This window comes from Eleutherodactylus coqui, chromosome 9 (assembly GCF_035609145.1).
Source record: "Eleutherodactylus coqui strain aEleCoq1 chromosome 9, aEleCoq1.hap1, whole genome shotgun sequence".
Lineage (NCBI taxonomy): Eukaryota > Metazoa > Chordata > Amphibia > Anura > Eleutherodactylidae > Eleutherodactylus > Eleutherodactylus coqui.
The window spans coordinates 137,920,604-138,064,782 of record NC_089845.1 but is presented as its reverse complement, the minus strand read 5'-3'; the positions used below and the strand labels follow the sequence as shown (position 1 = coordinate 138,064,782).

The window sequence follows — 144,179 nt, the reverse complement described above, 5'->3', positions numbered from 1 at the left end:
GCTGCCGCGGGACAACCCCTTTAAGGTAAAATTTTCTTACTCTAAAATTAGACATTATACATAACTAGAGATGAGCGAGCATACTCGCTAAGGACAATTACTCGATCGAGCATTGTCCTTAGCGAGTATCTCCCCGCTCGGAAGAAAAGGTTCGGCTGCCGGCGCGGGTGACAGGTGAGTTGCGGCCAAGAGCAGGGGGCAGCGGAGGGGGGGAGAGAGGGAGAGAGAGATCTCCCCGCTCTCCCCTGCCGCTCCCCGCCTGCCGCCGGCAGCCGAACCTTTGCTCCTGAGCGGGCAGGTACTTGCTAAGGGCAATGCTCGATCGAGCAATTGCCCTTGGCGAGTATGCTCGCTCATCTCTACACATAACATATAGAGTATTTTATTCCAGAGTTGATATGATGGTCATTCCATTAATATGACAGGGCCATGCGCCTCTAAATGAGTTTGTTACAGGAAATAGTCTGCAGTTATTTTTGTCGTTCTACTGATGAAATCTCTATTAAATGGGTTATGGGATTTCTGTCAGTAATGCTGGTAAACACAATCCTAAACCCAATTTCTTGACCTGACCTTCATTAGATCAAATTAGTTACAACAAAAAATTATTGATATAAAGAACATTTATAGTAACCAAATGCCATCAGCAACATAATTTTTCATGCATTGTCTCCAGTATAAAACCAAGTGACAAGTTTTCCGGGAATCAGTTTCAGTGTGAATCCACATTAGAATTGGAAGAGCAAGAGATCTCCAACGAGGCCAGGTCATCGGTGCAAGACTAGCTGGGGCCAAGATTTCACTGCCAACCTTGTGGGGTTTTCTCGTTCAGTGGTGTGGAGATTATATCAGGAATGGTGTGATTGAGGAAGAACATTCAGAGAAAGGGGATCCTGCAGACATAACTCATCATGGAAAGGGTTCAGAGGAGGATGTCAAGAATCGTTCTGACCTACAGGGGGTACACAGTCAAGCATATTACAGGTATAATCAATGCTGATCCCCAATTTGTCATTCCTTCGCACTGATGGCTATAACAGAAGACAACCAATTCAAAATACAACAACGGGGTCAATATTTCACTGCCAATCTTGTAGGGTTTTCTTGTGCAAGGGTGTAGAGAGTATACAGAGAATAGTGTGATAGAGAAAAACATCTAGTGGAAGGGGATCTTGTGGACATAAACAACTCATCATTGAAAGGTGTCAGAGGAGGATCGCAAGAATCCTTCTGATGAACTGGTGGTATTCAGTCAAGAATAATACAATGCTGGTGCTCCAACTAATGTGTTCGGACACACAACTCATCACTCCTTATCATAGATGGGCTATAACAGCAGACAACCTGTTCTGAATACAACCCTGGTCTCTAGCTAATGTGTCTGAATGCACAACTCATCATTCCTCAGCATGGATGGGCTACAAGAGCAGACGACCAGTTCCAGCGCCATTGCTATCTATCAGAAACCAAACTTGAAACCCCAGTAGACAAAAGAGCATAAAATGGCATCATTTAGAAGTGGAAAAATATCGACTAGTCAGATAAATCCAGATTTCTGATGCAGCATTCTGATTGGAGGGTCAGAATTTGGAGCAGCAGCACAAATTGAGGTGGAATAATAGTGTGGAGAATGTTTTCTTGTCACATCCATGTTATCTGATACCTGTAGATGGACACCACAAAAATGTCTGTGATTTTGAAGACCAAAGGAGGTCCACCACACTACTAGATGGGGGTCTCTAATAAAGATGGTTTCTCTAATAAAATATTAATTCTGTGTAGCCTTCAGGAAGAGAAGGACAAAAGAGAGTGGCAGGGAAGCTACGGCCAGAGAATTATCTGTATGTTTAGTGCTATTATCCAGCCTTTTCTAGGCCTCCACCAGTAAAATAGAGCAGTCGCTAACTTGTCCACTCTCTAACAATAATAAAAAGACAGTGCCAACTCTGTCCAAGTCTACACGGTAAAGCTGAAGAGTAGAATATGTCCAGTTCCTGTAATATTGTTTACTTGACTGTGGCCTGCCATACAGGAGACAAGCACATACTTACAGGATTATCTGTATAGAAAGTGTATTATTTTTTTTTTTTATTACTGTAATTTTCATTAGAGATTTTCAAATTTTACAATAATGTAATAAACATTTAACTGAAATGCATCACAGTCTCATTAATATGCAAAAAAGCAGTTTGCAGTGATATAGATTGGGGGGAAAGAGAGGAGAAAACATGGCTGAAAGTCAAATTTTGAGTAGTCTTCTCTGTTAGTGTCCCGGTACAATCTTGAAGCTAGACTGTTGATTTAGAGTAACAGAATACTAACGACCTGACCAGGGCCTAACCTGAATGAACCTTTTCCAATCCACTGTCTGACGTCTAAAGACATTATGATTTAAGGCTGTACAGCTCCGATGTTGGAAGACATCGGTCGGGGTTCTCTTACTTTATATTGCCAGCCTCTCTGCTGTCGGAGCCTATCCAATGTGTCACCTCATGCAGTACTGGCTTTAGCCAGCAGATAGCGCAGTTTTATAACGGCAGAAAAATACTAAGCCCCCTAGGAAAACCAGGATACAAATTGGATTGGAAAGGGTTAAGGGTGGGATAGGGAAGTGTATTATTTATGATAACTGCAATTAATGGCATTAATAATGCTGTAAGAATCTTTTGGTTCTAATATAGTCTCAAAGAGGGGCATGTGAATATGGTTCACTTTTAGCCCTGCTACTGCTCTTATCAGTGGTGTAATCCCACCTATCTAGTCTCCAGCAGTATAATGGATATGTAATTGAGTCTATACAATTTTTCCTTTAGTGATAATGCGATGACACTTCAGCTGAAAAGCGATGCCCAGAACAGAAGCATCAGCCTGTTATGCTCCAGTGAGTAGGGTGAAAATTGAAAGTTTCCAGAATTTTCCTTCTAGTAATAGTAAAAAAATGCTTGTTACCTATCCTCAAAGAGCTGTTGTAACATTTGCATCATTCGTCTTATGCATTTTTATGCTAACTTTGCCATAATAGCCGCATTGTGAGCACAGACCCAGCACCACCCGAGAAAACAGGATTTCAGCAACATGTTGGTGTAGATGTTACTGGACCTACTATATGAACAGACGCCGCAACGCAGATGTGAATAGAACCTTACATTTCTTCGCTAGAATCTCGCCCAGACTGTAACTGCAATTATAAAAATATTCTTTTAACCTTTTTTAGGACCAAGTCTTTCAGATGCCCGAATATCTACTTTTTTTCACCAGCCGTGTTGGCTCAGGATTGGGGTGATATCATCACATCAGCCCCGGCCTATATAATCACTGGACGGCACATGCTCCGTATCATTCCAGAGGTTAAATGCCAACATCAGTACTTCTTTGCTGGTGTGTGGATGGTTTGGTCAGCTGATGGGCGTGTGTCCCAATCAGTGCCACTCTGTACACATTTATTCCGGCTTCTCCTCATTGAAGACGCCAGTTATGCTTCTAGTCTGAAGATGTTTGGGGTATAGTTGGCAGTGCCTGTCCTGTTCTACTGTCAGATCAGTTGGTTCAGTGTTAGAATATTTGGGGTGTTTAACATCTATCTCCTGATGTATTAATATATCTGCATTGGTATTTGATCTGGTTCATTACATGCTTGTTTAACATCTGCATCGCATATATTGTTAGTAGAGATGACCGTGCATGCTCTTCCGAGCTTGCTACTCGTTCGAGGGTACTCGAGATGCTTGTTACTCGAGACAAACACCACGCGGTACTAGAGTCAATTACATTTCCCTTCCCCGCATGTTTAGCGCCATTTTCTAGCCAATCAACATGCGGGGAAGGCATTACCACTTCCTGCTGTGAAGTGCCAGCCCTCTGCCCACCTACAGCAGTGAGTGGCTCTGCCGATCAGGTGACCGCCGAGTACTTAAACTGCTCCTGCCCGCGGCTCGCCTCAGACGCATGCTGGCAGAGGTTAGGGAAAGTGCTGCTGCTGATATAGGGACAGTGTTAGAGTAGGATCCTGTCTTCAAGAACCCCAATGGTCCTTCTTAGGGCTACTCCTCATCGTGTGCTGGCTGGGAGCAGTAGTGCACCAATTATTTTTTTTAAGCATCTAGGGCTGTGCAGGCCATTTCAGCTATACGGTTCTGTGTGTGCAGTGCATTAGGCAGAGTTTAGGGACAGAGCTACTGAGATGGGGAATGTTTTACAGTTGGGATCCTCTCTACAAGAACCTTAATGGTACTTCTTAGGGCTACTCCACACCGTGTGCATTATAGTTGTGGCTGGCTGGGAGCAGTAGTGCACCCTTCTTTTTTTAATGCATCTATCCCTGTGCAGAGCCTTTCAGTTATACCGTTCTCCGTCTGCAGTGCATTAGACAGAGGTCTCACCACAAAACAGTAGTGTTATATTTCCTAGGCCACTGCAAAGCCTTTCAGTTATATCATTCTATGTCTGCAGTGCATTAGACAGAGGTCTCACCGCTAAACATTACTCTAATATTTCCTGGGCCACTGCAAACTATTTCACTTATACCGTTCTATGTCTGCAGTGCATTAGACCGAGGTCTCACCGTGAAACAGTATTCTAATATTTCCTGGGCCACTGCAAACTATTTCACTTATACCGTTCTATGTCTGCACTCCAATCTCATTCCCGAAGAGGAAAGGGGTACGAGAGTGATGCAATACTACAGGGCCCTGGTGGAAAAAGTGATGCTAAAGTTCCCATCTGACAGAGCTAGTGGCAGAAGATGCAGTTCCAAGGGCCAAGTAACAGGGGAGGCGTGGGGATCAGGCAGCATGTTCAGCACAGGCAGGGGAACACTCTCCAAGGCCTTTGCCAGTTTTATGGCTCACCAGCAAGACTGTGTCACCACTCCACAGTCAAGGCTGAGTTGGAGGGAGCACTGTAAAAAGATAGTGAGGGAGTATGTAGCCGATTGTACCATCATCCTCTGTGATGCCTCTGCTCCATACAACTATTGGGTGTTAAAACTGGACACGTGGCACGAACTTACGCTGTACGCCCTGGAGGTGCTGGCCTGCCCTGCTGCAAGCGTCTTGTCAGAGAGGGTGTTTAGTGCAGTTGAGGGAATCCTGACGGATAAGCATACTGCGAGCGCCAACATGCTTACACTCATAAAGAAGAACAAAGGCAGGATTTCCCCAGACTTCTCTTCTCCACCGGCGGAAAGCAGCAGAACCTAATGTTTCTTTTTGCTGCAACAGGAGAAAAATGCATCCTCTATCACCACAAAAAAGGGGGAATTAGCTTCGTGAATCACTCTCGGATATTATTACTCCTCTTCCTCCTACTCCTCCTAAAACAGCATGTCATCACGCTGAACTACCAATTTTTCTGCGGCCCAAAATGCTCTGTTTAAACGTTTTTTTACAATTTTTAAAAGTTTCAAAAGTTTTTATACTTTAACTGAAACCAATTTTTTTGGAGGACTGCCTCGAGGCTCTGTTACAAATTAAGCAACAGTGAGCTGTATCTTTAAAAAATGTTTATGGGTTTCACGTGCCCTCGCGGTTGAGCAATTTTTCAGAGGTACACTTGTACTCTCGGTACACCAATTTTTCAGGCCCTTGCCTATACTGTTATCTAACTAATTTTTCCGGCCTTCGCCTACACTCTTCGTAACCAAATTTTTTCCAGTGTTTGCCTATACTCTTGGTACACCAATGTTTCAGGGGTTCGCCTACACTCTTGCTACATAAATGTTACAGGGGTCTGCCTATACTCTTGCTACAGAAAGGTTACTGGGGTTCGCCTATACTCTTGCTACAGAAATGTTACAGGGGTCCGCCTATACTCTTGCTACAGAAATGTTACAGGGGTCCGCCTATACTCTTGCTACAGAAATGTTACAGGGGTCCTCCTATACTCTTGCTACATAAATGTTACAAGGGTCCGCCTATACTCTTGCTACAGAAATGTTACTGGGGTCCGCCTATACTCTTGCTACAGAAATGTTACTGGGGTTCGCCTATACTCTTGCTACAGAAATGTTACTGGGGTTCGCCTATACTCTTGCTACAGAAATGTTACAGGGGTCTGCTTATACTCTTGCTACAGAAATGTTACAGGGGTCTGCCTATATTCTTGCTACATAAATGTTACTAGGGTCTGCCTATACTCTTGCTACAGAAATGTTACAGGGGTCCGCCTATACTCTTGCTACAGAAATTTTATAGGGGTCCTCCTATACTCTTGCTACAGAAATGTTACAGGGGTCCGCCTATACTCTTACTACAGAAATGTTACAGGGGTCCACCTATACTCTTGCTACAGAAATGTTACAGGGGTCCGCCTATACTCTTGCTACAGAAATGTTACAGGGGTCCGCCTATACTCTTGCTACACAAATGTTACAGGGGTCCACCTATACACTTGCTACACAAATGTTACCGGGGTCCGCCTATACTCTTGCTACACAAATGTTACTGGGGTCCGCCTATACACTTCCTACTGAAAGGTTTGAGGGGTCTGCCTATACTCTTGCGACAGAAATGTTACAAGGGTTCGCATATACTCTTGCTACGTAAATGTTACTGGAGTCTGCCTATACAATTGCTACTGAAAGGTTTGAGGGGTTTGCCTATACTCTTGCTACAGAAATGTTACTGGTGTCTGCCTATACACTTGCTACTAAAAGGTTTGAGGGGTTCGCCTATACTCTTGCAACAGAAAAGTTTCAGGGCTCCACCTATACACTTGCTACTGAAAGGTTTGAAGGGTTCACCTATACTCTTGCAACTGAAAAGTTTCAGTGGTCTGCCTATACTGTGGGTGTACAAAGGTTTCCTATACACAGAATGAAGTGTGGGGACACATGGTTTTCCCAAAGCCATTTAACTCACGGCACCTTGGGTCACACAAGGTGGAGGCTGGGACTGAGTCTGACCCAGTGCCCGCTCACGTACTTCCCACACAGAATATTGCGGGTCCTACCTCGGTCATGATTTCTCGGCCTTATTATGCCACCTCCTTCTCCTGCTTGGGGTCTGAGGATCAGCGCTGGGCAACATGTATTTGCGCTCGTGTTACCACAGTTATCTGAGACAGTGGTTTGGGCCAAACAAAAGGAGCGTTACTGCAATAATGAGACGTTTACAGCTGTACTAGCATCCGAGTCCACTTAAGGCCCACGATTACTGAGGGTGTGGGCAGAGGCCGAGGTCCTGGGGGGGAAGAATCAACTGCGCCTGGTTTGGCCTGTGGAACTTCTTTTGTGGGTCATCCAGTCTTTGGAGCGATGAAAGCAACCATAACTGATTTAATGAGACGTTCACAGCTGTACTAGCATCCGAGTCCGCTTTATGCCCACGATTACTGAGGGTGAGAGCCAAGGCCGAGGTCCTTGGCGGGGTGAAACTGCCTTGTTTGGGCGTTCGGATTTCTTTATGTGTAATACCGTCTTTGAGTTTCATGGGCTCACCTATGCTGTGGGTGCACAAAGACTTCCCATTGGATTGTTTTACCTGTCTGGCACAAATACACTGACTGACTTGGCTAGGGTGCAGACGGCTTTCCCATTGCGGTGTTTTACCTATCTGGCACAAATACACTAACTGACTTAAGTAGGGCGCAGAAGGTTTTCCCATTGCGGTGTGCAGCTATCTGACACCTACACAGAATGACTTATGTGGGGACACATGGATTTCCCATTGCTATGTAACTCGCGGCACCTTGGGTCACACAAGATGGAGGCTGTGACCAAGCCTGACCCTGGGCCCGCTCACGTGCTTCCCACACAGAGTATTGCAGGTCCTACCTCAGTGATGGTTTCTCAGGCTTATTATGCCACCTCCTCCTCCTGCTTGGGATTTTGGGATCAGCGTAACCACAGTTATCCGAGATACTGGATTGGAGCATTCACAGGAAGCATTAGTGATTTCGTGAGACTTTCACAGGGTCACTGTATACCTGTGGTGGCTACTTTTGCGACAACTCCTGCTTCAAACCAATCTTTGGTGTTAGTGTGTGCTGCTACATTGTAGAGATGTGTAGAAGAGCTGGCACCTGAGTCCCCTTTATGCCCACGTTTGCGGCTCCTGACAATTTTCTGACGGAGGTGGCACAGGATTGGAATGATGATCGTATGTTAATTTATCATCAATTGTCATCAGCATTGTGGGCTATCACCCACACTTTCAAAGAGGGTCGCTGCGTGGCCCTGCCAACGCTCTGCAGTGTGTGTCTCCGGCTCCACCTCATCGCAGAGGCACTTATAAATCGACATGAGGGTAGTGTGGCTATGAAGCGAGCATGTGGCCAGCTGAACGCTGCGAAGGGAAAATTTGGGGTGCGCTGTGGACGCAGGGTCGTGCGGGGGGTTGGACAGCAATGCCAGCATGTAACCCAGAAGAAGAGGCAGCGGTGTCACCCGCAGGCAGTGATTGTCCTTGGTTGCAGGTAGTGTGGTGCTTGGCTAAGATGTGCCAGCGCGTGTGCCTTGCTAATGAGGGTTTATCCCAAGTAAATTGTTAGGGGGGTGACCGCCAGACTCTTGCCCCCATTTTGGCTTAATAGTGGGACCTGGGAGTCTCAGATACAGCCATGCATACTGCTCCTGCCCTTCCCTATCCGTTTCTGTGGTGTTTCCATGACTTTCTGATGTTTTCTGGTGTTTGACAAGTCATCAGCTATGCGGAGCATCAGTCCCATACAAAAGTGCTCGAGTCGCCCATTGACTTCAATGGGGTTCGTTACTCAAAACGAGCTCTCGAGCATTACGAAAAGTTCGACTCGAGTACTGAGCACCCGAGCATTTTGGTGCTTGCTCATCTCTAGTTGTTAGTTATTGTAGCAAACATTATCCCTGCTTTCTAAATAGGGAGAGTCAGGTTTGCTCTAGGGTTCTGACATGGGGTTGCTCTCATTAAGGTCTCATCACATTAGTAGGTTAGGGTCAGATTTTTTATTCCTCCACTTTTTGGTGTTGATATAAATATTTTGTGTACTCTGCATTAGTATATTGTGTATATACCCATCCTTTTAGGACAATAAGTTACATCTGATCCAGCTCAGACGTAACAGTTTCACCATCTAGAACAGCCCTTACTTTCGGTGAATATTTTATATTTTGTCCAGATTGTTACAGTACACTTCTATCATGCTCACCTGCTCCTACAGCCATGGGTGATGGCCGCCATGCTCCTTGTCCCCTGCGCGCTCCCTGATCTCTGCCCATAAGACTGTGCCTGCCCAGTTTCTTAAAGGGTCAGTACGCATTTTTCATAACTCATTCCTCTCCAATCCTGTTTCTGTATTCCCTATATTATGCATCCACACCCTAGGGTGGATGCCTAAGCAATTGATCTCCTATTGCCATGTGTGACAAAGCACCCCGCTGTGTTTGTTCTGGTTCTGGCCCTTGCCTGACTTTGATTATTCTGACTTATGTGCTCCCTGACTTCGGCTCTGGACTTCACTACTGCCCATTGCCTGCCCTGACCTTCAGCTTGGACTTTGTTATTGTACCTGTTTTGCAGGCCTTGACTACAGCAGTCACACTACCGGGGTACCTCAGGGCCTGCTTCCACAAATAGCCCAAAGCCAAACTGGTGTGTGGCAAGGAGGACCCATATCCGCCAGCCTAGCACAAATCTTTTGTTATTTTTTTGGAGTGCAAAAGCATAAAAATACAGGAATGTGGAGTGGCTTCTTGAATATTGAAAAAAGTACAGAGTCGGAGGAGTTAACCTGACTTCTGTTTTTATGGTATGCTGGAGCAGCAAGGGCAATAGATGTTTCAAGACAAACAAGCCACTTCCTCAGTAATGCTAGGGGGATGTATAGCAGGGGGCACAGCTGTGTGTATGTAGAAGGGCATAGATGTGCACCCGTCCCCATTAGGGAAGAAGATTAGTGACCCACAGCATTGCCTCGAAATACATCTATTGCGTTGGTACTGCATACAGTAAAAAGAGATATCAAGTTAATTCCTCTCATCTTGTGCTCTTTTTCAATACTCAAGAGACCAAGTCATAGTCCAAGGATTTTCATGTTTTTGCATTCCAAGTTCTAATACGTTCATAGGGGTGAGTCTAGAGAGACAAAAACGAGTTCTAATGATTCTTGCAATATATATTTTTTATTTTGCAGGCTTTTTATTATTTATTTTTTTAATTTGTCTTTTTATTTTGTTTTTATTTATTTTACTTTTACTATTTTTTTCACCCTTTCAATTTTTTTCTCTATGTTCATGAGGCATGGGCAGCTAGAACAGAAATGTAAGTATTGTAGTCATCTAGGTTTTCAAGAGGTTCTCTCAGTACGACAATCCCTTCTTAAATTGAAGCCTACCTTTCCAAAGGGCTACTTTGGTAAATAAAGATGTGCCCCAAGTGGGGACCCCAATCCTTTGATTTTCATACCACATGCCTAATAAGACATATGGAAAGGGTTTGCTTTCAGGAAACAACTTCTTGAACCCAAGAATGAGATCCAAGTATCCCAATGCAATGCATGCAATCATACATGTTCAGAAGCACATGTACAGTTGTGGCCAAAAGTTTTGAGACTGACACAAATTTTATTTTTCACAATGTTTACTGCTTCAGTGTTTTAAATGTTTTAGGCCCAATTTTCACAGGCGGGTTTGATTAGCAGAGATCCACAAATCAAGCTGCCTCTAGGGAAGCATTAGTATCCGCAAATTAATTAAAGGATGCAGAATTGGTTTGCGGACCTTATAGTCCGGAAAACAAATTGCAGCAGGCCCCATTTTGCTGCAGATCCCGCACTGAAGTCAATGGAAGCCGGCCAATCTGTGGCACACCCGCAGCTGACACTACAGATGGCCCGCGGATCTGTGGGAAAGCAGGAGACTTAAGAAAAAACAAAACTGTACTGTGCATGTCCGATGGTGAGCCATGAGGACCATGCGCAGTACAGCAAACCTGGAAGTGATGAGATCCGCTCAGATGCTGCAGGCAGGAAAATTCAGGAACGCAAGGATCACTGGCCGTGGGCAGGGCTAGATTCTGTGCGGGATTCCCCGCATAGAACCCGACCCGCCAGTAGACATGAGGCCTTGGTCAAATGTTTCTACGACAAAACGTCTGAAGGGGGCTTCATCAGAGAAAATACTGTATAGGGATTGGACTGGAGAGGACTGTTTTTTTTTCTGATGAAGCCCCCTTCAGGTATTTAAACATTCACCAAGAGCAACTTCTCCTAACAACGCAAGAGCAATTTGGTGATGAATAGAGATGAGCGAGCACCAAATGCTCGGGTCCGCGTTATTCGAGTCAAACTTTTCGTAAAATTCGAGAGCTCTACTTGAGTAACGAACCCCATTGACTACAATGGGAGACTCGAGCATTCTCTCTCTCTCCCCCTCTCCCCCTCTCTCTCCCTCTCTCCCTCTCTCCCTCTCTCCCCCTCTCCCACTCTCTCCCTCTCCCCCTCTCCCCCTCTCTCCCTCTCCCCCTTTGGGAGGAGCCAAAAACTGGGTGGGGTGGGGTTGAACACGGCGTGGTGCTCATTCGAGTAACGAGCACCATCGAGTACGCTAATACTCGAACGAGCATCAAGCTCGGCAGAGTATGTTCGCTCAACTCAAGTGATAAACAAATAGTGAACAAAATATTGAAATTTTGGGTTCATGCCCAGGAACCTCCCCAGATCTCAATCCCATTGAGAATTTGTGGTTAATCCTCAAAAAGCAGATAAACAAAGAAAAACACAGGAATTGTGATAAACTACAAGCACTGATTAGGAAGAATGGGTTGTCATCATTCAGGATTTGGCCCAGAAGCTGATATCCAGCCTGCCAGGATGAATTGCAGAAGTCTTGAAAAATAAGGGTCAACACTATAAATATTGAGTCTTGATGTATTTATTAATAAGAGTTTAATAACCTATGAAATGTAAAAAAATTGTACTTCGGTATCCATAGAAACATCTGACTAAAAAAATAACTAAAAACATGGAAGCAGCAAACTTTGCGAAAACCAAAATTAGTGTCAGTCTCAAAACATTTTAGCACGAGTGTAGTTACTGCAATTTATTGGATTCATAAAATATATATTTACTTTTATTTATTCATAGTACTTTTTGTACTCAAGGGTTTTTTTTTCTTAGATTCTGTATTTATCTCATGCATTTTACAAAAACAGCAGGACGAGGGCGCTACCGACATGTAGTAAATGCTAAAACACCAAAGATGTTATGAATGAGAAATGCTGCTTATTTTTACCCTAGTGTCCTTAGGTGACTCAAAACTTGTTTACTTCAGTTTTCAGAAAAGGAAGGATAAAAATATCACCATGGTACATCAAAAATAGAAAGAAAAAATAAATTGATTAAATGATCCTAATAATGATATATTAAATGCAAGAGGACATGGCACATAAAAGAATAACAAAGTCACATCTATATCATAGGAAGGAGTAAGTCCAGGTAAGTAAAATATAATCTATTCAGTCCATGCTTTCCTGCTCTTCACTGATGCATATTGCAGAATACTGTATGGCTGCATGGAAAATGGATGTGAGAATCGCTCCATGGAATAACTATAGATTCATAATTCAGAAAACATTTGCAAGATTAATTCATGCATGAAAGAATTTTCCCAAGCATTTTCAAGCATTGCCCTTAGCGAGTACCTGCCCGCTCGAGAGAAAAGGTTCAGCTGCCGGCGGTGGGCGGGGAGGAACGGAGGGGAGATCTCTCTCTCCCTCTCTCCCCACCGCCCCCTCCTGCTCACTGCCGCAACTCACCTGTCACCTGTGCCGGCAGCTGAACCTTTTCTCTCGAGCGGGCAGGTACTCGCTAAGGACAATGCTCGATCAAGTAATTGCCCTTAGCAAGTATGCTCGCTCATCTCTAGTTCTGACTGACACTACTACACTGTGAAGGGATGTCCTGACAAATTCTTCTTTCGGTACTCAACTCCACTTTCCACTTTCTTGCTAGCATTGCAGATTCCATGCCTGTTCATGTTTTCACCACCCATTAAAATGGGAATGAAACCCAACTGGAATAGTCGACTTCTCTCCAGGGGCCTGATAGTAGCGGCATGGGCAGCCTTTAGGTTGCATACACTGATTTCCCCTTTTTTAGAGCCCCCGTCCCTTTCACGATATGAGCTTCCCTGCATGGAAATTAGAACCATGACCCCGCAATGCAGCATAAAATCACATGACAAGTTTTCTGTAGATCAGTTTCAGTGTGAATTCATATTAAATGGGAAAATCATGTGATTTGAGTGACTTCCAAAGAGGCCTAGTCATTGGTGTTAGACTAATCATGACCAGGATTGCACTTCCAACCACGTGGGGTTTTCTCATACAGTGATGTGAAGAGTATAGAGAGAATGGCATGATTGAGGAAAAAGATTCAGCAAAAGGGGATCCTATGAACATCAGCAACTCATTGCGGAAAGGGGTCATAAGAGGACGAAAGGAATCATTCTGATGAACAGGCACCACACAAGCAAGCAAATTGTAGCAGAATACAACATTGGTGCTCCAAATAACCTATCTGAATGCAAAGCTAGTCGTTCCTTAGCACGGATGGGCTATAACATCAGACGACCAGCATTGCTAAGAGAAACAAAAAGGTGAGACTCCAGTGGGCAAAAGAACGCAAATATTGTATCACTGAGTGGTGGGAAAACATCACATGGTCAGATGAATACACATATCTGATGTACCATGCTAATAGCAGGTCAGAATTTAGCACAAGCAGGGTGCATTAATGACCTCTTCCTGTTCCAAGCATGTTAATATCTCCATCTAATGTGCGGCAACTACAAGAAGCTTCCTATCCACATGGACCAATGCTTCTTCAGAATGATTTCAACACCTTAGTGAATCTATGCCATGACAAATTTCTGCAGTTCTGAAGACTAAAGAAGGTCCATTGTGCCACTAGATGGGTTCTCTAATAAAAAGTGGCCATTCAGTATATATATTCTTAATACATCTGTGACATCATTTTCTCCAATTGTATCCAGACTAAGCAATGCTCTGTGAGCTAAACCTCAGACTGAGGCATTTTACTTCTCTGATACATTATTACATTTATGTGCAGAAGCTACAATAAAAAAATGAAACAAATTAATCTTTCAGAATTTTCCCAAGTCTATTAAAAGACAAGTAATGGCCTTGCTCTCAGTTATAGCGCTAGCATCTCTAGACTAGTAAGCAAGGCACTAATATAAAGTAGTTGCTCCAAGTGCAGACTGTCAATTCCCAGCATGGTTCACAGCTGTAATGAAATATTAATGAATTTGCTGGAAGTGCTTTCCCTAGTTTTTAGGACATTACATGACAAAATAATGATAACTGAAATGTTCACTGCACCAGAAAGAACATAATGTATCAAGGCGGGATCTGTACCTAATAAACTGAATGGCAGGTTTCATCTGCGGAGAAGGAAACTTTGTGCTCCGTCAAGGGCAAGCGTCATGGCTTCTTCCTTCTTGTTGCTAAGGATCATCATGATTTATAAATCCTGCAGAATGGTAAATCTGATATGATTGTAATCTGGTTATTTAGAGTTGACTAGATACACTGTCCCTTCTGCACGAAAGTACTAGGTATTAATGAAGGCTTCAGCAATGTCGCACTTTTCAATGTCAAGGTTCAAGAGATGGAAAATAATTCTATAAGATATATGATCACAATAGGAACCCAAGAAGTTTCTAAGGACTCGTTCGCATCAGCGTTTTGCTTTCCACTTGTAACCCCATTAAGGATGCAGCCCTTTTCTTTTTCAATTTTTGTTTTCTCCTCCCACTTCCAAAAAATCTTAAAGGGGTTGTCCCGCGCCGAAACGGGTTTTTTTTTTTTCAACCCCCCCCCCCCCCCCCCGCTCGGCGCGAGACAACCCCGATGCAGGGACTGAAAAAAAGAACAGCACAGCGCTTACCTGAATCCCGGCGCCCCGGTGACTTCTATACTTACCGGTGAAGATGGCCGCCGGGATCCTCTACCTCCGTGGACCGCAGCTCTTCTGTGCGGTCCATTGCCGATTCCAGCCTCCTGATTGGCTGGAATCAGCACGTGACGGGGCGGAGCTACACGGAGCCCCATAGAGAACAGCAGAAGACCCGGACTGCGCAAGCGTGGCTAATTTGGCCATCGGAGGGCGAAAATTAGTCGGCTCCATGGGAACGAGGACGCCAGCAACGGAGCAGGTAAGTAAAAACTTTTTATAACTTCTGTATGGCTCATAATTAATGCACAATGTATATTACAAAGTGCATTAATATGGCCATACAGAAGTGTATAGACCCACTTGCTGCCGCGGGACAACCCCTTTAACTCTTTTATGTTGCTGTCACTGTAGCTGTCTGAGACTTCTTTCTTGCAGTTGTATTTTTTAATGGTACTATTTTATGTACCATATAATGTTCTGGGAGACTTTTAAAAGTTTTTAAGTGGAGTGAAATGGAAAGAAGCACAATTCCGCCATCTTTGGGAGGTGTCTTGTTTGTATGGCGTACACACTACAGCAAAAATGACATAAATTACTTTGGTAGATTGGACTTTTACGGATGCAGCAATACGAGGGGGTGCTGATAAGTCTTTGGCTTAACCCAGAAAGAAACAAGATAGGAAGATTAAACTTTACATTTATTCCACATCCTCTCCACTGATGCCAACACACTTCTTACATCGGTATTCCAAGTTCTGTAAGCCTTGCAAAAAAAAGGATTTTGGTTATGCCTCAAACCATTCATCTGTAGCAGCCATAAATGGTGTGAAATCTGGTACCCTTGAGGTGTTTCTTCAGGTTTGGAAACAGATGATATTCGGAGGTATCGAGATCTGGTGAATAAGGTGGGTGGTCAACTAGCTGGAAGCCTATCTCCACCAGTTTTGCCGTGGTCGCTTGTGCAGTGTGCCGGAGGCGTTGTCTTGCAGGAACAAGATTCCTTTGGGCAGCTTGCCGCGCCTTTTGGCCTTCAGAGCTGCCTTTAATTGGTCCAAAAGTTCAATGTAATACCTTGCATTGATGGTGGAACCATTTTGAAGGTAGTCCACTAGCAGCAGGCCCTCCTTATCCCAGAACACAGACGCCATCACCTTAGTGGCTGATTTTTGCACCCTGAACTTCTTTGGGCGAGTAGAACCACTGTGCCTCCACTCTTTTGACTGCTCCTTGGTTTCAGGGTCATACAAATAAATCCAGGTCTCATCCATAGTGACCAGTCGATCCAGGAAGTTCTTATTAGTCCAGAAACGGTGACAAATAGACCGGGAAGTTTTCACTCGCATGCTTTTCTGATCTGTTGTCAAGCATTTGGAGACCCACTTTGCACAAAAATAGAGCATGCCACGATTTGTTTGCTGTGCGTTATTTCGCACGGACAAATTGCGACTGTCTGCCTAGGATTGCATTTTCTAACGCACTCCTATGGCAGCTTCCACGGGCGGAAATTCTGCAAGAAATGCCGCCGCGGAATTTCCACCCATGTGCAGGGGGCCTTATTCAGACCTTTTGTGAATAATACAGCATTTGTGTCTTGCTAATTTTTCTCACTGGTATTCTCATATGTGTAAGTGTAGTGGCCCAGAGTTTGGGGTCCCCTCCAGCACTTCAGATAACATGTCTTATGTTTGTCTTGTATTACTGTCCTAACTGGAATGTGTCAGATTAATGTGTAATGAAGTTTGCGGGCATGAAAATGTTGATGTCTGGATATGTCTGGTGTTGTCTGGAAAATGTATCTGTCTAGCTGTTGATTGGTCTATGTCCACATGTGTTGAGTGAGAGATGTCTAAAGTCAGTAAAAAGGTGAGAAGAGTTGAGGAGAAGAGTGAGAAGAGAGTTGGTTGTTGGAGTGGAGAGATGGTCTGCTCCTCATGCCAGAGCTCAGCTATACCAGGAGCCCGCCTTTTAGAAGCTTCCCTTAGGGAATATGAAAGCCCGGACATGGTGGAAACGCGTGGCAGTATTGCACAAGAACCGCATGTAACTGGATAAAAAGAGAGATCGCAAGTGTGCGAGAAAAAGTGAGTGTTTGGCAGTAGAGAGAGATAGTTTAACTGGGAGGAAGAATCTTACAGATAACTAGGACTGTGAATGCATAATGCCCCGGGAACCCCTACTGCTTCAACACTAGGCAAATTGTTGTGTGCTAGAACTGTTTATTGTTACTGCCTGAAGAGTTTAAGTAAACAGACAGGATTGAACGCTCCCGATTCTCATTCAGAAAATATTCTGTGTGTGTGTGTACTACTTTATTCTATCGGAGTGATCCGCCACAGAAGATGGAACGTTGGCGTCACAGTGACAAAATGGGACTTAAGGTAATCTCAGTTACGCATTGTAGGTCTCCTCCTGTAGTAACGAGGTTGGGTTCCTAGCCACCCGTAGTAAGGAGACGGTAGAGCCATGTGAAAAGGTTATTTCTCTACCATTCTTCTGGTGGAGACAAGATACAACAGTACCTTTACCAACTGTACATATATAATTATATACAGGAAATACCCAAGTAAGGGTAACTACTAGAGATGAGCGGGTATACTCACTAAGGGCAATTGCTCGAGCGAGCATTGCCCTTAGCAAGTACCTGCCCGCTCGAGACAGAAGGTTCGGGTGATGGCGCGGGGGAGCGGTGAGTAGCGGCAGTCAGCAGGGGGGAGCGGGGGGGGGAGAGAGGGAGAGAGAGATCTCCCCTCCGTTCCTCCCCGCTCTCCCCGGCAGCTCCCTACCCGCCGCCGGCACCCGAACCTTTTGTCTCGAGCGGGTAGGTACTCGCTAAGGGCAATGCTCGCTCGAGCAATTGCCCTTAGCGAGTATACTCGCTCATCACTAGTGACTACTCACTACAGTTTTTTTTCACAGCAAAATTCGCAGCATTTTTTTCTCTGCTTTGGAGACGCCGGGGTCGGCTTATTTTTAAGTAGGGGGGGAACTGTTTTGGCCCAGTACATACTTTCCTGGCCCCCTCCCTAATGTCATACATGTATGTCTTATGTAGAGGCTCTGTGCAAAACTGTCTTGTCATTCTGTTATGTGCATTGCATAGCTGTAACAAATGGTGGGTTAATGTCTGCAAAGTGTGAGCTGACTGTCTGGTAAATGTAGCAATTCATGGCCTGTCATGTTGGTATGAGTGAAGCTATAAATGTGAGTGATTGAGAGCGGAAAAGGAGTAGAGTTCAGGGTCTTCCATTTTCTGGAGTGGAAAGAAAGTAAAGCACAGAGACATATGAGGGCAGCTTCAGCCCTTATTTGTTGAAGATGGAAGAGGGGGAGAGATTTTCTGTGTTCCTCAATTTATGAAAACAGAGTGAGCCCCAAAAGAGAGTGAGTGAGCGACAAGTGAGCATTTTCATTCCAAGGCCTAGTGAAGAGGTACTCCTCTATTCTCATTGTCTTTTACGCCCAAACGTCCTGAAGTCTGGGATTGCTGGGTGGAGGTATTCCAATCTGAAGCTGAATTTATTTTTCAAGTAAAGTTTTTCCAGGCCCTGACCATTCCCGGGGACCTGAGGTACTATATCACTGTCTGTGGCTCATTTATTTCTCCACCAATTTTCATGCTGGTGGGTACCAGAATGGTGGCATCACCAGTGACAACCGCAATCCCTGTTCTACTATCTATTGGGCATCCCTATCCTAGTGGTGTCCAGAAGAGGCTTAGCGCTGCCCTTGCCTTGGCATGGTTAGTACCACCGTAACAATACAGCATCTTGCCCTCCCAGCTCCTCAGCGTATGCCATGTGTCAGGGGTCAGCCTACGGGACGCTGCAACTGCATGCAGCACATTTTCTTACAGTATTTTGAGCTGGATCTGTGATGGAACCTCCTGCATGTTCGATATCACTGTATACAGGAGTTGTATATACATTTCCCTGTATTAATTGATATGGACCATGTGGGTGTAACCTGGGTATCTCCTGTATGTAATTATATATGTACAGCTGGTATACGTTATACATCTCCCTGTATATCTGATATGAAGCATGCTGGTATAACCTAGGTATCTCCTGTATATAATTACACACTTTGCACACAATTAAAAAAATGCATAAAAAATCTGCATGCGGTTTTAAAAAAAACACAAGTAATGTTTAAATCCAAATGTGATTTTTAAAAGTGTGCGCAGTTTCTTAAAAAGGCATGTGGTTTTTTAATACCACATGCAGTATTTTTAATTGTGGTTCAAAAATGTAATAAAAAACATGAACAGAGCCATAAGCGTAGAACACTGTGTGGGGAGCTGCCGGTGACCTATCCTATCGCCACATATGACAGTAAAATTGTGCTGTGTGCGCATGCCGTCCTGCGCAGTCCACCAGTTGTCTTTTTTTAAATACTAGATTGACCCGATGTTTACTACGTGAACATAAAATGTTTTGGGGGAAAAGGTTATTGTGAACTACTAAATCTGCTTGGTTAGGTGATTATTCAAAGTGTCACTTTGTATTTGGAGCAGATATCTAATACACTAGATATATCTAGACACGCCTACAGGTTTCTCTCTGCCTGTCTGTCTGTCTCTCTTTCTCTGTCTCTCTCTCTGTCAGTCTGAGAAATGCTTCACTCTCTCTAGCTGTGCTGTTGCCTGAAGCACAGCATCGCCGATAAAGAGAATCTATCTATCTATAGGTCGGTATGTGTCGGCAGTACAGTATATACAGCCCTGTCCAAACCTCCTGGCTGTGCTCTGGCCCGGAGGTTAGACAGGGGCTTCCTGGACACCCCATACACTGGCTGTGTAGTGTGTGTGTATATGTGTGCATGTATATGTGTGTGTATGTATGTGCATATGTATGTATGTGCGTGTATGTGTTTGTGTCTGTATTCGTGTGTGTGTGTGTGTGTTTGTGTGTGTGTGTGTCTGTGTGTGTGTCTGCATGTGCTTGTATGTCTGTGTGTGAGTTTGTGTGTGTGTCTGTGTGTGTGTGTCTGCATGTGCTTGTATGTCTGTGTGTGAGTTTGTGTGTGTGTCTGTGCAGTGACAGAGGCACAAGGTGCACCACTGAGGAGATGGCGGGGTAGCTATTAAGGTTGTCACAGTGGCACTAACAACTCCACCCCTGAGGGACGCATGCAATCCTTGGTCATGGTGCTGACAGGCCTCTCCAGGCAACGCTAGGGTAGCAGTTACCTGAATAAATAGTGCAGTGGACTTGAAGAATTCTGTCATGGGTAACGCCACCATTCCTTACTCTGCGGGATGTCTAACAAGAAATATGAAAGTCCACACAAGGATAAACTCAGTTGCTGGGAACGGTCAACAAGTGGAACTTTACTTGAAGATAGATAGCTTGATACAGGCTTACAATTTTCTGTGGGTAATTTCACACACCAGTGCAGGAAAGACAAGGACGGAGGTCAGGGAAGAAACACAGGATGACGCCGGGCCTACAGCTGAGTTATCTGTATGACTCCGCTCCTGGACACACACTCTAGGGGAGGACAATAACACTCTACTGAAGCTCACTTTTGGGAAACTTCTAGACAATCCATGGTGGACTCACTCTCCTTCTTGTCTTCTCCACATTCCGTTTCTCTCTCTCTTTAGGGTAAAGGTCCTTGTAATTAACCTCCAGGGTACCACTCCTCGGCTTCCATTCTTCCCCACTAGAGATGAGCGAACGTACTCGGATAAGCACTACTCGTCCGAGTAATGTGCTTTATCCGAGTATCTCGACGCTAGTCCTGAAAGATTCGGGGCGCTCCGCTGCTGACAGGTGAGTCGCAGCGGGGAGCGGGGCAGAGCGGGCGGGAGAGAAGGAGAGAAAGATCTACCCTCCGTTCCTCCCCGCTCTCCCCTGCAGCTCCCCGCTCCGCAGCGCGTCCCGAATCTTTCAGGACGAGCGGGGAGGTACTCGGATAAAGCACATTACTCGGACGAGTAGTGCTTATCCGAGTACGTTCGCTCATCTCTATTCCCCACATGAGGGTTGAAAGTACCCACATGTGGCTGGCACTCACTCTCTGACTGACTATAACGGGACTCTCTTCACTTGCACCTTGCACTCACATATATCTTGCATGCTCATGTGACAACACAACTTGTTACATTTTCAAAACATATCCCAGACATTCACCTCTTACATGCTGCAGCTGTGCAATACACATAACTAGTGACAAGACAATTTGCACAGAGCATCCGCACTAACGACATGACATTTACAACAGTTGTAGACAATTATGGAGGGGCCAGATATATGTACTTCGGGCCACTATATCTGTGTGTGTACGTGTCTGTGTGTGTGTGTATGTGTGTGTCAGTGTGTGTATGTATGTGTGTGTCTGTGACATTCGCTTCTTTCATAGCGGCACTTCTCTCTCTCTCAGCCGCACTTCAGCCAGCAACGACGTTCAAAGTCTTGTGACGGTGAGGGAGAGAGACGTCGCAAGACTATGAACTTCGCTTAGCAACGCTTGAATCTCCTTAATGGTGCTCTCTGCTATACTTAACATGGGGAGCTTTTCTGCGCACAGCACATGCGTAATATGCCGTCATCATATGCTCATGTGAGCCTGACCTAGTGGCTACAAATAAATTTTACTGTACTCCAGGAGATGAGCCAGGTTTGGAAAGCTTATGCCAAGGATCTAGATCATGTATGTCAATTGATTTTGCAGCTGTATGCCGCGTGGTTTATCTATGGGTACGGCAGGCGAGGCCAAGCTGAACTTTTGCACTCGGGCCCCTGAGCCTTTAGTTACGCCCCTCATGGGGTCTGTAACGTTCAGCATCAGGGCTTATTCAAAAAAGAGTTTTCTTTCTGTGCAAGTATGGTCCAATTTTAATCGGACGGAACAGAAATAAAACAGATTGATTTCAATGGTTCTCTTCACATGAGTATATATAAACAGTAAAAACACTTAAAGGGATTGTCCCGCGAAACAAAGTTGGGGTATACACTTCTGTATGGCCATATTAATGCACTTTGTAATGTACATTGTGCATTAATTATGAGCCATACAGAAGTTATTCACTTACCTGTTCCGTTGCTAGCGTCCCCGTCTCCATGGTGCCGTCTAATTTTCAGCGTCTAATCGCCCGATTAGACGCGCTTGCGCAGTCCGGTCTTCTCCGTGTTGAATGGGGCTGCTCCTCGTAGCTCCGCCCCGTCACGTGTGCCGATTCCAGCCAATCAGGAGGCTGGAATCGGCAATGGACCGCACAGAAGACCTGCGGTCCACCGAGGGTGAAGATCCCGGCGGCCATCTTCGCAAGGTAGGTAAGAAGTCACCGGAGCGCGGGGATTCGGGTAAGTACTATCCGTTTTTTTTTTCAACACATGCATCGGGTTTGTCTCGTGCCGAACGGGGGGGCTATTGAAAAAAAAAAAACCCCGTTTCGGCGCGGGACAACCCCTTTTTAAGTGTGTGAACAACAGCCTATGCATTTCAGCAAAAAATGAAACCTTAATCATAGCATGCAAGTGTGTTCCGTTTTTTTCACGCATCCATTGACTTCAATGGCAGTTTTAAACATCTGGTGTTCCACACTCCATTTTTTTAAGTGCAGAAAAAACAGATGACACTCATGTCTGAGAAAAGCAAAATGCATAAAAATTGCATGAAAAATCTGTCTGATTTTCATGAATAGCATTGCACTTGCCTGTGTGATTTAGGCCTTAAAGGAGTGTCTGGGACTCTTAGGCCTCCCTCACACAGAGCTAATCACGGTACAACGCTACCATTGTTTTCAAAGGAGCCTCTCAGCCGCTCAATCACAGTGCTTTCCAGTGCCGGGATTTTTGAGCAGAGTCTGTTCTATTTTTGACTTTTAGTGCACCTCATCCATGAAAACGAAGGTGAAATAGTGGCGCTTTGCAGCGCTGCTGTGTGAGGGAGGCCTTACTATTGACCTATCCTCAGGATAGATCATCAATAGCTGGGGTCCACCACTTCGGATTCCGTCGATCAACTGATTCAACCGGAGCTGTGCTTACAATGCCAAACCCGGCTGCTACCAAACAGTCAATGCTATCTGCTTCAAGTGCTGTTCACACTGACAGCAGGCTGGATGATTAACTCATCAATGGGGATCCCAAGCAGTGGACCCCACTGATCAACTATTGATGACATATCCTAAAGATAGATCATCAATAGCAAAAGTCTACGACAGCCCCTTTAATGTTTGTAACTCATGTTAAAGAGGTTGCCCAGTTGTAAAGTATTGATGTCCATCCGCCAGGGATCCCTGATACTCAGCTGTTTGCCAGGCCATTGTGTTTGTGCATTGAGCTGATTTGTGCAGAGAGCAGACAGCTCCATTCTCTCTGCAATGGCCAGGCTTGGTATTACAGGGTACTCACTTCAATGGGAATTTAACTTGTTATACCAAGTTTGGCCACTGCAGAGAGAACAGAACTGTCTGCTTCCTGCAGAAATCAGCTCAGTGCATTAATGCACTGGCCCAGCAAACAGCTGATTGGCAGAGGCTCAGGTGGCAGACCCCCGCTCATCTACTATTGATGGCCTATCACTAGGATTGGTTATAAGTAATTTACAACTGGACAACCCCTTTAAGTAGACATAAATATCTCAGCTCAAAACTGTTGGAAGGATTATTTAAATAGTTCACAAAAGAGGATTTATTTTTTTTCTATACATGTATTTGTCAAGAAGAACCCTTCAATCCATTAGATGTGCAGGAATTCTCCTCGCTTAGCTCCAATATTTTGCATAAGAAATAGCCCTGAAACCTAATGTCAGATACCGGAGCTAAATTGTACTCACATATTCTGACTTGAAGAAATGTAACATTCACATCTGTCAGAATCTGATAATTACATGAAGGAATGGAGACAATTATAGATGACAGATATGAACTTTTTTGGGAGATAGAAGAATATAATTTACCTCAAAGGAGAAAAGATCACTTGAAATATTAACTAGAAGAAGACCTACTAACTGAATGCCACCGTTTTCCTGAGCATAAAAATAAACAGCAAATACGTCGCAGGAAGAGGAAAAGCATTCTCTAGAATTCAGGCCAGCAATACTAAGATTATTTTTACTCTGCTTCTATTTAGACGCGTTTCAGGGGCCAATGTAGACAAATTAGTCTTGATGTCTGCTCCTCTAAAAACAAAAAGTTGTGGTCTGACTTAAACATGTCAGAGTTATATACACTGAATTGTCACTTTATTAGAGACCATTTCCATTAGGATGGCTTCACATGAGCGTATGCGTAATTGTACACCCTTAACAAAACTTTTTTGCACTATGAACGAGGCTTTTTTGAACGCATGTGGGCGTATTTTACTGCATTTTTTTATGCCTGCAGGGTACAAACACACAATGGCTAATTTGCTTAATGAGTTCCATATGCCTTCTTTTTCCAGCAGAGTTACGCAGTGTTCCACGTTTCTCCATGTGTATTGTGTGTGCATTTGCGCATTTCCCATTGACTTCTATGGGGACTTTTGGTGTGCAAATGGTGCAACACCTCAGAGGGATGATCCAGGACACTTGACTAACGTGTAAAGCTGGGAGGCTTAAGTGTTGGCTTGTCACGGCGGCACTTACCAGGCTCTGGTCCCAGAGGAATGACACGTAGCCAAGGCCAGAGCAGGATTGCAGGCCACCTTCGACACCCCTAGGATAGGGAATGCCAATAAACACGTTGATGGGGGTAGTAGTAGTTATCACTTGTGACGCCCCCGTTCCCACACACCGGTATGCTATGTGGCGGAGAAATAACACAGAGACTTGTGTATAGTACCTCGGGTCCCTAGGAACGGTATGGCCCGATATAACTTTACTTGAAGAAATATTTTTGTCAAACAAATATTCACAGAAATGCAGGTACAATTCTATTAAGTGCAAACAGGCTAGAGGTCAGGGAGGATATTCAGGATGAAACCTATCTTACAGTCCATGTTATCTGTACGGTATTGCTCCTGGACTGGGAGCACTCCAGAGGAGGAAGGGGGGTAGGGGTCACTCCGCAGAAACTCTGGCAGACAATTATTTACTCAAGGATTAATAATAACAACCCACAGCTGTGTGGTGGTGTCTCAGTAGTGTACCTCTGTGTGGTGATCCTGAGTCTTGTAATGTGAATTGGTACCTGTACAGTGGGTTCCTCTATACAGAATTATTGGGAATTGCTCTCTCTCTCTCTCTCTCTCTCTCTCTAAGATCTTGGGACTCACTCCATTCACATCCAGACTCCAATCGCTATGGGATAGCTCTCCTTCTCCTCCATCTTCATCTACATGGAAGCTGAAGGTGCTTCCATGTGGCTCTGTGTTAGCACTCTCTCAGCAGACAAGATGGAAGACCGAACTCCTTTTCCGCCCTCAAGCACTCACATTTATATCTTCTTATACACTACATGAAATGACAGACTGATGCATTTACGTGTAGGCAATGATTTTATTACTGTTAACCTCTCAAGCTCCACAGCTGTGCAACACACACAATAGATATGACAGGACAAGCTTTGCACAGTGCATCTACATAGGACAAACATGAATGATATTTATGGAGGGGAGCAGGATGGTGTTCTGGGCCACTACAATGGTCTATCTTTTTTGCAAGTCTGAAAAGTGGGCAACCAAAATACGGAAATGTGAACAAACCCATTGTCATCAGTGGACTCTATTCTCTGCATACTATGTGCACAAGTTTTGCTCACAGAAATACATACACAAATAAGTCCATGAAAAGCCAGCTTAGGACCTCCTTTGCTTTCAGAACCGCAGAAATTAGACATGAGCGAGCACGCTTTGATAATGCAGTTACTCGAGCAAGCATCGCTTTTCTCATGTAACTGCATTCTTGTCCGAGCAGGCTCGGGGAAAGCAAGGGATGGAGACTGATAGAGATTTCTCTCTCTCCACCCCCTGCTCTCCAAAAAACATGACATAGTGATTATGGGAGATTTTAAGTATCCAGACATTTGTTGGGAATCTCTCTCCGGTAAAAGTAATGGATCCAACAAATTCTTATCCTCTCTTGCTCACAACTTTATCTTCCAAAAGGTCGAAGAGAAAACAAGGGGATCTGCTATCTTGGACCTAATTCTTACCCACCTGGAGGAAATGGTTGAGGAAGTAAGGGTGGCTGGGTCCTTAGGAGGCAGAGATTATACTATCCTTGAATTTTGGATAAAAAGGGGAGGAAAACCTGAGAAAACTCAGACCTCAAGGTTGGATTTCAGAAAGGCAGATTTCAGCTGGATGTTCTTAAGGACAGAAATGTCCAAGAAGGTTGGGAAATATTGTGAAATGAGATTCGTAAAGCACAATCGTTCATAATCCCTAAAAGCATTTAAAGAAACCAGGATGGATGAACGCAGAACTTGCACACATGTTAAAAACGAAGAAAAATATGTTTATCAAATGGAAAGAGGGGAAAATATCTAAAGAGGAATATAATGGGGTCTGCAGAAACTGTAGGGCAAGAGTCAGAAAAGCTAGAGCTAATAATGAATTGAGGCTTGCAATAGAGGCCAAAAGCAATAAAAAATGATTTGGGGGAATGTCAAAAGCAAAAGAAAAGTCCAAGATGCTATTGGATGCTTGCAAGATGAAAATGGTGAATTGGTTAAGGATGATGTTGAGAAGGCTGAACTTTTCAATTCCTATTTTGTATCTGTTTTCTCTCAGAAAGTAGATGGAACATCAACTGATCTTCCCTGTGCTATTGGGGAATAAAAGAATGCAGGCTATCTGTAAGCACAGAGATGATGAGGGAACACTTAGCTAACTTAAACGAATTCAAGTCTCAAGGTTCAGATGAATTACATCCCAGGATACTAAAGGAAGCAGCGGAGGTAATTGCTGAATCACTCACCGTAATCTTTGAAAATTCCTGGAGAACAGGAGAAGTCCCAGAAGATTGGAAAAGTGCAAACGTTGTCCCTATCTTCAAAAAAGGGAAGAAGGTGGATCCAGGAAACTACAGGCCAGTGTGCCTGACTTCTATACCGGGAAAGATCTTTGAACAAATTATTAAACAGCATGTATGCAAGTACTTGGATAAAAATGGAGTAATTAACCAGAGCCAGCATGGGTTTGTAACATGTCATGCCAGACTAATCTAATTTCCTTCTATAATAGTATCACTGACTGGGTTGATCAGGGAAATGCGGTGGATATAGCTTTTCTTGACCTAAGTAAAGCATTTGACAGACATATCTCATACTATACTTATTGAAAAAATGACTAAATATGGGATTGACAAGGCAACCGTTAGGTGGATTCACAACTGGCTGAGTGATCATACTCAAAGAGTGGTCATAAATGGCTGCACATCCAAGTGGAAGAATGTATCAAGTCGGGTACTGCAAGGCTCTGTCCTAGGCCCAGTGTTGTTCAACATTTTTATTAATAATCTGGAGAAGGGAATTGATGGGAAACTGATCAAATTTGCTGATGACACAAAGCTAGGAGGGATAGCTAACACTAGGGAATAGAGAGAGTATTCAAAAAGATCTCGAAAAGCTTGCACAGTGGGCAACGACTAACAGAATGGTATTTAACAAGGAAAAATGCAAAGTCTTACATCTGGGCAAGAAAAATGAAAAAAGCACAAACAGAATGGAAGGAATTTGGGCTAAGCAGCAGCACATGTGAAAAAGACTTGGGTATACTAATAGGTCATAGACTGAACATGAGTGAACAATGTGATGCAACAGCCAAAAAGGCAAACACAATTCTGGGATGTATTAAGAGAAGCATAGAGTCTAGATCACGTGAGGTCATTATTCCCCTTTACTCTTCCTTAGTCAGACCTCATCTGGAATACTGTGTCCAGTTCTGGGCAACCCACTTTTAAAAAGACATAGGCAAACTGGAGCAAGTTCAGAGAAGAGTTACCAAGATGGTAAGTGGTCTATAATCATGTCCTAAGAAGAACGGTTAAAGGATCTGGGAATGCTTAGCTTGCAAAAAAGAAGGCTGAGAGGAGACTTAATAGCGGTCTACAAATATCTGAAGGGTTGTCACCCTGCAGAGGGACTTTGTGTTACAAATTCCTTTTTATTTAGTTTTTCAATAAAAGCTATGTTTTAGAGATTTAACTGAACCCTACTGTGACATATCTATTTTTCATCAAGGTGTTCGTCCTGCAACTGTGAACCCCCCCCCCTGCAGAGGGATCAGCCCTATTCTCATTTGCACAAGGAAAGACTAGAAGCAATGGGATGAAACTGAAAAGGAGGAGACACAAATTAGATATTAGAAAAAACTTTCTGACAGTGAGGGTCATCAATAAGTGGAACGGGTTACTACAGGAGGTGGTAAGTTCTCCTTCAATGGAAATGTTCAAACAAAGGCTGGACAAATATCTGTCTGGGATGATTTAGTAAATCCTGCACTGAGCAGGGGGTTGGACCCAGTGACCCTGGAGGTCCCTTCCAACTCTACTATTCTATGATTCTATAATGAATGTGAAAAAAAAATACTACCCCAAAGTGCCACGACAATACTGCCATATCCTGCACATATAACAGTACCACATGGTACCCAATTCATATCACAATACAGTGCCTAAACAATATTACCATCCAAAATCAACATGAAAGAGAAACATAGAGCCCAAATTATACTACCATACAGTGTTCAAAAATACACCATAGTATGCCCAAATAATCCTGCCTTACAGAGCTCCCAGATCATTATTTAATATACAACACCCTAGTGATGTGTCAGTTGCAAATGAGCCGTTTCTTCCATTTACAATTGAGTCCAGATTCCGTCTGAGAGCTGAAGTTGGCTTTATTCCCTTATATATATGAGCCTTTAGGCAGCAGAGAGAAGACATACCATCAGGTTGAAAGGGTAGATGCTGACTGTCTACTATTCTGTTGCCCTCAAGAGGAGAGCACAAACAGCAATGGTATTAAAGAGGTTGTGCCACAATTAAGGGTTACCACCTATCTGAGAATGGCCATCAAGTGTTATCACCTATCTGAGAATGGCCATCCGATTACCCATTCTCCTCCTCTCTGAGGACTTACTGGATCCCCCAGTGATGTGGAGATTGAATGGATCAGCGGTCGCATATGTGCAGTACCACTCCATTTGTTTTCAATGGGATTTTACTCGGCTATTTCCTTCAGTCTTATTGAAACGAATGGACCGGTGCTATGCACGCGTAACCACAGCTCATTAAGTCTCCATGTGACTTCATGTGAGTACAGTGAGCCCACAGTGATGAGAAGAAGGGATAAGTGATAAAAGTCAATTGTGCTATAACACCTTTAACAAGGACCTGCCATATTTATTGGCATCCCTACTGACCTTGTCATGGCTTTTCTTTTGTTTCTATATGTCCCCCATCTTCCACCACCGGCTCCTGTTCGATACGGAGCTCAGTGGTACTACTCAGTAAAGTAGGTGGCTCCACCGTCAATCACACAGGACGTCATCCATTGAGCAGTGGAGAGCCACTGGGAGCTGAAAGAGCCAGCTCAGTAAAAAGAGCAGAACTTCCCATCACTATAGCATCCAAATAATAGCAATTTGCAGTTCAGTCTATGTAATAGTCCCCCATAGTTGCCCCGGTAGTTACAGTGACCCCCACAGCAGCCTCAGCAGTGATAGGGACCCCCACAGTAGCCCTAGTAGTAATAGTGACCCGCACAGCGGCCCCAGTATTAATAGTGTTTCCCACAGCGGACCCAGTAGTAATAGTTTTCCCCACTGTGGTCTCCGTAGTAACAGTGACCAACACAGTGGTCTCCATAATAATAGTGACCCCCACAGTGGTCTCAGCAGTAATAGTGACCCCCTTAGTAGTAATAGTGACCCCCCACAGTAGCCCCAGTAGTAATAGTGGCTGTTACTACCCATCTATACAGTCCTATTGAAAGTGTACAGAGCATCAGTGTGACCAGCTCTCCATTCAGTCTCTTCCTCACTGCAAAGGGTGCAGTAATCCTGCATGGGGTGGAAGAATGGACACGGAGCCCTATTTTCAGTATTGGTGGGTGTTTCAATGATGAGACTCCCACCAATCATCAAGTTATCTCCTATCCTGTTGGTAGGGGATACTCGGTTATGTTATTAGTTTAGTTTAGGAGCTGTGCTTGGTTATGGTACTGTAATTATGTACTGTGCCTGGTTCTGGTGTTATATTTATGTATCGAGCTTGTTTCCGGTGGTGTATTGGTGTTATGAGCTTGGTTCTGGTACGATATTGATGTACTGAGCTTGGTTCTGATATTGTATTGATGTACTGAAGTTGATTTGTGCAGTTTTTTTATACTAAGTTTGGTTTTGGCGTAGTATTTATGTACTGATCTTGTCTTTTTTCAGTATTAATGTTATGAGTTCGCTTCTGGTATTGTATCTTTATTTAGTTCAAGTGCTATATTTCTGGTAGGAATTTGAATCTGGGTTTATGTTATGAACTTGGTTCTGGTGCTGTCCTTATGTACTAAAATATGTTCCAGTGCTGTATCAATGTTATGAGCTTGGGTTTGGTTCCGTATTAGCTTACTGAGCTGTTCTGGTGTGGGTATACTGCTATCCTATTGCTTTCTGCACAAGCAGAACACCATCAGACTTCCTTCAAGCACAATATGCTTTTTTTCAAATGGGGTGGGGGGGGGGGGAACTAATTATGCAGCCATCTATCATAAGGCCAACAATGGTAACATATTAGTGACATATAGAAAATCTGTTGCACAAAGGATGAGCCAAATAGAAGCATTTCACCTTCCTTGAACCCTCAAAAAGGAATGCTGTCCTTCCACCTCAGCGTCTTAACCACATAACAGCTGCTATGGTTGCTATGGGTTTGCTTATCATAGAGACAACATACATATAAATCCCAGATGCCCGGTCCTCTCTATACCTTGCTCTACAATGATCTCTCTGACAAAGGAATTGCAAGATACATGCAATTAGCCTTTAAGAGTCTGGATTATCAGTGCAGGACAAAGCTGGACCCTGGGGAGGTGAGTAACCGGCTTGATACCAAATCAACTATTTACCACTCTAGACCACCAGGGGTTTTGAAACTTAACACTGCCCTAAAGCATCAGGGAAGATGGCATTACATTTTTCAATAGACCACCTGAGATATTATCATTACCCCCAGTAGCTAGCATTGTTTAGTAATGATCTCTAAAACAACAGCTACATTTAGTTTTGTGGATTATTTGATACTCTTTGCTTGACTCTGGTTCGCATGCAAGTGAAATGCAAGAGTGATGATATGAATGGTGCGGCCAAGGAAAGATGGAGGCGAAACAAGTTTTTGCCCAACACAATAAAACTTTTACTCTGCTTGTGTGATACATGTTTCTCTCCAAGTGAGGGCATTTTCACTCTAGTGTTGAAACAAGACACAGCCCCGACCACATAATGGGAACAGCATGTAAGCCTACTACCCAGCACATGGACAGTGTCATAACACACAAGCTTGTTGCCCCAGGGATACATTCTTTACTCCATGGCCAGCCTTAGCTACATGCAACGCATTCAATAGCACTGGCTGCCAGCACAGGCTTGCAGAGAAGGCACCAGACAGATGTAGGCTAGGTGTAATCACCCCCTTAGGTCCACCCAGCAAGGTTATCAACTTCCTCCATGTGGCAGCATCTTGTGGAGCTACATGGATCATCCTCTGCCTGGCTCTGTCTCTTCACCAATGATATTCTGAGTTGTCTCTGTCAGCCGATTGGCACCACTGCAACACCACACTAAGTTCTGCTACTGAATGTATGTACTGAGCTTGGTTCTGGGACTGTATTTATGTTATGAGTTTAGTTCTAGTGCTTTATTTATGTTATGAGTTTATTTCTGGTGCTATATTTATGTTATGAGGCTGGTTCTGATGCACTATTTATTTACTAAGCATGGTTCTGGTACTGTATTTATATTATGAGCTTAGTTTTGGTGCTGTATTTATACATTGAGCTAGGCTCTAGTGCTGTATGTATGTAAAGAGCTTAGTTCTTGTACAATAGTCACTGAGCTGCTCTTGTGTAAGTATGCTACTATCTTGCTGCTTTCTGCACAAGCAGAATACAGACAGCCTAACTGTGCAATACATACAGTTTTTTCTTATGATGAGGAGGGTGCTATCTAACCTAAGGCGCATTTTTCAGTGCTGCATTTACTGCAGTTTCAGCAGCGTTGGCATGCATTTTGCCAGCATTTTGGCTGCGTTTTCAGCACAGCTGAAAATGTAGCTAAGGAAACTGAAATAAAAAGCAATACTCACTTAGCAGGCGCTGTCCAAGTCCCTGACGCTGCTCTCTAGCTTTCCTGTAGGCTTCTGTGAAGTTGTTAGCGCTGACAGAATATCTCTGGCTGATAACAAGGTTGAAAACCCTGCCTTCAGCAAGAGATTGCTCTGATTGGTTCTTGAGCGCCGTGCTCAGCTAATCAGAGCCAGTGCTCTATGCACCAATCACAGCCATTCAATGAATGTCCGTGATTGATGCATCGAGACCTGGCTCTAATTGGCTGAGCCAGTGGTCAAGACCCAATCAGAGAAATCTCTTGTTAGAGGCAGGGTTTTAACCCTGTTACCAGCAAGAGATGGTCTGTCGGAGGCTGACAACTTCACCGAAGCCTGCAGGAAAGTTGGGGAGCAGCGGCAGGGACCCGGACGGTGCTTGCTAGGTGAGTATTTCTTTTTTTTTCCACACAGTGTAGCTAGGGTGTTTAGCCCTGCAAAAATGAGCCCTCATGTAGCCCTATCATTGGAAAAATAAAAAAGTTATGGAGGCCAGAAGGTGGTGACAGAAAGCAATTTTTTTAAAGCATTTTATTTTTGCAATTATTACTATATTAAAAAAGCTATATAAATTTGTATTGCTGAACTCATACTGACCAACAAAATAAAGAGAACATGTCACTTTTACTGCACCACGAGCGTCATAAAAATAACACCCCCAAAAGACTTTCAAAGGCGTGTTTTTTCTCACTTCGCCCAACTAAAAATGTTTTAAAATCTTCCAGTGTATTATATGGTATGTTAAATGCTACCATTAAAAAATACAATTTGTCCCACAAAAAACAAATCCGCACATAGATGTGTCAACTCTAAAATCAAAAAGTTATGATGTTTTTTTTGAAAGTGAGGATACCAGAACTGCAGAATGTGACCTGGATGCAGGTGCACCAATGACCCTTTGTCTTGAAGGGGTTAAAGGGGTTGACCCGCGCCGAAACGGGTTTTTTTTTTTTCAACCCCCCCAACCCCCACCCCCGTTCGGCGCGAGACAACCCCGATGCAGGGACCTAAAGAAAGCTTACCGGAGCGCTTACCTTAATCCCCGCGCTCCGGTGACTTCTATACTTACCGGTGAAGATGGCCGCCGGGATCCTCTTCCTCCGTGGACCGCAGCTCTTCTGTGCGGTCCATTGCCGATTCCAGCCTCCTGATTGGCTGGAATCGGCACGTGACGGGGCGGAGCTACACGGAGCTACACGGAGCCCCATAGAGAACAGGAGAAGACCTGGACTGCGCAAGCGCGGCTAATTTGGCCATCGGAGGGCGAAAATTAGTCGGCTCCATGGGAACGAGGACGCTAGCAACAGAGCAGGTAAGTATAAAACTTTTTATAACTTCTGTATGGCTCATAATTAATGCACAATGTACATTACAAAGTGCATTAATATGGCCATACAGAAGTGTATAGACCCACTTGCTGCCGCGGGACAACCCCTTTAAAGTACAGAAATTGTCTTTTTCTCTTAATGTCGCGGTGCAAACCTCCCCATGCGCAGGTCATTGTATAGATGTTGTGCTGATCTCTAATGAAAGGTGTCTCAGCTCATAGCCTGTGTGTCCTTGATTATAATCCCCAGGATACATGGCATAAAAATAGTCTGGTAGCTTTCATATAATATGTGTGACGATGAATATTTCTGTAAACTACAAAACACTGTAATTTAAGAGGGAACAGAAAATATATTTTTATCTTTCCTTTTCCCTGCTGAGTTTGTGTGTGTTCATGGACATATGCATTGTGTACATTCTGGGTATCTTTATAGCCTAATGGAAAACTAATGGGCCCCATTATAAATCAATGGAATCCATCAGGATTTGGTGACAAGCGTTTAGAAATGCTATCAAGCTGTCATGGTGTTGTGACTAGCAGTAATGCTTATCTTTTGTCATCTCTTGTCTTCTAGTTTGTCGTTGAAGCATTTTTTATACAACTGTCCCACATCTGATCCATTAGAATGGATCAGCTGACCCATTGCTGCAGCTCAGCCTCATTAATTAAAGAGGTGATTTACAAAGTAACGGAAATCCAACAAATACCATATTTCACAAAACAGGATTTTTTTATTATGTGACTTTGGACACTTTGAAAGAAAATGTGATCTTTGTAGTGAATACTTTGTAGGTATTTGAGTGATACAGTGCGCATGAAAAGTACATATCCACTCTTGTGTCTTCTGAAAATGGATATGTGACTTTGGAAATCACTTCTTCAATAGGTTATTGTATGTCCAGCCAGCATTGTTATGAATAATAGAAAGGATGAGCCTGACAAAAAATATGTAGTCTAAGTACATATAAATATTACTGGCTTCTGAAATGGGTTGCTGGTTATAGCATGAGCTATGTGCATTTAAATCCAGTATTCCTTGTACACATCTAGTATCTTAGTTCCTAATTTTATTCAAGCAGTCATTTGAAATCCATCCCTTACTTCTTAGCTTCGTTGTTTATTTGCTGCTTCTACCCTGCTTGTATCGGTCGTACTTTTTCCAAGTTCAGATCTGCCTAGTTTCATTTTCTTGCATCTGGGTCTTAGTGTCCCTTCATTGTTTGTCAGATCAGTTAGTGGTTCAGAAAGAGTTTTGATTAGTGATATCTTGAGGGATAATCAAGGACAGCGGTGACTGGTGTAAGGGTCAGTGTCAGGGATGGATTATAGGAAGATGTAAGGAAAGATAGAGTTAGGACCAGTCATCCATTTTTACGACCATCTGATTACCATTAACATTCTGTTTCTGTCATTTTTGTGGTTCCGATTCTTGCATTTTGTTACCTACTAAGTTTGATAAGTGATATTATTGCTTATTTGACTGTCTGGCTGTGACCCTACTGTAAGTCATGAGAGTATATAAGTACTGGGAGATACCATTATTAGGGGCAAATTGACTATTAACTCCACTAGGATTTGTCACACTGTGCTAGTCGGGTCCCAGGATCTAGGCGGTTGGCCCCCAGATTAAAATTTTTTTGCAGGGAAGTGAATTTCTTAAAATGAAAAAGCACCAATACTCACCTCTGTCGCTCCTCCCAGCCTCTGCAGCCTGCCACTGTGGTCCCTCGCTGACTTTGGGGTTACGCAAACAAGTGCATGAAAAATACACTTGGTTGTTGCGACAAAATCTCAGCATCAGTATTGAGAGGGCCGGGGGCTGGTTGCAATCATCATGTGACTCAGACGAAAAGGGAAAGTGTCCTCAGAGAGGACGTCACTGGTAGTGACTTTGTAGTGGTCTTTATTCAGTAACAGTATGGTGGTATTTTCCATCACTATGTGGTTGTAATATGTGATCATGGCTAGGTGATAATATTTGCCCCTTATATAGTGTTGTAATTGGCAATTTTGGTCTTGGTATAGTCAGTTTTGTACAGTGACAGTATGCACTGGTGTAACTATAGGGGTTGCAGGGGACATAATTGCCACCTGACCTACAAGCTAGGAGGACACAGGGGGGCCCAGCCCCACATTAATATGTCAGGTGTGTGACCTTCTCTTCTGCCTACCCAGAATCCTTGCCTGTCTGCAGCTCAGTCTGAGTGATAGAGACGCAGAGGACAAGTCGGGCTCTGATGCTGCCAGGTTAGGTGACTGAGCTGAGCTGAGAGAAAGTTTGAATTCCTGTCACCACTGCTCAGTCATCTAAAAGCCCAACCTCTCCTTGGTGTCTTTAGCTATCAGACCACGCTAGAGATGGGGAGCCTTCCTCTGCCACTTCGGGTGACATAAATTTCACTCTTAGAGTAACACTGAGTGGCCAGAGGACCTACTAGAGTAGGGGCCCATCCTTAGGCGCACTGGTAATAAGGGGACACAATAACTAAAGTGGCCTCATTTGGAGGTGATCTTACTGAAAGGGCAACATTTGTGGGTATTTTTGCTATGAGTAGAGATGAGAGAGCACACTCGTCCGAGCTGGATGCTCGTTCGAGTATTAGGGTACTCAAGATGCTTGTAACTCAAGACGAACACTACGCGGTACTCGAGTCAATTGCATTTCCTTCCCCGCATGTTTAGAGCCATTTTCTAGCCAATAAACATACAGGAAAGGCATTACCAGTTCCTGCTGTGACGTGCCAGCCCTCTGCCCGCCTACAGCAGTGAGTGGCTGGGCCGATCAGGTGACCGCCGAGTACTTAAATTGGTCCCACCCACGGCTCGCTTCAGACGCATGCTGGCAGAAGTTAGGGATAGTGCTGCTGCTGATATAGGGACAGTGTTAGAGTAGGATCCTGTTGTCAAGAACCCCAACGGTCCTTCTTAGGGCTACTCCTCATAGTGTGCATTACTGTTGTGGCTGGCTGGGAGCAGTAGTGCACAATTTTTTTTAAGCATCTAGGGCGGTACAGGCTATTTCAGCTATACTGTTCTGTGTGTGCAGTGCATAAGGCAGAGTGTAGGGACACAGCTACTTATATAGGGAAAGTTTTACAGTCCTCCTGATCCTCTGTACAAGAACCACAACGCTCCTTCTTAAGGTTGCATCTCAGCGTGTGCATTATAGTTGTGGCTGGCTTGAAGCAGTAGTGCACCAACTTTTGTATTACGCATCTAGGCCTGTTCCCAGCCTTTCAGTAATACCGGTAGCATTCTCAGCCTGCATTGCCGTACAACCAGCTCTCACGTGAAACTGCACTCTAACATTTCCTAGCCTACTGCAAACAACTTCAGTTATACTGTTCTGTGTGTGCAGTGCATAACACAGAGTGTAGGGACACAGCTACTTATATAGGGAAATTTTTACAGTCCTCCTGATTCTCTGTACAAGAACCCCAAGGGTCCTTTTTAGAGCTACTTCTCTAACCATGTGCATTATAGTTGTGGATGGCTGTAAGCAGTAGTGCACCAATTTTTTTTATTACGCATCTAGACCTGTGCACAGCCTTTCAGTTATAGTGTTTTCAGTCTGCAGTGCATTACACCGAGGTCTCACCGTGAAACAGCACTCTAATATTTCCTAGGCTACTGCAAAGTATTTCAGTTATACCGATCTGTGTGTGCAGTGCATTAGGCAGAGTTTAGGGACAGAATTGCTTATATAGGGAAAGTTTTACAGTCGTGATCCTCTCTACAAGAACCCCAATGGTCCTTTGTAGGGCTACTTCTCACCCTGTGCATTATAGTTGTGGCTGGCTGGGAGCAGTAGTGCACTAATTTTTTTATTACCCATCTAGCCCTGTGCAGCGCCTTTCAGTTATACCGTTCTCAGTTTGCAGTGCATTAGACAGAGGTCTCACCTTTAAACAGTACTGTAATATTTCCTAGGCCACTGCAAACTATTTCAGCTCTGCCACTGTGCAGAGCGTCTCACAATACCCTTTCCTTGGTGGGGTTGAGATAGCTGTAGTTACCAGCACTATCCACTGGCTTTAGAGTCTTCTCCCACTCCATACAGCCTCTATTATCTACAAGTCTCTGTGAGCAGTAAATTACCCCTAGGTGTCAGTGCAAGACAGCGGGTTAATTTTTTCAAGTCACAGCATAGAGGCTCCGCTATATACAAGTCTCTGTGTGCAGTGAATTAGCCCCAGTTGTCAGAGCTGTACAGTGGGGTAATTTATTTGGGCCCTGCTCTATTCTTAATGATGAGGAGTAGGGGTAAGGGTCAAGGATGCGGACGCAGGTGTCCAAGTGAGGGTGTGGGCACAGGCCGAGTTCCTGGGCGTGGTGAATCACAGCTGGCTGCTGAGGGATTAGGAGAGAGGCAAGTTTCTGGCCTCCCCAGCTTCATATCACAACTTGCGGGTCCGCGTCGTAAACCTTTATTACAAACAAAGCAGTGTGAGCAGGTCCTGTCATGGATGGCAGAAAATGCGGCCAGCAATGTATCGACCACTCAGTCTTCTACGCAGTCCACTACTCCCGGCCTAGGGACTGCAACTCTGAATCCTCTGGCTGCTGCTCCTTCTTCCTCCCAGCCTCCTCACTCCATTAAAATGACATATTCTGAGCAGGCAGACTCCCAGGAACTGTTCTCAGGTCCCTGCCCTGAGTGGGAAAAAACGGTTCCTCTCTCACCTGAGGAGTTTGTCGTGACCGATGCCCAAACTTTGGAAAATTCCCGGAGTCTGGGTGAAGAGGCTGGGGACTTCCGGCAACTGTCTCAAGAGCTTTTTGTGGATGAGAATGATGAGACACAGTTGTCTGTCAGTGAGGTAGTAGTAAGGGCAGTAAGTCAGAGGGAGGAGCACACAGAGGATTCGGAGGAAGAGCTGCTGGACAATGAGGTGACTGACCCCACCTGGTTTGCTAAGCCTACTGAGGACAGGGTTTCAGGGGGAAGGCAAGTGCAGCAATAGGACAGGTTGGAAGAGGCAGTGAAGTGGCCAGGGGTAGAGGCAGGGCAAGAGCGAAGAATCCCCCAACTGTTTCCCAAAGCACCCCTTTACGGCAAAACCTCCGTGCAGAGGGCTAGGTGTTCAAAGGTGTGGATGTTTTTTATTAAGAGCGCAGACAACTGATGAACAGTGGTGTGCAACCTGTGTCGCACCAAGATCAGCGGGGTAGCCACCATACCAGCCTGACCACCACCAGCATGCGCCAGAATATGATGGCCAAGCACCCCACAAGGTGGGACGAAGGACATTCAACGCCTCCGGATCACACCACTCCCTCTTCCCCTGTGCCACAACCTGCCACACAGATCCAATCCCCCTCCCAGGACGCAGGCATGAGTGCCTCCCGGCCTGCACCCACACCATCACCTCCACGGTCCTCCACTCCATCCAGCAATGTCTCTCAGTGCAGCGTTCAGCTGTCACTAACACAAGCGTTGGATCGAAAGCGGAAATACGACACCACCCACCCGCATGCACAAGCTTTAAACGTGCACATTGCCAAATTAATCAGCCTGGAGATGCTGCCGTACAGGCTTGTGAAAATGGAAACTTTCAAAAACATGATGGCAGCGGCGGTTCCGCTACTCGGTCCCCAGTCGCCACTATTTTTCCCGGTGTGCTGTCCCAGCCCTACACCAGCGTATCTCCCACAACATAAACCGGGCCCTTACCAATGCGGTTACTAGGAAGGTCCACTTAACCACGGACACGTGGACAGGTACTGGCGGGCAAGGCCACTATATCTCCCTGACGGCACATTGGGTGAACTTGGTGGAGGCTGGGACCGAGTCAGAGCCTGGGACTGCTCACGTCCTACCCACACCCAGAATAGCGGGTCCTACCTCGGTGCTTGTATCTGCGGCGTTTTATGCCACCTCCTCCAAACCCTCCCCCTCCTCCTCCTCCACCACCTCTACCTCTCAATTAGGAAGTGTGAACACGTCGCCAGCAGTTGGTAGCGCGCGGCACGGCAGCATAGCGGTGGGCAAGCGTCAGCTTAGTTGACAAATCAGCTTAGTTGACAAGAGGCACACAGCCCCTGAGCTGTTGCAAGGTCTGACAGAGCAGACCAACCTCTGGCTTTCGCCACTGAGCCTCCAACTGGGCATGCTTGTGTGTGACAACGGCCACAACCTGGTGGCAGCTCTGCAGCTCGACAGCCTCACACGCGTGCCATGTCTGGCCCACGTCTTCAATCTGGTGGTTCAGCGGTTTCTGAAAAACTACCCCCACTTGCCTGACCTGTTCGACAAGGTGCGCCGCGTCTGCGCACATTTCCGCAAGTCCACCACGGACGCTGCCACCCTAGGGACCCTGCAACACTGGTTTCAGCTGCCAGAGCACCGACTGCTGTGTGACGTGCCCACACGCTGGAATTCTACTCTGCACATGTTGGCCAGGCTGTACGAGCAGCGCAGAGCAATAGCGGAATACCAGCTGCAACATGGGCAGCGTAGTGGTAGTCAGCCTCCCCAGTTCTTTAGAATGGGATGCCAGATATCTGCCAGGTCCTTGAAAACTTTGAGGAGTCTACCCAGATGGTGAGCGGCGATGCGGCAATCGTTAGCATTACCATCCCGCTGCTTTGCCTGCTGAGAAATTCACTGCTAAGCATAAAGGCCGACACTTTGCGGTTGGAACAGGAGACGGGGGATGATAGTATGTCACTTGATAGCCAGACCGTTTTGGAGGAGGAGGGGGAGGAGGAGGAGGGGGAAGAGACAGCTGGCCACACTGCAGAGGGTACCCATGCTGCTTGCCTCTCATCTGTTCAGCGTGTATGGGCTGAAGAGGAGGAGGATCCTGAAAGTCATCCTCCTAGTGAGGACAGCAATGTGTTGCATACTGGGACCCTGGCACACAAGGCTGACTTCATGTTAGGCTGCCTTTCCCATGACCCTCACCTTAGACGCATTCTGGCCAACACGGATTACTGGGTATACACGCTTCTAGACCCACGGTATAAGGAGAAACCTTTTCACTCTCATTCCAAAGAGGAAAGGGATACGAGAGTGATGCAATACCACAGGGCCCTGGTGGGAAAAGTGATGCTAAAGTTCCCATCTGACAGCGCTAGTGGCAGAAGACGCAGTTCCGAGGGCCAAGTAGCAGGGGAGGTGCAGAGATCAGGCAGCATGTCCAGCGCAGGCAGGGGAACACTCTCCAAGGCCTTTGCCAGCTTTATGGCTCCCCAGCAAGACTGTGTCACCACTCCCCAGTCAAGGCTGAGTCGGAGGGAGCACTGTAAAAAGATGGTGAAGGAGTACGTAGCCGATCGTACCACCGTCCTCCGTGACGCCTCTGCTCCGTACAACTACTGGGTGTCAAAGCTGGACACATGGCACGAACTTGCGCTGTATGCCCTGGAGGTGCTGGCTTGCCGCTAGAGTCTTGTCAGAGAGGGTGTTTAGTGCAGCTTGGGGAATCATCACGGATAAGCATACCCGCCTGTCAACTGCCAGCGCCGACATGCTTAGATGAACAAAGGCTGGTTTGCCCCAGACTTCTCTTCTCCACCAGCGGAAAGCAACGGAACCTAATGTTTCTTTTCGCTGCAACAGGAGAAAAATGCATCCTCTATCACCACAAAAAAGGGGGAATTAGATTCATTAATCACTCTCGGATATTATTACTCCTCCTACTCCTACTCCTCCTCCTAAAACAGCATGTCTTCACACTGAACTGCCAATTTTTCTGCAGCCCAAAAGGCTCTGTTTAAAAGCTTTTTACAATTTTTAAACGTTTCAAAAGTTGTTATACTTTAACTGCAACCAATTTTTTCGGAGGGCTCCCTCCAGGCTCTGTTACAAATTAAGCAACAGCAAGCTGTATCTATAAAAACTATTTATGGGTTTCACCTGCTTTCGCGGTTGAGCAATTTTTCAGGGGTACACTTGTACTCTCGGTACACCAATTTTTCAGGCCCTAGCCTATACTGTTATCTAACTAATTTTTCCGGCCTTCGCCTACACTCTTGGTAACCAATTTTTTTCGGGTGTTCGCCTATACTCTTGGTATACCAATATTTCAGGGGTTCGCCTACACTCTTGCTACAGAAATGTTACAGGGGTCCGCCTATACACTTGGTACTGAAAGGTTTGAGGGGTTCACCTATACTCTTGCTACAGAAATGTTACAGGGGTCCGTCCATACTCTTGCTACAGAAATGTTACAGGGGTCTGCCTATACTCTTGCTACAAAAATGTAGCCTTCAGCCAATCACAGCCATTCAATGACATCATTGTCATTGGCTGTGATTGGCAGAAGGCACGTGTGTTTTCTGGAGGCGGGGATTTAAAGCCCTGCGTCCAGAAAACAATGCTCTGCCGGGGACCAGGAGGGAGCGACAGCCTGCAGCAGCACCGCAGAACGCCGGGGGAAGTGAGTAATGATTTTTATTCTTTGCTCCGCTGTATTCCCGGCGTGTAAGGTGACAGTTGGGGGGGTCGTCTTATACGCCCCGTCGCCTTATACGCCGGTATATACGGTATATATTTTTATTTTTACACATTTCTGGATGAATAGCAGGGAAGGGCTTATATATTTAAGCCCTTCCCCACAATTCATCCTGCGCACGCCGGCAGCCCAATGCTTTCAGTGGAACCTGCTGTATTGCCGGCTCCATTGAATTCAATGGGCAAACATCGTTCTTCTCTGCCACAGCTGTTACAGCTGTGGCAGAGAAGAATGATTTGTCTTCTATATGTTCTCAATGGGGTCGGCGCTGCCGCCGGCCCCATTGAGCGCATATAGAGAAGAGAACAGGAATCGCAGATCGCACATAGGTGCGATCTGCGATTTCTATGGCCTAAGAAGGACCGTTGGGGTTCTTGAAGCCTAAAATCACTCCTAACGCTCTCCCTATTGCAGCTCCGGCACCAACAGCACTTTCCCTGAACTATGTCAGAATGCATCTGTGGCGAGCCGCGGGCGGGCAGATTTTAATACTCGGGTGACACCTAATCTCGCCAGCCACTCACTGCAGGGGGGTGGTATAGGGCTTGAACGTCGCAGGGGGAAATTGTAATGCCTTCCCTGTCTTTCTATTGGCCAGAAAAGCGCGCAAATTTCTCAGGGAAGAAAATGAAAGTGACTCGAACATCGCGTGGTACTCGTCTCGAGTAACGAGCATCTCGAACACCCTAATACTCGAACGAGTATCAAGCTCGGACGAGTATGCTCGCTCATCTCTAGTAGTGACCAAGAGTTAGAGTGTCTTTCTGTCATGTTTGTCTTCTTTTTGTCAGTTGTAGTATGTAAATGTATTGGTGTTTGTGTCTTGTGTTAACTCATCCTACCCTAGTTGTGTGTTCTGTCTCCCTACCCTCCTGAATGTAAGATGTGGGTGATGGGCCAGAAAAATGAGGGAGGACCTAGAAGTGTGTGGTTGTCATCAGGAAGAGAGATAGGGAGGAGGTGTGATGGAAGAGAGCAGCAAGCTAAGACAGGGGAGACGGGATTTGGAGCTTACTAGAGATGAGCGAACGTGTTCTTCCGAGCTTGATATTCGTGCGAATATTAGGGTGTTCGGTATGTTCGTTATCCGTAACGAACACCATGCGGTGTCCGGGTTACTTAAACTTTCTTCCCTGAGACGTTAGCGCTTTTTTTTGGCCAATATAAAGACAGGGAAGGCATTACAACTTCCCCCTGCAACGTTTAAGCCCTATACCACCCCCCTGCTGTGAGTGGCTGGGGAGATAAGGTGTCCGCCTGATATAAAAGTCTGCCCCTCCCGCGGTTCGCTATGGATGCATTCTATATGCGCTCAATGGGGCCAGCGGCAGCAGCGCTGACCCCATTGAGAACATATAGAAGACAAATCCTTCTTCTCTGGCACAGCTGTAACAGCTGTAGCAGAGAAGAACGATGTTTGCCCATTGAATTCAATGGAGCAGCAATACAGCATGTTCCACTGAATGCAATGGGCTGCCGGCGATCGCAGGATGAATGGTCGGAAAGGGGTTAAATATATAACCCCTTTCCTGCAATTCATCCAGAAATGTGTTACACTAAAAATATATACCGGCGTATAAGGCGACGGGGCGTATAAGACGACCCCCCAACTGTCACCTTATACGCCGGTAATACAGTGGAGCAAAGAATAAAAATCATTACTTACGTTTTTAGATGATCTGCGGCGCTCCTGCAGGCTGTCACTCCCTCCTGGTCCACGGCAGAGTATTGCTTTCTCCACGAAAGACTTTAAATCCCTGCCTCCAGAACCACACGTGCCTTCAGCCAATCACAGCCAATGACAATGATGTCATTGAATGGCTGTGATTGGCTGTGTTTCTGGAGGCGGGGATTTCAAGGCTTGAAATCCCCGCCTCCAGAAACACAGCCAATCACAGCCATTCAATGACATCATTGTCATTGGCTGTGATTGGCTGAAGGCACGTGTCTTTCTGGAGGCAGGGATTTAAAGCCTTTCATAGAGAAAGCTTGTCTGCCGTGGATTAGGAGGGAGTGACAGCCTGCAGGAGCGCCGCAGATCATCTAAAAACGTAAGTAATGCTTTTTATTCTTTGCTCCACTGTATTGCCGGCGTATAAGGTGACAGTTGGGGGGTCGTCTTATACGCCCGGTCGCCTTATACGCCGGTATATATTTTTAGTGTAACACATTTCTGGATGAATTGCAGGAAAGGGGTTATATATTTAACCCCTTTCCGACCATTCATCCTGCGTTCGCCGGCAGCCCATTGCATTCAGTGGAACATGCTGTATTGCCGCTCCATTGAATTCAATGGGCAAACATCGTTCTTCTCTGCTACAGCTGTTACAGCTGTGCCAGAGGAGGACGATCTTTATGCTGACAGTGGGGGGGGGGCACTCTTGCCGCTATTGTGGCTTAATAGTGGGACCTGTGAACTTGAGATGCAGCCCACCATGTAGCCCCTCGCCTGCCCTATCCGTCACTGTGTCATTCCCATCACTTTCTTGAATTGCCCAGATTTTCACACATGAAAACCTTAGCGAGCATCGGCGAAATACAAAAATGCTCTGGTCGCCCATTGACTTCAATGGGGTTCGTTGTTCGAAACGAACCCTCGAGCATCGCGGGAAGTTCGTTCCGAATAACGAACACCCGAACATTTTGGTGTTCGCTCATCTCTAGAGCTTACCCATGCCGAGTCCCGGGCTTACTCCCATTGCGATGGGATGCCTTTTCTACAGAGAGTGTGGGAAGCAGATCCTGTTCTCTTGGAGTCGGTGGTGGGGAGTGCATGGTTCCTCCATTCATCTTCCACAGTAAGAAACGCAACTAGTACCCAGTGGAATGATTGTGACTGTAACGGAAACAAGTGAAGTGTATGCGATATATGCCCAACAAGTAATGGGAGCACTGCAGTAATCGTCCAACAGATAACTTAGACTGCAGATATTCAGAGTGGAGAGGGACTTCTGGATACAAACTTGTTGAGGGAAAAATCTGCACAGGAGTATTTGCATTGTAATGCCAAAGACTGTTAAATGCTGTTTTTTGGAAACATTTGCCTTGAACTGTACAAGTAAAAGAAAATTTGACTGTGGACTTTATTATTCATCTTACTTCACTGGGAAGGGGCACTGGCGTCACAATGACAAAGCAGGTAATTAAGTTAATCAGCACCGTTTGCTATTTCCCGGGTCCTGTGTGTGACTGGGCCAACTATACCTTGGAGTTGTTGGAAAAGATGGTAAAGCCACCCATGACATGTTATTAGAATTATCCACACCATCTTTCCTGGTCGAAGGAATGACCCTGCCTGCTACAATAGTCAATGGGCTATCTTGGTCTCTTTGAATTTTTCAATTCAGATGTCTTCAAAAAGTCAGATTGGTGAGTATTCTGTTGATGGGGTCATCACTAATTTGACTTTTATGATGAATCTGATCACAAAACCCCTGTAAGTTGGTAACACATAACTACAGGGTATACTATAAATCTGTGATAAACTAAGAGGGTTTCTTGGCCCTTGTTTGGCAATGCAAGCAAACCTGTGGTGGCCACTACCAGATTGAGAAGTAGAACGAGCTGTGCAGCATTTATTGGCTCTTTGTTTTGGGCAGTTACAAAAAAATCATAATGGATATACCATAAATGTCACTGCTCAGAATGCCCCTTTAAATGTGTTTTTCCCTTACTTTTAGAAAGTATAATGGCTATCCCAGATGTGTAAAAAATAACAACTATAGCAGTACTTACCTGTCCTTGGCCCTGGCGATCCAGCGCTGCGGTCTCTGTTGACAGCTGAGGTCAGGTGATTGTTGCCTGGCAATCAGAGGATGCAGGATCTCCATCCATTCTCCCGGCATCAGTGTTCATATCCTGGGAACCAGGAGTTCCAAATAGTGATGGTTACATTTTCAAAAAGTGACCAGACAGCTCCTTTAGGCTGGCTGCACATTGTCGGATTAGCATTGTGGAATCCAGAGCGTGCATCCGCCACCAGTAGCTGCAGCAAATACCACTAATAACATGCTAGGGAAAAGCGTTTTTTTTACTGTCCACGAGCGGAAATCAAGTGCGATTTTTCTGCTCGCAGAGCAAAAATCGCAACATGCCCAATTTCAGTGTGGTTTCCGTACGGATGGGTTCCATTGACTTCAATGGAAGCTGTCCAACCCGTGGCATCACCTAGCGACAACGTGGGAAAAGCAGGGATTTGGGAAAAAAACACATTGTGCATGTCTGATGGCTCGCTGTGTGAACCATCAGCAGTACAGGAAAAATAAGAAAATGTTAGGTACACGCGGATGTCGGCTGGGCACAGGGTCAGATTCCACTGTGGGCTCCCACATGTGGAATCAGACCCAGCCGTGTGCAGCCGGCCTTAATCTTTAGGCAATTAAGTGGTTATTCTTACCTTATGTTCCCTTTTCAGGGTAAATTTGTTTTTCACTTAAATGAATATATTTTTGTAAAAGGGTTCCGGGGGACTTTTATTCTGTCCTACTAAAATGCTTGACAAAACAGAACTCTGCAGTGACATGGAAGAATATTTCAAGAAACTAAGACTAAAAGAGTTCTTCCATGACAAAGAGAACACAGGACCTCCAAGCACTCAAACACAGGAGAATCTAGGGACCAGGAAGAAGTCTGATTGGACACCTGGTCGCAATCCCACTTTGTATAAATATATAGACTCCTTTAGGCATGTGGTGCAATCTACTACACTGGACAATCAGAAAAGGGAGGCATTTAATATCAATACGCAGGAAAGAAGAGCCATCTATGCACTCAAAAACAACAAGGAGATCTGCATTAAGCCTGCAGAGAAGGTGGTGCTATAGTACTCATGAACACATCAGACTACAAGAAAGAAGCAGACAGCTGACGGACACCAGATACTACACCAAACTAGATCAAGACATATGACATATGTGAAGGAATTGAGAAGGGTCATCAGAAGCCTGTCTCTGGGCTCCACAAGACTTTTGGACTTGATACCGGAGAACCCCATGGTTGGAGTATTTTATATGCTTCCTAAACTGCACAAAGCTGCCAACCCAGGGAGGCCGATTATCTCAGGTGTGGGAACCCTCACTGAAAAAATCTCAGGATGAGTGGAAGGTGTCCTCAAACCACTGGTGAGGTACACAACTAGCTACTTGCAGGACACCACAGACCTAGTGAACAAACTGTCAACCATAGGTCCCATCCCAGATGCCGCAATCCTGGCCACCATGGATGTGGAGTCCTTATACTCCAACATCCCACATGAGGATGGACTGCCTGCCTGGCAGGTGCACCTTGAGGCCAGTGGGGTTGCCTCTGAATCTGTGTTACAGCTCACAAGGTTCAACCTCACACAGAATTATTTCTCCTTTAGCAGAAAGATATTCCTGTAACTCATCAGAAGCGCCATGGGCAGTAAAATGGTATTGCAATATGCCAACCTTTTCATGGAAAAACTGGAAAGTGTCTTTTTGGCTTCCTGCCCCAGCAAACCATTGGCCTACTTCAACTACATTGATGGCATCATAATCATTTGGACCAACACTTAACAAGAACTAATAAAATTCCAAGAGAGATACAATGCATTTCACCCCACCATAAACCTGACATTAAGCTACTCGTATACTGAAATCAACTTTTTGGACACCACCATAAACATTTCAAACAACTCAATATAGACATCCCTATACAGAAAACCAGTTCATCGACCCACATACCTCAGATGGGATAGTTACCATCCTAAGAACATCAAAACGTCCATTGTCTACAGCCAGGCCATGAGATACAAGCAGACTTGCTCGAACTCAAAAGACAGAGAGGAACATTTACACAATCTCAAAAAGACATTTTTAAATCAGGGCTACCATCCCACCTCAATTGATGACCAAATCACTAGAGACACCAGGATACCCAGAAATCAACTACCCCAATACAAGGAGAAAGAAAAAAAACGGGCGTGTGCCTTTAGTACTGACCTACAATTCACAGCAAGAGGTACAAAGAAACTCCATCATACACTATACAAGGATGACTGTCTGAAAACCGTATTCCCAGACCCTCCCCTCCTATGTTGCAACCTCCCAATTTGAGGAACTTTATAATCAGGACTGCATTGCCCTTGTACACACTGTAAGGTAAGAACTGCAAGACCTGCTCATATGTACTGACTGGGGACAGGATACGGTTCCCCAACACACAGCAGGACTATAAGATCCCTGGCACATTCACATGTTCCACGTCCAATGTTGTGTACCTTATCCACTGCAGTAAATATCCTGTTGGGGGGCTTTATATCAGGGGAAACAGGACAAAAACTGAGAGCCAGGATGAGATCTCATAACCACTGAATTGGAGAGAGAAAAAGACAGAACTACCTGTGGCAAAACATTTTTGTGGAATATGAAAGGTTTGAAGGAGGCCAAGAAATGTGTCCTCCTCCCAATCATTGTCTTTATTTTGTTTTTGTTTTTCTAAACTTCATAAAAATCAGAAATTGATTTGTAAGAATGTTGCCATCCAATAGGTAGTGCTGCCTAGGTAATGTTTCCATCTCCTTCTTTTCCATCTCATTAAAAGAGAGATAGCAGACATCATAAAACTTATTCCTCAGCTCAGTGGACTGATTAAGTATTTATCTCTTTGCACAGATTGTATTATAATTGTCAAATTTCTGTGTGTGAACATTTATTTATCTTAAGAGGGGTGTTCCCTCTGAACTTGTATGTTATATTTGTGCCCCTTCCAAACCAGTTTCATCAGCCTGATAAAGGGTCGACAGAAGAACCCGAAAGCTTGCTGTAACATCATGTATTTTTATTAGCCATTAAAAGGTATCATATCTGCAAGATTACTTGGTTTCTCTTCCTAAGAACAATCACACAGATATCAGTAACATGGCTATTTGTCAGGGTTTTGGCTACACCCCTTATTTCCAGTACTATATATGTTTACAGTATACCTGTCATCAAAATTATTCAACCCCCATTCCAAATTAGGTTTATTTGCCAAATTTACAAACTTTTACATGTTTGCTAAAAATAATCAAACTAGAACAGCATTCTCGAAGAATCTCATTCTTCATGGACAATGGCTTCCAGCTCACTAATATTCTTGGGTTTGTGTCCTGCAACTGTCTAATTCACATCACACTAAAGATTTTCTATGGGGTTCACATCAAGCAACTGTGACAGCCACTCCAAAATCTTCCTGGACTTCTGAGAGCAAGCCTTGGTGGGTTCTGAGATATGCTTGGGATCATTGTCCTGTTAGAAGGTCTAATAATGTCAAATCTTCAGCTTCCTCACAGAAGGCATGACATTTTCCCTTAGGATTTCCTGATATTTGATTAAATCCATCTTGCCTTCCATATGCTGCAGGTTTCCAGTGCTAGAGTAAGCAAAGTAGGTGAACAAGACTTCTATAGGTTGAAACGTGTTCTTTTGTGACTCCGATGTCTTAAGCACTATTTCATAATAAATCCTTTTTACCATTTTGCTGATTACCCGCTGGGACAGAGTGGTGCAAGCCTGAGCTCCGTGATCATTTGCTTCAGAGGATTCTATTACGTCCCGGTTGAGTGAAGGTGAGCACGCTTCCTTTTTCTTCTATATGTCCTTTTCAACATAGGCTTTATTCTTCCTACTCCAGACATACCGCTGATCCTTAGGTCTGAAAAGTTCCTGTTTCATTTCATTGCTCCACGGAACAGAATCCAAAAACTTTTGTGGCTTTTTTATTTGGTTTTGCGTATATTGGAGCTGACGTTTGTTGTGCTTTTGGGTCAGTAGGGGTGTATGTCTTGAAGTTTGGGCATGAAGACCTTCAGCATTTAGCATGCACCTTACTATAAAAATGGAAAACTCAGTGCTGTGGCCATTAAATCTTCCTGCAGGTCTTTTGCAGTCACTCAAGGGTTTTTGACCACCTGCCAGGAATCTGGTAGCAGCCGGTGATAGATTCCTCTTTCTGCCACATCCAGGCAGCGTAGCCAGTGTTCCTTAAACTTTGAACTTGTGATTTGTGCTTCCAGCTGTATCTTTAGAAACATTCAGTGCATTTGCTATCTTTTTGTATCCTTTTTCTTGTTTGTACAAGACAATGCTATCTTCTCTCAATTTTTTAGACCAGTCGACTTAGCCATACTTCTAACATGCAACTAAACTCCACAGTCAACAAAGCCTGTGCCAGTCCAGGTATTTGATTTTTTTTTATATTAAGCACACCTGATGCAACTAATGAAGCCCTTGATTAGTTGCATCAGGTGTGCTTGTGACAACATCTAATTTGCAAATGTGTGGTATGCTGTTATGAGGGATTCTATTTAGTAAATTGAATAATTTTGAAACCACAGCAGTTATTAAAAGCGGTATTTTGTGTTGAATTTGGAAAAACTACTTCTTATACGTACAGTTGTATTGCATTAGTCGTGTTGAGATATTTAGATTGTTCCTGTTTGATTGTTTAGGGTTTTTTTTCAAACAGCTGAAAGTTTGTAAATTTGGCAAATAAACCTAATTTACAATATCGGTTGCATCATTTTCATTGCAACTGTATATTTAGCAGAGCTCAGTTTGTTATAAGATACAAGTTATCACAATGTCATATTTGCTATTCCATAGAGTTGCAATCATCAGAGAACAAATAGTTGAGTGGAACTTTTAAGCTCAGCTTCATCAGTATGTGCATATGTCCAATTAGACAGAAATAGCAGTTCATCGATGCAATACCTGTACTTTGTCTTCTAGAACATATTTAGTTTATTCACACATATATTTCTTCCTGTTAATGCTGCACTGTTACTATAGAAACGGGTTTATTCTCAAACATCGCAGATTGTATTAACATATTAAGCGATACCTATGACATATTGTTATGAGTAAATGTTTATCGCACTAGTATATAAAGTGTAAAGTTGAGGACGATGCTAAATATATCTGCCATCTAATGTTCTACATTTTACATATTTGAACAATTTTCTAAAAAAGTGCATTGCATGTAATCGTTGAAGTGTAAATCCACCTTTGAACATCATATGCTGATTGACAGAAACACTTACTGCAATCCACATTGAAAGTTGAGTTCATTTTTGGCAGTCTGTATCTATAGGCTTCATCCCAAGTAGACGGGTAACAGACCAGACGTGTAGAGTTACTGATCTCATCTCCTTTGCTCAAAGTGGAATTGTCACTTTTCCAGCAAAGGAGCTATCAGTCATGCCAAGTTTTCCAGCAAGACGACACCTCCTAGGTGCTTGATTTTTTTGACAATGAGTGCATCTTGAATGTCTTTTGATATCTTGCACCTATATCTACTTTTATCACTTCAAGTAGACTTGATTAATATTTGGCCTTTGTGTATGTCAGCCCATTTATTCTCACCATGGAGCCCACATGCACCTACAGTGCTTAGTAGTAAGTTAGCAATAAAGGGGATTGATAGAAGACTGCAGGGATAGTCTATAGGCAGGCTTTGTTTGTACTCAGTTTTATTGAACAGGAGCTGTATGCAAAATATAGCAGGATATCTTCATTCAAGACTATTTGCAAGGCAGATTCATTTAAAGAGAATTGTATATGCTGTAGATTGCAAGTGACAAGAAACATTTTAACCCCTTGCAATTCAATTTTAGATTCAGGGTTTCCTAGGGGGTTTTCTCTTTCTGCCATTATACAATAGCGCCATCTGCTGGCTAGAGCGCCGACAACAGAGCAGCCAATAATATACAGTAAGTATATCCTGACGGACATCTTCCGACATCAGAGCTGTAGAGCCTTCAATCAGAATGTCTTTAGACGTCAGACAGTGGATTGGAAAGGGTTAAAGCAGGTTTCAAGGGTTTATCCAGAATATAACATTTGTAATTTACAGCTGCGCCCCTGCAAGTGTCAATGTGGGCTGGGCTCCTGCACCCCCAACATCACTGTGACTTATTATTACAGCAGCTTATTCTAATGTCCTTGCTCCCGCAATGTAATTGGATGCCATAGGGAGGGAAGGATTAAACAAGTTATTCATTCCCCAAAAATATGCTGGAATCTGCTCAGGGTGATGGAAAAACATTAAAAACATAATTGATCTCCACTGCTCCCTTTAGCCCTGTGCTTGGTCCTCTGTTTCGTAACTTATATGCAAAGAGCTCAAGATCCCCTAAAATGCTGAAATTTTTACCATGACCAAACATAGGTCACATTTATTTTGGGTCTATTTATTCCACTTATGAAGGAGAAGTTACACAATATCTTACAGATATTGTGATGTTACATTAAGATTAGAGATGAGCGAACGTACTCAGTAAGGCCGATTTCGCAATCGAGCACCGCGATTTTTGAGTACTTCACTACTTGGGTGAAAAGTACTCGGGTGCGCTGTGGGTGAGCGGGGGGTTGCAGCGGGGAGTGGGGGGGAGAGGGAGAGAGAGAGGGCTCCACCCTGTTCCCCGCTGCTACCCCCCACTCCCCTCTGCAACCCCCCGCCCCACAGCGCACCTGAGTACTTTTCACCCGAGTAGTGAAGTACTCGAAAATCGCGGTGCTCGATTGTGAAATCGCCCTTACCGAGTACGTTTGCTCATCTCTAATTAAGATCATGAGGTCACATTAAGAAACACCATGGGAATTTGGAAATTGTTGAATGAGAGCCAAGACTGATCTTATAGGTTCTGGACAACAAGCAAAGTTGCCCCTGTGTTATCCAGTTTAGCCAGTTTTTTTTCAGAATTTTAAAATCCTTGGCAGTCCATGATAATAAAAGGGTTATTTGTAAGTTTAATGGCGTTTTAAGACAGTGAAATAGTTACATTTAACATTCACTAGTAGACTAAGGCTATGAAGGAGTCGATGGGAAATTCAGGTTGTTTCTGGAGGTCCTATCCTCTACTATCGTAGAAGATGGGGCCCCTTAGTAATTGACGTTTTGCCAATCTCTAAAACTGGTCCTGATTAAAAGTAAGTAAGAAATCTAGAAGATTACAAGAATGGTCAGCATCATCGATGTAATAGATAGGTGAGCATACACTGAATAAACATTTTATTAGAAACTCCAATCCAGCAGTGCATTGGACTTCCTTGGGCCTCCAAAACTGTAGCACCTTGTGTTGTCATTCCTACACAGGTATCAGAGGACCCCGAGTGTGCCAAGAGAACCTTCCCACACCATTACTTAATGTCCACCAGCCTGAACCATTGACACCTGACAGGAAGGGTTCATCGATTCATACTGCTTGTGCTAAATTCTGACCTTCCATCTCCATGGTGCAATAGAAGTCTGGATTAATCTGATCAGGTGATGTTTTTCCACAATCAGTGATCCAATTTTTGACCACTGGAGTCTTAGCTTTATGTTTCTCTTTGACATAATGTTGCTGGAACAGTTTGTCTGCTGTTATAACCCATCTGTGCTAAGGAACGACAAGTTGTGTGTTCAGATATGTTAGTTGGAGCACCAGCACTATATTAGTTTTCAATTTGCCTGGGTGTACACTGCCTGTTGGTCAGAGCAATTCATGACATCCTCCTCTGACCCCTTTTAGCAATCAGTTGTTTACACCCACAAGATTTCTTATTGCTGGATGTTTTGCCCTGATTGCACCATTCTTGGTGTTCTCTCCAGAACCACTGCATGAGAAAAACCCACAAGGTTGGCAGTCTAGCACCGATGACCAGATCTCGTTACAAGTTGCTCAGATTGCTGGATTTTTGCATCTAATGTGGATTCATACTGAAACTATTTGATGGAAAACTGGTCATGCGTATTTATGCTGCACTTCGGGATCATGGCTCTAATTTCCATACAGGGAAGCTCAAATCATGGAAGGGCTGCTGTCTCTAATAATGTCCATTCATTGTATGTTAACCTGTTAATACATTTGGATGTATATGTATGTGCAAAGCGGGAGATAGCTGCCTAGATGATAATTATTATTTTTTCATTACAAAAAAGCCCATATGCCTTAAAGATGCATGTGTAGTTGTTAAGCTGAGTTCCATAATGACATTTCTGTGATTTTGAACACTTATAGTCAACGGTTAAGTTTGAATTGGCCCACAGCGGAATAGGTAATTTCTTCTGTGGGCCAAAAGCCAAGAGTGGGTCCCAAGCGACGCATGATATAGTACACTCTCTGCACTACTTAGAGATGACAGTATCTCAGTCAGCTTGTATATCCATATAATAAACTGGATAGTTTTTATATTTATATGGACGCTTATTCTAACTGAGCTGATATCCTTAAAATATCCTCCCTTCCTGCCTGGTCCATATATTCTCAATAACACTACAGAGACGCCCTTTACCAATCATTTTGCAGTCTCTTGCTGTTGTTTGTGGCCTAACACTTTGAGCAGGTACACCTGGCTGAGAGGTCCACTAGTCCAAGGATAGAGCAAGGAACCTGCTGTAAATGGGAGGGGGCAGGTATTATTTGTATGTAGCTGTACAGTGGGCTCCAGACCCCAGTCAGACACAATGTTCATTTCTCTTTTGCTTTGGGTTGTTTGTGTTTAATAAGTTAGGCCATGGTGATACATTGCAATTGTCTGTTATAAAGGACATGCAGGAGGGTGTAAATTTGTGGAACTGCTGGGAGAAGGCAGCTGACTGTGAGTGGTACAGGGCACCTGATTGAGAGGCTGTCTGCTGAGCTGTACAGAGACTGGAAGGAGGGCCTAGAATCTTTTGCTTGCACTGTTGGAGGAAAGTGAGAGAGAGATAGAGAAGGATCCTAATAGTCTTTGACCAGCTAAGGATTGAGGCCAGAGTCAGTAGCTGACTGTAAGTGAGGCCAGCCTTAACTTAGACTGTAGGTATGCATGCCACTAGGGCCAGACATAATTAGTCAACAGGTCTGCTATAAAAGACAGTTTGTATTAGGGCTTATTCACATGTCAGTATTTTTCATCAGTATGTTCTAGAATGGTATCCAGGAAAGGGAAGCTTTACTTTCTGTAATCTGCATTTTTTGAAACAATATAATGAACTAGCTGATATAACCAGCTTCGCCCGAGTTAATTTGATACAGGTGTTTACGTATTGTTTCCGTGGAAAATTTTATGAAGCCATGGTTACTTTAGAGGAACAGAGGAATAAAATATGTATACACATAGAGGAGTGTTAGATTCTCCTCAGGCTGCATGTACCGATGTGCCTCTGCAGAATGTGCCACCCCTCCCACTCTCCTCATTTAGGACCTAAGAATGCTTGCGCCAAATTTCATGCTTGTACAATAACAGAAAGTTACATTACATACTGGTGCCCTTACTTTTGCAATTAGCATTGAATAATTGAGCTGTGACCCCTTTACTTTTTCTATTTAGGACGTTACTTATCCTATTTAGGACATAAAGAATGCTTGTGCCAAATTTCATGCTTGTACAACATTGGGAAGCTACATTACATATGGAGGCACTTACTTTTGCAATTAGCATTGAATAATTGAGTTGCAACCTCCTTACGTTTCTTAAGTAGGACCTAAAGAATACTTGTGCCAAATTTCACGCTTGTATGACAATGGGAAGTTAAATTACAAAGTGGTGCACTTACTTTTGCAATTACCATTGAAAAATCGAGTTGGGACCCCTTTACTTTTCCTATTTAGAACCTAAAGAATGCTTGTTCCAAATTTCACACTTCTACGACACCAGGAAGTTACATTATATAAGGGTGCACTTACTTTTACAATTAGCATTGAATAATCGAGTTGTGACCCCTTTACTTTTCCTATTTAGGACCTAAAGAATGCTCCTGCCAAATGTCATGTCTGTACAACACCAGGAAGTTATAGAATTAGATTTGGTACATTACACAGGAGTGCCAATACTTTTTCACTTAACATTGAATAACCGAGCTGTGACTCCTATTTAGAACCTAAAGAATGTTCCTGACAAATTTCATGTTTGTACAACACCTGGAAGTTAGAGAATTCCTGGCGAATCGGTCAGTCAGTGAGTCAATCAATCAGTGAGGGCTATTACTTTTATACATATAGATGGTCAAGTCTTAAGCACTACTGTTATTACAGACTGCTTAAAAATAGTTGTTATGCCTAGGTGAAATTTCAACCACATATTCAATATTGTTGAACTATTGTTCAGTTCCTTTTTCGTGTTTTTTAAAGAAGGACTACTTTTTCTGTCAACAAAATCTACTAGCCTGTATTAGTGTCACCTTCAGCTAGACCAAATGCTTAGGCACCTTCCTTAGGTGGGGGGTTGTGGGGGGTGACTGATTTAACCAGAAGTGATCCATGATTGTCAAGAGATGAAATAGGAAAATACACACTGGCCTTTTAAGAGAGTGGTCATGTGCATGCACCCTCCAGACAGCAGAGGGCATATCTGACTTTTTGGGATCTTTTAATTTAATTTTTGTCTTGGAGATTGAATGATCAGAAAAGCCCAATTCTGGTGTTGTGCTTTTTATCTGATGGTGTTCACAATGGGGTATATATGATGTGTTATTTTAATAGACTAGTCTTCTACGGATGCATTAATACCAAATATGTATACATTTTGAGGGTTGTCTTTTTTATTATAAATATGGGAAAACGCAGAGTTTTTTAAACTTTTACTATTTATTATTTTTTTGTAATTGTCATTTCCCTATGGAGACTTGAACTTGTAATTGCTTGATCACTTATACAGTATACTGCAACACCATACTATTGCAACATATAGTATTTTGACAAGTCAAAGGATGTACATACTATAGAGGCAGGCCTTGTGATTGCTTTGGGGTCTTTGGAGAGAGAGATATCAGCTCTGAATGCACAATCTTACTTGCTACAGAGGAGTGAGTGTGTATGCTGGACCAAACTCCAAAGGGTAATATTAAATTGCATAAAACGGCAAAAAAAAGACAGGACTTTCTGTTTTCGATGGCAAAACTAGACACCATTATAGGGGGCCCATTTAAGCCTTTGCTATGTGGCCCCATCTCTTCTATGTATGTATGTCACCGGACAGGTGCATGTCCTGTAATTTTCCCATGCAGAGGTCGTTTGGGACTTCTAAATACTAGAGATGAGCGAGCGCACTCGTCCGAGCTTGATGCTCGTTGAAGCATTAGGGTGTTCGAGATGCTCGTTACTCGAGGCGAGCACCACGCGGTACTCGACTCGATTACATTTCCTTCCCTGACAAATTTGCGCGCTTTTCTGGCCAATAGAAAGACAGGGAAGGCACTACAACTTCCTCCTGTGACGTTCCAGCCCTATACCACCCCCCTGCAGTGAGTGGCTGGCGAGATCAAGTGACCCCCGAGTATTTAAATCTGCCTCTCCAGCGGCTCGCCACAGACACACGCAAAGATAGATGAGGGACAGTGCTGCTGCTGCTGTTGCTGGTTTAGGGAGAGTGTTAGCATCTACAAGAACCCCAACGGTCCTTCTTAGGGCCACAGCTCACCTAGTGCACTACTGTTGTGGGTGCTGGGAGCAGTTTAGCCATTTTTTTTTTTTTTTTTGGTATATCGGGCGTGCAGCCGCATTACAGCTATAGCGTTCTCAGGCTGCAGTCTGTACTAAGTAGTATAGGGGAAGTATTGGTGAGGCAGGGACAGTGGTAGTGTGGAATCCTGTCTACCTGTGCATTTAACTCCATGGTTGCGGGGAGTTGTAGTACCTCAGGTCTCAGTTCAGCCTTCCATGTCATTTTTTGCTGGGGGGGCAGTTAGCGTTACGTAAGCGCTCTCTGCATCCAAGTGCACGTTTAAAAAGCACTCATATTTTTCTCCGCTCTCAGTTACCAGACAGCTGCCGGCGCAGTGTACGGTGCCAGACAGCCATAGAGGGAGAGTCCAAGACACGTTCCATTGCCTGCATTGCATTGGAAAATACAAATTTTTAAAAAGGGATCCTTTTGTACGTCTGCTAGTAACCCAGTGCACATTACTGCGTGGCCTGTGGGACTGTAGGTGAATGTCAACTGCATAGTGCACAGCAAGGCCTCAGTTCACGCTTCCACCCTGCGCACCCTGCAACATCGGTTTAATCTGCCAGTGCACCGACTGCTGTGCGACGTGCCCACACGGTGGAACTCTACGCTCCACATGTTGGCCAGGCTCTATGAGCAGCGTAGAGCTATAGTGGAATACCAACTCCAACATGGGCGGCGAAGTGTGAGTCAGCCTCCTCAATTCTTTACAGAGGAGTCGGCCTGGTTGGCAGACATCTGCCAGGTCCTTGGAAACTTTGAGGAGTCCACCCTGATGGTGAGCAGCGATGCTGCAATCATTAGCGTCACCATTCCCCTCCTCTGCCTCTTGAGAAGTTCCCTGCAAAGCATGAAGGCTGATGCTTTGCGGGCGGAAACGGAGGCGGGGGAAGACAGTATGTCGCTGGATAGTCAGAGCACCCTCAAGTCTATATCTCAGCGCGTGGAGGAGGAGGAGGAGGAGGAGGGGGAGGAGCCTGAGGAGGAAGAGACAGCTGGGCCCACTGCAGAGGTTGCCCATGCAGCTTGCCTCTCATCCATTCAGCGTGTATGGCCTGAGGAGGAGGAGGAGGAGAATACTCAAAGTGATCGTCCTAGTGAGGACAGCCATATGTTGCGTCCAGGTACCCTGGCACACATGGCTGACTTTATGTTAGCATGCCTTTCTCGTGACCCTCATGTTAGACGCATTCTCGCCACTACGGATTACTGGGTGTACACACTACTTGACCCACGGTATAAGGAGAACCTTTCCACTCTCATTCCCGAAGAGGAAAGGGGTTTGAGAGTGATGCAATACCACAGGGCCCTGGTGGATAAACTAATGGTAAACTTCCCATCTGACAGCACTAGTGGCAGAAGGCGCAGTTCCGAGGGCCACGTAGAAGGGGAGGCGCGGAGATCAGGCAGCATGTTCAGCGCAGGCAGGGGAACACTCTCCAAGGCCTTTGCCAGCTTTATGGCTCCCCAGCAAGACTGTCTCACACCTCCCCAGTCCAGACTGAGTCGGAGGGAGCACTGTAAGAAGATCGTGAGGGAGTACGCAGCCGATCGTACCACCGTCCTCCGTGACGCCTCTGCTCCGTACAACTACTGGGTGTCAAAGCTGGACACGTGGTCTGAACTCGCGCTGTCTGCCCTGGAGGTGTTGGCGTGCCCTGCGGCTAGCGTCTTGTCAGTGAGGGTGTTTAGTGCAGCTGGGGGAATCATCACGGACAAGCGTACCCGGCTGTCAACTGACGGGGCCGACAGGCTTACACTCATAAAGATGAACAAAGCCTGGATTTCACCAGACTTCTCTTCTCCACCAGCGGACAGCAGCGCTACCTAAAGAACTTTGTCAATCTGTGTACGGTATTCGTGATCCTCCTTAGGGTCCTCCTCCTGAAACCTCACATAATCACCGCGAATGGGCAATTTTTCTGTGGGCCAAAAGGCTCATATAACTTTTCTAAATAATATTTATCTGTTTCAATTCTCATTAAAGCATTGAAACTTCCACCTGAACCAATTGTTTTTTAGACTGGGCTGCCTCCAGGCCTAGTTAAAAATTAAGCCACAGTACGCTAAGCGATTAATGGGTTTCACCTGCCCTCTGGGTGGGGCATGGGCAATTTTTCTGGGGTACATTTGTACTGTCGGTACACCAATTTTTCGGGCCCTCACCTACAATGTAATCAAAGTAATTTTTATGGGCTTCGTCTGCACTCATGGTACACCACTGTGTCTTGGGTTGGCCTACACTTTTGCTACAGAAATGTAACTCCGTTCTGCCTACCTATACTTCTGCCACAGTAATGCTACAGGGGTCTGACTATACTTCAGCAACAGAAATGTTACTTCGGTCTGCCGATACTTCTGCTCCTGAAATGTTACCTTGGTTGGTGTATACTGTTACTACTGTAATTTTACTAATACTGGGCTCTGCCCATAATGCTTCAACAAAAATGTTACTGGGGCAGGTCTATACTGCTATAACAGAAATGTAACTAATAGTAGGCTTTGCCCATACTGCTTCTACATTACTGTTGCTGGGGCCTCTCTATACTCCTACTACTGAAATCTTTCCAATACTATGCTCTCCCTACACTGCTGCCAGGGAAATGTGAATCTACTGCTTTGCACATACTGCTTCTATGTTACAGTTACGGGGGTCTGACTATACTGCTACTACTGAAATGTTACCAATACTACGCTCTCCCTACACTGCTGCCAGGGAAATGTGAATCTGCTGCTTTGTCTCTACTGCTTCTACGTTGCTGTTGCTGGGGCCTGACTATACTCCTACTACTGAAATCTTACCAATACTACGCTCTCCCTACACTGCTGCCAGGGATATGTGAATCTGCTTCTTTGTCCATACTGCTTCTACGTTACTGTTACTGGCGTCTGTCTATACTGATACTACTGAAATGTTACTGGGGTCTGTGTATACTGCTGCAAATGAAATGTTAGTGGGGTCTGTCCTCACTGCTGCCAATGAAATGTTACAGGGGTTTGTGCATACTCTTACCGCTGAAATGTTACTAATTTTCGGCTCTGCCTATACTGCTGCTACTGCAATGTCACAGGGTAGTGGAAACGGAGGCTTCCCAAAGACATGATGGTGGCGAGACCACGCTACTAGGTTCCACAGGCGCGACAACTTTTTAGCAACGCGGTCACTGGAATGCATATAACCACGGACATGGGGACAGGACACGTACTGCCTCAAAAACTTTCCCGTCCTCCTCCTCCAACTATGAAAACATTCTTGGCCGAAGCCCACCTGCATTTAATCTGATGTTAGCTCTGCTGTCCAGGGCACTGCAATGGGATATATTTATGTACCGCCGGTGGGTTCCAAGGAGCCATCCATGCTGTGCGTCCACAGGGACTTCACATAGGGGATTTGTACCTGCCTGTGTCTATGTATTAAAAACCCCGGTCAGGTTGGGGCATGCAGTGTGGGCCGAAGCCCATCTGCATTTAATCTGACGTTACCTCAGCTGTGATGGGCAATGCAATGGGATTTATTTATGTACCGCCGGTGGCTTCCTGGGACCCTCCCATGCTGTCGGTCCACACGGAGTTGTAACTGCATGTGTCTACTTATAAAGAACCCCAGTCTGACTGGGGCATGCAGTGTGGGCCGAAGCCCACCTGCATTAAATCTGACGTTACCTCAGCTGTGCTGGGCACTGCAATGGGATATATTTATGTACGGCCAGTGGGTTCCAGGGAGCCACCCATGCTGTGGGTCCACAGGGACTTCACATAGGGGATTTGTACCTGCCTGTGTCTATGTATTAAAAACCCTGGTCAGGTTGGGGCATGCAGTGTGGGCCGAAGCCCACCTATATTTAATCTGACATTACCTCTACTATCCGGGGCACTGCATTGGGACAAACTACAGGAGCAATACAGCACTAATGAGATGTGCACAGCTACGCTAGCATAGGAGTCCGCTGTAGGCCCGCGATTGCTGAGGGTTTGTGCAGAGGCCTATGTCCTGGGTGCAGTGAAAGTCCGCTTCCTGCCTACGATTGCTGAAGCTGTGGGCCGAGGCCTATGTCGTGGGCGCGGTGCAAGTCTGCCATGTTTGGCCGCTCAGATCAATTTTTTGTTCATGTCTTGGGCTTCCTAGGACCCCCTATGCTGTTGGTGCAAACTTAGTTCCCATTGCGGTGTTTGACCTGTCTGGCATAAAGACACTGACTGACTTGGGTAAAGGGCAGAGCGCTGACGGCTTTCCCCTTGCAGTGTGGATTGAGCTATGCAACACCTTGACAGAATGAATACTGTGTGGCACATGGATTCCCCATTGCTATGCCCACGTTTGCAGCTCCTGACGGGATTGGATGTCTCATTGCTTCTGTACAGCATTGTGGGCTATCGCCCCGCCCCTTTTAAAGAGGGTCGCTGCCTGGCCCTGCCAACCCTCTGCAGTGTGTGCCTCCGGTTCCTCCTCATGACAGGTGCACTTATAAATAGACATGAGGGTGGTGTGCCTATGAGGCCAGCGTATCGCTTGAGGGCAGCTGACGGCTGTGCAGGGACACTTTGGTGTGCACTGTGGACACTGGGTCGTGCGGGGGGGTTGGGCAGCATGTAACCCAGGAGAAGTGGCAGCGGTGTGTCCCGCAGGCAGTGCTTGTGCTTAGTTGGAGGTAGTGTGGAGCTTAGCTAAGGTGTGGCTTACTAATGAGGGTTTGTCCAAAGTAAAAATTGTTAGGCGGGGGGGGGGCACTCTTGCCGCTATTGTGGCTGAATAGTGGGACCTGGGAACCTGAAATGCAGCCCAGCATGTTGCCCATCGCCTGCCCTATCCGTTTCTGTGTCGTTTCCATCACTTTCTTGGGTCTGTCATTCAATAGCTGAGAGCTGCCCCTGATTGGTCCCTGCGCTGAGCCAATCAGAGGCAGCACTCACTCACCCATTCATAAATTCATGAATGGATGAGTGAGAGCTGCCTCTGATTGGTGAGGGCTGTGACCAATCAGAGGCAGCCCATTCAGCAGGCGGGGATTTTAAATCCCCGCCTGCTGAATACTACTCAGAGCAGTTCAGGAGCACTGCCGGTCGGCCGCGGCTGAACTCCGGCTGCACGGACAAGGTGAGTATATATATTTTTTTTTATTTTTACACATTTTTGGATGATTTTCAGGGAAGGGCTTATATTTTTAAGCCCTTCCTGAAAATTCATCCTGTGCTCGCCGGCAGCCCATTGCTTTCAATGGAGCCGACTGTATTGCCGGCCCCATTGAATTCAATGGGCTGGACAGAGCTCCTGTGATCAGGCCCGTTTCAAAGGAAACGCGGCTAGGAGCAGATTTTTCTGGCGATTTTTCGGCCCCGGTCACGTGATTTGCGGATGTGCATCCGTCATGCGATCCGCAAATCGCGGAAAAAGACGCCCATCTGACCGAGGCCTCAGGATGTAAAGCAAGCTTAAAGCAGACAAGGAATGTGCTGGGAAACAAACAAGACTAAGTTATTGTAGCAAACACTGATAGGTTTAATGATTTAGTGGATCAATCACTTTTACTCCATAAACAAATATATAAACATGACACTTACAATTTACTGTTGCATATGTTAACCAGAATAAGCGAGTACTGTAGAAGTACTGGTAATATGAAAGTCCGAAAATAGTTTGTTCCATCACTTAGATATTAAATAGCTTTTAGTGATTTTAATGGACAGTGATTATTCATACCTGCTGCCTGCTGTTCTTCTTAAGCTTACATCAAAGAGCTTTTTGGCAGACAAGCTTCTCTCTCTCCCACTTCCACCATTAAATGACCAATCATGTTAAAGGGTCGTCAGTAGAGATGAGCGAACGCGTTCGTCCGAGCTTGATATTCGTGCGAATATTAGGGTGTTCGGGATGTTCGTTATTCGTAACGAACACCATGCGGTGTTCTGGTTACTTTCACTTACTTCCCTGAGACGTTTGCGCGCTTTTCTGGCCAATTGAAAGACAGGGAAGGCATTACAACTTCCCCCTGCAACGTTTAAGCCCTATACCACCCCCCTGCTGTGAGTGGCTGGCGAGATCAGGTGTTCGCCTAATATAAAAGTCGGCCCCTCCCGCGGCTCGCCTCAGATGCGGTGTGAGTTAGATGAGGGACAGTGCTGTTTATACCGGAGCTGCTGTAGGGAAAGAATTGGTAGTTAGTGTAGGCTTCAAGACCCCCCAAAGGTCCTTATTAGGGCCACTGATAGCTGTGTGTTGGCTGCTGTTAGCAGTGGGATTTTTTTTTTTCTCAAAATCGCCTCTGCAGACCGTTGCACCTGGCATTAGGGACAGAAGTGCTGCATAGGCAGGGAGAGTGTTAGGAGTGAGTGTAGCCTTCAAGAACCTCCACGGTCCTTTCTAGGGCCATATTTATCCGTGTGCAGTACTGTCCAGGCTGCTGTTAGCTGTGCTGCATTTTTTTTGGGCTTCTCAAAATCGCCTCTGCAGAGCATTCCACCCTCCATTGATACTGCAGGGAAAGAATTGTATAGGCAGGGCCACAACACAGTTATTATTCATAGAATATACGCAGTGCTGCCTGTTGGTGGGAAAGAACTGAAAACAAATCTATTTGTCCAGCCTCTGTCCGTCCTAACGCCTGTGGAGACGTGTGAGCTGCGTGAACAACATTGCTAAATCATACGCACCCAGCTACGCTTTACTGCTGGCTTCGCCATTTGCTTTCCTTAATTGGGAAAAAAATACCTGCTCTGCCAGAGTTATAATAACTCTGCTACCCTCACGTTCTGTGACACATAAGCAGGGACACAGCACAGTTATTAAACTTCTCATGTTCATTGAATATACGCAGTGCTGCCTGTTGGTGGGAAAAAACTGAAAACAAATCTATTTGTCCAGCCTCTGTCCGTCCTTACGCCTGTGGAGACGTGTGAGCTGCGTGAAAAACATTGCTAAATCATACGCACCCAGCTACGCTTTACTGCTGGCTTCGCCATTTGCTTTCCTTAATTGGGAAAAAAATACCTGCTCTGCCAGAGTTATAATAACTCTGCTACCCTCACGTTCTGTGACACATAAGCAGGGACACAGCACAGTTATTAAACTTCTCATGTTCATTGAATATACGCAGTGCTGCCTGTTGGTGGGAAAAAACTGAAAACAAATCTATTTGTCCAGCCTCTGTCCGTCCTTACGCCTGTGGAGACGTGTGAGCTGCGTGAAAAACATTGCTAAATCATACGCACCCAGCTACGCTTTACTGCTGGCTTCGCCATTTGCTTTCCTTAATTGGGAAAAAAATACCTGCTCTGCCAGAGTTATAATAACTCTGCTACCCTCACGTTCTGTGACACATAAGCAGGGACACAGCACAGTTATTAAACTTCTCATGTTCATTGAATATACGCAGTGCTGCCTGTTGGTGGGAAAAAACTGAAAACAAATCTATTTGTCCAGCCTGTGTCCGTCCTAACGCCTGTGGAGACGTGTGAGCTGCGTGAAAAACATTGCTAAATCATACGCACCCAGCTACGCTTTACTGCTGGCTTCGCCATTTGCTTTCCTTAATTGGGAAAAAAATACCTGCTCTGCCAGAGTTATAATAACTCTGCTACCCTCACGTTCTGTGACACATAAGCAGGGACACAGCACAGTTATTAAACTTCTCATGTTCATTGAATATACGCAGTGCTGCCTGTTGGTGGGAAAAAACTGAAAACAAATCTATTTGTCCAGCCTCTGTCCGTCCTTACGCCTGTGGAGACGTGTGAGCTGCGTGAAAAACATTGCTAAATCATACGCACCCAGCTACGCTTTACTGCTGGCTTCGCCATTTGCTTTCCTTAATTGGGAAAAAAATACCTGCTCTGCCAGAGTTATAATAACTCTGCTACCCTCACGTTCTGTGACACATAAGCAGGGACACAGCACAGTTATTAAACTTCTCATGTTCATTGAATATACGCAGTGCTGCCTGTTGGTGGGAAAAAACTGAAAACAAATCTATTTGTCCAGCCTCTGTCCGTCCTTACGCCTGTGGAGACGTGTGAGCTGCGTGAAAAACATTGCTAAATCATACGCACCCAGCTACGCTTTACTGCTGGCTTCGCCATTTGCTTTCCTTAATTGGGAAAAAAATACCTGCTCTGCCAGAGTTATAATAACTCTGCTACCCTCACGTTCTGTGACACATAAGCAGGGACACAGCACAGTTATTAAACTTAGATAATTCATTCACTAGAGGCAGTGGGGCCTTTCGTTTTCCAAAAAGGGCAAAAATTATATTTGGCCTGCAGTCTTGCGCCAATTTATTTCCTGCCTGTGAAATCAAATCACTGGTAATACAGCATGCTGAGGGGTAGGGGTAGGCCTAGAGGACGTGGACGCGGCCGAGGACGCGGAGGGCCAAGTCAGGGTGTGGGCACAGGCCAAGCTCCTGATCCAGGTGTGTCGCAGCCGACTACTGCGCGATTAGGAGAGAGGCACGTTTCTGGCGTCCCCACATTCATCGCCCAATTAATGGGTCCACGCGGGAGACGGTTATTAGAAAATGAGCAGTGTGAGCAGGTCCTGTCCTGGATGGCAGAAAGTGCTTCGAGCAACCTATCGTCTACCCGCAGTTCTGCGCCGTCCACTGCTGCCAATCCGAATCCTCTGTCTGCTGCTCCTCCTTCCTCCCAGCCTCCTCACTCCACTACAATAACACCTGCTCAGGAGCGGGAGCACTCCCAGGAACTGTTCTCGGGCCCCTGCTTAGATTGGGCAGCAGCGGTTCCTCTCCCACCAGAGGAGTTTATCGTCACTGATGCCCAACCTTTCGAAAGTTCCCGGGGTCCGGGGGAAGAGGCTGGGGACTTCCGCCAACTGTCTCAACAACTTTCTGTGGGTCAGGAGGACGATGACGATCAGACACAGTTGTCTTGCAGTGAGGTAGTAGTAAGGGCAGTAAGTCCCAGGGAGCAGCGCACAGAGGATTCGGAGGAAGAGCAGCAGGACGATGAGGTGACTGACCCCACCTGGTGTGCAACGCTTACTCAGGAGGACAGGTCTTCAGAGGGGGAGTCAAGGGCATCAGCAGGGCAGGTTGCAAGAGGCAGTGCGGTGTCCAGGGCCAGGGGTAGAGGCAGGGCCAGACCGAATAATCCACCAAGTGTTTCCCAAAGCGCCCCCTCGCGCCATGCCACCCTGCGGAGGCCGAGGTGCTCTAAGGTCTGGCAGTTTTTCACAGAGACGCCTGACGACCGACGAACAGTGGTGTGCAACCTTTGTCGCGCAAAGCTCAGCCGGGGAGCCAACACCAACAGCCTCACCACCACCACCATGCGCAGACATATGATGGCCAAGCACCCCGCAAGGTGGGACAAAGGCCGTTCACCGCCTCCGGTTTGCACCCCTGCCTCTCCCCCTGTGCCCCAACCTGCCACTGAGATGCAACCCCCCTCTCAGGACACAGGCACTACCGCCTCATGGCCTGCACCCACACCCTCATCTCCGCTGTCCTCGGCCCCATCCAGCAGTGTAGTTCAGCGCACCGTTCAGCCGTCGCTTGCGCAAGTGTTCGACCGCAAGCGCAAGTACGCCGCCACGCACCCGCACGCTCAAACGTTAACCGTCCGCATCGCAAAATTCATCAGCCTTGAGATGCTGCCGTATAGGGTTGTGGAAACGGAGTCCTTCAAAAGTATCATGGAGGCGGCGGCCCCGCGCTACTCAGTTCCCAGTCGCCACTACTTTTCCCGATGTGCCGTCCCAGCCCTGCACGACCACGTCTCCCGCAACATTGTGCGCGCCCTCACCAACGCGGTTACTGCCACGGTCCACTTAACTACGGACACGTGGACAAGCACAGGCGGGCAGGGCCACTACATCTCCCTGACGGCACATTGGGTGAATTTAGTGGAGGCTGGGACAGAGTCAGAGCCTGGGACCGCTCACGTCCTACCCACCCCCAGAATTGCGGGCCCCAGCTCGGTGCTGGTATCTGCGGAGGTGTATGCTTCCTCCACTAAAGCACCCTCCTCCTCCTCCTCTGTCTCACAATCAAGATGTGTTAGCAGCAGCATGTCGCCAGCAGTCGGTGTCGCGCGGTGTGGCAGCACAGCGGTGGGCAAGCGTCAGCAGGCCGTGCTGAAACTACTCAGCTTAGGCGATAAGAGGCACACGGCCCACGAACTGCTGCAGGGTCTGACACAACAGACCGACCGCTGGCTTGCGCCGCTGAGCCTCCAACCGGGCATGGTCGTGTGTGACAACGGCCGTAACCTGGTGGCGGCTCTGCAGCTCGGCAGCCTCACGCACGTGCCATGCCTGGCCCACGTCTTTAATTTGGTGGTTCAGCGCTTTCTGAAAAGCTACCCACGCTTGTCAGACCTGCTCGTAAAGGCGCGCCGGCTCTGCGCACATTTCCGCAAGTCCCACACGGACGCTGCCACCCTGCGCACCCTGCAACATCACTTTAAGCTGCCAGTGCACCGACTGCTGTGCGACGTGCCCACACGGTGGAACTCTACGCTCCACATGTTGGCCAGGCTCTATGAACAGCGTAGAGCTATAGTCGAATACCAACTCCAACATGGGCGGCGCAGTGGGAGTCAGCCTCCTCAATTCCTTTCAGAAGAGTGGGCCTGGTTGGCAGACATCTGCCATGTCCTTGGTAATTTTGAGGAGTCTACCCAGGTGGTGAGCGGCGATGCTACAATCATTAGCGTCACCATTCCTCTGCTATGCATCTTGAGAAATTCCCTGCAAACCATAAAGGCAGCTGCTTTGCGCTCGGAAACGGGGGCGGGGGAAGACAGTATGCCGCTGGATAGTCAGGGCACCCTCCTGTCTATTTCTCAGCGCGTACAGGAGGAGGAGGAGGAGCATGAGGAGGATGAGGAGGAGGGGGAAGAGACAGCTTGGGCCGCTGCTGACGGTACACCGGCTGATTGCCTGTCATCCTTTCAGCGTGTATGGCCTGAGGAGGAGGAGGAGGAGAAGGAGGAGGAGGATCCTGAAAGTGATCTTCCTAGTGAAGACAGCCATGTGTTGCGTACAGGTACCCTGGCACACATGGCTGACTTCATGTTAGGATGCCTTTCTCGTGACCCTCGCGTTGCACGCATTCTGGCCACTACGGATTACTGGGTGTACACACTGCTCGATCCACGGTATAAGGAGAACCTGCCCACTCTGATTCCCGAAGAGGAAAGGGGTTCGAGAGTGTTGCTATACCACAGGACCCTTGCGGACAAGCTGATGGTAAAATTCCCAGCCGACAGCGCTAGTGGCAGAAGGCGCAGTTCCGAGGGCCATGTTGCAGGGGATGTGCGTAGATCGAGCAGCATGTACATCCCAGGCAGTGCAACAGTCTTTAAGGGCCTGGCCAGCTTTATGGCTCCCCACCAAGACTGTGTCACCGCTCCCCAGTCACGGCTGAGTCGGCGGGAGCACTGCAAAAGGATGGTGAGGGAGTACGTAGCGGATCGCACGACCATCCTTGGTGACGCCTCTGCCCCCTACAACTACTGGGTGTCGAAGCTGGACACGTGGCCTGAACTAGCCCTGTATGCCCTTGAGGTGCTTGCTTGTCCTGCGGCTAGCGTCTTGTCGGAGAGGGTGTTTAGTGCGGCTGGGGGAATCATCACAGATAAGCGTAGCCGCTTGTCAACCGACAGTGCCGACAGGCTAACACTCATCAAGATGAACAAAGGCTGGATTTCCCCAGACTTCTGTTCTCCACCAGCGGACAGCAGCGATACGTAAGCAATACGTAGGCTGCACCCGCGGATGGAAGCTACGTTCTCTCTCACCATCCAAAACGGGGCATTTCTGCTTCATCAATCTGTGTCTAATATTCCTCCTCCTCCTCCTCCTGCTCCTCCTCCTGAAACCTCACGTAATCACGCTGAACGGGCAATTTTTCTTAGGGCCACAAGGCTCACTCAAATAATTTTTCAGAACAATTTTTATAAGTTTCAATGCGCTTAAAAGCATTGGAACTTTAACTTGAACCAATTTTTCGTTACACTGGGCTGCCTCCAGGCCTAGTTACCACTTAAGCCACATTAACCAAAGCGATTAATGGGTTTCACCTGCCCTCTTGGCTGGCCATGGCCAATTTTTGGGATGTACATTAGTACTGTTGATACAGCAATTTTTGTGGGCCCTCGCCTACAGTGTAATCAAATTAATTTTTAGCCCACCTGCATTACAGCTGACGTTACCTCAGCTGTGTTGGGCAATGCAATGGGATATTTCTATGTACCGCCGGTGGCTTCCTGGCACCCACCCAGGCAGTGGGTCCACAGGGAGTTAAACCTACATGTGTCCACTTGTAAAGAACCCCAGTCTGACTGGGGCATGCAGTGTGGGCCGAAGCCCACCTGTATTACGCACGACATTACTACCTCAGCTGTGTTGGGCAATGCAATGGGATATTTTTGTGTACCGCCGGTGGGTTCCAGGGAGCCACCCATGCTGTAGGTGCACACTGAGTTTTTAATACATCTGTACACTTCTAAAGAACCCGTCTGACTGGGGCATGCAGTGTGGGCCGAAGCCCACCTGTATTACGCACGACATTACTACCTCAGCTGTGTTGGGCAATGCAATGGGATATTTCTATGTACCGCCGGTGGCTTCCTGGCACCCACCCAGGCAGTGGGTCCACAGGGAGTTAAACCTACATGTGTCCACTTGTAAAGAACCCCAGTCTGACTGGGGCATGCAGTGTGGGCCGAAACCCACCTGCATTAACCCTTTCCAGTCCACTGTGTGACCTGTGAAGACATTAGGGTTTAAGGCTGTACAGCTCCGTTGTTGGTAGACGTCCGTCGGGGTTCTCTTACTGTATATTGCCAGCCTCTCTGCTGTCGGAGCCTATCCTACGTGTCAGCTCATGCAGTACTGGCTTTAGCCAGCATATAGCGCCGTTGTATAACGGCAGAAAAAGAGTAAGCCCCCTAGGAAAACCATATACAAATTGGATTGGAAAGGGTTAAGCACAACATTACTACCTCAGCTGTGTTGGGCAATGCAATGGGATATTTCTATGTACCGCCGGTGGCTTCCTGGCACCCACCCATGCTGTAGGTGCACACGGAGTTTTTACTACATCTGTACACTTATAAAGAACCCCAGTCAGACTGGGGCATGCAGTGTGGGCCGAAGCCCACCTGCATTAAGCACGACATTACTACCTCAGCTGTGTTGGGCAATGCAATGGGATATTTCTGTGTACCGCCGGTGGGTTCCAGGGAGCCACCCATGCTGTGGGTCGACAGGGACTTCACAATAGGGAGTTGTACCTGCCTGTGTCTATGAATTAAAAAGCCCGGTCTGACTGGGGCATGCAGACACCTTGACAGAATGAATAGTGTGTGGCACATAGGTTCCCCATTGCTATGCCCACGTGTGCAGCTCCTGATGGCGGTGGCACAGGATTCTATTTCTCATTGCTTCTGTACAGCATTGTGGGCTATCGCCCCGCCCCTTTTAAAGAGGGTCGCTGCCTAGCCGTGCCAACCTCTGCAGTGTGTGCCTGCGGTCCCTCGTCATGGCAGACGCAATTCTAAATAGACATGAGCGTGGTGTGGCATGAGGGCAGCTGAAGGCTGCGCAGGGACACTTTGGTGTGCGCTGTGGGGGGGAGGGGGGGCGGTTGGGCAGCATGTAACCCAGGAGAAGTGTCAGTGGAGTGTCATGCAGGCAGTGATTGTGCTTTGTTGGAGGTAGTGTGGTGCTTAGCAAAGGTATGCCATGCTAATGAGGGCTTTTCAGAAGTAAAAGTTGTTGGGAGGGGGGGGGCCCACTCTTGCCGGTATTGTGGCTTAATAGTGGGACCTGGGAACTTGAGATGCAGCCCAACATGTAGCCCCTCGCCTGCCCTATCCGTCACTGTGTCATTCCCATCACTTTCCTGAATTGCCCAGATTTTCACACATGAAAACCTTAGCGAGCATCGGCGAAATACAAAAATGTTCTGGTCGCCCATTGACTTCAATGGGGTTCGTTGTTCGAAACGAACCCTCGAGCATCACGGGAAGTTCGTTACGAATAACGAACACCCGAACATTTTGGTGTTCGCTCATCTCTAGTCGTCAGGTTATATGATGGCACAGCAGCTGACAGACAGAGGCAGGATTTTTTATCAAACACAAACGTAACCTTATTAAAGTAGTAGTACCACAATTGTAAGTTATCTCCTATGCACAGGATAGGGGATAACTTGCTGATCAGTGGGGGGCTCACTCCAGTGAGGAGGACAGTGAATGGAGTACTGGTCATGCAAGCGCACTAGCGTTCCATTCACTTTCAGTGGTACTGTGGAAATACCCGAGTGGGGCTTGCTCGAGTATTTCCGTCAACCCCATTCAAATTAATGGAGCACTGACTGTGCTTGCTCGGCTAGTGCTCCCTTCATGCTGACATGACTGCAGTGACAAGCAGAGCAGGACACAGGACTCCCATTCTGTAGATCTGCGGGGGTGTCAGCAGTGAGACTGCAACAATCTTCAAGAGGATAACTTGCAATTGTGATACAATCCTTTTTAATAAAGTTACTAATACACTGTTGGGTTGCCTCTAGCTTGGATATAAGATGTGATACGAGAGGTCATGGAGGCTCTGGCATCCTGTTGTACCGCATCTAGCTTGGATGCAAGATGTGATACGGGTAGACATGTAGGCTCCAGTACCCTGTTGGGCCGCCTCTAGCTTGGGTGCAGGATGTGATATGGGTGGGTATGGAGGCATACAGGTTCCTGCAGCATATCGTTCCACATTTAAATGAACCTCTAGATCGTGCAAACTCATATGCTATCGAAGTAGGCGTCCCAGATGGTCCAATCACTTTCTGTATGATTAAGAGGGAACCGTTTGTATGATTCATGAGCACAGACTATGTAAATACTGGATGGTACAGCTACTACTGTGTGATCTAAGACGCTAGTCAACTGTCATCCAACGAGCAGAACATCCCACACTCCCGCCCAATTTTACCGCATTTCAGGTATGTAGTCGAACATTGAGACCCACCTTTTTTGTGTAATTCTAACAATGTGGTGATTCTTCCAACATGTGCTTTACCCCCACACATTGTAGATGTTTATTAGGAAACTAATTTGAATCCCGATAGGGGGTGTGATTCAAAAACAGAGTGGTCTCATAATTTGTAACATTAAATATAAATGAGTGTGGCAGCATAAACTGGTGCGAATAGTTGTTATTTGCAAAAAATCAATATTTTATTTTTCCATGGAGAAAGTATCAGGCAACGTTTCGGCCAATAATTGGCCTTTATCAAGCCACTTCTCCTGCGTGATCATGCAGGGAGTCCATGCTGTAACATTCACACATGCACGCTCTATCCAGAAGGGATAACAGTTTGCAATGACGTTTTCCTGGGCAAATGAGATGGCATGATGAGCCCCAGTCCATAAGCAGTGAGGGGCATAGCCACAAAGGGTGTAGAGGAGGATGCCATAGGGGTATGAGTACATATTCAACAATTTTTCAGTTTCCTGCATCATCAAATGCTGCAACGTATACTTCATGATGTTTAACAAACATAATATCACATAGCAATAGTGAAAAGGGTCTTTTTTTCTGGTTCAGGAGCAAGGACTCTCTTATGGTGGAGGGAGTGTATCCAGTTGTCTTTTCCTTCCAATTTGACTGAAGCAGCAGTTATCAACTGGATCTGGTATGGACCATCAAATCTCAGTTCTAAAATTTTTCTGATATGTCCTTTGAGGACAACCCAATCACCTGAAAGCAAGCTATGTGACCCCTCTTTTGACTATGGATCTGGAATCAAAGAAAATACACGTTTATGAGTGACAGTTAACTCCTGATATAAGGCACTCATGTGGGAAGTAAGGTCCTCATGTTGGATCTGGAGAAAGTATAGGCCTATTTCAGGGGCTCTACCAAACAAACCTTCATAGGGGCTCACCTTAGTCTAATGATTAGGTGTGGTTCTGACTGAGTAGAGGGCTGATAAAATTACTTTCTATGACTTCTGGTAAACCATATGTACAAATTAATTTGTTCAACTTTTTTTTTTCAGCCGTAGTCTTGGCATTGACATTTTTATTTATTTTATTTTACAAGCCACAGCTCTAGCTAACGTGAGAAGAGGTCAATGCAAAACAACACAAACTCCAGAATACTTACCCTATTTAGCTTCTTGTAACTATCTGCAGTCTTTGAAACAAATAGTCTGGCTGTGGCTCACAGTGAGAAGGTACCTTGACCAATTGGCCTTGGTTGGGACAGGCACATATCATGCAGCCCTACACAAACTGGGTTTTCAGCAGAGTTGTACACTGGAGCAAGCCACACAGAAGAAACTATGCCACACATTACCTCCTTGGATTAATGAGTTGGCCAATGGCTCAGGTGTGACATTTAGGAGTAGAGCATGCAGGGGAGGCACAGGAGCTTACTCTTCCTTCAGGCCCCTTAGCATTCTGTTCTGCTGCTTTCATTTGCCACTGCTCCTTTTCTCTCTTTAAGGCCTGTCCCTGCAATTTAAGAGAGATATTCACACCTGCCTTGGGTGCAACCAGGTTAACAGCCATTACCTCATTCAAGGGGAGTCCAGCTGCTGCTTTGACGGCTGCATCTACTTTGTATATGAGCCTGCACTTTGATGATAGCCTCCTGTGCTGGAATAGCTAAAGCCTTGTACAGCAAAAATACTGTCTCTACATTCTGGATTGGCTTACTCGAGAACCCTATGAAATTTGTACTGCACCAATATGGTGTGAAATTGTGTGCAATTCCAACTGCGTATCTGAGTCGGTGTATACATTAACAGTCTTACCTACAACCAACTTACATGCTTCAGTGAGCACCATCAGCTCTACTTCCTGAGCAGACTTCCCAGGGGATAGTGGTAGCTGTAGAATTACCTCATTGTTGGTTACCACTGCCTAGCCTGTTTTGCTAGTCCATTTATTACATCTGGAACCATCTACAAAAAAAATTGAAAATCTACATTAGCAATGGGAGTTTCAACAACATTTTAAAGACCCCTAGTTTCACTTTTCTATTAAGTTATATTTTGATTTCCCATGTTTTTCACCCTCCCCCCTCCTGAATTCAGTGAAAGCGATAAAACTGTATTCAGGACTAAACGTCTTCTAATTTTGAGGGCACTATTTTAGGAGAGACAGTGAGTCATAGAGGGGTTGCAGAAGGCTGGAGGCTTGGGGCATCCATGCTCAGCAATATCCCACCAATGCCAGGATAGTGCGCAGTTCCTGGGAGTTTTGGGGGAGTAAGATCACTCAAAGTGCATTGCCTTGTGTCTGGCCCACAGTATCTTTGGTACTGATGAAAAAACTTGTTTCATGTAAAGAGATACATTGTTTTGAGAGTGTGTAACAACAAGCACAACACCTTAATATCATTTGAGCTATACTCAATTGCTGCTTGTATAGCTGTAAGCATGTCAGCCCCTAATAAGTTGACTAGGCAAGTCTCCGACACCAAAAATCTACCCACATTTAAAATGTAATACACTTAAAGTAAATCCTTGTTATTAATTTGACTCTGTTTGTAATGCACTTATCAGGCTTGTCAAGTACATGATTATCTAATTTTATCATCATTATTCAATAGTATTCAAATATAGTAGAACGCAATTCTTGGAACACGCAGTACACTTGGGTTGTGCATGCATCAAGAATGCATATATATATATATATTATACACACTTTCCACTCAAATGGAGATACACTTCTTCTCTACTAGGTTGGTCTGTGTTAAGGAGGGGCAAAATTGTTACATACTCTTCTTTCCTCTCCTTACATAACCTAGCTCCACCTCTTGCTGTCTGGCTAACTGTTTGAACATGTCTCTCTAATTCAATGTCCAGCAGTCCAGCGGTACACATCCCATAGACAACTTATAGACAGGCCTTTTACACATACAAATACACAAGTTCTCCTTGTTATAGCATATTCCTTGCAGGGAAATTTCCTGTTATTAATTAGCGCCATTTACACACCATTTACTGGTATAGCAGTTTCGGGCACTAGGGTGGAGCCTCAGGTGTAGTAGCCATAGGTCTGGAGAGTAGTCAGGGAAGAGCCAAGAATCAGCAATGAGAGGTCTATGTTCACAGTACAGATGGAGGAGGCAGATAGCATAGTCAGAAGGAAAGCCAGGACTAAGCAATGGGAGGTCTCAGTTCACAGTACAGATGGAGGAGGTGGGTAGCATGGTCAGAAGGGAAGCCAGGGGTCAGCAACGAAAGGTCTCAGTTGAGTAGCAGAGGAGCAGGTAGAAGTAGAGCTTGATCAAGGCTTGGAGCACAATAATCACACAAGGAAGGAGTGTCAGGGCTAGGCTTTTATAGGAAGTCCTAATTAGGAACAGGCAGAACTAAAACAGGGGCTGGATAGTAGGATCTGGAAAGAAGATCAAGCTATGCAAGGTAACTTGTCCAGAGGTCTGGATGGCTCAGCAGAAAGAGCTGCCAGCTGGAGCGCAAGAGATCTTGGGTTCAAGTCCTGACAACTGGTGGATTGATGACTTGCCTGCATCATGGTGGACTGATGACTTACTTGCCTGATGTGTGTGTTGAGTTTAGAAGGCAAGTTGAGGAAAAAAAATTTTGTGCGTGTAAATTACTTTCTATATCAGGTTATATCTTGGCACAGGCACAAGCTACGCTACAATTACATACTCGGTATGAGTATTAATAAATATTCACAAATGTACACTCTTGGCCAGTAGATCACAAGTCGTCAATGTTCAAAATGTGCAAAAATTCTGAAATCAGAAACCGCACTTAATGTTATTGCGCAACCAAAAATATTAGTTTTTAAAAGCTTTTCACACCTACCTTGACAATTTTAAAAACTATGTTGAAGGATGACCGTATGGAGGGTTTTCTCAGGACTTTGCAACCATTGTCTGACCATCTAACATCCTGAATATGCAGCGACTTCTGACATCATAGGAGAAACCTCCTTGAGACACATCATACGGCGTTGATGTTAACACTTGTAATATAAACAAGATCTATCTCATGGCAACTATAATAATTTTGTTTTGTTCCATGTTTATTTGTTCAAAGGTTTGTCTGACAAAAGCCCCCTGTCCGCAGTAGTGATTTTGCTGGCGGTAAACCGCCGTCGAATCACGCCGGCCGCCGCTTGCCATAGCATCGCTATGGTAAGCGCCGGCACCTGTCCAATAGCAGAGAATCATTGTGATTCCCCACTCACAGCGGGCAATTCGCAGCATGCTGCGAATTGCCCCGATCCTCTGCGGTCAGCCTATCTATTAGATAGGGGTAACCGGCGGAGATTCGGCAGCGGCTCCTGCTCCCGCGGCGGAGCTTTGCTGCAGGATACCGCATCGCCCGTGGACAGTCCGCCAAAAGCTGTCAGTTATATGACTACTATTTGAAAAGATCCCTCTGTGAGCGGTAGTACTGAGCCTTTAAATGAATTAAGCTATATAAAATTCAAATAAGAGCTTTTGAAACGAAAAACTACTTTGATAACTACTTTTTCCTTCTTCAACAAACAGCAAATTTAATAAAGGTGATGTAGGTCATTTACTAAAACTGGTACAAGCAAAAAGTGGAAGAGCTAATGCAACCCATCGGAATCTACTTCATTTTTCAAAGGCCATTTTGAACATTCAGGCTGCTTGCACACGACGAGAAACTCGCGCAAGATTTCTTGCACATATATGAACCCCATTCTTTTAAATGGAGTCATATAAATGAGTGTTGTTTTCTAAATGAGCGTTGAAAAAATTACGACATGTCCTATCTTACTTATCATGTTCCCCAGAACGCATCACCCTTCGATTTTAATAGGACCATTCATGCATGGCTCTTACATGCCATGTAATGTGCATTCAAGTGCGATGCAAGGTTTACCATTGAAATCAATAGGAAACACTTCCGATCTTCTATCACATGTGAAACTCGCGCGAGAAAATCGGAATTTCACAGATACGATGCAAGGTGTTTTTGCCTGAAAAACACCTCACATTCACAGTTAAACTGCGCGTTCACGAGCGCGATATCTGTCCAGGTATCACAGCCCAATATTGCGCTCGTAGGTAGCCTTACAAGACACTATGATTAATTGCTAAAGGTTGCAAACAGAAAAAGGATTTGCAGGGAGAGCACTGGCCCATTAAAAAAATAATGCAGGAGAGATCATTGAAGATGACGGAGGGAAGGCAAATCTACTAAACAGTTTCTTCTCAAGTGTATTCACAAACGAAAAGGAAATGCCACACGAGATGCAGGGGAATAAAATGAACCCATCACAAAATATCTCATACCTAACGCAGGAGGAGGTGCGGAAGTGACTAAAGAAGACTAAAATCGATAAATCGCGGGGCCCAGATGGATTACACCCAAGGATACTAAGGGAACTAAGTGACGAGATAGCTAGGCCGCTATATCTAATATTTCTAGACACTATCAAGGACGGGGTTGTAACATTGGATTGGCGCATTGCCAACGTGGTTCCAATTTACAAAAAGGGGAGCAAAAGTGAGCCTGGTAACTATAGGCCAGTAAGTCTCACTTCAGTAACGGGAAAAATTTTCGAGAGGATTCTGAGAGACGCCATCGATGAATACCTTAAGGAGAACAAGGCAATAACTCCTCACCAGTATGGATTCATGAAGGGTCGCTCATGTCAGACAAATCTGATCAGTTTCTACGATGAAGTAAGCTCTAAGCTGGACCAGGGAGAATCTATTGATCTCGTATATCTGGCCTTCTCTAAAGCCTTTGACACCGTGCCACATAATAGGCTAATATACAAAATGAGGCAGCTCGGACTGGGCGAAAACGTGTGTAAGTGGGTAAAAAATTGGCTCAATGATAGAAAGCAGAGGGGGGTAATAAATGGTTCGTACTCTAATTGGACCACAGTCACTAGCGGGGTGCCGCAGGGTTCGGTATTAGGCCCCACTCTGTTCAACATATCTATCAACGACCTGATAGAGGGGCTGCACAGCAAAATATCAATATTTGCAGATGACACAAAATTATACAATATAATTAATGCAATGGAGGACAATGTGCGGCTACAAATGGACGTGGATAAGCTGGGGGCTTGGGCAGAAAAATGGCAAATGAAGTTCCATGTTGAAAAATGTAAGACTATGCACATGGGCAGGAGAAACGGATGTCACCAATATTCAATTAATGGAGTACCGCTAGGAAAAAGTGATATGGAAAAGGACCTGGGGGTATTAGTGGATCGTAGACTAAACTGGAGTAAACAATGCCAGTCAGCTGCTGCAAAGGCAAATAAAGTCTTGGGGTGCATTAAAAAAGGTATAGGGGCGAGGGACGAGAACATTATCCTTCCATTATATAAGGGACTAGTCAGGCCTCACATGGAATACTGTGTACAGTTCTGGTCACCGGTGCTCAGGAAAGATGTTACAGTACTGGAGGGGGTTCAAAGAAGGGCAACTAAACTAATACATGGAATGAAGGGACTGGAATACCCAGAGAGGTTATCAAAATTGGGATTATTTACCCTGGAAGAAAGACGGCTTAGGGGGATCAAATAACTATGTATAAATACATGAGGGGACAATACAAGGATCTCTCCCATGATCTGTTTACACCCAGGACCGCGACGGTAACAAGAGGACATCCGTTACGATTAGAAGAAAGCAGGTTTCATCACCAACATAGAAGGGGTTCTTTACTGTTAGAGCAGTTAGACTGTGGAACTCTCTGCCTGAGAACGTGGTGATGGCAAAATCGATAGAGGAGTTTAAAAGGGGACTTGATGTCTTTCTGGAGAGGAAGGACATTATAGGTTATAAATCTTAGGTTAATTGTTAATCCGGGTATGCAGACAGGTAGGAACTATTAGGGGTTGATCCAGGGAACAGTCCGATTGCCATTAGGGAGTCGGGAAGGAATTTTTTCCCCAAAAGGGCTATCTGGCTTCTGCCCTTGGGGTTTTTTGCCTTCCTCTGGATCAACACAGGAGGATAGACAGGCTGGACTAGATGGACATTGTCTTCATTCAGCCTAACAAACTATGTTACTATGCAGCTGTATTTTTCCTTTGCACCACTACTGATAATTCCTATTCCCCTCCAATTGGGCACGGAAATCAAAAGACAGAGAGACAGATCTGTCTGCATCCTATTAATGTACAGTATAGAGTGCCATAGTTTGGCTCTGGTGGGATGACTCTTAAGGGGGGAGGAGGGGAATATATTACTTGCACTGTATAGGTTTACTATGTTAACCCCTTAAAGATTAGGATGTTTTGGTCCTAAAGGATCAGATGCTTTTTAGCAATTTTACCCATGTTGTGGTTTAATGTCGGTATTTTTTTCCTAATCTGCCAAAATTATTTTTGCAGCTTTTTTTGTCCTCACATATAGGGCTATTTTTTAATATCTTTTTTTCCACTTAAATTTTCATTCTGTTTTTGTTTTATATTAGGGGTAATGTGTACAAAAAGTGCAAAAAAAAAGGGGGTTTTAAATTTATAGTTCTTTATTTTTAAAATTTGTATATTTATGTAAACTAAAGTATAGGAATAGATTTGCCATTTTATTTTGGATGTTTTGATGTGACAGTGACATTGCGTACTTACTGCATGCCAACGATATGCCCGATCTTGGCGTCTATGCACGCATAATATCCAACAAGATAGAACATGTAGGTTTTCTTGCGTGCATAATTTGTGTGAGCAGCAACATAGCCGCCTAAACCTATAAACAGAATAATGATATGTTCGTGTGATAGATCCCTAAAGTGAAATTCATACTAGCATTTTAATTTCACTTTTGCTGTTTTGTGATGGAACAGTATATTGTTTCCATTTTCTAGTCTATAGAAATTTATTGAAACAGAAGGTCTTCCATTTCAATCCATTTCTGTATTTTTCATGTCTAGAGATGAGCGAGCATACTCGTCCGAGCTTGATACTCGTTCGAGTATTAGGGTGTTCGAGATGCTCGTTACTCGTAACGAGTACCACGCGATGTTCGAGTCACTTTCATTTTCTTCCCTGAGAAATTTGCGCGCTTTTCTGGCCAATAGAAAGACAGGGAAGGCATTACAACTTCCCCCTGCGTCGTTCAAGCCCTATACCACCCCCTGCAGTGAGTGGCTGGCGAGATCAGGTGTCACCCGAGTATTAAAATCTGCCCCTACCGCGGCTCGCCACAGATGCGTTCTGACATAGAGGAGGGAAAGTGGTGTTGATGCCGGAGCTGCTATGAATTGTCGGGAAGGGCTTAAATATATAAGCCCTTCCCTGCAATTCATCCAGAAAAGTGTTAAAATAAAATATATATATATATATGCTTACTAGAGATGAGCGAACGTGTTCTTCCGAGCTTGATATTCGTGCGAATATTAGGGTGTTCGGGATGTTCGTTATTCGTAACGAACACCATGCGGTGTTCTGGTTACTTTCACTTCCTTCCCTGAGACGTTAGCGCGCTTTTTTTGGCCAATTGAAAGACAGGGAAGGCATTACAACTTCCCCCTGTGACGTTCAAGCTCTATACCACCCCCCTGCTGTGAGTGGCTGGGAAGATCAGGTGTCACCCGAACATAAAAGTCGGCCCCTCCCGCGGCTCGCCTCAGATGCCTGGTGAGTTAGCTGAGGGACAGTGCTGTTTGTACCGAAGCTGCTGTAGGGAAAGAATTGGTAGTTAGTGTAGGCTTCAAGACCCCCCAAAGGTCCTTATTAGGGCCACTGATAGCTGTGTGTTGGCTGCTGTTAGCAGTGCCATTTTTTTTCTTCTCAAAATCGGCTCTGCAGAGCGTTGCACCTGGCATTAGGGACAGAAGTGCTGCATAGGCAGGGAGAGTGTTAGGAGTGAGTGTAGCCTTCAAGAACCTCAACGGTCCTTTCTAGGGCCATATTTATCCGTGTGCAGTACTGTCCAGGCTGCTGTTAGCTGTGCTGCATTGTTTTTTGCTTCTCAAAATCGCCTCTGCAGAGCATTGCACTCTCCATTGATACTGCAGGGAAAGAATTGTATAGGCAGGGCCACAACACAGTTATTATTCATAGAATATACGCAGTGCTGCCTTTTGCTTGTAAAACAAGTGAAAATAATTCTATTTGTCCTGCCTCTGTCCGTCCTAACGCCGGTGGACACGTGTCGGCTGCGTGTGCAACCTGTAAAAATCATACGCACCCAGCTACGTTTTACTCCTGGCTTCGCCATTTGCTTTCCTTAATTGGGAAAAAAAATACCTGCTCTGCCACAGTTAATAACTCTGCTACCCTCACGTTCTGTGACACATAAGCAGGAAAACAGCACAGTTATTAAACTTCTCATGTTCATAGAATATACGCAGTGCTGCCTTTTGGTGCAAAAAAACGGAAAATAGTTCTATTTGTCCTGCCTCTGTCCGTCCTAACGCCGGTGGACACGTGTCGGCTGCGTGTGCAACCTGTAAAAATCATACGCACTCAGCTACGTTTTACTCCTGGCTTCGCCATTTGCTTTCCTTAATTGGGAAAAAAAATACCTGCTCTGCCACAGTTAATAACTCTGCTACCCTCACGTTCTGTGACACATTAGCAGGAAAACAGCACAGTTATTAAACTTCTCATGTTCATAGAATATACGCAGTGCTGCCTTTTGGTGCAAAAAAATGGAAAATAATTCTATTTGTCCTGCCTCTGTCTGTCCTAACGCCGGTGGACACGTGTCGGCTGCGTGTGCAACCTGTAAAAATCATACGCACCCAGCTACGTTTTACTCCTGGCTTCGCCATTTGCTTTCCTTAATTGGGAAAAAAAATACCTGCTCTGCCACAGTTAATAACTCTGCTACCCTCACGTTCTGTGACACATTAGCAGGAAAACAGCACAGTTATTAAACTTCTCATGTTCATAGAATATACGCAGTGCTGCCTTTTGGTGCAAAAAAACGGAAAATAGTTCTATTTGTCCTGTCTCTGTCCGTCCTAACGCCGGTGGACACGTGTCGGCTGCGTGTGCAACCTGTAAAAATCATACGCACCCAGCTACGTTTTACTCCTGGCTTCGCCATTTGCTTTCCTTAATTGGGAAAAAAAATACCTGCTCTGCCACAGTTAATAACTCTGCTACCCTCACGTTCTGTGACACATTAGCAGGAAAGCAGCACAGTTATTAAACTTTTCATGTTCATAGAATATACGCAGTGCTGCCTTTTGGTGCAAAAAAACGGAAAATAATTCTATTTGTCCTGCCTCTGTCCGTCCTAACGCCGGTGGACACGTGTCGGCTGCGTGTGCAACCTGTAAAAATCATACGCACCCAGCTACGTTTTACTCCTGGCTTCGCCATTTGCTTTCCTTAATTGGGAAAAAAAATACCTGCTCTGCCACAGTTAATAACTCTGCTACCCTCACGTTCTGTGACACATAAGCAGGAAAACAGCACAGTTATTAAACTTCTCATGTTCATAGAATATACGCAGTGCTGCCTTTTGGTGCAAAAAAACGGAAAATAATTCTATTTGTCCTGCCTCTGTCCGTCCTAACGCCGGTGGACACGTGTCGGCTGCGTGTGCAACCTGTAAAAATCATACGCACCCAGCTACGTTTTACTCCTGGCTTCGCCATTTGCTTTCCTTAATTGGGAAAAAAAATACCTGCTCTGCCACAGTTAATAACTCTGCTACCCTCACGTTCTGTGACACATTAGCAGGAAAACAGCACAGTTATTAAACTTCTCATGTTCATAGAATATACGCAGTGCTGCCTTTTGGTGCAAAAAAACGGAAAATAGTTCTATTTGTCCTGCCTCTGTCCGTCCTAACGCCGGTGGACACGTGTCGGCTGCGTGTGCAACCTGTAAAAATCATACGCACCCAGCTACGTTTTACTCCTGGCTTCGCCATTTGCTTTCCTTAATTGGGAAAAAAAATACCTGCTCTGCCACAGTTAATAACTCTGCTACCCTCACGTTCTGTGACACATTAGCAGGAAAGCAGCACAGTTATTAAACTTTTCATGTTCATAGAATATACGCAGTGCTGCCTTTTGGTGCAAAAAAACGGAAAATAATTCTATTTGTCCTGCCTCTGTCCGTCCTAACGCCGGTGGACACGTGTCGGCTGCGTGTGCAACCTGTAAAAATCATACGCACCCAGCTACGTTTTACTCCTGGCTTCGCCATTTGCTTTCCTTAATTGGGAAAAAAAATACCTGCTCTGCCACAGTTAATAACTCTGCTACCCTCACGTTCTGTGACACATTAGCAGGAAAACAGCACAGTTATTAAACTTCTCATGTTCATAGAATATACGCAGTGCTGCCTTTTGGTGCAAAAAAACGGAAAATAGTTCTATTTGTCCTGCCTCTGTCCGTCCTAACGCCGGTGGACACGTGTCGGCTGCGTGTGCAACCTGTAAAAATCATACGCACCCAGCTACGTTTTACTCCTGGCTTCGCCATTTGCTTTCCTTAATTGGGAAAAAAAATACCTGCTCTGCCACAGTTAATAACTCTGCTACCCTCACGTTCTGTGACACATTAGCAGGAAAACAGCACAGTTATTAAACTTCTCATGTTCATAGAATATACGCAGTGCTGCCTTTTGGTGCAAAAAAACGGAAAATAGTTCTATTTGTCCTGCCTCTGTCCGTCCTAACGCCGGTGGACACGTGTCGGCTGCGTGTGCAACCTGTAAAAATCATACGCACCCAGCTACGTTTTACTCCTGGCTTCGCCATTTGCTTTCCTTAATTGGGAAAAAAAATACCTGCTCTGCCACAGTTAATAACTCTGCTACCCTCACGTTCTGTGACACATTAGCAGGAAAGCAGCACAGTTATTAAACTTTTCATGTTCATAGAATATACGCAGTGCTGCCTTTTGGTGCAAAAAAACGGAAAATAATTCTATTTGTCCTGCCTCTGTCCGTCCTAACGCCGGTGGACACGTGTCGGCTGCGTGTGCAACCTGTAAAAATCATACGCACCCAGCTACGTTTTACTCCTGGCTTCGCCATTTGCTTTCCTTAATTGGGAAAAAAAATACCTGCTCTGCCACAGTTAATAACTCTGCTACCCTCACGTTCTGTGACACATTAGCAGGAAAACAGCACAGTTATTAAACTTCTCATGTTCATAGAATATACGCAGTGCTGCCTTTTGGTGCAAAAAAACGGAAAATAGTTCTATTTGTCCTGCCTCTGTCCGTCCTAACGCCGGTGGACACGTGTCGGCTGCGTGTGCAACCTGTAAAAAGCATACGCACCCAGCTACGTTTTACTCCTGGCTTCGCCATTTGCTTTCCTTAATTGGGAAAAAAAATACCTGCTCTGCCACAGTTAATAACTCTGCTACCCTCACGTTCTGTGACACATTAGCAGGAAAACAGCACAGTTATTAAACTTCTCATGTTCATAGAATATACGCAGTGCTGCCTTTTGGTGCAAAAAAATGGAAAATAATTCTATTTGTCCTGCCTCTGTCTGTCCTAACGCCGGTGGACACGTGTCGGCTGCGTGTGCAACCTGTAAAAATCATACGCACCCAGCTACGTTTTACTCCTGGCTTCGCCATTTGCTTTCCTTAATTGGGAAAAAAAATACCTGCTCTGCCACAGTTAATAACTCTGCTACCCTCACGTTCTGTGACACATTAGCAGGAAAACAGCACAGTTATTAAACTTCTCATGTTCATAGAATATACGCAGTGCTGCCTTTTGGTGCAAAAAAACGGAAAATAGTTCTATTTGTCCTGCCTCTGTCCGTCCTAACGCCGGTGGACACGTGTCGGCTGCGTGTGCAACCTGTAAAAATCATACGCACCCAGCTACGTTTTACTCCTGGCTTCGCCATTTGCTTTCCTTAATTGGGAAAAAAAATACCTGCTCTGCCACAGTTAATAACTCTGCTACCCTCACGTTCTGTGACACATTAGCAGGAAAGCAGCACAGTTATTAAACTTTTCATGTTCATAGAATATACGCAGTGCTGCCTTTTGGTGCAAAAAAACGGAAAATAATTCTATTTGTCCTGCCTCTGTCCGTCCTAACGCCGGTGGACACGTGTCGGCTGCGTGTGCAACCTGTAAAAATCATACGCACCCAGCTACGTTTTACTCCTGGCTTCGCCATTTGCTTTCCTTAATTGGGAAAAAAAATACCTGCTCTGCCACAGTTAATAACTCTGCTACCCTCACGTTCTGTGACACATTAGCAGGAAAACAGCACAGTTATTAAACTTCTCATGTTCATAGAATATACGCAGTGCTGCCTTTTGGTGCAAAAAAACGGAAAATAATTCTATTTGTCCTGCCTCTGTCCGTCCTAACGCCGGTGGACACGTGTCGGCTGCGTCTGCAACCTGTAAAAATCATACGCACCCAGCTACGTTTTACTCCTGGCTTCGCCATTTGCTTTCCTTAATTGGGAAAAAAAATACCTGCTCTGCCACAGTTAATAACTCTGCTACCCTCACGTTCTGTGACACATTAGCAGGAAAACAGCACAGTTATTAAACTTAGATTATTCATTCACTAGAGGCAGTGGGGCCTTTCGTTTTCAAAAAAGGGAAAAAATTATATTTGGCCTGCAGTCTTGCGCCAATTTATTTCCTGCCTGTGAAATCAAATCACTGGTAATACAGCATGCTGAGGGGTAGGGGTAGGCCTAGAGGACGTGGACGCGGCCGAGGACGCGGAGGGCCAAGTCAGGGTGTGGGCACAGGCCAAGCTCCTGATCCAGGTGTGTCGCAGCCGACTGCTGCGCGATTAGGAGAGAGGCACGTTTCTGGCGTCCCCACATTCATCGCCCAATTAATGGGTCCACGCGGGAGACGGTTATTAGAAAATGAGCAGTGTGAGCAGGTCCTGTCCTGGATGGCAGAAAGTGCTTCGAGCAACCTATCGTCTACCCGCAGTTCTGCGCCGTCCACTGCTGCCAATCCGAATCCTCTGACTGCTGCTCCTCCTTCCTCCCAGCCTCCTCACTCCACTACAATAACACCTGCTCAGGAGCGGGAACACTCCCAGGAACTGTTCTCGGGCCCCTGCTTAGATTGGGCAGCAGCGGTTCCTCTCCCACCAGAGGAGTTTATCGTCACTGATGCCCAACCATTCGAAAGTTCCCGGGGTCCGGGGGAAGAGGCTGGGGACTTCCGCCAACTGTCTCAACAACTTTCTGTGGGTGAGGAGGACGATGACGATCAGACACAGTTGTCTTGCAGTGAGGTAGTAGTAAGGGCAGTAAGTCCGAGGGAGCAGCGCACAGAGGATTCGGAGGAAGAGCAGCAGGACGATGAGGTGACTGACCCCACCTGGTGTGCAACGCTTACTCAGGAGGACAGGTCTTCAGAGGGGGAGTCAAGGGCATCAGCAGGGCAGGTTGCAAGAGGCAGTGCGGTGGCCAGGGGTAGAGGCAGGGCCAGACCGAATAATCCACCAAGTGTTTCCCAAAGCGCCCCCTCGCGCCATGCCACCCTGCAGAGGCCGAGGTGCTCTAAGGTCTGGCAGTTTTTCACAGAGACGCCTGACGACCGACGAACAGTGGTGTGCAACCTTTGTCGCGCAAAGCTCAGCCGGGGAGCCAACACCAACAGCCTCACCACCACCACCATGCGCAGACATATGATGGCCAAGCACCCCGCAAGGTGGGACAAAGGCCGTTCAGCGCCTCCGGTTTGCACCCCTGCCTCTCCCCCTGTGCCCCAACCTGCCACTGAGATGCAACCCCCCTCTCAGGACACAGGCACTACCGTCTCCTGGCCTGCACCCACACCCTCACCTCCGCTGTCCTCGGCCCCATCCAGCAGTGTAGTTCAGCGCACCGTCCAGCCGTCACTTGCGCAACTGTTGGAGCGCAAGCGCAAGTACGCCGCCACGCACCCGCACGCTCAAACGTTAACCGTCCGCATAGCAAAATTCATCAGCCTTGAGATGCTGCCGTATAGGGTTGTGGAAACGGAGTCCTTCAAAAGTATCATGGAGGCGGCGGCCCCGCGCTACTCAGTTCCCAGTCGCCACTACTTTTCCCGATGTGCCGTCCCAGCCCTGCACGACCACGTCTCCCGCAACATTGTACGCGCCCTCACCAACGCGGTTACTGCCACGGTCCACTTAACTACGGACACGTGGACAAGCACAGGCGGGCAGGGCCACTACATCTCCCTGACGGCACATTGGGTGAATTTAGTGGAGGCTGGGACAGAGTCAGAGCCTGGGACCGCTCACGTCCTACCCACCCCCAGAATTGCGGGCCCCAGCTCGGTGGTGGTATCTGCGGAGGTGTATGCTTCCTCCACTAAAGCACCCTCCTCCTCCTCCTTCTCCTCCTCTGTCTCGCAATCAAGATGTGTTAGCAGCAGCATGTCGCCAGCAGTCGGTGTCGCGCGGTGTGGCAGCACAGCGGTGGGCAAGCGTCAGCAGGCCGTGCTGAAACTACTCAGCTTAGGCGATAAGAGGCACACGGCCCACGAACTGCTGCAGGGTCTGACACAGCAGACCGACCGCTGGCTTGCGCCGCTGAGCCTCCAACCGGGCATGGTCGTGTGTGACAACGGCCGTAACCTGGTGGCGGCTCTGCAGCTCGGCAGCCTCACGCACGTGCCATGCCTGGCCCACGTCTTTAATTTGGTGGTTCAGCGCTTTCTGAAAAGCTACCCACGCTTGTCAGACCTGCTCGTAAAGGCGCGCCGGCTCTGTGCACATTTTCGCAAGTCCCACACGGACGCTGCCACCCTGCGCACCCTGCAACATCACTTTAAGCTGCCAGTGCACCGACTGCTGTGCGACGTGCCCACACGGTGGAACTCTACGCTCCACATGTTGGCCAGGCTCTATGAACAGCGTAGAGCTATAGTCGAATACCAACTCCAACATGGGCGGCGCAGTGGGAGTCAGCCTCCTCAATTCCTTTCAGAAGAGTGGGCCTGGTTGGCAGACATCTGCCATGTCCTTGGTAATTTTGAGGAGTCTACCCAGGTGGTGAGCGGCGATGCTACAATCATTAGCGTCACCATTCCTCTGCTATGCATCTTGAGAAATTCCCTGCAAACCATAAAGGCAGCTGCTTTGCGCTCGGAAACAGAGCCGGGGGAAGACAGTATGTCGCTGGATAGTCAGGGCACCCTCCTGTCTATTTCTCAGCGCGTACAGGAGGAGGAGGAGGAGCATGAGGAGGATGAGGAGGAGGGGGAAGAGACAGCTTGGGCCGCTGCTGACGGTACACCGGCTGATTGCCTGTCATCCTTTCAGCGTGTATGGCCTGAGGAGGAGGAGGAGGAGGAGGAGGAGGATCCTGAAAGTGATCTTCCTAGTGAAGACAGCCATGTGTTGCGTACAGGTACCCTGGCACACATGGCTGACTTCATGTTAGGATGCCTTTCTCGTGACCCTCGCGTTGCACGCATTCTGGCCACGACGGATTACTGGGTGTACACACTGCTCGATCCACGGTATAAGGAGAACCTGCCCACTCTGATTCCCGAAGAGGAAAGGGGTTCGAGAGTGTTGCTATACCACAGGACCTTTGCGGACAAGCTGATGGTAAAATTCCCAGCCGACAGCACTAGTGGCAGAAGGCGCAGTACCGAGGGCAAGGTAGCAGGGGATGTGCGTAGATCGAGCAGCATGTACATCCCAGGCAGTGCAACAGTCTTTAAGGGCCTGGCCAGCTTTATGGCTCCCCACCAAGACTGTGTCACCGCTCCCCAGTCACGGCTGAGTCGGCGGGAGCACTGTAAAAGGATGGTGAGGGAGTACGTAGCGGATCGCACGACCATCCTTGGTGACGCCTCTGCCCCCTACAACTACTGGGTGTCGAAGCTGGACACGTGGCCTGAACTAGCGCTGTATGCCCTGGAGGTGCTTGCTTGTCCTGCGGCTAGCGTCTTGTCGGAGAGGGTGTTTAGTGCGGCTGGGGGAATCATCACAGATAAGCGTAGCCGCTTGTCAACCGACAGTGCCGACAGGCTAACACTCATCAAGATGAACAAAGGCTGGATTTCCCCAGACTTCTGTTCTCCACCAGCGGACAGCAGCGATACGTAAGCAATACGTAGGCTGCACCCGCGGATGGAAGCTACGTTCTCTCTCACCATCCAAAACGGGGACATTTCTGCTTCATCAATCTGTGTCTAATATTCCTCCTCCTCCTCCTGCTCCTCCTCCTGAAACCTCACGTAATCACGCTGAACGGGCAATTTTTCTTAGGGCCACAAGGCTCACTCAAATAATTTTTCTGAACAATTTTTATAAGTTTCAATGCGCTTAAAAGCGTTGGAACTGTAACTTGAACCAATTTTTCGTTACACTGGGCTGCCTCCAGGCCTAGTTACCACTTAAGCCACATTAACCAAAGCGATTAATGGGTTTCACCTGCCCTCTTGGCTGGCCATGGCCAATTTTTGGGATGTACATTAGTACTGTTGATACAGCAATTTTTGTGGGCCCTCGCCTACAGTGTAATCAAATTAATTTTTAGCCCACCTGCATTACAGCTGACGTTACCTCAGCTGTGTTGGGCAATGCAATGGGATATTTTTATGTACCGCCGGTGGGTTCCAGGGAGCCACCCATGCTGTAGGTGCACACGGAGTTTTTAATACATCTGTACACTTCTAAAGAACCCCAGTCTGACTGGGGCATGCAGTGTGGGCCGAAGCCCACCTGTATTACGCACGACATTACTACCTCAGCTGTGTTGGGCAATGCAATGGGATATTTCTATGTACCGCCGGTGGCTTCCTGGCACCCACCCAGGCAGTGGGTCCACAGGGAGTTTAACCTACATGTGTCCACTTCTAAAGAACCCCAGTCTGACTGGGGCATGCAGTGTGGGCCGAAGCCCACCTGCATTAAGCACGACATTACTACCTCAGCTGTGTTGGGCAATGCAATGGGATATTTCTATGTACCGCCGGTGGCTTCCTGGCACCCACCCATGCTGTGGGTCCACAGGGAATTATAAATGCATCTGTTTCCACTTATAAAGAAACCCAGTCTGACTGGGGCATGCAGTGTGGGCCGAAACCCACCTGCATTAACCCTTTCCAGTCCACTGTGTGACCTGTGAAGACATTAGGGTTTAAGGCTGTACAGCTCCGTTGTTGGTAGACGTCCGTCGGGGTTCTCTTACTGTATATTGCCAGCCTCTCTGCTGTCGGAGCCTATCCTACGTGTCAGCTCATGCAGTACTGGCTTTAGCCAGCATATAGCGCCGTTGTATAACGGCAGAAAAAGAGTAAGCCCCCTAGGAAAACCATATACAAATTGGATTGGAAAGGGTTAAGCACAACATTACTACCTCAGCTGTGTTGGGCAATGCAATGGGATATTTCTATGTACCGCCGGTGGCTTCCTGGCACCCACCCATGCTGTAGGTGCACACGGAGTTTTTACTACATCTGTACACTTATAAAGAACCCCAGTCAGACTGGGGCATGCAGTGTGGGCCGAAGCCCACCTGCATTAAGCACGACATTACTACCTCAGCTGTGTTGGGCAATGCAATGGGATATTTCTATGTACCGCCGGTGGCTTCCTGGCACCCACCCATGCTGTAGGTGCACACGGAGTTTTTACTACATCTGTACACTTATAAAGAACCCCAGTCAGACTGGGGCATGCAGTGTGGGCCGAAGCCCACCTGCATTAAGCACGACATTACTACCTCAGCTGTGTTGGGCAATGCAATGGGATATTTCTGTGTACCGCCGGTGGGTTCCAGGGAGCCACCCATGCTGTGGGTCGACAGGGACTTCACAATAGGGAGTTGTACCTGCCTGTGTCTATGAATTAAAAAGCCCGGTCTGACTGGGGCATGCAGACACCTTTACAGAATGAATAGTGTGTAGCACATAGGTTCCCCATTGCTATGCCCACGTGTGCAGCTCCTGATGGCGGTGGCACAGGATTCTATTTCTCATTGCTTCTGTACAGCATTGTGGGCTATCGCTCCGCCACTTTTAAAGAGGGTCGCTGCCTAGCCGTGCCAACCTCTGCAGTGTGTGCCTGCGGTCCCTCGTCATGGCAGACGCAATTCTAAATAGACATGAGCGTGGTGTGGCATGAGGGCAGCTGAAGGCTGCCCAGGGACACTTTGGTGTGCGCTGTGGGGGGGGGAGGGGGGGCGGTTGGGCAGCATGTAACCCAGGAGAAGTGGCAGCGGAGTGTCATCCAGGCAGTGATTGTGCTTTGTTGTAGCTAGTGTGGTGCTTAGCAAAGGTATGCCATGCTAATGAGGGCTTTTCAGAAGTAAAAGTTGTTGGGAGGGGGGGGGCCCACTCTTGCCGGTATTGTGGCTTAATAGTGGGACCTGTGAACTTGAGATGCAGCCCAACATGTAGCCCCTCGCCTGCCCTATCCATTGCTGTGTCGTTCCCATCACTTTGTTGAATTGCCCAGATTTTCACACATGAAAACCTTAGCGAGCATCGGCGAAATACAAAAATGCTCTGGTCGCCCATTGACTTCAATGGGGTTCGTTGTTCGAAACGAACCCTCGAGCATCGCGGGAAGTTCGTTCCGAATAACGAGCACCCGAACATTTTGGTGTTCGCTCATCTCTAATGCTTACCTGTTCCCGGCAGCCGGAGTTCCGCGCAGCCGACCTGCAGTGGGTGTGAAGGGGGTGTGAGTCAGACCTGCCCCCTGATTGGCTCAGCGCTGAGCCAATCAGGGGGCAGGTCTGACTCACACCCCCTTCACACCCACTGCAGGCCGGCTGCCGGGAGCAGGTGAGTATGTATATATATTTTATTTTAACACTTTTCTGGATGAATTGCAGGGAAGGGCTTATATATTTAAGCCCTTCCCGACAATTCATCCCACACTCGCCCGCAGCGCATTGCTTTCGGACAGCTCCAGCCCGTTTCTAGTGAAACGCGGCTAGGAGGAGATTTTCGGGCGATTTTCGGGCACCGGTCACGCGATTTACGGCTGCGCATCCGTCATGCGATCCGCAAATCGCGCGAAAAAACTCCCGTCTGACTAAGGCCTTAGTCACACGGGCGTTTTTCGCGCGATTTGCGCATCGCATGACGGATGCGCATGCGCAAATCACGTGACCGGCGCCGAAAAATTGGCCGAAAAAACGCCCGAAAATCTGCTCCTAGCCGCGTTTTTTATTAGAAACGGGCCGGAGCTGTCCAGCGCATTGCATTCAATGGAGCCGGCAATACAGCCGTCTCCATTGAAAGCAATGCGCTGCGGGCGAGCCCGGGATGAATTGTCGGGAAGGGCTTAAATATATAAGCCCTTCCCGACAATTCATCCCGAGCTCGCCGGCAGCCCATTGCTTTCAATGGAGACGGTTGTATTGCCGTCTCCATTGAATTCAATGGGCAAACATCGTTCTTCTCTGCCACAGCTGTTACAGATTTGTCTTCTATATGTTCTCAATGGGGTCGGCGCTGCTGCCGTCGGCCCCATTGAGCGCATATAGAGAAGAGAACAGAAATCGCAGATCGCACATAGGTGCGATCTGCGATTTCTGTTCTATAATTTATCGGACGAGCGCATAAAAAGCGCTCATGTGTCCGATACCATTGCAAAGCAATGGTTTTATAAAATCGCCGGACGCATGCGCAAATCGCGGCTAAAATTTACCGCGAAATCGCGATTTTGCGCGATCGCGATTTTAACATTACAAGTCCCATAGACCCCTGCAGAGAAAAAAATGCTGCGAATTTCGCAGGGAAAAAAAACGCTAGTGGGTAGGCACCCTAAGGCCTTAGGCCATAGAAATCGCAGATTGCACCTATGTGCGATCTGCGATTTCTGTTCTCTTCTCTATATGCGCTCAATGGGGCCGGCGGCAGCAACGCCGACCCCATTGAGAACATATAGAAGACAAATCATTCTTCTCTGCCACAGCTGTAACAGCTGTGACAGAGAAGAACGATGTTTGCCCATTGAATTCAATGGAGCCAGCAATACAGCCGCCTCCATTGAAAGCAATGGGCTGCCGGCGATCGCAAGATGAATTGTCGGGAAGGGCTTAAATATATAAGCCCTTCCCTGCAATTCATCCAGAAATGTGTTACAATAAAAATATATACCGGCGTATAAGGCGACAGGGCGTATAAGACGACCCCCCAACTGTCACCTTATACGCCGGTAATACAGTGGAGCAAAGAATAAAAATCATTACTCACTTCTTCTGACGTTCTGCGGTGCTGCTGCAGGCTGTCGCTCCCTCCTGGTTCCCGGCAGAGCATTGCTTTCTCTACGAAGGGCTTTAAATCCCCGCCTCCAGAAACACACGTGCCTTCAGCCAATCACAGCCAATGACAATGATGTCATTGAATGGCTGTGATTGGCTGTGTTTCTGGAGGTGGGGATTTCAAGCCCTGCGTCCAGAAAGCAATGCTCTGCCGGGAACCAGGAGGGAGCGACAGCCTGCAGGAGCACCGCAGAACGTCAGAAGAAGTGAGTAATGATTTTTATTCTTTGCTCCACTGTATTCCCGGCGTATAAGGTGACAGTTGGGGGGTCGTCTTATACGCCCCGTCGCCTTATACACCGGTATATATTTTTATTGTAACACATTTCTGGATGAATTGCAGGGAAGGGCTTATATATTTAAGCCCTTCCCGACAATTCATCCCCGTGCACGCCGGCAGCCCATTGCTTTCAGTGGAACCTGCTGTATTGCTGGCTCCATTGAATTCAATGGGCAAACATCGTTCTTCTCTGCCACAGCTGTTACAGCTATGGCAGAGGAGAACGATCTTTACGCTGACAGTGCGGGGGGGGCCCCTCTCTTGCCGCTATTGTGGCTTAATAGTGGGACCTGGGAACTTGAGATGCAGCCCAACATGTAGCCCCTCGCCTGCCCTATCCGTTGCTGTGTCGTTCCCATCACTTTCTTGAATTGCCCAGATTTTCACAAACGAAAACCTTAGCGAGCATCGGCGATATACAAAAATGCTCGGGTCGCCCATTGACTTCAATGGGGTTCGTTACTCGAAACGAACCCTCGAGCATTGCGAAAATTTCGTCCCGAGTAACGAGCACCCGAGCATTTTGGTGCTCGCTCATCTCTATTCATGTCCCTTCCGTTTTCTTACATATAGACTGCCATGCTTTAGTTTCCACTTTTGAAAGTGGAATACAGATGGATCCTCTTTGTATTGCATTGCAGTCAAAGAGAGACGGATGGAACTGGAAAGCAATTAGCTTTCAGACACCTGTAGCCTACCATCCAGGCTGCAGGATATATTTTTATTTTGCTTTGTCTTTATTTTCTTGCATCTGCATTTAACTTTAGAGGCAACTTAGATTAGGCCCTACTAGCAACTAATCATTCCAAAAAGAGAAACTTTAACATCAGAGAAAAGGGAAGTTAGTTTAGTGAGATCTATAGAAAACAAAAGGCTTAGTCAGATCTATATTAGCCAGCCTGAAAAGAAGCAAGGAGACCATCTTCTGTGTTTCAAAGACATATGCAAAAGAATGTCCGTGGGCATTGTTGATAAATAAGAGAGATCCGCATATTGAAAACACTAGGTGTCTGCTGCCCACGTCCATCTGTACACAGTAGTGATACCTACTTTGCCTGATCTCCTAGCCAACTTGGTCCTGGACACTGTGCATTTGCCTCTAAAATTAGACTAGAAACTCTATCGGCAATTCATTTCTATATCTATGAAGGACTAGAACGTGATAGGAGACACCTCTTCTTGTTAGGGCTTGGGTGGTTCCTGATGAACTACTTTATATTGTAGGGAAACGCGTCAAACCCAACCCCTAGAACACTAAAATTAGTTGAGAATTTCACATGTAGCCCAAGCAGACAGTGTTTCATTAAATATCACTATTGGGTGACCACCTTGATAGGTCTACTACACCTTAGGTGGTAAGTAAGTGTTGTGTGTGTCCAAGTCTGAATTGTGAGTCTGTCGTGCCCCTGATCCCTCCTAAAACTAGTAGGAGGTATGGATCTTTCTCTTTGTGCCCTAAGTTTTTAACTATTGAGTTAATAATAAAGTTTTAATTTATTGTCTACACTGTGAAAGAGCTTTTCATTTCCAGTTTTATTTCCTAAGCATAAACATCACATGGTTTTCTGTGTTGTGGTGGCAGTTCTTCAATGAATGTGGCTCAGTGGTCAGCACTATTGTATTGTAGTGCTGGCATCAAGGGTTCAAATTTTATCAAACACAATATAAATTTTGAAAAACTCAATACAGATGTCACCTGTGGTCAGATTTGAACCTAGGACTTCCCCACTGCAAGCCAACAGTACTAACAATAGAGTCACCATGCTTTTTTTTGCTTCTCTCTTCTTCAGAAGAGGAGGGGAAAGAAAAGAAAAATCTGAAGAAACTCAATGAGAACATACAACCTCCATGCAGATGTTGTCCATAGTCAGACATGAACCTAGAACCCCAGTCCTACAACAGTTCTAGCCACTAAGTCATCAAGCTTCTTCCTTCTCTGAAGTTGAAGAAGATGGAGAAGGGATGTTCTTCTTATTCTCCTTCATTTTCTTCTTATTCTCCTCTGTTGCTGGAGGAGACCGAAGAAGGAGAAGGAGGAAGAAGGTGATGAGAAAAGAAATAGCATGGTGGCTTAGTCATTAGCATTTTTGTCTTGCAGTGCTGGAGTATCAGGTTCAAATCTGACCAAGGCTGACATCTGTATTGGTTTTTTATGTTCTCTTTGTGTTTATTCTTCTTGGCCTTCTCTCTTTCTACAGGTGAAAGAACAAGTGGGGTGGTTCAGTTGTTAGTAATGTAGCCCTGCAGTGCTGGAGTCGTAGGTTTAACTCTGACTAAGGTGATCGTAGCAACATCGTGTCTTTTTTCGGCAATTTTTAACCGTCAGTGCTGCTTTTTCTCACAAAAACATCGCTGCCGCTTGTGAATTTCTTGCGCACTTTTGCCGCAATTTTATCGCGAAAGTCAATAGCACTTTCTAATGTTAAAAATTAGAGATGAGCGAACGTACTTGGTAAGGGCGATTTCGCAATCGAGCACCGCGATTTTCGAGTACTTCACTACTCGGGTGAAAAGTACTCGGGTGCGCTGTGGGTGAGCGGGGGGGTTGCAGTAGTGAAGTACTCAAAAATCGCGGTGCTCGATTGCGAAATCGCCCTTACCGAGTACGTTCGCTCATCTCTATTAAAAATGCATCGCATCGCACGAAAATCACAAGTCCGTGCTTTACGATACAATAAAAAGGAGGCCCCAAAAGGAAACCTGGGCGATAAAACAAATGCAAAACACAGAAAGATAGGACATGCTGCAATTTTTTTTCATCGCAACATCACATGAGTGAAAATATCACAAATGTGAAGGAAACCATTGAAAATCATTAGTTTCATAATTCTGCATTTTTACTCACTCTCACATTGCACGTAAATCACGCAATTTTATAGCCCATGTGAAACCACCCTAACCTGGGTGACATCTGTATTGACTTTTTCAAAACTGATATTGTCTTTGGTGAGATTTGAACTGAGGACCCCAGCACTGCAAGGCAGCAATGCTAACCACTGAGCCACATTCAATGGAGAGCCAACACCACCACCATTTTAAATACTGAAAAATGAATGTAAGCGTGACGCATGTAAAACGGAACAAATACTTTCCACTTCAGTTTGATGATTTTCATTTTTAATAAAACTGGATCTCTAAAGAAAACACTAGTGTGAACAAGCCCTTGGTGGCGCTGCTATAGGGAGCACTTTGTAGCTAGCACTGTTAGGCCTCATGTCCATGGGGAAAACCAGGCCGCAGCGGATTCTTCATGTGGAATCCGCAGCGGGTCCCTCCTGCCCCGCGAACATGAGGCCTAAAAAGAAGAATAAACTCACCTGCTCCGGACGATGTGGTTCTTCCCTTCTTCGCGGCAGGATCTCCTTTCTTCGGCCCGGCGGATGTGCTCGGCACACCGGTAGCGTGCCGTGCGCATGCGCCGGGCACATCCGCCAGGCCGAAGAAAGAAGATCCGGCTGCGAAGAAGGGAAGAACCGCATCGTCCGAAGCAGGTGAGTTTTCATTCTGGTACGGGTCTCCCACGCATTCGGACGGCTTCCATAGGCTTCAATAGAAGCCTGCGGGAGCCGTCCCCACCGGAGACCCGCACTAAAATGGAGCATGTCCGGATTTTTTCCCGCACGTGGATTCGTGCCTGACGGGAAAAATGACATCCGCAGGTATTTAACTACCTGCGGGTGTCCAATGCATCCCTATGGGGTGCGGATCCGCGTGCGGGAGAAACGCTGCGGATTTTAAGTCCGTGGACATGAGGCCTTAGGAGTTTATTATCTTGCAGGCAATGTTATGGAGAGCAGTTCACAGTTGGCACAGTTATGGGGAGCACTGTGTGGATGGACTCTTATGGGTTTACTATATTAGGCCAGGCTCAGACAGCCTTAATTCATTACGTGCTGAGCATGATATGGCATGCAGGAAATACGCCATGACATTGCATACTCTCTGCGTGCCACCAATCGCCATGTGCTATATTGGCATGCATGCGCATGTAACACGCACCAAGGTAAAACATGCTGTGATTTTTCTTGCGTGCATACTTTGCACAATTCAGGTCAGTGGCAATATGGCATCTTATAAGAGTATGGTACAGTTTATTACATGTGTAATACGCTGTGAACATGTGCTTGTGTGAGCCCGGTCTTACTGGCACTGCTATATTTATTATTATTAATAATAATTATTATTATTGTTATTACTACAGTGGCTCAGTGGTTAGCACTGTTGCCCTGGGGTCCTGAGTTCAAATCCCACCAAGGACAGCATCTGTGTGGAGTTTGTATATTCTCTTCATGACTGTGTGGGTTTCTTCCAGGTACTTCAATTTCCTCCCACACTTAAAAAAAGCAAAAAAAAAAACCCATACAGATAGTAGACTATAGATTGTGAGCCTCAATGGGGACTGAACCCAATAAATATCATGTGATGTTATATGCATGTGCTATATAAAGACAGGTGATTGTGATACTAGCTTTGTATTGTTGTAATATTCTATTGTAATATTTGGTTTATATTGTAGTATTTGCTCCCTAGCAGGATCCTTACTGTATAGTCATTATATACAATACAAGGCTTTGTACTAATTCTCCCTTTCAATGTTAGGAACAGATTTTTTTTGTTCAGGCAGCGTAGTATTAATCAAGGCGGTTTGTTAGATTTCTGATGTTCTCTCTTCTTGCTGCCTATATTATACTTGCATTTCACTGGTGAATGCTGAATGTGGAGGGTAGGGGCTGTTGAGGAGGGAGCTATTCCTCATCACTGTCAGACGCGTGCCAATGGGGTTTGATTCCTTTGGCCTCTGTAGTGATCAAATGAATTACAGAGCTTCTTAAGATCTGCCAGACAGCCACCTCGTATCGCATATCTGCTACTACCACCACTGGGAGCAGAGGGGGACACTAACTAATCTCTTCTGCTTGACAGGAGGAACTTGTGACAGGGTATAAACTAGCACAAAATTCTTACTTCATCTCTTATTTGTATCCTTTGTACCTCAGTATTCTCCATTCATTCAAGAAGAAAAAGTTGGGAAGTCATTTTATTGCAAGGGGAAGGAATCACTTTGTGTTCAGCTCTGGAGAGCGTCTCAAGAAGTTGCCTCTTCACTTTGGATTCCTGGACATGGACAGGTAGGAGGATCAATTATACTGCTGGAATTGTTAATTTGCTAGCTATGAATTGAGATCTACTCAGATTGACTGCATTAATTAGGAAGATTGCATGGATTTAGAAGGATTATATGTCCTCTATTATTAATGAGGAAGATTTGGAGTAGCAGCTCTGTACTACGAATAATTATTAGACCTAATATTCAGCATCGTAGACATAATATAACAGAATATAAACTTATTAAAACATAATGTCCATCATTACAGACATAATATAAAGCTATTATACTGTAATATTCAGCATTGTAGACTTAAGAAGATCTCTAAAACTATAGACTTAATATAATATTCAACATTATAAACCTAAAATGCCCCATAAACCTAATATAATATCAAACATTATGGACCCAATACAGTATCCAACATCATAGACTCCATTTAATAACGAACATCATAGACTCCTTATAACATCAGGGTTTAATAATGTGCTGCATGATAGACCTCACATAACATCCATTGTTATACACCTGATATAGTACCCAGCAATATAGACGTAATATAATTTCTAGTATCATAAATTATATCTGGCATCATAGACCCCATATAAATTCTAGCATTATAGATTTAAAGGAGCCCGTGACCCTCTGTGAACACCATAAACTAAGTTCTGTAGAATCCATGGATTTATTTATTATACTTACCAGTTCCCCCGTTTCCATGCTGTTACCCCTGGAAGTTGGCATGCGGATAGCTCAGTGAACTCATCTCTGTAGGCTGTGCGTGTGCATTCCCGTTGATCTCTATGGGAATTTGTGTGCACAGCCTGCAGATTTGAGTCCATTGCTTTGTCTGTGCATTGCCTTCAATGGGGAACAGTCAGGGAACAGGGGGTTTGGTAAGTATAAAAAATACATCTCCATACTCCACCGAACCTGCCTTATGAGCACCATAAGTTGTGTAATATCTAACATTATAGACCTACTATAATATTCAGCATCAGAGACCTCAGGTAATATCTGGCACTTAGTGTTCTGCATTTCTCCCTGTACATTTCTACCTTTTTGCCTTGTGATACAGATTTAGCAAACATTAACTTGACATATAATGTATTATGATACCTCAATAACAATGCACTACAATCAGACCATATACACATGCAAACATTTCATTTTATGCCAGACAGACATAAAACCTTCCTATCTTAGACTTATAATGTTCCAACTTTAATGATTCTATTGGGCGATGATATAGCTAACAACTCCCTAGTGTACACTTACAGACTTGTAGCAGAGCTAAGCTTACTATAGACACTACTCAGCATGATATACAGGGTTACCTGTGGTTCTTCATAAAGCTATAGGCAAATCTGCTATATTATCTTTATCTTAGAGGTATGCTGCAACTACTGTAGAAGATCTAACATGTTTCCCCAAAAATAAGACACTGTTTTATATTAATTTTTGCCCCAAAAGAGGCAACGTGTCTTATTTTTTTTTTTTTGGGGGGGGGGGGGGTTACTCACCTAGTCCACGGCGTCCTGATGCTTTTTCCTGGTGATGGGGCTTTGCCTCCAGCAAAGCGAGCGCTGTGATTGGATCGAGCACCAGCCAATCACAGCCGACGCTCGATGAACCAATCACAGCCACTTAGTGAATGACATCACTGAATGGCTGTGATTGGCTCATCGAGCGCCAGCTGTGATTGGCTGGCGCTCGATAAAATCACAGCGCTCGCTTTGCTGGAGGCGGGGGAATTCAAAGCCCCGTCACTAGAAAGAAGCTGAGATATCAGAGCGGAGGACACTGCAGTTTGCCGCAGCACCATCAGAGACCATCGCGAGGCATCGGGATGCCGTGCACCAGGTGAGTATGGATTTTTTTATGCAGGTTAGCTAGGGCTTATTTTTGGGGAAGGGATTATATTTCAAGCTTCTCCAAAAACCGGGGTAGGTCTTATTATTGGGGAAACGTGGTATTAGTAGTTTGATTTTCACAGCTCCTGGAGAACTGTCTGTCTCTAATCTCCTGCAAGTTCTCAGTGGCGCCCACTATGCCATACTAGGCTCACATCTCACCAGTCCCCTCAACTAGCTACCCTATGAGATATCAAGGGCACTGTTAAATGACAGAATCATCTCCACTGCATAGGTTGTTCCCTTTAAACAAACCCTGCTGGAGCTGTTAGTAGAATACTAGTGCTGTTTAGGGCAGCCTGTATAGTTGTTCACACTGGTTACTGAAATTCATGTCAGCAGGTTATGCCTACCTCAGCAATTTAAAGCAGTTCTCCAGGACTTTTTCTATTGATGACCTATCATGATGATAGCTCATCAATAGTTGATCAGTATGGATGAGCCACTCAGAGTGTCCACTGATCATCTGATCTCTAGGCCTGTTGTCAATGCAGACAGTGCTAGAAGCAGATAGCGCTGTCAATATTACTGCATATTACTGTCAATATTACATTGCATTCAATGGGAGCAATGCCTGCAGTACCAAACCGGGCTGCTGCAATGTTAATAGCTCTATCTGCTTCCAGTGATGTCCGCAATGACAGCAGACCCAGGGATCAGTTGATTGGCTGTGATCCCGAGCAGTGAACCCCCATGTTGAACTATTGATGACGTATCGTGAGGATAGATCATCAATAGGAAAGCGTCCGGGGAAACTCCTTTGCTATAATATAAAAAGGGCTATAAATCAATTCTGTGTCCTACTGTTGGCTGATATAGGGCTATGAAGGAAAATTGCAGCAACTTTTACAGGAAGCAATAGTTGGATTACGCTCAGTAATTAATAATTTTGCAATTTCACAATACACAATTTTGTTGTAGTGTCACTTTTGCTTACACAACCGGATGATCTCCTTATCTAGACGAGCTATAGTGAAGTACAATCTAACTTTCCTCATAAGCAGAAACATTCAACTCTTAACTCAATAACAGATGTGGGCTCCCAAAATTTGCTTTTGCTGTTAAAATTGAAAAAAAGTGTGTCAAAAAACACCCTTTTCTCCTTTTTTATATAACTTTACTTGAAGAATAAACTTTGACAAACAGGTATTCAAGTCAATGCAGGTACAATTCTCTTAAGTTTAAGTAGACTAGAGCTCACAGGTCAGGGAGGATACACAGGATGAAACTGGTCCTACAGTCCACGTTATCTGTACGGTACCGCTCCTGGACTGAGAGCACTCCAGAGGTGGAAGGGGGTAGGGGTCCCTCCGCAGACTCTCTAACACACAATTATTTACATGAAGGCTTAAACAATATCACCCCACATTGCAGGCGTGTGGGTGTGTCTCAGTAGTGTACCTCTGTGCGGTGATCCTGACTTTGGACGGCCACACAGGAAAAGCCTGTAGTGTGAATTGGTACCTGTACGGTGGGTTCCTCTATACCGAACTATTTGGAATGGCTCTCTCTCTCTCACTAGAATCTTGGGACTCACTCCATTCACATCCAGACTTCATTCGCTACGGTGTATATCTCTCCTCTTCCTCCATCTTCACCTAAATGGAAGCTGAAGGTGCTTCTGTGTGGCTCTGTGTTCGCACTCTCTCTGAACTCCTGAGGATGGACTCAAGTGCTTTCCCGCTCTCAAGCACTCCTATTTATACCTTCACTCATATTACATGACATGAAAGACTGATACATGCACATGCAGGCAATGATTTTATCAGAGTTAACCTCTCAAGCGTTTCAGCTATGCAACACACACACTTGATATGAAAGGACAAGCTTTGCACAGTGTATCTACATAGGGCAAAACATGTATGACATTTATGGAGGGGACCAGGATGGTGTTCTGGGACACTACACCACCTGTCTTTGGAGGGCGGATAACCAAACAGTTGGAGTTACAGGTCAGACGATCCGACCATCCTCTCCACTGATAGTCGTGGTCTCCGCGGGGATGAAGGAATCCCCTGCCATAGCTGTCACAGCTGTCACGGCTGTGTCATGGGAGCGCGATGTACTCCCTATGCTTTAAACGGGGCCAGCGCTGCTGGCGCCGGCCCCATTGAAAACAATGGGCGATAGCACAGATTTTTCTTAGCACTGCAAGTGTGCAGTGAAGGCATCGCAAATGAGAATGAAACCATTGAAAATCATTGGTTTCATTTTCGTGCGTTTTCACTCACTCTCGCAACGCAAGATAGGCTATCGCCAGTGTGAAGGCGGCCTAACTGAAAGACTTATAAAATGTTCAAAAGATAGACTGGCTTCTCATTAGCTAAATACATAATTATATAATTCCCTATTATACAATAATAACCATGATTTTATTACCACAGGAATTCATTGAATGAAACTCTTCTGTAAAATGATGTAATAAAGAAGGATTTTGTACCTCAAAACTTCTTGGTCCTTGAGAACATGGAAAATCAGAATTTCACTGACCTGAATAGCTCAATTTTCCAAGACGCAGAATGGAATGGCGTGGAGTACCAAGTGGTCACTATTTTCCTGGTGGTTGTCATCTGCGGACTTGGGATTGTTGGCAACATCATGGTGGTTCTGGTAGTCCTTAGAACTAAACACATGAGGACTCCAACCAACTGTTATCTTGTGAGCCTCGCCATAGCTGATCTAATGGTCCTGGTGGCAGCAGGACTTCCCAACATCACCGACAGTGTCTATGGCTCTTGGGTCTATGGATATATGGGATGTCTGTGCATTACTTTCCTCCAGTATTTGGGTATTAATGCATCATCTTGTTCTATCACTGCTTTCACCATTGAAAGATACCTGGCAATCTGCCATCCTATCAAAGCTCAATTCTTATGCACTATTTCTAGAGCAAAAAAGATCATCATATTCGTTTGGGTCTTTACATCACTCTACTGCATGATGTGGTTCTTTCTACTTGACCTCAACACGACTGTCTACAGAGATGCTACAGTGGTGAGCTGTGGCTATAAAGTCAACAGGAGTTATTATTCTCCTATCTACTTGATTGATTTTGGCATATTTTTTGCTGTACCAATGACATTAGCAACTGTGCTTTATGGACTTATCGCAAGAATTCTGTTTCTAAATCCCATACCGGCAGATCCAAAGGAAAACTCGAAAACCTGGAAAACTGAATCAACTCATCAGAACAAGGTTTATAACTCCAAGTTGTCCAGTAGGTGTTCAAATAACACAATATCCTCTAGAAGACAGGTAATATCTTTAAATTCACATAAACCATGATCTATAGGTGTTTCCTAAGGCTACATAATTGTCCATCAGTGGAATTATGGCCTGCTTAGATGTTCAATATGTATATTCTCAAAGGACCTAAACCATGTTGATTGCAATGCCTGTAGAATGAGCACTGGGTGTTGAATATTTTATTGCAATTCAACCTACAGATTCCTAAACTTGATCATTAATGAGGTTGTCCCAAAATTTCAACTTGCAGGGCAGTGCTGACCTAAGGTTAATTGGCACCCTGTACAGAACTTTTTTTGGTGCCCCTGGATTTACAACACAATCCACAGCGCAAAAATATGCTATAGATTTTGGTGCAGTTCCACAACAAAATCCATTGTATGCGAACGTGCCCTTAAGAATGTGATTTATTTCTAGATAAATTATTAAAAATTAACCCTATACTATACACTCACCTATACCAGGGCTGTCATACTCCTTTTCCCCCATGGGCCGCATCAGCCTTTTGGTTGCCTTCAAAGTGCCAATTGTAATTGTAAGCCTGTATAGTAAAATATGCGCGTATTTGTGCAGCGTATTATGTATGCAATTATTTTGTGCGCACGTATATATATTTTCCCGTGATGTACGATCGCATGAAAAAATACGCAGCATTACCTATTTTGGTGCGTATTATGCACCGCAATAGGCCATTGAAGTAAGACCTGTGTATTCCCCGCATATTTGTGCACCATTTCAATGGGCCCGTATGCGTTATTTTTGCATGCACAAATACGCAGTGTATTTAAGCACACAAAAACCCACCAAAGCGGCCAAATAATGCAGCGTAAACAATTTTTGGCGTATTTGCATGACCGAAATGTGCTTATGTCCATATGAACAAAGCCTAATAGTGACCTCCATAGTGGCCGCAGTAGTAAGTATCCCTTATATGGGTGTCCCCAGTATAAGTGACCCCCATATTGGCCCCAATAGTAACAGTGACCCTCATTGTTGCCCCATAGTGGCTATAGTAATATTAGTGTCCCCAATATTGGCCCCAGTAGTAATAAGTGACCCCCATAGTAGTCCCAGTAGTATTAGCGATCCCCCTAGTGGCCTCAAGCTGGGCAGCATTTACTAACTAAATAGTATAGGCGATTGTAATAGAAGGGGGTTAATATGGGGAAGGGGTTAATGTGTGCTGTTTTACACTGTGTTCTCCTTATATCGCCTCTGATCTCACAGAGCTATATACAAACTTTCCCGGCCAGCACAGAGATTGGCTGTCAGTGGTGATACCATAGGAACCTGAACCAATCAGGTCCTGATGATGGTACACAAATAAGACTGTTAGTAACAGCCTGATTCTAGTGCTTTACCCACTTTTAGTCGGGCGTGATGGGTGACATTATGTTTCCCCTGCTGCTTCATTCTTAGGGCAAGATTGTTGTGTTGTGCTGCAACATCACAGAGCACTAGAGATGAGCGAACCTACTCGGCCACGCCCCTTTTACGCCCGAGCACCACGATTTTCGAGTACTTCCATACTCGGGCGAAAAGATTCGGGGGGCGCCGTATGTGAGTGGGGGGTTGCAGCGGGGAGTGGGGGGAGAGGGAGAGAGGGCTCCCCCCTGTTCCCCGCTGCTACCCCCCGCTCCGCCACGCCTCCCCCCGGCCCCCCGAATCTTTTCACCCGAGTATGGAAGTACTCGAAAATCGCGGTGCTCGATCGAGTAATTACTCGAAACGAGTATATTCGCTCATCTCTACAAAGCACGTTGCAGCTTCCTATGACCACGATGTTGTGTTTCCATAATTGCGATGTTGAGGTCGCTGCAAACTGTAGCAACTTGTAACTCGCACTAGGACTCATGTGAGCTCAGTGATAGTTTGATGTTACAGAGTTACGCAAGCTCCATCATGGCCAAAATCCCCCAGTAGCCCTAGCCTAACAGAATTGGGAGTAGGTATATTTGGTGTATGGAGTACTCGCATTTCTACTCTCCATTCTTATAGAAAACTTAAAAATTTTTGGGCACACATTGCACCAGAAAACTGTTGAACATGCTTTACACCACATTTACTACAAGTATGTGTTGTAGACACTTTTGGACACTTATCATGACTCATTCAACAAAGGGGCGTTCCTTCACAGAAAAGAGGACATGAGCAAAATGCATCATTGGCACAATTCTTTACATAAACCAAGCCAACTACTAGAACCAATAGGTGGTATAAAGTTAGCCTAGACTATGCAAAGATTCAACAGATTAATCATTCAGCAGGACACTGTGATAAATCTGAAGCATTTTAAGGCTGTCTAGTCTAAGTTTGTAATGTCTAACTATTGCAAAGTATTATTAGTAGAGATGAGCGAGCGTCCTCGCTAAGGCAAACTACTCGAGTGAGTAGTGCCTTATGCGAGTACCTGCCCGCTCGTCTCTAAAGATTCGGCTGCCGGCGCAGGTGAGAGGTGAGTTGCGGCGGTGAGCAGGGGGGAGCTCACCCCTCCGTTCCTCCCCACTCTCCCCCGCCGCTCCCCGCCCCCCGCCAGCAGCCGAATCTTTAGAGACGAGTGGGCAGGTACTCGAATAAGGCACTACTCGCTTGAGTAGTTTGCCTTAGCGAGTATGCTCGCTCATCTCTAATTATTAGCAAATTTGCCCCACTGAACAATGTATAAATAATACAAGAATCCAGGATTTTACTCATCAGCCACATGACCAGCAGGACCAATAGAGGCGCTGCCATTGTGGATCTTCCCGGTAGCCAGCCTAAACCAATGCCATAAATACACAATAGCGCATGTTGCACTGACCATATTGCACTTTTGAGAATATAGCGCACAGTTGGGTTTTCTGAAATACCTCTATCAACACTATTGCTGCTCTATGAACAAAAGGGCTGCCTGGTTTAGAAAAAACATTTTCAAATACCCTATTAGGCAATTTAGAACTAAAAGTGGAAGTTGACATTCAGCACTAATATTAGCCATAGCCAGAGGCGTAACTTGAAGCTCCTGGGCCCCGATGCAAAACCTGTAATAGGGCCCCCAACTATAATGCTTTATTCATAGTACTGGACTCGCTATATGGAGAGGAGAGGCCTTTGGGCCCCCTAAGGCTCCTGTGCCTGGGTGCAAACTGCATCCTCCATAGTTAAGCCCCTGGCCATAGCAGTTGTAAGCAGATAGCCCAGGTTTGAGTTTGTGCGGTTATGAGCTCTATTATGTTTCCTATAGTCATGTAATGTGGATCGTATAAGAGCGACGTCTACTGACCGTCTTACATTACTGCAGTTTGTGTTTTTCTCTATGGAGTGTCTAATGGCCCATTAACATGTAACGATTATTGCTCAAAATTCATTCAAACAAACAAATATAAGCGATAATTGTGCAGTGTAAATGCAAAAAAAAAATCGCTATTTGTTTGCAAATCGTTATCGCTGACTTTAAATTGGCATAAAAACTAATACTGGATCGCTGGCTTCTCGGTACGTATAAATGCTCCCTGCTCAGCGCTTCACGTAGAAGGTGAAGTGCCGAGCGAGAAGCAGGCAAGAACCCAGCGATCGAGCGGTGAAGTCTGTCTGTCTAAACGCTCTGCAGGAGCGCTAACAACCTTAGCGGTAACGTCAGTGCTTGTGCAGTCATTAAGCCGACTGTCGTCCCATGTAAAAGGGCCATTAGATAGCACAGTATAAATACTAAGATTCAGGGACTAGAGATAAACGTGTCATGAATGTATCTATTATACAGTTTAAATTCCATTCTATTGACCATTCCCATTCAAAAGAAAGCTGATAATGTAGATTGGTGGAGACCAGTAAAATAGTGTATGTATATCCTGAAATAGCCAAGCCTGTAACATGGGGGGTATCTTCCCCTGTAAAGTTGCCCTTTAAAGGAAAACAATTACAGAACACAACTGATCTAAACAAAACACAATTGTATATAGAGTATATCAGCACACAAAGAATACTGGTTTAAGAGGCCCAATATACTTAATTGTTACACACTCAAGTAAGGCACAATTATCTTGACAGTTTCAGTACACCTAAAGGTAGAACAAACCAAAATAATAATGCAAAAAGATAGCAAAAGCACCGAAAGTCCCTAAAGATACAGTTGGAAGCAGTTCACAAGTTTAAAGTTACAGTAACACTGTCTACACTATCTGGACATGGCAGAAAGAGGAAGCTATCACCATCTGCCACCAGATTCCTGAGGAGGCGGGTGGTCCAAAACCTTTGAATGACTGCAAACGACCTGCAGCAAGATTAGGTGATAGCAGGCACTGAGGTTTTCTTTTGCACAGAAAGGTGCAAACTAAACCAGGGATGTCCAAATGATTTTAACCAAGGGCCCCATCAGCCTTATGGTTGCCTTCAAAGGGCTGATTGTAATTGTATAGTAAGGGCTCGTTCACATGAGTATATTTGCGTAGTGTAATATGCAGTGGGTAGAACCAGTTGATTTTAATGGATTCGTTCACATGAGCATGTGCGTCATGACCTGTTTCGGTGCAAATTACGTACCACAATAGGCCATTAAAGTGATCCTGCATATTCACTGCACATTTGCGCACCAATTCAATGAGCCTATCTGCGTTCTTTTTTGCATGCACAAATATGCACTGTATATGCGCACATAAACACATGCCGCAGCAGCCAAAAAATGCAGGCGCAGGCTATTTTTGATTGCGCAAATACCAAAATGCACTTAGTGACCCAGTAGTAACAGTATTCCCTATTTTAGTCTCAGTAGTAATAATGACCCCCATAGTAGTCCCATAGTAATCCCAGAGCTGCGGCCTGGCTAGAGGCCAATAGCAATCCCTCTATTGGCCTCTGGCCGGGCAGCATCCCTACATGCTTTACATGCATCCACCTGCATCTCCGCTCCAGCAGTGGCAGCAGAAGCAGCCGTTTCTGAGCATGCATCCACTGACCTCTCGCTCCAGGCGGGTTGCATAGAATTCCTTTAAGGGGGTAATCCTGGTAGTGCCTGCTGGGATACACTGGGGTCGGAGCAGAAGTGCTACCCAAACCTCCATGTGGTGGCCAGCACTCATAATTAAAATTATAATAGGAGCTGCCCTTGCCATTGTAGGCTGGGGTCCAATTGATTTCAGTAAGAGCTGCACCTTCAATTACGAGTCCTGAGCAGCACTTTCATTGCAATCCCAGTGTGTTCCAGTGGGCACTTCGTAGGTAACCCCTTTAACGTTTAATGCCCAGCCAGCGGGCCACATAAATTAAGGTGGCGGGCTGAATTCGGACCATGGGCCTTGTGTTTGACATGAGTGTACTGAACTTTACAGGTCTTCATGTCTGAATTCCAAGATGTCCACTTCTCCTGACCCAAAAGTACAAGAAAAGTCTGCTCCAATATGTGCTCCAATATGCTCAAAACCATATAAATAGGTCACAGAAGCTTTGTGATTCTGTACAAGGCAACACAATCTGCATACACAGATATACAAGGTACAAATAAATGAATGTTTGAACATTTGCTAAGCAAAAGGTGTAGTCCACCTAAAGTACGGTAACAGGCAACTATAGCATAAAAAGAATACATAGCAGTCCATCAGCTGCAAATAGGAGTACTCAGGTCACTCTGCTTACAGGCCATTCATTCCCGTTTCAGGCTCTTTAGCCTCATCTGTGCACAATATAGAAACCTTGGAAACCCATCATTCAATGGAGGGCTTTTCAGTTCCTTTCATTGAACCCTAAGCTTATTGCTTGTGCTTTCCGTGTTTTACCAACAAACACACATTCTTCAGTGAATAGATATTAGACACAATAATATTATATGTTTGTGGTTTTACTAAAAGGAGAAATCATGAAAAACCTATAAAAAGCCAAAATATAGCAAGTGATTCATAGAACTGGACTCCTTCACCTTTTTACATTAAGTATTTATTGGAGAAGGAGATTTTCTTTATTTCATCTACTGCAAACAAAAAGTTAATTTGTAATTTCCATAGTAACCTGTTTCTGAACAGTATCCAGCAGAATTAGAGAAACACAGAATGCGTCGTGCCACGGAGTGAAGCCGCTAAGTGCAATATGAAAGAAAACATAATTACAGTTAAAACAAAATGTCCAGAGCGCATGAAGGTGATTTGCATATTGCAGAAGAAGTGTCCTTGTTTGCTTACAAGCCTGTGAAGTTGGCCCATTATCACAGTCCAGAGAAGTGCAGAGCTTTATATGGAAACGAGCAAGAATGAGCCTACTGCAAAGTTGTGTAATTATATGGCATGTACACTGAATGGCTACTTTATTAGAAACCCCCATCTACTAGTGCATTGCCCTTTTTTGGCGTTCATAATCGCAGCAATTCATCATGGCATTCGGTCACAGAGTATGCCAATAAAACCTACCCCACACCATTACTCCACATCCACCAGCCTGAACTGTTGACGCCCAACAATAAAGGTTCAGTTTACTAAACATTTGGTCATAATGTCTATTCATGCCTGAATTATCCTAGGAAATCCGAGAGGCGGACATTCAGATACTGCCTCCCTGCTGATTGGACCATAGACAAAGCAATGTAAAATGGGAAGTAAGGTCAAGGAAGTCAAGACAGTGAACTACTGGCAGAATGCTAGGCTTGCTACAAGCCCCCTCCCTCATAGTGGATAGCAAACAGCAGAGCAACAGAATAAATGGGGAAGACCACCTGAAAATCAGAACTTACAAACATAAAACAGGGTGCAAACAGCAGCAAGTGAGTGGGTAAAGAGAGCCTGGTGTATTTTAGAAAACCTTTGGTCATAATGTCTATTCATGCCTGAATTATCCTAGGAAATCTGAGAAGCGGACATTCAGATACTGCCTCCCTGCTGATTGGACCATAGACAAAACAATGTAAAATGGGAAGTAAGGTCAAGGAAGTCAGGACAGTGAACTACTGGCAGAATGCTAGGCTTGCTACAAGCCCCCTCCCTCATAGTGGATAGCAAACAGCAGAGCAACAGAATAAATGTGGAAGACTACCTGAAAATCAGAACTTACAGACATAAAATAGGGTACAAACAGCAGCAAGGGAGTGTGTAAAGAGAGCCTGGTGTATTTTAGAAAACTTGTTGAAAACTCAGGTACGTTTCATAGCAGCACATGAGAATTTATGAATGCATAATTTATTCTCCATAAACATTCAATTCAGATGTAATAGAAACATAATGAATCCTGAACTTAATCCTATAATTACCTTCAATTATCCCCATGCCTTAATGATAATGACTATGTACTTTCCCAAGTTCAAGGTTTTAGAATTGTGTGGTTAAAAGGAAGTTGTATGTTTTCTTTCATACAATGACAATTACAAAATAAGTTCTCCTCACACAAGTACGATGTTGTACAAGGTCTCCAGAACATTCTGTGCAGGAATAAGCAGCTATATTGTGTACAATCAAGGCAGATACAAACATAGATATGGAAGAACTGGAAGAAACGGTCATGGGTAGGAAAGAATGGAGAACGATAATCCATAAAGTGACCGAAAGTCGGCCTCAACTGAACACTACATCATCATTGTAGTGGGGTTTATATCCATTAAATCTCGATAATTTGATATATCATCCAACTGTATCTTTTTGTCATGATGATGATGGTTGATCTAATTAGGTTGAAATATTGGCACAACTAGTCTACCATCTGGTAAGAAGTTCTCTGGGAGCTTTACTATTGAGGATCTGTCCTCAGATTAGGTAATCAATAGTTGATCAGCAGGAGCCTAACACTTGTGAACCCCACCAATGAGCTAATCCCTGGGCCCACTGCTAGTGCAGACAGTGGTGGAAACAGATAGGGCTGTCAATATTACAGTGGCCCAGGTTGGTATTACATTGAATTCAATAGGAGTTGTGCCTGTAGTACCATACCAGGCCCCTGGAATACAGACATTGCTATTGGTTTCCAGAGCTATCTGCTAGGACAGCTGGCCTGGTGATCAGTAGAGACTGCAAGGGGTGTACTCTACCAATCAACCATTGATGGCCTACCTGAGGATATGCCATCAATAGTAAAGTAATGGACAACCCCTTTAAGGGTGTGAGATGTGACCATCACCTATTGTGAACAGTGGATTCTGTGTTACCTTTTATTGTAATCCTTTCTGTGATGGTAATGAGAAGTTTTCTCTACAGAACAGGAAGTTTCAACCTATTATTAGGCTTAAGGTAAGTGTGAAAACTGCAGAACTGTAAATATTGATAGTGATTGTTCTCAGCAAGAGAAAAGACATAATCTTGTAGATATAATACCTTTTAATGGCTAACAAAAATACATGATGTAATAATAGCGAGCTTCCGAACCAACGCAGGGTTCTTCTTCAGGCTTAATGGATTGGATCTGAAGAGGCATGGATATTTATACACACTTATAACATACATACTTATGACAAGGCACAGATATGGATGTGATTGGTTCGCACTTAAAAGGAATTCTGCAACAGCAAACAAACTTTTTTTTGTCAAGGCACTGATAGCGGAGTGAAAGTTTTATGGTCCCTAAATTACTGTTGGGGGGGGGGGGGAGGCCGGGCAGGCTAGAAATGCTACAAGACGTACACTGCCATTTTTAGCTAAACACTGATAAGGGAGTGAAAGTTTATGGTCCCTGAATTACTGTTGATGGGGGTCTTATCTGTGCAATAAGATAAGACCCCCATCAACAGTAATTCAGGGACCATAAACTTTTACTCCCTTATCAGTGTTTAGCTAAAAATGTCAGTGCACCTCTTGTAGCATTCCTGGCCTGATGACCCCCCCAACAGTAATTTAGGACCATAAAACTTTCACTCCGCTATCAATGCCTAGACAAAAAAAGTTTGTTTGCTGTTGCAGAATTCCTTTTAAGTGCGAACCAATCACATCCATATCTGTGCCTTGTCATAAGTATGTATGTTATAAGTGTGTATAAATATCCAATCCATAAGCCTGAAGAAGAACCCTGCGTTGGTTCGCAAGCTCGCTATTATTACATCATGTATTTTTGTTAGCCATTAAAAGGTATCATATCTACAAGATTATGTCTTTTCTCTTGCTGAGAACAATCACATTTTGCTCTACTGGCTAACACCGTACCAAACCTTTGTTTTCAATATTGATAGTGATATGGAAAATTTTTAAAATGCCAACAATTCGTAAAAAAATATGTTTATCATAAAAACTTTGAATAGTAGGTCGTTTTCTGATAATATATTATCTTTAAGTTGGTACTACAAAGATTTTTGATTGTGAAACTAGGAAATTCAAGGTTGTGTAGTAGACAGGTTCTTTCTGAAGAATGAATAGAAGTCACTTTACTTATAAATCAGGGTACAGGAAAGACTTATTATACCTGAGCTGTGCTATAATGTATTTCCTTATGAAGTCTTCAAATCTGCCATGAATTCGGCAGGATAGTCCCAAATTTCGGGTAATTTTTTTTGCCATCCAGACAGGTGGCAGGAATGGTCCCTCTTTTCATTGTGAAGCAAGGCTCGTGGTGCTCTTTATGGTGTAGCGGTGACAGATGGAGGCAGAGGCAGCATTTTTTAAATAAACATAACTTTACTGAACGGGGGTGATTAATTGCTTACACTTCACAGGAGGGTTTGATTACTAGTTTGAAACTGGAATTAACACTTATAACATCAGGTACAACATCTACACATGACAATCGTACCTGACATCACTTCACTACACAGTGTTGCACATAATGTATCATGTTCTACAAAGTAAAATGGTCAACCATAAACATTGGGTCTAATTCCTACCTAACTGCAATCCCTTAAGGGAGAAACGTTCTCCAGTCCATAATAGTCCATTATAGCCCCTAGTGTGTTCAAAAAAGTTTAAAAAGGGCCTGGAACATTCTTGAGCATTACAATATTACATGTTCTATCACGATTACTTCAGGTTCGGTGATCCGGGGATTATTTTAATTGCCAGATTGGAGTCTGGAAGGACTTTTTTGCCGTAAATGATGAAAATTGGCTTCTACCTCATTGGGATCTTTTGCTTTCCTCTGTATCAACATTGGGGGTAATAGGCTGAACGTGATAGATATATGTATTTTTTCAACCTAACATACTATTTTACTACGTTCCACCGGTGCTCCAGTGCTTCTGTAGCTCCAAATCTCAGGCTGAAAGGGGGAGAGTTTAGCGTGACCACTGGACACCACTGCAATCGGCAGTATGTCACTCCAAGCAAGAAGGGGGAGAGGGGGCAGCGCCTCCCCCCTGATAATTATTGAAAAGTTGGGAGACAATGCAAACTTAAAATATCTGAAACATTTCAGGTTTAAAGAGAAAATGTATAATTTACTTTCAGAATATCCCATCCCCCACTCTGATATTATAATACAACTGGTTAAGTATCACTTCAAATGTTCAGCCCATTACAATCAGCACACTTTTGCCAGACGGAGGCAAAAATACACGTTTTATTTAAGGGATACAGCAGAATAACAACCGATCATACAGAGCTATCTATTGTACAGTACTTATAGGCTTAGGCACTACCAATTGTATCAAATCCATTATAGTTTATTATAAGATGGGGGAGGGGTAAAATTATCTTTAAATGCATTTTGATTCACATTTCTGGCTGAACAGTTCCCTTTATTGCTGAATGCTTCTTGGCCATGATCCCAACTATCATAGAAACACAGCAGAAGGTGTGAAGTGGTGCAGCCTGGCCAAGCAGACACGAGGAAGCCGGCTTTTATTGTATTGTGAGTGATTATGGTGTTCAGTTTTGTGACAAGCTGCCTGTTCCATCCATTGTTCTGGTAGATTACGGTACGTTTAGATGAGTCTCTTGCTTTTGAGATTCGTTCCAATCTATAGCTTCACCTTTATGATTTTGTTGGAAATACTGACATTGCCTCATCTGGAGGCAGTCAAAGCTGCAAGTAACCCTTCTGTATATCGTTGGTGGGTGAAATGGCATGAAGCAATATTAGAGAACATTTTGACTTAAAATCCCAAACTCTCCAGTCATGTGACTAACAGCTGAGAACCCTACCTGCTCCCAATACATTGCAGGACCAAGAGTTTTAATACCGCGCCAGGATTAAAGCCCAGGACCAAGTGCTGTAAATTTACCGCACTTGGTCATTATCAGGTTAAAAAGCCACACCAGTGAAATAGTTTTTTTCATTTCTTGTGTATGTAGTCCCCTGGTATATATTAGTCAGTCGGTATTACCTTGTTTAGTTATTCCTTTCTGTCTGAAAATTCATCTAGTCCTTTTTTTTCAGGACCGGGAATGTCATGTGATCTCATTGTAACCACCTGGAAATTCCATGTCTCTGTCTTCTCTCCAGGAGTCACTATCCCAGTCAACAAATTTCCTGTATGATAATAATCCCATTTATATAGCGTATGCATATTTCACAGCACTTTACATCACTTGATATTTGGTTCTGTTGAACTGGGGGCTCACAATTTAGTTTCCTCCCACACTCCAAAAACATACAGCTAGGTGAATATAGAGCGCTTGATGGAAAAAAAAAGCAAACACAGGGAGAACATAAAAACTCTATGGAGATGTTGTCCTTGGTCAGATTCGAAAGTAGGACCCCAGCGCTGCAAGGCAACAGTGTTAACCACTAAGCCACCTTGCAAAACTGCATGGACTGTACCACATAGGGAAGGATGAAAACTCCAATCACAGTTGCTGCTGACTAGAGGCTCCTGTCACACAGTTATAATGAAGGAGATCATTCTCTGACTGTATACTTATGGTCTGTAACTTATTTAAGTAAATATACAGAATAGCACAGCACAAAGGAAGAGAAATCACGGAGAAATCAGAAATGAATCATAGAATGGTAAAGTTGGAAGGGACCTCCAGGGTCATCTGTTCCAACCCCCTGCTCAGTGCAGGATTTACTAAAGCATCCCAGACAGATATTTGTCCAGCCTTTGTTTGAACACTTCCATTGAAGGAGAACTCACCACCTCCTGTGGTAACCTGTTCCACTCATTGATCACCCTCACTGTCAGAAAGTTTTTTCTAATATCTAATTTGTGTCTCCTCCCTTTCCGTTTCATTCCATTGCTTCTAGTCTTTCCTTGTGCAAATGAGAATAGGGCTGATCCCTCTGCACTGTGACAGCCCTTCAGATATTTGTAGACAGCTATTAAGTCTCGTCTCAGCCTTCTTTTTTTTAAGCTAAACATTCCCAGATCCTTTAACTGTTCCTCATAGGACATGATTTGCAGACTATTCACCATCCTGATAGCTCGACTCTGAACTTGCTCCAGTTTGTCTGTCTTTTTTAAAGTGGGGTGCCCAGAACTGGACACAGTATTCCAGATGAGGTCTGACTAAGACCTAATGTCCACGGGCATAATTGAATTATGGAATCCACCTGGGTCACCCGTGCGGATGATCCACAGTTCAATATGCCCATAGACTATAATTGGTCATCACGCTTTTTTGAAAGTTTGGCCATCTGATATAGAAAGAGTTCATCCATATCTTCTGCTTGTCCAGGTGGCCTATAGTAAATGCCTACAATTGTGTCCTTTCTGTTGTTCCCTCCTTGTATTCTTACCCAAACAGGTTCTACAGAACTCCCATGCTCTGAAGCTTGAATCTCTGTGGAGATGAATGCTTTCCTAACATACAACGCAATACCTCCTCCCCTTTTTTTAAATCTGTTTCTTATAAATAAGTTGTATGCTTTAACCCTTGTATTCCAATCATGTGTATCATTCCATCGAGTTTCCGTGATGCCTATGACATGATATTACTCTTCCTGTGTTAGAAACTGTAATTCTCCTTGTTTGTTTTCCATGCTCTGTACATTTCTGTAAAAACATGTTAGTTTGTGATCGGTGTCTCTTTCTCCTCTACTTTCCTTCTCAATTGCTTGTCTTTGTTCTTTCTTTCCACTTCTAATAACAAGGTTCTCAAATGTATTAATTAGCTGTATATTTTTACCTGGCCTTTCACTTCCCTTCCCATATTGTTCTAGTTTAAAGCTTTCCTAATGAACAAAGCAAAGCGCCCACAACTATATGCTAACCTGTTTTTGTAAGGTGCAACCTGTCTCTAGCAATCAGTTCATCATACAGGTACTTCACTCCATGGTCTAGAAATCCAAATCTTTGCTGACGGCACCATCAATCTAGCCAGTTGTTCACCTCTAGAATCCTGGAATAAGAAGATGAAACAGGATTCTAGAGGTGAACAACTGGCTATGTTGAAGGTGCAGTCAGCAAAGATTTGGATTTCTAGATTACGGAGTGTATAACCTGTATGATGGACTGCTTGCAAGAGACAAGTTGCACCGTACAAAAACAGGTAAGCATATATTTGGTGGGCGCCTAGTTTCATCAGGATTGGTGATCAATAGTCAATCAGCTTGGGTCCATCACTCGGCCTCCCGACCGATCAGCTGAGCGGGCGCATGCTGTCAGCGCCACAATAACAAAGAAGTCGGAGCGGAAGCCTCTGCGCTGACCTGCATGTAGTTGCCAATGCTTGTAATTGCAGGCACGGCTTTCATTGCAGTCATTGGGAGCTGTGCCTGCAGTTACAAGCGCCGGCCACTATAAGGAGGTCAGCGTGGAGGCTTCTGCTCCGACCTCTGTGTATTTGGAGCGTAAGTCTCCGTGCTGACCTCCCATGCAGTGGCCAGCGCTTGTAACTGCAGGCACGGCTCTCATTGATTTCAATGAGAGCTGAGCCTGCAATTACAAGTGCCGGCCAACTATTGATGACCTATCCTGGTGATAGGTCATCAATAGTATTTCAATGGAACCCTTTTAAGCTGATGAAATGCTGCGGATACAAGACAATGACACGAAGAATATCCATAAAAGAACAGCTGAAAAAGAAGATTTGTGTTCTGGAATGGCGGAGTCAGAGTCCTGACCTCAGCCTATCAAGATGCCGTTTCATGATCTAAAGAGGGTTGTGCATGAAAGGCACACTGGAAATACTGATGAATTAAAACACATTTGCAGGGGAAAATAGTACAAAATTACTCTTCAGTGTTGTGTAAATCTTATTTGCAGCCACAGGAAAGGTTTGTTGGAGGCAACTGCAGCTAAAGTAACATCTCCAGTCCAGAATATAGAATTCAAGGGTTCCAATACCTTTTCTCCATGTACTATGGATGTTTACTCAGTGTGTCCAGTACAGGCCATGAACAGTACAACTATTTGTGTATTAGTTAGATTGTGTTAGTCTATACTTGTGACTTAGATAATAATTACCCATCATTTCATTAGTAATCAATACAGAAACTCAGGTTATTCCAAAGGGTCTTTTGGTTTTTCGTGTGACTGTACACCACCACGGTCTAAAGTTACATCATTATGTGGTTTGCGGTATTATATAGTAACTCCATAACTTTGTTATCACAGCACGGTTTACTATCATGTCACAGGACCTTTATGTATTTCACATCACTATTCCTTCTCTTTTCTCCATTTTCTCTCTGCAGGTCACTAAAATGTTGGCCGTCGTCGTCATTCTGTTTGCGTTTCTCTGGATGCCTTACAGGACGCTGGTTGTAGTGAACTCTTTTCTGTCCCGGCCCTACCTTGAAAATTGGTTTGTGTTATTCTGCAGAATTTGTATTTACCTGAATAGTGCTATCAACCCTGTGATTTACAACCTCATGTCTCAGAAGTTCAGAGCTGCTTTCAAGAAACTCTGCAAGTGCAAAAAGAAGAGAACAGAGAAGCCGGCAAATTATGGGGTGGCCCTTAATTACAGTGTTATCAAGGAGTCATCTAATGGGGGAAGTCCGGAGCATTTCAGCACAGAGCTGGATGACATTACTGTGACAGACACCTACCTGTCTGGTGCAAAAATGTCCTTTGATGACACCTGTCTACCTGCGGATGTGACATATAGCAGTACATAGCCGACTACTGGATAAAAAAGGATTTTATTTATAATGCTAGGTGAACCAGCCTATAACGTACAGACGTAGCAGAGTAGAGTTGGGCAGATGCAGTAGTACTGAGTTTATCATTTAGCACAGCTTATGGTAATGTTAAATTGTGCTAACTGGGATTTTGCATCGGATTCGGTACTGTTTACTGTAAAACTGAAATACAATTGCAATCAAAATTATTCAATCCCCCCCCCCCCCCCCATTACAAATTGAGTTCATTTGCCAAATTTACAAACTTTCAGCTGTTTGTAAAAAAAGAAACCATCCAAGAACAATTCAAAGATTTCAATACAACTAATATAACAAATGGTTTCTCTGAATTCACTACAAATGCCACTTTTAATGACTATTGCAGTCTCAGCATTATTCAGAGCACAATTTATTAGTTACATCAGGTGTACTTGAGATAAAACACACCAAATATCTGGGCTGGCTAGGACTTTTTTGGCTGTGATGCTTCACTGCATGTTACAAATATGGCAAGAAGGTGGTCCAAAAATTAAGAAAATAGATCATTGCCTTGCACCAACAAGAAAAAGAATACAAAAAGATAGCAAAGGTGCTAAATGTGCCTGGAGATACAGTTGGATGCACATTTTGAGAGTTCAAAGTTAAAGGAACACTAGCTGCACTACCTGAATGTGGAAGAAAGAAGAAGCTATCACCGTCTGCCACCAGATTCCGGAGGCAGCAAAAACTCTCTAGTGACTGAAAAAGACCTGCGGAAAATCTGCCGACAGCAGTCACTGAGGTTTCTGTTTGCTTTCGTACACTGATCTCTTTATACACAGCTCACCCTAAAAGCTGCAGAAGCTTTTATTTTGCAAGACCAGCCCTGCTACATCTGCATGTTAATGTGAATGCTGACAATCATTAGCATGGTACATAACAATCTACTTTTTTTCAGATTGGTAGGTGACCTCTTATCACAAGGGTTCCTCAATGCTATTATTAAACAAGCAGCACATGATCTGCTCTACTTTTTTTTTTAAATACATGTAATTTAATGTAAAAAAAATGAAGCATTTAATTCAAACCTGCAAAAGGACACAAATTGTACATGGACTCAAAAGACCATTGGTTTGGGTACTGGTGTATCTTGACACCACCGGAAGCTAGAGGTTTGACAGGGGTTCCATGGAGGAACGCCTGTTACAAGCCTAGCTCTGGATTGGTGGAATACCAGAAGGTCCTCCAAGGTGCTTCAATGCCGCTCTGCTGCACCCCTGTAAGCTGTCTGTCTCTGACTGTTCCACCGCTGTTGCCTCCCTGCCTGCACTCCCTCTCTTTAATCCGGGCCACTGTTCCTGCAATGCCGCTGTGCTGCTGGACCCCTGTAAGCTGGCTGTCCCTCACTGCTCTGCCACTGTTGCCTCCATGCCTGCGCTCCCTCTCTGTTACCCAGGCCTGTGCTCCAAGGCGGTGGTTAGCCGGCTGGGTCTCACAGGTCTGTGACTGTCCCACCGCACTTGCCTCCCTGCCATCCTGCATGCGCTCCCTGTGTAACGCACCTGATACTGTGTCATAGGCCGGCGCTCTGCCCTCCCCGCTGCCGCCAGCCAGGTGAAAGTGACATGGGGGGGAGGGCCTGTCCGCCACCGGTCATGGCTCCTCATCCCCAGTGGCCTCTATGCTGGTGACCCCGCTCTGCCCTTACCACTGCAACACAGAGGGGGGTGCATCATTCTGGAGCGCCGACAGAAAGGCACTTGCAGGTGCGGAGAGGAGAATGGTTGCCTGGGAACTGGGACATGAGGATCATACTCACCTTCTAGGACCTGGAGAGGAGCCTTCTATTCAGCCTAACAGGTACAGGCGGTGTCACCGGGCGGTCAGTGCTCTCTCCAGCACTACTTCCTGGTGGCGTGAAGATACACGAGTACCATTAGTTTGTAGCAGCGGTCTATAATATGCATCCTGTCTTAAGAAAAAAAAACTATATATATTGAACTCTCCACTGTAATTTAGGGTGTGGTGAAATGCTAAGTGGTTACCACCACACCCATGATCTACAATGAAGAGAACCACATGCTTGCAAGGTTTCTTACTCTCCAAAATGCTGACTGATCGAGGAAAGGGACCCTATTCTGCAGATAGGTGCAGGTTTCTCTCCCAGAACACCCACATATCAGACATTTATGGCACATACTTTTGCTAGTCATAAATAGCTGTTTAATTGTGGCCATAAGGACTGGTTCAATTTGACAGTATAGCTCTCAGACCAGAAAAATATGTACATAACTGGTTTATATGTACTTTCATGGTGATGAAATTTTGGCTGCAGCCACCACTAAGGGGAGGTCAGTGCATTGACAATTCCATAGCTCCGACTGGACTCAATTCTAACTACATCCAGTTAGCTCCACCTAGTGGTGGCTGGAGGCAGCCAGAATGATATAATGTAACTCATTTCGAACCAAGCACCATAAAAATGTACTGCGCTTGGTCATGGGCTTTAAATTCATGCCATTATAATTATACAATGCAGGTTTAAATCTCCTGCTCCCGCTTCTCACCTCTCTTTTCCAGCCTATATAGCACTCAATGAGCACTATATAAACAATAGAGGAAGCATCAATACTATTTCCTCTATTGGACCCAGCAATCACATGATCACCAGCATTGTCCTACACAGTAGAGCTAAAGGGCCAGACCCAGATCAGTTCTGCCAGTGACTAATGGCACTAGAGGGGGATGATTTCCCTATTAACTGGGGCTCCTATAGATGCCCCATTACATTGACAAATTGTGATATAAGAAAAGAATGACCTTGTGATTATCCCCAAGAGGTTTTTTTATATGACATCATGGAGACATACAGGAGATAAAAAAAAATAAGAAAAAAATGATAGAATAAAGTATTAAATATATATATTTTTTAAAAATTTTCCACAGTTGACATGTATCACCTATTTACAGGATCGGTGACCAACATCTGATCTTTGGGGATCGGTTTCCTTGAAGTTTCCCGTCTGATACATATATGGTCGTACTGTAGGTTGAGAACAAAACTCCTAATCTCTTCTCTGTATTTACTTGTCTGGATCAATTGCAGGATATGGATTTGTACATATAGGTGAAATATGCTAAACGTAGTTGTGTGATTACTCCTCGTTGGACTTATACATCATTGATTGATTGGTTTATTGAAGTGTTTTTATCTGACGTGACTCCATGTTTTTATTATGTGTTGCTCTGTTTCTAACTCTTTTAATGACATATAGTTGCTATTATGATGCTGCTGTACAGTTGTGGAATGCAAGTGCATTACTGATCTGTATGACTAAGGATGCACATTAGTGAGGTATAAGAAACACAAGAGTACCCTGGACTCGATTATATTGCAGTTCAAATATTTTCATTTCTGCATCTTGCCGACACTTTATTTTCATTGTTTACAAGATGAAACTAAATATAATGGTGAAACATTAAAAACATTGTATTTAAATTAAAGGGGTTGTACCAAAATCGACTTTTTTTTTACTATTTGTAAAGAAGGAACCAAGGTTTGAGTTTGTGCTGTAATGAGCTATATTATGGTTCCTATAGTTGTGTAACTTGGATGGTATGAGGGTGACCTGTACTGCAGTTCATGTATTTTTTTTCTATGGAGTATTGAATATGACCTCTCATTGGCTGTAGAGGTCAGGTAGGAAATCTGGAGGTCTTGAGATCATAGAGAGCTGCAAGCTGGAGAGCAATTCGAGTGGTAATGAGCCTTAAGAGAGACTGCATTGCTGGGAGAGAGAGCTGCCAAAAGGAGTGAGGAGTCAGCTTGGGGAGCCATGTGAGACATATCCTGGAGAATCTATGCCTGCTGGAGAGGGACAGTGGCACAAGAAAGGAGGCAGACAATGTTTGAGAAGTGCAGCTTTGAATTGCACCAGAACCAGGAGATCAAAGCTGCAGGGTCTACAGCTAGAGATACTGCTTCATGGGATTCACATCGTCCCAACATACATCCAAAACGCGTCACCTACATTAAAGTACCAAACATGCTGGAGATATGTAAGTGAGCTAGGTTCTCAGGCAAAAGTCTGATGTGTGCACACAGGTAGTGACTTAAACGCAGGCCTGCCAGTTAAAATACATGAGCTCAGGCCAATACCAGAGGAACACGTATTTATCCACCAGTTGCGGCCAAGTGATTGAACAACACTTTTGTTACTTTCAGGTTGCGTGTTGGTGACCAGGGTTGCTGGGTTGAAACATTCGATGGCACTACCACGTGTTCTACAGTTTGTTACCATACCCCACTCACGTTAAGATTAAGCATACTCTTACGCTTCTAAATAACCGCCTATTGTTTATCTATTACCAGAAGCTTTTACGGCAACTTCACCATCACGTTTACTTGCTAAAATAAAAAAAACTATTTTTGTAAGCCCGGTGTCTGAATCATATGCTGATTCTTGTGTTGCCCACCCCTATTGTGGCATATTTACAGGATAAGTGATATAAGAATAATCGGTGGGGTTTCACTGCTGAGACCCCCAATGATTCTTTTGCAGGGGCTCCTACATTCCCCTCTTCTCCTCACTGCACCTCCTACATGGAAGAGATTGAACCTAGCGACAGTCAAGCATGTCAAGTGCCGCTCTATTCATCTTCAATGGGACTGCCGGAGTTTGTCAAGCACTTTTACTATTTATATCAACCCCAATTTAAATAAATGGAGCAGTGCCGTTCATGTACAACCACTGCTCCATTCAATCACAGGGAGTAGGAAAGGGTGACACGCTCTCAGGATCATTAGGGGTCTGACTAGTGAGACCCCCACCAATTAGACTTTTATCAGCTACCCTGTAGCTGTCATAATACTCAATTTTGGTACAAACCCTTCACTGTAAATTTTGACATGATTAAGAGCAATCCTCACCCCCCAGAGCATTTCTTCTATTCAGTCCTCGAGTAATTCTGTAGTAGTCATGACAATCACCAGATAATATGCTCACAGAGACTTAGGCCGGGTTCACACGGGGCAGATTTGCTGCGGAAATTCTGTGCGGAATTTCGCCGCGGCAAATCTGCATCTGTCCGCTAATCCCGGGATTAGCCAGCCATGTGGACGAGTTTTCTGAGAAATCTCGTCCACACGGGACGGCAAATCCGCTGCGGCTAAGCCAGCAGAAGCCGCCGCTGCAGCGCGGATTTGCCGACCGCAGCATGTTCTTTTTTTTTTTCTGCTGCGGCCGCGCTCTCCTCTATGGGAGTGCCGGCTGCAACGGAAGAGCGGCCGGGCCACTTCAAAACCGCCGCGGGTATTGAAGCAGCGGTTCTCCCGGCGGAAATCTCGCGGGTTTTCGCTGCGGCCAAACCGCGGGATTTCCGTCGGGAATCCGCCCCGTGTGAACCCAGCCTTAAGGTCCATTTGGAAGTGCGGATATCTCCCTTGGATGAGCAAATGATGTCAGAGCAGCCTGTTTAGGCAGATACATCATTCAAACAAGAAATCATTCAATCGTTCACATTTGCTGTATTAGTGAATGAGAACGACTGAATGAACAGTATTTTAACCAACTGATTAGTGAATGAGATTATTATTATTTCTGCATAAAATGAACATCGAGCGAAAAGCAATCAATTGTCGGCTGAGTGTTCACTGAACAATTGTCATTGATTTTCGCTCATTTGAACAATATTTTGAACAACCTCAGTTCTGTGTAAATGGACCTTTTCGGGGTTTCCAGGTGATAAAATAAAAAGGAATGGTTCAACCCCGAGGATGCAGAACTACTGCCCCAGCCCTCCCCGCAGGGCTTTGTTTACATGGCAGTAGCGGTGACACACTGTAGACATTCACTACCTCCAGCATTGTACGGCTTTATTATTCCGATGGAGATATAAGGTGTGCGGAGCTATCAGAGACCAAAATGCCAATGTGGAAACAGGGTAAGAGATCATAGTAACGTAGTGTGTAAGGCTGAAAAAAGACATAAGTCCATCCAGTTTGGCCCATTACTCCCCAATGTAATATTTTAGGCCCCGAGCACATTACCTGCCTGTATCTGCTAGCAGGCCATGTTATATAGAAATAAATAGCCAGTGAATGAAAAAAAAAAGTATGAGTTCCTGACAAATTACCAAGATACACATTATTTACAGGGATATTCTGGTCGTGAAGCAAATTTTCAAAAAATCCAGATATGAAAGGTTTTTAAGCCATGTTTATGCACAGCACCTTATCCTGTCCCAGCTTGAAACTACATTTACCACAATTCCCTGCTCTGTACGTCCTGTGCATGTCCCCACTAAGTGCTGCCCTTCTATTGGTCAGCAATCCAGTCCTGAAGGTTGAATTTAAAAAAGCCATCCCTGGTTGTTCCAACTGAGCCCAACTTGTAGTGCTGGAATGCCAACAGGACGTATCCATGGCAACCTGGGGATAAACACTTCTGAAGTGCCAGGAGAAGGTCATGGTTTATAGAACTACGGACACAAAACCCAAAGCAGAATTACACTGCGAACTTTAATAAGATTTCATTAGCATTCATTCAATAGTAACTCTGTGTAACCAGAATATCCCTTTAAGTAAATACTTTTTTTTTGCAGGAAATGTATATTTGCCTTGTGATGAGGATACCCGGCTGTAAATACCCCCTGTGTGATGTAGCATGTAGAAATGAAACCCTGCTTTCTGCGATACATCTGAATATGCTTCTCTGGTGAAAAGACTGAAGCTTTTATGTCTGTTGCTATAAAATAAAGTAAAGGAAGCACAATGTTCTGTTTTTTTTTTCCCTTGGTGGTGAATATATAAATATATATCTCAAATTTCTGTATCTGAGTGCCATTAACCCTTTCCAATCCAATTTGTATCCTGGTTTTCCTAGTGGGCTTACTCTTTTTCTGCCGTTATACAACAGCGCTATATACTGGCTAAAGCCAGTACTGCATGAGGTGACACGTTGGATAGGCTCTGACAACACAGAGGCTGGCAATATACAGTAAGAAAACCCCGATGGACGCCTTCCAACATCGGAGTTGTACAGCCTTAAATCATAATGTCTTAAAGGGGTTGTCCCGCGCCGAAACGTTTTTTCAACCCCCCCCCCCCCCCCCCCCCGTTCGGCGCGAGACAACCCCGATGCAGGGACTTAAAAAAAAACCGCACAGCGCTTACCTGAATCCCTGCGCTCCAGTGACTTCTTACTTACCGGTTGAAGATAGCCGCCGGGATCTTCTCCCTCGGTGGACCGCAGGGCTTCTGTGCAGTCCATTGCCGATTCCAGCCTCCTGATTGGCTGGAATCGGCACGTGACGGGGCGGAGCTACACGGAGCCGGCATCCTGCACGAGCGGCCCCATTGAGAAAAGAAGAAGACCCGGACTGCGCAAGCGCGTCTAATTTGGCCATTAGACGCCGAAAATTAGGCGGCTCCATGGAAACGAGGACTCTAGCAACGGAGCAGGTAAGGGAAAAACTTCTTATAACTTCTGTATGGCTCATAATTAATGCACAATGTACATTACAAAGTGCATTAATATGGCCATACAGAAGTGTATAGACCCACTTGCTGCCGCGGGACAACCCCTTTAAGATGTCAGACAGTGGGTTGGAAAGGGTTAAATGTGAGTTATGAGAGGTTTAAATTGGGAAGATCATTTGTAATAACGCTGCATGTGGTTCTCGATTTGAACTCCTCACAACTCACATTTTATGGCACTCAGATACATAATTATAAATAGAAACAGAAACTCAAAAAGTTTGGTTGCCCAACATCAAAAACATTTTCCGCATCAGAGGCCAATTTCCTGCCATACACATTATAGCATATCACGACTGACTGATGCAATGGCTTCTATGATGCCGCAGATCATACATAGTGGGTGCTAAGGGTAGTATGTAGACTCTAACACTACTGCAGAGTACAACATCACAAGGTGTCAAGTCCGGAGAGCCTAAGGGAGAAGTTCACCACCTGTACTGCCAATTCGTCTGTTTGAGAGTTGCCTGTTGAGTTCACTTCTGACTTCATTATGATAATGGGGGAAGGTGGTGCCCCATCCTATTGAAAGATGAAAACCTGAGATTTCCTGTTCCAACTGTAGCAGAAGCCATATCTATAGGATGTCCTGGTACGAAATCACTGGGATTGTTTCCTCATGGTAAAAGAAGGGGCTGCACACTTTCCAACAGGTCATAGTGCAAAACACATTCACCTTGGGAGACTCGCACATCTGCTCCACATAGACAGGTGGGTTTCCCTCCCTCAGATTCTGACATTACGTTTGTTAATAGTGTCCGAAAGGTAGAAGACAGCTTCATCACCAAACACTAAAGAATCCATGAAACCACCAGTTTCCATTAGAGGTTGCATACTCTCACAGAAAGAACATCAGAAACATTTGAGCACAAACTCCCACACAGTCAGCAGCAGGATGTCCAATTCTCTAATTCCCTGCTTGCTCTGATGGTGGATTTCTGAGGACACCATTTTCGTCTATCAAATACAACTTCTTATAACTGGCAAATAGTCATGCCACTGTCTGTCATGATTGTGTCTAACCAGTGAGTTCTTTGATGGCCTCTTCTTCATGATCCACTGACAAATCCAGCATAATATCCTTCTCCAGTCCATTTGATCACACGATGTGCCCAAAATAATATAGCTTTTCTTTTGAAATTTTCGCCTCTAGGGACGTTTTTGGCTTGACATGATCCAGTACTTCCTTGTTAGTGATTCTTGCTGTCCATGGGATCCAAAGCATTCTTTTCCAGCACAATAATTCAGAAACGTCTAAGGGTTGTTCCACACCTGTATCAGAACCTCCGGCTGGAGACAGCATGACAGATACGGCTGTGAATACCAGAAGAAAAAGTGTTGCATGCAGGGCTTTCTCTTCCATCCCAAAAGTCAATGGGGTTCTCCCGGCGCTATTCGGTTCCGTCCACAGACAGAACTGTTTGGTCATGGGAATGCCCCTTGTGTCCTCTATGAGAGGCTTGGGAGTTTGAAGGTTTTTGCAGAATCTTGGCTGTTCCCGGCAGTGTACTCTTCTGGATAGTGTGCTCAAATGTTGCTCCTGGGACTTGTTGAAGTCATTCCGTTAGCTTAGGAGTTACAGCCCCAAGTGCTCCTAACACTACTGGGACAAATTTGGACTTTACCTTCCACATCTTCTCTAGTTTTTCCCTGGTATCTTTCCAACTTATCTTACTCCTTCTTGATGTTGCTGTCACTTGGTACCATTACATCTATCATCACCACTATCTTTTGGTCCTTGTCAATTATCACAATGTCTTGTTGGTTTGCTAATACCTGTTTTTCTGTCTGTATCGGGACCTTAGCCTTGTTATTCTCTACAACTTTCTGTGTAGTCTCCCTATGGATTTGGGAGAGTTTAGCCCATAAGCTGTGCAAATGTTCCTGGACAAAATGCCCGATACGTAGTTGTGTTGTTCAGTGTATGCTGTTCCTGCTTGTATTTTTAATCCTGTCACAATGGGTTGGACTGGATTTCCCTTAATAAAAGATGGGAAAGAAATGGGAAACAAAGGGAAGGAATCCAACGTTACTAGATGGATCAGATCTTGTTTTTTTTTTCCTAACCCTTAAAGTTGGAGACCTGCCCTTTGCTCCCTTTCCTCTTTTTATTAAGGGAAATGTAGGGAGAGATAGGGTTAGATTACTGTGTGGGCTCACCATTTTCGAGGCGATGACTCCACTTTCTCATCCTGAGATTAGTATTTGGGACAGCTTAGGGTGCAATTAGGTTTTTTCAATAATCTATAGATATAAAATTGAATGTATGCGTGTCTGTGTGTCTGTCTGTCTGTGTGCGTGTCTGTGTGCGTGTCTGTTTGTCCTTTATGCGCTACTACACCATTCATCCGATCGCCATGAAACTTTGGGAAGTTGTTGAGTACACTCCTGGGAAGATTATAGGCATAGTAAAACTATCCTACGATAAATGGCGCACGTGCGAGCGTCGTCAACAGTTACGCCCCCCCACGTAGAGCGTTTGATTTCCATCACTGCCACTAATTCTCTCACTTCGCGATGTCGTAGAAACATGAAATTTGGCACAAGCATTGATTATGTCATAAATAGGAAAAGCTAATGAGTCCCAACTTGACTATTCAATTCTAAGCACCAAAGAATTAGCGTCCAAATTTTACGTACGGAATCTAATTTTCTCACTTCCCAATGTCATAGAAACTTGAAATTTGGCACGAGCCATGATTATGTTATAAATAGGAAAAGGTAATAAGTCCCAACCCAATTATTCAATTCTAAGCGCCAAAGAATTAGCGTCCAAATTTTACGTACAGAATCTAATTTTCTCACTTCCTAATGTCATAGAAACTTGAAATTTGGCACGAGCATTGATTATGTCATAAATAGGAAATTTTCAAGGGTCCCAACCTGATTATTCAATTCTAAGCGCCAAACAATTAGCGTCCAAATTTTACGTACAGAATCTAATTTTCTCACTTCCCAATGTCATAGAAACTTGAAATTTGGCACGAGCCATGATTATGTCATAAATAGGAAAAGCTAATAGGTCCCAACTCGATTATTCAATTCTAAGCGCCCAAGAATTAGCGTCCAAATTTTACGTACGGAATCTAATTCTCTCACTTCCCAATGTCATAAAAACTGGAAATTTGGCACGAGCATTGATTATGTCCAGAATAGTTAAAGCTAATGGATCCCAACCCAATTATTCAGTTCTAAGCGCCAAAGAATCAGCGTCCAAATTTTATGTACGGAATCTAATTTTCTCACTTCCCAGTGTAATTTAGCACGAGCATTGATTATATCATAAATAGGAAAAGGTAATGAGTCCCAACCCAATTTATTCAATTCTAAGCGCCAAAGAATTAGTGTCCAAATTTTACGTACGGAATCTAATTCTCTCACTTCCCAATGTCACAGAAACTTGAAATTTGGCACGAGCATTGATTATGGCATAAATAGGAAAAGCTAATAGGTCCCAACTCGATTATTCAATTCTAAGTGCATAAGAATTAGTGTCCAAATTTTACGTACGGGATCTAATTTTCTCACTTCCCAATGTCATAAAAACTGGAAATTTGGCACAAGCATTGATTATGTCATAAATAGGAAAAGTTTAAGGGTCCCAACTCGATTATTTGATTCTAAGCGCAAAAGAATTAGTGTCCAAATTTTACATACGGAATCTAATTCTCTCACTTCCCAATGTCACAGAAACTTGAAATTTGGCACGAGCATTGATTATGTCATAAATAGGAAAAGCTAATAGGTCCCAACTCGATTATTCAATTCTAAGTGCATAAGAATTAGCGTCCAAAATTTACGTACGAAATCTAATTTTCTCACTTCCCAATGTCATAGAAACTTGAAATTTGGCACGACCATTGATTAGGTCATAAATAGGAAAAGGTAATGAGTCCCAACCCAATTATTCAATTCTAAGCACCAAAGAATTAGCGTCCAAATTTTACGTACAGAATCTAATTTTCTCACTTCCTAATGTCATAGAAACTTGAAATTTGGCACGAGCATTGATTATGTCATAAATAGGAAAAGTTTAAGGGTCCCAACTCGATTATTTAATTCTAAGCGCCAAAGAATTAGTGTCCAAATTTTACGTACGGAATCTAATTTTCTCACTTCCTAATGTCATAGAAACTTGAAATTTGGCATGGAGCATTGATTATGTCATAAATAGGAAAAGCTAATAGCTCCCAACTCGATTATTCAATTCTAAGCGCAAAAGAATTAGCGTCCAAATTTTACGTACGGAATCTAATTTTCTCACTTCCCATATCATAGAAACTGGAAATTTGGCACGAGCATGGATTATGTCATAAATAGGAAAAGTTAATGGGTCCCAACTCGATTATTCAATTCTAAGTGCCAAAGAATTAGCGTCCAAATTTTACGTACGGAATCTAATTCTCTCACTTCCTGATGTCATATATATATATATATATATATATATATATATATATATATATATAAATGAATGTGTGTCTGTCTGTCTGTCATTTTGGAATTACTACACTATATATATAAAAACGAATGTATGTATGTATGTCTGTCTTCGCAGCAACGCGCGACGGGTAAGCTAGTTATTAATAAAGATTATATATTAATGCTAAAGACAGTATACTTTTCTTTCCTGTGCAGCCTGGCCAGGAAGGTGGGTGAAGGTCTGGGGAGGAAGAGGCACCACACATGGAAGGACTCAAAGACAACAGAATTGTACAGCTACGCACACTGCTTTACTTGACCCTTTTTTGTGTTCAAAGGTTGGGAGCTATGGAGATTGTTGAGAGTGACAACTTTTTGAATGGGACATAGCTGCAATAGCCAGCACCGTGACTTCTAAATGTATGGCATGGTGGTGTACAGAGCAATGTTAATCATGAAGAAACCATAGTGTTCATGTGCTGAAAAGTGGATTCTCGCCGATGATGTTGATGGCCTTCCTAGTCCTGGAAAACCCCTCATGCAGAAACCAGCCAAGAGAAGGAAAAGACTGCTAATACACGTCTACAGCTACCTGCAGGGGGATTGTGACCTCAGTTGTCCTTATTGTTCTATTACTATGGGTATAATTAAGAGTCTCCATTCTTAGACTCATAGGGCACCCACTATATGAAACCAGTTCCTGCGTATGTACAGAATGTGACTATGTGTTGACAGGCGTCAGTGCAGACTGTGTGTAGATTTTCAGAACATACTGAATGCGGTCGGCAAATCCTTCTCTTCTGCAACCTATTTTTGATCCAGTTCGTTCATGTTTCCTGGGGTGAGATTTGACAGCATCAGAAAAGTGATCGCTTTTCATTCTCTCCATTTATTTTCTTGGAGAAAATGTGTTTAATGTGACTTTTAAGTACATATCACTATTATAATAGTTATTTAAAAGGTTTTATTTCAGCAAAACCGCAATGACGTTTTGTCACTGTGATCATTATGGCTTGGTCTTTGGGCATACTCATTTTCCTATATTATATAGTACAGCAACATAATGCAACTGCAGCACTAGAAACATGCAATCTAATGTACAGTGAAGATGTAGCAGAGCTTAGTCTGTCAATTAGAAATTCAATACAATTAAAAGGGTTTTCCAGGGATCTTACTATTGGTGACCACAAAATTGGCGTGCGCAGTACGTACTGAATAGAACCAATTAATTTTGATGGTTTCATTCGCATGCACATATTTTGCATTTGCATTAAAGTCATGCAAAAAGATACAACATGCTTTATCTTTCTGTCTCGGCATATGTATGTGTGCATATATATGCATGCCTCTTCGGATCTATTTAATTATGCCTGAGATAGAACCCTGAGAGGTTCGAAAGCTCACTATAACATTATGTATTTTTGTTAGCTACTAAAATGTATCATATCTACAAGATTACTTGATTTCTCTTGCTGGGAACAATCACATTTTTATCTTTCTGTGTATTTGCGCAACAAAGGTCCCTACAGAAGACAATGGGGAGTGCGCAAATGATTGCGCAATATTCAAGGAGATGTGTGAAACACTGCTTCAGGCCTCTGTCAGACGACCGTTTTTTGCCGCGATTTGCGGATCGCATGACGGATGCACATCTGCAAATCGCATAACCGGGGCCGACGATTCGCCAAAAAAAATCTGCAGCTAGCAGCGTTTTCGGTGAAACGGGCCCGATCAAAGGAGCGCTGTCCGGCCATTGAAAGCAATGGGCTGCCAGCGAGCGCAGGATGAATTTTCGGGAAAGGCTTAAACATATAAGCCCTTCCCTGAAAACCATCCAAAAAAGTGTAAAAATAAAAAAAATATATACTCACCTTGTCCCTGCAACCAGAGTTCAGCCGCGGCCGGCCGGCAGTTCTCCTGAACTGCTCTGTGTAGTATTCAGCAGGCGGGGATTTTAAATCCCCGCCTGCTGAATGGGCTGCCTTTGATTGGTCACAGCCCTCACCAATCAGAGGCAGCTCTCACTCACCCATTCATGAATGGGTGAGTAAGAGCTGCCTCTGATTGGCTCAGCGCAGGGACCAATCAGGGGCAGCTCTCAGCTGTCATTCAATAGCTGTAAAAAGAACACCTCTTGAATTCATTAGATGAATTAGCCATTTCAATCTGTGCGTCTTTGCATCCAACAGGCAAAATAAACATGCCCTGTGGGCAGAAAAGTTACAGTAAAATACGCCGATACAAGCAAAAAATCCTAGTTCATAGCGCAATGCGTGCACAATTGAGCATACATCCATGTGAAGCCACGGATGGCCTCAGGCCAGTCACATGGGTGTAAATACCTTTTCGCACACATTTGCACCACGTATTTGCACAACGCACATTGCGTATTAGAGCTCACACAGCCTCAGACAGCCGCTCGATCACAGTCCTCTTTAGCGCTGCTATTTTCGAATGGTGCATGTTCTATTTTTGGGTTCATCAATGATGAGAGGGCTGCGGCTGAAAACGAAAGTAAAATACGGTAAAGCGCCGCGATTTAAATCACGGCCCTTTCAGCAACACCTGTGTGAGGGAAGCCTTACTATACATTTGGCGTGTGCAAATGGTGTACAAGAAACACACAGAACCACGCTTCCATTTATTGAAATGGGCGATTAAGTTAATTAGTTCAATATTTGCTATTTTCATGAACAAAATGCACGCACAAAATACGCTTATGTGAACAAACCAATTGAAATCAATGGCTTCTCTTCACTGCATATTGGGTTCAAATTTTGCACGCGCAGAACGCTGTGCAAATAGCACTGCAGCGGCCCAGGTTGATATTGTATTGAATTTGGCTGCACCTGGAGCATCAACCTAAGCCTCTGCAATACATAGTGCTATCTGCTCCAGCGCTGTCCATACTGACAGCTGCATGGTGAACAGCTAGCCTATCCTGAGGTTAGATCACCAATAGTAAAAGACTTAGACAACCATTTAATGACTAGAAAAATGGTGAACTTGCCAATAGCAACATAAGAAGTTAGGACCTCGAAGACCGACAATCTGATTGGAGAATGTCGGTTATTCCTTATTGTTTAGGAGGAGGGCATTACTTATAATGTGGCTCTGTATCCTTGTGTAGACAACATCTCCCTTTGTCTTCCCAAGCTGGCCTCTTCATACCAACATGCACATGCACCAGGGCAGTGTTTACCTTTAGGTTCTGGAGGTTCAGTGCCTAGGGCGGCCCCTTGTGGGTGAGGCGTGGCACTAGCTGCCAGTATTAAAAACTAAACACTCTTTTATACACTACTCCCCCCCCCCAGCCAACCCCCCACCAGACTTGTCATTGAATCCAGTGGCTTTTCATAGGAGAGTGGTGCTGTAAAGGGGTGTTGTGAAAAATGTCACTGTGAAGTTACAGTCATTTTCTGGTTTCCTTTATAATGTTAATGCCTGTTATATTTTGTAGTAGGTTGTGGTCGGTCAAAAGGGAGTGTGGTGGCGTTGGGTTGCACGCTATACAAAAGTGCACGAACACAACATCAGGGCATATTCCTCACCAGTGGCTATGCTGAGAAGGCATTTTGGCTGCCAACTGGGTACAGAATTAGGCATTCTGGCATGGCCCTGTTCGTTCAGGTCAGCACCCAGTCTGTGAACTCCCGTGAGAAAGCTTCTCTCTATTGGGGAATAGTAATGAGCGATTAGTGGAATAATCAGTTTATGTTGGCATTGGGCTGATTTAACAAAAATCATTGGGAATCAGGACAGTCAATTCCAACTCCTATTAAAGTCCATGGGAGTAAAAATTGGGGTTCACTAATTTGCCCTCCAGAAGGTCTCTAATGCAGCCAAAACCGCCAGATTGCATGGGAATACAGCCACACATCTGGGGAATACTGTGCTCCTCACAAAAATTGGTCAAAATAGTGTACAGTGGTGTAGGGGTCAATTGTAGCACAGGAGTATCACTGAAAACAAAAGGCGGCCCACGTGGGGATCTAAATCACAAATTTCACCAAGGTGCTCATGCATTTTACAAGGGGAAATTCTGCCAGGTGAAGACAACACTCAAGCATGGGCCTTCTCCAAGGAACAGCTGTAGAGCTACCAAAAATGTAGCTATGCAAGACAGCAAGTGTGCTGCTTGTTTTAAAAGCAATGTCATAAAGTTTGCAAAGGACACATTCTACAAGGGGAATAGAACAGCCAACAACCAGGTGAAACCCATGTCTGGTTCAATCTTATAAAAGTCAGGCGATCCACATTGTCTGCGGACAGGCAGATGTGTCTATCAGTTATCATACCCTCAGCTGCGCTTTAAACCCTGTTAGGGAAATTCAATTGTTCTGTGAATATGCTGTGAGGCTCCAAATCAGAGGTGGTTATGGCGGCGGCCATGAGAAAGCAATGGACACAGGCATCATGATCGTGTCTAAAAGCAATCTACCTTTATTAAAAAACATCTTCCTTTATATAGGCTTCAAAGGAGAGTGGTCTATTGTCAATATGTGTACATTTTAGTCAGCCATGTGCTTTTACATAGATAGCAGTTAATAATTAAGGCATTGTCTTTACTGGACACTATTGCACACTGACCTTTGAACAGTGTAACAGAAGATAAGGAAGGAAGAATGTAAGTTATATATACTTTTGCTAAGTACTATTCTCTATTTCTAATTCCTGTAACAATCCAATCCTGCCGTGCAAACAACACATGAATGTACAAGCGTATACCAAAGATGTTCATAGGAGACAGGATGAAATTTTATATATATATATATATATATATATATATATATATATATATATATATATATATATATATAAATAAAAGTTTTAGGCTCATAGCCTTCACAACCCTTTCTGATAGCACACTGGCAAAGGGGCAGACGAGCACCTCTAAAACATGTTGTGCAAGCTTTGGCCACTCGTCCAGCTTAGACACACATAAGTCACGTGGAAGCAAGCATACTTATGGACCATCATGGATAAGTGCTGCCTGTGACTTTCAATCCTATTCTGTGCTTTTGTTCCAGGCTTTAATGGACTAAAAAATTTGTGCCACACCTCTATTAGAATTCCCTTGCTACTAGTGGTGGTGCTTCTTGCTCATACGCCACAGAGCTCTGCTCAAGGTGCTTAACAGTCTGCCCTGATAGTGATGCATTTTGAGGTCCCTTTCCACTTCCAGAAAGAGATTTGTCATTTTGGCCTTGTAGTGGGGATCAAGGTGGGTGGCCTCCAACTAATGATCTGATGTTTTGATGTAGGCTATGCAATGATCCTTCTGCAAGCATGTTTCAATAGCTGGAGGATGGAGGGCTGGCTGCTGACCTGGAACAGCCCAATCATCAATTCCAGATGAGAAGCCTGAAGTAAGCATGCTACTACCCCTATGCAAAACTGCCTTTATGTGCTCAAAGGCTATTGTATGAATGGAGAGGGAGATGGAGGAAGAGGCAGCTACAGCAGCGGAAGAGGGAGCAGTACGAGGGTCACTCTTTGCCCTTTGGTCCAAGTGGGCTCCTCAAGTGGTTGGTGTTCATATGACTGTTGTGTTGAGGTTGTTTATGTTCTTGCCACATTTTAAACACTTACTTGATATTTTACTGATGACCACTCATCTGTCATCACGTGTGGTTTCAAAGAATGCCCAGGCTGCATAAGTCCTGTGAGCAGACCTAGCTGTGGTCTGATGATGTCGCTGCTGCTGTGACAACTAGCAACTGAAGGTGATAGCACTGCACTTTTTTTTGTGACATCCTACTTGCTGCCTTGACAGGGTGCTGCAATGTCCGCATCATTCTCTTCCCACATTGAGCTGCTATGATGCCTTTCCTTGACTCTCAATGCTAGATTGAGTAATTCATGAGTACTTCATCATCCTCCACCTCCTCTTCTTTCTTCTCTTGAGCGGATTCTGTCACAGAGAGCCCCAGGAGTTGGCACTTCCATTTCCACATCCCTGAGTACACATTGCCCATGGAGGGCTGATCGCGTGCACTGACCTATCCTCATCTTCCTCATCAGTGGTTTCACTGTCTTGGTTTTCTCCCACAGTTTTTTTTGGACTGCCTGCTTGACATCAATGACACTGAATGATCAAATAGCTCCTGAGACTGATCCCTGTGGACTGCTTCAGGGGCTGCAAGGAATTTGGCACAGGTGAAGTAGAGGGGAGATGCTCATAGCTGACTGGCGTAGACTGACTGGTGTAGACCGACTGCTGTGTGCCTGCAATTGGAAGGAAGAGGAGGTGGTGATACTTGAAGCATCCTGTGCCATCCACTCTACAATCTGTTCTGCATGTAATGCACAGGCAGAACCATTTAAAAAAATGACAACAGGCTTGCGTCGCCTCCTGCAGAACACAGAACTGTTGCATTACTGGGAGCCACTTGAAGTGCCAACTTGGCCCTCCTTTATCACCTCCAACCATGAACACTTTCCCTACCACTTGCTTTCTTCATGTTTTTTTTATTGAACTTTTTATTTACTTTTTAGTGTAGTTTTATGTAACTTAACAGCTAACTTAATCGTTTGCAGAAAACCACTGCTAGCTGCGTAGGACCTGCAAATAATTTGTAGTAGCCAGAATTGCAACTTTGAATGACATCAGAGGCTGCTGAGACGCATTGTGTGTATTTGCTGTTTTTCTGGGTTTCTTTTTGTTTTATATTAACAAAAAAAAAAAAACTCTAAATAAGCCTCAATCCCTGGGAGGCACGATAGGTGAGAACAGAAGGCCACAGAGTATAGCTTGTGTCTTTGTGAGCTGTCCCTGTTTGGTGCAGCATAATTTAATCCCCCAAACCCCACTGCTAGCTGCGTGAGGACTGCAAATAAATTGTAGAGGCGACTTTAAACAATGTCTGAAGCCACAGAGAACTGCAATATTCTGTCCCTAACAACAGACCACTTTATATAGGCATATAAACATGATGCAGCTTCTCTGTCTTGTACTCAACTGTAAAATGGACACTGGTTACACTGTGCCTATGTTATATATGTCTAGGTCATGTGATGCAGGCGTCCAGTAAAACTGCTGCCAATATGCAAGATGTAGCACACGCTTGGTAGCATCAGCAAGGCGCTTTGGCTGCTGATTGGCTGCATGCTGACCTCTATGACCATTATAGGAAATTCAATTTTCCTGCAATTTTTGCCAAAAAGCAGTTTGGATTTATCCGATTTAATTTTGCTAAAATTGGGGCAAATTTATTGCTCAGCCAAACAAGACAAGCAACACTATTAGGGAATCTCCATGAAGTCAAGGGAAGAATTGTGGAGAGGCCCAACAACCACGGTAAGCTTGTGTTCCACTGCCACTTAACCCTCCAGACATTGGTGTATTGTTTTACAGATCATTGGTGGGTGTAAGTCTCATGCATCACAGACTATCTGCTCTTTTGTTTTCAAAGATTTGTTACTGCTGCTGATCGATTTATTGATCACCATGCTGCAATTCTTTGCACATTGAAAGTCTACTGTGAGCTGTATTTTTGATTGACTGTCCATTTCTTACAGAGATGCACCTACCAAATTGTTGTTGCCAGTTCTATTGCTACATTATAGGTTCTGCTGCAAGATGTCAGTTGATCAGTCTATTGTTTGCCACAAATCAATGACCACTCTGACCGATGCATGCAACTCTGGGCCCATTATGCCAGATATTGCCCGTGTTCTTGGGTACGAATAGCTGTACCTGAACCTATGTCCTGGAAGAAGAGGGGTCCATCTCTCTCCCTGGCAGTACCTACTCGTCTCCTGTAAGAATCACTAGTCGAAGTCTGCCCTCAATTCTTTGTCCTGTCTGAGAGTCTAACCTCCACCCAGAGGTCCCTTTTATTTTATGGGCCACACACTGACTGAAGGGAAAGCAGCCATGTTCCTCCCTCTGTTGAGCACTGATTTGTGGATCAACTGTGGTTTCCATCTCCTTCTCCTGCAGCTGCCACTAGTGGGAGCTCAGGAGCTCCTGCAAACTCTATATTCAGTTCTGTGACAAAAGAGTCTCCAGTAAGCCTCTGAGCTCCCCCTAGTGGTGCATGAGGGCAATCAGAATTTTATCACTTAGCTTGTTGTTTATTCAGGAGATTTGGAACACTTTGTTAAATAAAGGACTACTCTAACCACGTACTAAGATATTCGTACACATTGTTATCCTATTTCATAAAAAATAGTTGCTGCCTGAGTTTGTACATTACCTTTAACAAGTCGTGTTACTGATTACCACAGTTCTGCAGCTTTTCTTCTTTTTTTTTTGTTTTAGAGGGGTTGACATTTTACAGTTTGCTAGAAAAGTAATAGGAAGACTCCACACCCAATATCCTTTGACAAATCCCCATTGACATATCATAGCTGACAAGATAACTAGAATCTGCTAAACGCAGCACAGTCAATCCTATCATGATGATGGCAGATCAGGCGGCTGGTACAGTTGTTTCCATTGATGTTACTTGTCTGTTGGCATTCATTATATACATAATACCACAGGGCATCGTTAAAAAAAAATCACACATTTTGTATAACTTTTTAATTAGTTCTCGTTTCCTGATAAAAGATTTTAATGATTTCTTTGTTGTCTTATTTATGCATTCACATGTTATCACAACAGCCGAACGTCTCGCTGTCAGGTTATTCACAATGCTCCTCTCAGAGCTTAGTTAAAAAGAAAATACCTGCTGAAAAATGTATTGTCTGTCATCCTTTGTTCTTGCTAAGCACATCAATTATCTTTTCCTCTAATTAAACAAATGTTAATGTCACATGGATGAGATTTTATAATTATGCTGACATTGATGCACAGTAAATTTGAAACCAGAAGTGGGACTTCTAAGGTAAGAGGGCATTGTTCAAGGCTTAGCAAATGTGAAAATACAACTGCTTCTGCAATGAATAGATATGAAGACTTGATAAGAAGTACATCTGCAACACAAAGAACAGACTCTGATATTTGTAGCATTTGGTAAAAGATTTCTTCAAAGTATCAGGGTATATTTCAATAGAGTGGACTTTTTTGCAGAAATTGCCAGATCTTAAAAATACTTCAGCAGAGCACATGTTAATTATTTGCTCATCCTTCGCTACCAGCTGGCCACTATCCACCAGGGCATATTAAGACTGGAGCCAATGGAGCACCACCACCAGGCCCTGCGTTCCTGTATGCTAAGGGAAGTCCCAGCTCTTTACGGGGCTGAAGGGGCCCCAAACACTAATTCTCACTGGTTCATAAGATCTAGTGAGAAGCAGTAATATTCACCTTGCACAGCACTTCCCCATGCTGCTCCGTAACCACTTGACATTCTCCTTCTTTCTTCCAGGGTCACTGTGACTTCACATGACTGATGCTTGCCGAAGCCCGGGAAAGCCTACTGCTAGTTCTGGTCAAGTTGGACAGCACATGTCATGTGACCACACTGCCCCTAGAAGAAAGAAGAATAAAGAGTGGTACAGATCGACATGGGGGACTGTTGTACAAGTTGAGTTTACCACTGGGGTTTTTTTTATTAGATTAGCAGAAGCGCCATTATTGAAAAGGGGACAAGAAAATGTGGCATTATTAGAAAGGGGTCACAAAACAGCATTATTGCAAAAGGGGCAGAAAACGCAGCACTAATAATTACAGGGGCAGAAAAAAGTGACATTAGTACAAAAGGGGAAGAAAGGGCGGCATTATTACAGACAGGGGTAGAAAAGGTGGCATAATTTCAAACAGGGTCTAAAAAAGCAGCATTATTTATAACTGAAACAGAAAAGATGACATTGTAACCTATGAGGGACAGAAAAGGTGGCATTAATAATTATGGGGGCAAAAAAAGGTGACATTATTGCAAATGAGGCTAAAAAGGCTACATTATTACTAACAGGGGGAGCAGTTTACTTGCAGGGGTAGAAAACATGGCATTTTTACTTACAGGAGCAGAAGTGGTGTCCCTTATATTATGGGACAGAAAGAGTGGCATTGTTTATCACAGGAGCAGAAGAGGGACATCTTAATTATGGGGCAAAATTGGTGAAATTATTGCTTACAGGGTCAGAAGTAATGGCCTTATCTATTATGGGGTCAGAAACAGTGGCAATACTTGTTATGGGAGCAGAAGATAGGCAATATTAATTTTGGGGACAGCAAAGGAGGCATTGTTATGGGGAAAGAAAGTGAGCATTATAATTTATGAGGTCAGAAAGGGGGCATTTTTTAATTGTGGGAGCAGAAGAGGCAGCTGCAACTTGCGACAAGTAGGAAGAGGCCTGCAATCTCTGGGTGGTTTCTGAAGGATGGCTAAGAATCTCTGCAGTTTGCTCTATAAAACCTTGTACACAGGTGAAGGAATACAACAGGATTTGGTTGTGTGGGGAAATTAGGAAGTCTTGACACCAATGTCTGATTGAAAGGAACTTTGTTAAGAAATAAGACTAACACACATATGTGAGTAAACTGCAGGCACACCATTTACTATTAAATGTGGCAGTCTGAAAGAATCTTGAACAGTGGAACACGCATATACACAGTTTAACATTCGATATCCTGACAAATAAGCCCTGGGGAAGAGACACCTGGGATAAGGGAAAGCTATAGAGAGACTGACTATGACTGAAACCCCTTATTACCCTACTAACAGAAAATTGCCAGCATGAAACACAAGCTAAAATTCTACAGTACTCACTCAGCTGGATAGCAGGTAGGTTTTCTGGACTTGGCAGCCTGTGGTTCTGTGTCTTTTCTGGCTATTTGGTGAAGCACCGAGGGAAGGCATGTATTGTAAGGATTTTTGGTTTTGAAGACCAACGTAGGCTTCTCTCAGCATAGTGGGTGAACAATCAACTGCACAAGGGGTTCCTTGAAGATGTCAGCAATCTTCTCCAGCGAAGGGACAGGGAAGATGCCAGCAGGAACAATATCTTCTGCACTCCTCTGGTTACAGATCTCCTCCCTCGACCAATCTGAGAGCTCTTTTCTTTTACTGGCTCATGTGCACCAATGGCAGTGGAGGGTCCTGTTTGCAGCATACTCAGAGTTTTTATAGGTCCTCAAACGATTGTATTACAGTGAATTGACTAAGCAAAGTTAGCCTATTAATTCCCCTTTCTAGCCAGCTCTTTTAATAAATGAAAACCTGCATCACTACTCTGGACAAATAAAAAGTAACTAGGACAGTGATTCTGTACTTGAGATTTTGTATTTCACTGTAGTGCAACAGTTCAGGTCACTACACAGCATTGCGACTGACAGGGGCAGAAAAGGGGGAACTTTTACTGTGTAGAGGGTTAAAAAGCAGCACTTACTGTGTGGGGCCTAATTACTATCTGGAGCACTATGGATTGTGTAGAGGTGTGGAAAACATTAGAAGGGTGATAGAAAAGCAAGGAGCCAAAGATTTCTGTGTGTCTAAATCTGCAGAGACAAATTGTGGCTGGGAGGAGTCATTGTGATGGTTTGGGTGCAGATAGGAAAAAAAAAAGGTACAGAGAAAGACACTAATCAGAGATGACTCCACCTGCGATCACTGGAGGTAAATGCAAAGCAATCAATATCACTACATAGAGCTGTTAACTGACTATTATTTATAGATATACTATTACTATGAAGGGGTCACTAGCGAACACTTTAACTGTGAGGAGCTACAAAGGGCATGGCTTAGTGTTAAATGGCATGGCCTGAAAATTTGTCAATTGGAACAAGCATGCAAGAAAAAGAGGAGCATTTTTTCTCAAAAATAGCAAAATTCTTGAGGCATTAATAACAATAAAGCACAAATGTAACACACGCCATTCCATCCACTAAACCCAACTACAGCAAAATTGTGCCTATATCTGTCCAGACAATACATAAAACATTGAATGAGAAACTAGACAACAGAGGGAGTCCTTGGTGCTACAAAAGTGGTGACATTCTACACTAACGGTCTTACTCCTGGTATAACCCAGCTTGGAGGCACAAAAGAGATCACTTGTAAATGCTATAAATAATTGCAGGGAATGACCCAAAGGAATAACACCCTAAAGAATCCCAATGCTCAGCCAGAGAATATACACCAGCACCAATTAACTTAGGAGAATGCATGCCAATGATGTGTTCCCCGAAACAAATTTAACCAGAAACTCCAAGGACATCCTTGCAAGGCCATGACAAAGATAAAACACCCCAAAGGCACCATCCACATGGAACCATGTTGCCACCTTACTACCCTAACCCAAAGTCTCTCGGTGGGGCAAGGCTACACAGGCAGGAGCAAGTATAAAGAAAAAAAAAACAGGCCAGCCCACATTGCGAGTAATGAGCTGGAGTGAGTCAACTCCAAACGCCAACCGCACCTGTGGCCCACCCTGCAACTCCTCCCCTGAATCCATCTTGTAACCCCTTCCAGAGCTATCTCTCTCCTCCTATCCCTGCCATGGAGGCCTGTCCTGCTGTTTGTTAGGACTCTTCTATAAAATACAGATATTTACAAATAATATCTTATAATGCTGCCTATAGCTGGCACAGCTGGAAAAACAGACTTTCAAAATTTCCCACACTGCATGTAAATAGGATCCAACCAGACTGATGGGTGGGCTTAGACCGTCTGTGCTGCCTGCACTTCGGTAGATAGCCTGGCCCTCTCTGCCTGAGTGACATGAATAAAATCTTCTACATCATCCATAGGACGATCCAAATCACATGCACATACTGTGAATCCATGGACCCGATCCTTTGGCCATATTCAGGGCAGATTCAACTCGCACATCTGCGCATATGCTGGTCTGTGGTCTTTCAAAACATGCACACAATCTGCATCACCCCGTAGATATCATAGAGGATGTCATCCACATCACTCAGACAGTATAAATGTGGGATAGCGCGTGCAAAACAGAGGCTTGCCTAGCGTGAGCAGGGGCCCTCCAAAAATGGCTACGAGGTCTCGGTAGGTTTCTTTTTGATAAGACCCTGCATCCAACAGGATATCCAGTGTATGGAGGGCAGCAAGGAAAAGGCCCAAAGTGCAGAGGACAGTGGTAACAATAATGATAAAGAAAAAATTTAAAAAAAACTTCCTTTGCGCTCGCAAGACTTTCTTTTAGATGTGGGATATGAGTCCTCAGATGGTCTGGATGCTTATGGGGGTTTGGGAGAGTGCAATCTTTCAAAAATAACCAATCCCAAAAGAACAAGGTATTCCGCGCTTTTGTTGTAGACTCCACAGTAAAGTGAAATGTCCTCCAAGGTTTATTTATAATGATGCCAGGAATTTATTAAAAAGTCCAAATGACAGATAAAGATAACAGTGGTTGTTACTCCCCGACAATTTGCAATGCATTTCGGCGTTCTAAATAACGCCTTTTTCAAGCATAAAGTGTTATTGCGATCCCCTCCTATA

At 44.7% G+C, this 144,179-nt stretch overlaps 1 protein-coding gene across 4 annotated transcripts; it reads left to right on the top strand.

Annotated features, from left to right (window-relative positions):
* Positions 1 to 30,735: 30,735 nt before the first annotated feature.
* TRHR (thyrotropin releasing hormone receptor) lies at positions 30,736 to 122,374 on the top strand. Of its 4 annotated transcripts, XM_066578550.1 has the most exons (6): positions 30,736 to 30,850; positions 49,431 to 49,498; positions 53,026 to 53,196; positions 98,750 to 98,881; positions 103,157 to 104,027; positions 118,464 to 122,374. In XM_066578550.1, exons 5-6 carry the CDS (start codon positions 103,239 to 103,241, stop codon positions 118,887 to 118,889), a joined length of 1,215 nt encoding a protein of 404 aa, XP_066434647.1. In that variant the 5' UTR covers positions 30,736 to 30,850; positions 49,431 to 49,498; positions 53,026 to 53,196; positions 98,750 to 98,881; positions 103,157 to 103,238; the 3' UTR covers positions 118,890 to 122,374. The 4 variants fall into 4 exon arrangements, with proteins under 4 accessions (XP_066434647.1, XP_066434646.1, XP_066434649.1 ...); XM_066578549.1 differs by lacking the exons at positions 49,431 to 49,498; positions 53,026 to 53,196; XM_066578552.1 differs by lacking the exons at positions 30,736 to 30,850; positions 49,431 to 49,498; positions 53,026 to 53,196 and adding an exon at positions 31,574 to 31,616.
* The last annotated feature ends 21,805 nt before the right edge of the window (positions 122,375 to 144,179 follow it).

Bases quoted from the DNA above. Each gene is read 5' to 3' on its own strand.
- TRHR (XM_066578549.1), top strand. From the start codon at position 103,239: ATGGAAAATCAGAATTTCACTGACCTGAATAGCTCAATTTTCCAAGAC. The intron at 104,028-118,463 runs GTAATATCTTTA...TTCTCTCTGCAG, and splicing joins CAATATCCTCTAGAAGACAG to GTCACTAAAATGTTGGCCGT.